Source organism: Dreissena polymorpha, chromosome 3, assembly GCF_020536995.1.
Source record: "Dreissena polymorpha isolate Duluth1 chromosome 3, UMN_Dpol_1.0, whole genome shotgun sequence".
Classification (NCBI taxonomy): Eukaryota; Metazoa; Mollusca; class Bivalvia; order Myida; family Dreissenidae; genus Dreissena; species Dreissena polymorpha.
In genome coordinates this window covers 150685464-150793830 of record NC_068357.1, presented here as the reverse complement: position 1 = coordinate 150793830, position 108367 = coordinate 150685464, and the positions used below count along the sequence as shown (strand labels likewise).

At 35.0% G+C, this 108367-nt stretch overlaps 2 protein-coding genes and 1 long non-coding RNA gene across 3 annotated transcripts; 2 read left to right on the top strand and 1 right to left on the bottom strand.

Moving 5' to 3' along the window:
* Positions 1-6391: 6391 nt before the first annotated feature.
* LOC127872685 (nephrin-like) lies at positions 6392-9109 on the top strand. Its single transcript, XM_052416015.1, has 7 exons — positions 6392-6601; positions 6697-6990; positions 7422-7736; positions 7864-8163; positions 8346-8459; positions 8807-8845; positions 9081-9109. Exons 1-7 carry the CDS (start codon positions 6535-6537, stop codon positions 9107-9109), a joined length of 1158 nt encoding a protein of 385 aa, XP_052271975.1. The 5' UTR covers positions 6392-6534.
* Positions 9110-10726: 1617 nt separating this feature from the next.
* Positions 10727-12508, top strand: LOC127872007 (uncharacterized). Its single transcript, XR_008045669.1, has 2 exons — positions 10727-10848; positions 11968-12508. It is a non-coding gene; the product is annotated as an uncharacterized LOC127872007 (long non-coding RNA).
* Positions 12509-41376: 28868 nt separating this feature from the next.
* LOC127871981 (T-complex protein 1 subunit alpha-like) lies at positions 41377-103420 on the bottom strand. The gene is made up of 12 exons (XM_052415310.1): positions 103291-103420; positions 91467-91552; positions 87551-87679; positions 84636-84733; positions 82061-82171; positions 72431-72612; positions 69491-69617; positions 68433-68608; positions 65425-65548; positions 45380-45572; positions 43996-44159; positions 41377-42540 (listed from the first exon to the last, which is right to left on the bottom strand). The coding sequence occupies exons 1-12, from the start codon at positions 103361-103363 to the stop codon at positions 42336-42338; spliced, it is 1668 nt and encodes a 555-aa protein (XP_052271270.1). The 5' UTR covers positions 103364-103420; the 3' UTR covers positions 41377-42335.
* Between the last annotated feature and the right edge of the window lie 4947 nt (positions 103421-108367).

Sequence of the window (108367 nt, the reverse complement as noted above, 5' to 3'; positions counted from 1 at the left end):
GCAATAATACTTGACATAGTGAAACATAACGTAAATTTACGTTTATTTGACCAAATTGTATCCTTCGCACTAAACATTTACTCAATGAAGTAATTCACATACGAGTATGAATATAGCACGGATTGCAACCGTCTTTGATGGCATCATTCGATCTCTACTAACACTTTTTGGCAACGTTTTTATAGGTTACATTTGTAAGAGTAATAGAGTTTGTTTAAGCATAAACAGTGACTGTATTCTGAACAATATACAAGTTTTATCTAAACCTGATAAGTGTTTTATACGACAAGTGTTTGTACTATTATATAATATAGGTATACATATTTAACGGGACATTCGTGTTGTTGTTGATTTTATGATTGTATCACTAATTGTAATTTGTGTTAAATGAAGCCTATGGCTAATTAGTTAAATACAACATACTTAAAGCGGGTATATACGATTTTTTATATGTGTTTACTTGTAATATATTGATAAAATATGTTACAATAACATAAAATGGGAAAGAAAAATTATACATTAAAGCCGAAATTCATAAAATGCAGCAAAGACAAATTAGCGCCCCGAGCCGATTGTGACGTACATATTTTCCTACAATAACCGAAGCATTCGTCTTTGTATTAGATCGGAGCTAGTGTTCGTGTGTCGTTTGAATAGATATCGTTGCGGGAATTCAAATAAACCGTTAAACTAAGTTTAGTTTCACATCGTACATGTATGGTATACATGCTGTCGAATTCGGCTGTACAGCCGTTTTCAATTTCAGAATTAAATATCTGGCTTATTTCGCATTTTTCGACACATGTTCTTCTTAACTTTTATTTTAATTTATATTGAAATATATATATAATATTTTTTTACACATTTTATATAAATTCATAAATATTTGACAAAATCGTATATACCCGCTTTAAATACTTACATGAATTAACGAAAAAAAGTCGAGACATTGACAGGTACGTTCGCACACGTAGTTACATTAATGCACATGCTTTTCATTGAATATATGTAGTGAAAGATATCTGCTGTTAGTAAACCCTAATGATGCGCATTGAACGTTTCGATGCTGTGCACCCAAATGTGTGTATTGAATGAAACCACTATGTTCCTACGCTGAATTTCTACCGAGCCGACAATCCGAATTTCTCTATTGTACATACATACGTGCATGTTAACATGTATTGATCGCAACGTCGGTATACATTTAAATCCGATTTTCAGTGCAGCCATGTGGTGTATCTCTGACAACAGATCGAAATATGGTGGACCTGGGCTCAAGTATTATAATGACATGCCGAACATGTCATACAAGCCAATGGGTGCGGATCACATTGAATAACAATAATGCTGCTCAATACTGGCGACCTGTCGGCGCCACAGTAGTAAATAGGAATGTGTCGTCAATATCCACGAACATTACAGACGACTTCATATTTATTTACTTCACTGTCTTTAATTTTACAAAGAATCAAGCTGGTGTTTTTTCTCTGGTACAACAAATGCGAGTACTGTAAACATTACTGATGCAAGTATGTATTTTAACCATATATTTTACTGCTATGAAATTCTAAATTATGTATTGCCTGTTCGTGCACGGAATGAAAACCACAGGCATATTAAGAAGCACGTGTTACACATATAATAACATAGTTTTGAATTGTTTAGTTGCAGTGACTTATGTGCACATGATTCCCACAGTAACGACGGTTTACTTACTGGCAAATATTACAACGACCTTCTCCTGTGTTTCATCCATTGGGAGACCCACGCCTGCCATACGCTGGTACATGGTCAATAAAACACTTGGTTACTCGAGTGCTGACTCGGATATTTCAAAATATGCCATCAGCAATACAAGCTATAGTGCCAATGGTGATGTGATCACTAGTTATTTGATACTTACACCTTCCACAGATGACCATGGCAAGATCCTGTATTGTAATGTGTCGAACGGTTACGGACAGATGACGTCTGACCATACACCCGTGATAGTAATATTACGTAAGTATATCTAACCTTAACGTATCAAGCACGACAAAATAATTACAATTTACTAACCTGTTTTAGAAATTGCTAAGTCTACAGTACTAATACTATTATTATATTATATTATATTATATTATTTATGTTATTATATTATTTTATAGGATTACCAAGTAAGCCCGTAATTTTCCACAATTCAAGCACTGTTATGGGAATATATAGAGTTATAGAAAATCAAACAGTGAGTTTGACATGCAGCAGCGACGGAAATCCCCCACCGACGGTAACATGGATAACTCCGCAGAATCTAACAAGGACCACCTCTGTGTTGACAATAACAACGATCAGCACTACCGAAACTGGCGTGTATACATGCAGAGCTAACAGTACACTATTACCAACTACTGGTCAACCTATTGATGATATCTCCACCACGAAAATATCAGCTGAAGTGCTTTGTATGTGTTTGACAAATATCCTTTAACAGATAACCCAATTAAGAGAATCACAAAAATTTGAATGCCACTACTATTGAAGACAACATTAGCAATACTTCTAAAGTTATAATAATACTAATGATACAAAAGTAAATATTATTTATTACATAAGACAATTGAGCAAAGTTTCACACTATAATTATAATATTATATTATTATATTATAAATATAGAAACGCAACTTTTCTAAATGCCTTAAATGTACTTGTATATATATTATTACCTAAACCTATTATTCAATATTCCCAAATGGTTCTAAACTTAATGTTTTGATACATGTGCTGTCGTGCTTTTAGATCCACCCCGTCCGCCTGAATGCAGAATTGGCAATGTCACAGTCACCTCAAATGTTTTTCGTGCGATCAGAAATGAGTCATTCCGATTGACATGTACGAGCGGTAGTAATCCGATGCCTTCCAATTATACATGGACACTTCCACTTGACGATAGAGTCAGATGTCAAGAGTTGTTGATAGAAGCTCTGAGATCCATCGGAGATGACATATACGACATCCGGATAGTTAACCTCATGAATCCTTCGTTTCAACAGTCTCTGGAAGGATCAATTGAACAACTTTTCAAACTAAAAATATTATGTAGGTCTTTATGCTATATATTTTAAAAAGTGTTTGCTCAAAGGATTAATTGAAACATGTGTGTTATTCAACTTTATGTTCTGAGTTTGTTATATGATATGAAATTAAAATATGTTTAATTTTTCGCTGAATCAAAGATCCTGTAGAGACACCGACCATCTATTATGTAAGACCAAATCAGCCTCAAGAAATAAACGAGGTAAATATAATACGAGGACAAACAGTGCATCTGCAGTGTAACAGCAGCTCAAACCCACAACCGAATTATGAATGGTCAACAAAAGAAGTGGTCTCTGCACAAGGAGCATTTTGGAATCAAACGATTGGAACGCATCAAGTGGTGGTTTGCAATGCAAGCAATTGCATGGATCCAACTGGACATACAACCGTATGTCAGTCGAGAGTGGCATATTTGAACATAACAGCTTACTGTAAGTAGAAATATTACATTTTCATACATATTTTTATGAATAAACCATGAATATATTTAATGTTTAAAGATTCTCTTAAACTCTTAAAAAGATTCGCAATTCGAAAGTGTGTTTAAAGGTATTGTTGATGTTATGTCATATCAAACTTTGATCAAACTTTGGATTCTTAAAACAAAAGAAATGATTATTGCTGACATTACATGTTCATATTTGGTGAATCATGTAAACTATAATTAAAAAAAAGCTTTTGCTGACCTTCTTTTTAGTCTGTCAAGCGTCGGCAATAAGCATATTCACATATACTTAAATGTTTAATTTCAATTTCAATAATAAATTGTAAGCAATAAGGTTTATTGAGTCATCTCCAATATGCTAATAATTTGTTATATCAAAGTCCCACCAGACACACCTTTGCTAAGTTTCACAACATGTGGGCATGCATTTACCACAAGTACCCTAAAGATAATCGAAGGACAATCCGTCAACGTGTCATGCTCATCTATGAGCAACCCAGATCCAACATATACATGGAATCAAAGCAAACAACTGCAAGGCAACACCTTGGTGATAGAAAATATAACGTTGACTCAAAATGGCACATATTCATGCACAGCTATTAATATAATGAACACTACATTTGACGGAACAGTAATGGGAGAAAACACTTCGACATTTCATCTAGACATATTAGGTAGGTAAACTGCTACTACTACTACTTCTACTAATACTTTAGCTCATTCGCCATCTCTTTCTTAATAACTGGAAAATTTCATAAAACATTACAGGGATAATCAGTTGATGACCCTCTTAAACATGCTCCTTTTGTTTTGGTCGTATTTTCACGAAGGTCACCATTAATCAATGTGAAATAAAACAAGGCCAACTTCAAACATCTACTCGGAAACCGCAAGACGTTCATGTTTTATAGTTGGTATGCACTATCGTACATTGGCTGTCTGTAAATAAAAAAAAATCATAGCCCTGGATTTAAAAGTACGCAACTACAGGCGTAAATTATTTATATAGATTTTGTAATATATAAGTCGCATGGCTGATTTTATATTTGGTATTTGACTTCAGATAAAGGTCCCGTTCTTCAAATCATGTCTGTGAAGGCAAAACAGGTCACATCCCTATGATTTCATTTTGTATATTTTAAAAAGTAAACAATACTTCTATGAAACCAAAAGATCCTTAGTATTGATATTTGGTATGTTCCACATAGTGATCCACTACACAAATCGTTCAACCAGTGTTGATAACTATGGTTCGTTCAAATCATTGTTCTCTACTAAGTGTGTTCATGCCCATGTTGTCAAATCTGCCAGGGATACTGGGATGAAACATTTCATAGAGACGTATGTAGATAAAGATTCCCCTCTGTCACCATTTGGTCCATTGCTTTGATATTAAGTATTTCAGAAGAAATAAATCAACTACAACGTATATTAAAATCATGTGCTTGGGATCAAAAGATCTCTTCTGAAAACACTGGTTCATGAGGTTTGATGTGGTTTTCTGACATCGTATAGCAGTCTTTACAAAAATTTGTTCTATTCATACCCCTAATCAAAACTGCACACGCCTTGTGGGTCACATGCATACTTTAGGCTTAAGAACCACCTTTTAGTAAACCCAATATTCTAGATAAACACATTTCTTTGATGTATAATATTTGATTTGATGTGTTGTACGGTAGCTCTTTACTACGTCTGTCCAAGTCATGCTCATGAAATCAAAATACACCATGCCGATGTGACGGTTCGTCTAACTTAAACTATTTGTTTAAAACGGACCCTGACCCTGACAGTTAGTCGGTGCTTAAACAAATATAAATTAATATAGATAATTCTCCTCCGAAACTTCAATGCCTAAAGCTTTGTTATTTGGTACGTGACATGAATTAGTGGTTATTGAATCATTTTGTTAAAAAAAAAACCTTGGATAAAAATTAGTCACGAAAATTAGTCACGCCTGGGTTCTCAAAGTGTTAATATTAACGAATATCCGTATAAATCATCTTCGTTTTTTGAAACTCCAAGGCCTACATGTTTAAAGTGTGATATGTCAAAGCACAACGTGGTTAAATCATACCTCTAGAATTAACACGGGCCAACTCAGAGTGGCGTCTAAGTGTTTATATAAATGTGTGCGGCAAAATAACATATATATTTTCGCATTAGAAACTATGAGTTCAAGCTGTGTAATATTTTGGAAACATCATATAGTTTAAGCAAATAATTTCCCATGGGCCAAAGCTGATCATGTCTATAGGGTTATTAGTTACTTGTATAGCAAACTTAATAGAACTCTTCTAAGAAAGCACAGGTTATTGAGGTTAAATATGTGAAGTGAATAATCGCACAATGATCCTGTACATAATTTGTTTCTATGATATATTGTCTTCAAAACTGTCCACATCCCGTGAGTTTTATTATTTTGGAAAACCCAATGCATCGACCATTCCAATGAGTGGATATCTGGTTTAATTATTTAACTAGAATTGGTTTGATGTATTTTCCATAGTGTATAATATGAGCTTTTATTAAAAGTAAATGCTCTCCCGTTAATGTTTCTTGAGTTTCATTACTGTTATATTATATAGACTTACTTTAAAAAAAAGATTTTTTTCCAAAAATATTATACAGATGAGCGATCCAAGGACTATCGAAGTCCTCTCGGTATTCAATTATTTTGAGTGTCTTTATTTTGTTTGAGATGAAAAAGTAATAATTGAGAAATACTCGTTGGTTTCAAAAATAAGTCAACTGTTTGAATATCTTTAAGTGAATAATACTATTGGTATATTTTATTGCAGTACCGCCAAGAGTATATCACATTGAAAACAAAACCGTTATTTTGAACACAAACTTTTCCGTTGTGTGTCCGTATACAGTCGGTAATCCATCGTCGACAACTGTTGTGTGGACACGCGAAAGGGAGACACACATTGCAGATTCCTAACCTGTCTATACTAGACATCAAACTGACTGATGAAGGAATATATACATGTACAGCGTCCAACAAAATGGAGCCTACAAATTGTAGTTCCAGGCAGGGTTATGCCCGTACGAGTTTCTTCTTGGATGTACAATGTATGTATTTAATATGAAAAATATTCATTTTGCGACTGTTTTTTTATAATAGGTATTCAAGCAAAAAATGCACTAAGAATGAATGCACATTTCAGATGCTGCTCAGATAACACGGTACGTTGCCATCGGCTATGATAATCAGATGGTAATTAATGCTACTGAAAACGACGATGTTCATTTAGTTTGTGAGTTTGACAGTGACCCAGTAGCAAACATATATATTTTAAATGGTACACGCATTCTGAAAAGGGGACATAATAATACACTGGTTGCCACTATTTCCCATGCTCGATGTGAATACGATGCAGCAGTTTACAGTTGTCAGGGTGGTAACATACATTCCAATTCTACAGGAATGCAAGAACGCGTATTACAAGTCTTCGTTAAATGTAAGGATGCATTTTTAATATGCAACTTGATCCTATACCGAACACATTAATTGATGTAATGCCATATTTCAATTTCGCAGACTGAAATATACAACGCTTTAAAGCAGCTGAATATTCAGTAGTTTATATAATTCGAAACATAACAACCGGGTCTGAACAAATAATTTACATAGTAGAGAAACACGCAAATAAATAACTGTAAACAACGCAAGAAAATCTACCAACAGCAAAATAAAAATAACAACTAAATTTTTTAATGTTTTTTTTACACATCGCCTAAATATGTTAATTGTTTTCCTGAATTAATGTTAACAAATAATATGTTTGTAAATTACCTAACTTGATTATTGCAAGTGTGCAGTATATAGATTTACTTTTTTATCTATTTAAACCTCTGATTACAATTAAAAATCTCTTCATTTGTTTATAAGGTGCACCAAGAATATCGCCATTCTCACCACCTGTCACTAACATCTCGAGGACAATAAACGGATTTGTGGTTCTGACGTTTACAATTAAGGCATACCCTCCACCTAACAGAGCTGCATACTCGTGGTACAGATTGAATGACTCAGCGTGGATAACGATTATTGATGTTTACACTGCGAATATTAGCATTTCTGCAGATGGATTGCAGACAAATATGTCTATCTCCAGATTACAGAGCGCTGATTTTGGAAGATACAGAGTCAGTGTTTACAATGACCTTGGAAACGCAACACAAGAATATGAGCTTAGAGCACATTGTAATTAATGTTTGTTTCTTAAAGTTTTCATTTGTTGATTAAAGTTATTCGATGATTTCATCCTTTCTGTCTCAATGGTTTCGTTTAGTTCAAAACATACAGTCAGCATTCAAATTATTTCTTTCAGACAAACCTGAACCACCTAAAAATCTCAATGTCAAAGAAGGTTCATTGAATGTGGATTCTTTCACAGTTGAATGGGAGCCCGGTTTCAATGGTGGTGAAGAACAGACATTTTATATACAATATAAGCCCATGGAGTCAACCTTGCAATGGACAGACGTGAATGTGTCGTCTAATTCTTGGAAATATACACTTCTTGGGTTACAGTCTGGGACAACATATTTTATTAAAATGTTTGCGAGGAACATCGTTGGTATATCAGATGAGACAGACGTCGTTACTGCTACAACACTCGTGGGTTTCGGTACGGCAATATCTAATAATCGCAAGAACAAGTTACACACAGATGAATTGCTGTTAGATCTCGTGTGTTGTTTTTTTTCGTGTTAATATATTTGAAAGTCATATGCTGCCTATAATGTCTATTGAGGTTTTATCAAATAACAATAAATTGTGTAATTTCTTGATCATGCCGTGTCATTTCAGCCAATTCTCCTTCAACTCTAACATCAGTTGCTATTGGAGCGGCTATAGGTGGAATCGTCTGTTTTACGTTATCTGTTGTCGGTGTCTTTTGCTGGAAGAAACGCAAACCTACAAGTAAACGGTTATAATATTGCTTTCTTCGTATGGTGTTATGATTCCAGTTGGGTTTTCCCACAGCGTATTTATTAACTTTAAATTACGTATTTATTTTTAAAATATGTATGATCCACCTGTCTCTGGCTGTTTAAATTTGCTAGCACTTGCAAATTAACGAAATAATAATCTGCACAAAATAATACGAAAGAATACTACGCGGTACGGAAGAAAAGACAAAAATGACGTGATTACATTGCGCAAGGAGACTTTCGATGACTTATGGAAAGAAGCAAATTAGTCATGTGACCAATCCTAACCAATCGGATAGCGTCATATGTAAGTAAGTTGTTTATATCCCATTGCAGAACAAAAACAGGTCGTCATGCAATACGAAGACCTGATCGGTAAGCATAATTGCATTCATCGTATATGAGAAATACCTTAGGTACTTCAATTTAACAGCTTTTATTTGAACCTAGAAATTAATTACAAAAACCGTTAAACACACGCATAGTCCTAACGTTCGTATTGGTAACAGTAAGCTTACCACATTTATTGAAAAAAATAATCATTTAAGAAACATAAAGTTGCTAATTGTACTTAAATCACATTGTACAAAGTATGTATTTATGAGTGTAGTTCCACTGAAGCAACAATGCCCCCCATAAACATTTATACCAGTGAAGCTTCTTAAACACATCACATTGTGGATTGCCTTTCAAGTTAAACATGAGCTATAATGTACTGTTTTAAACATTTAATTTTATTCTTTACTGTTATTACGTTATTCATTGATTTATTTACATTTATATTTTTAAAACAATCATAGAGAAACACATTAAAAAATGTTCATTTTGAGACCTTGACTTGCGGTAACCTGTCGGCCATCCAGTCTTACACATTGAGTTGTTGCGTTAGGTGATAACCGTGATTCTTATAAATGCATCGAAAAGGTAACTAAAAATTTATCGTTGTATGCATTACAATTTATAATGTTCAGAAATTAAACAAAATGTATAATATATGACTACCATCAGTGTTGATTCGCTTATATGCTTATGCTTTTTTTTGTTTAGCATCATTCTTTAAAATTGCCATTGCTGTCTCTTGTTGCTTAACAAGTCATCTGAAAGAATGCATAAGCGCAAATTATAATCCTTTTTTTCGTTTGGATTAACCTAAACTGTGTAAGGGATATTTTGAAGCGACCGAGTAATTTGGTGTTTTAATAAAAATGCTGCATTGAGTTACAGTATGTTAATGAAGTAAAAATAATGAATTCAACTTGAAAATAAAATCTTAAACGCTTTAAAGTGCAAACTATGAATAAACACAAATTGGGAGCGGAGAATAAATTGGGACTTTGAAAATAGCCAAAAGAACATATATTGCACGGATTCCATCAGTATGTATTTAATACATCAGCATAAAATATCATTTTCATAAAATGTGCTTCTGTTATTACATTTGATCTTAGTAGCCTTTTCTAAAACTGAAACCTTCACGTTAGTTCTCAGTGGTATGATGCGTTTTATAAATATATTCTAACTTATCCATCTCGAAAGAATAAACAGTGGTTAATTGACCATACAATAAAGATGAGTTAAGAGCCAGTTCAATGTTAGCTATTTTAAAATAGTTTGAGAATATTCTGGGTTTTATTTCTAAGTTGTAATAAAACTTACCCTATTATTAGCATTAAAAAGTGACATAATCACTTGTCGTCTGTAAAGATAATGGCATTGGTTGCCATAGAACATTTGCACAGGTATCTGTTTTTAAACTAAATAACCTGTCGCCATACAGGTATATCAGCACAGCATCTCTTAAGATGCATAAAACTCAATTATTTATTCATTAACTTATTTATTTATTTATTTATTTTCTGTTTATCTACCATGTACATATGGATTCTCCTAGAAAACCTTTTGTTGAAAACAAAGGACACCATTATTTAATAAAAAACATTTGCTGTTCCAAAGTAGTTTCTGTTTAATTTTATATATTTAGTTCACAAACTATCGGCGACATCCTTGATGCAAACCATATTGTAGTGTAAGACAATAGCGTTTCTTATAGTTTGTGTTTTACATTAAAATTGTTTGTTAATACATTTGGAAGACATGTTCCGGAAAATGTGTATATATTGTGAATTTTATTATATTAAATGCAGTCGATGACGCCACGTATTAAAATTAGAAAAGCAGTCTACGAACAACCCTCGTATTTGGAGGCGTTGACGTGCATTTGACATTTATGATCAAATATATTTGATATAAGTCTAAATCATTATTTGCATAAACGCTTGATAACCTGATTTTTATTTCATTTTAAAGTTTTCATTCATTTAACAGGGGATATGAAGACGCCATAATTACGAACGCAAGTTATGAAATCTGCCAATTTGGTACGTAACGCTGTATTTTCATTTTGAAAGTTTCTTGTGCATATACTGATTCGATATATCTTTCTGTGAATATATCATACAAATAAAAAGGAATTTATCTGGGTAAAAAAACAAGCTTTGCCTTATTGCTTACATTATAACATTATTAAATTGCACTTTAAAACGTGTATGCACATTTTAACATTTACAGTCTTAGATTTTTTATGGAATTCACGAAGCAAATTTATTTGTGCACTGAAGCTCACAGAATGTGTTCTGCTCAAAATTACATACTTCAGCAAAAAGTTATTGAAAAAATAACATATGCGAGTATTTTACCAAAGCATTCATGGTTTAATAAGCTGGTACCAGACGTTTCATTTAGTTAATTATATTGTTGCTACAGTGTTCATAGTTTAAAATATAGTGTCGTTGTTGTATTCAGCGAGATATGTTACACTACCAGTATTTACTGTTGCACGTGATAACCTAATGCGCACCTATGTGTTGATGTCAGAATAATCCTTAAAAGCCTTTGTTCATGTAAATCCACACCAATTTAGTATAGGTTTAGTCACAGGTGCCAACAAATATTTGTGTAAAGCGTCATATGTTAAGCTAATTTAAATGTGTGTCTGATTTCATTATCGACCAAACATATTTGGTTAATTAACTATAAACTGATCAAAAACATTAACTAAAATATTGTGTTATTCTTCATTAAATTAAAAACAAATTTAGTTTTGCTTCACAAACATGTTTGTATCAATATGAACAATTATAATGAGTTCCTGTAAAATATTGTTTAAATAATACATACTACGCATGTAATGTCATATTAAACATAAATTATATTGTTTTACAATAGGGTTAGGTATGTTAATGAACGCCTGTATATTCATTGAATTTCTATTATATTTGGGTTTAAATCTGGTTTATCTTAATTGCGCGTAAATTTAAAAGGTAATGTATGCTAACACATCACCTAAAAGTCGACAGTTGAATGGAATATACTGCAGTTTATTTAATACGTTAATCATAATGTAGTTATCGCAGTACGGCGTTTGATTAAGACGATATACATGATTTAAAATAAGCGCATATAACACACACGTACTGACGTTCAGTGATTTTTTTTAGATCCCAGACCGGAAAACAAATACGAAGCTCTTGGAGAAACCACTTTTCATCAGTATTCGAGTCTTTCATTAGACAAAATACCTACAGATAATACAGATGCTACGGAGTCATCGGAGCCATCGACAACCTTCAAAGAATATGAAAATTTGACATTACGTTAAAACACACACCTTCTTGTGGATGGTTGTGGTTTTGATGTTGTTAGTTTGTTGTTTAAGTTTATGTTGCTGTTTTGTTGATTTTTTGTCGTATTTTTATATTGGACATTTAAGATTGAGCATATTGAAAAGTAGTCAAAAAGAAGTTATATTAGTGAAAATGAAACATATGATACCTATAAGGCTACTTATTCCGCTCTCCTCGAATGCACAGACTCAATGTCAGGTTCGTTAATAGAAACTGCATATGGTACGTAATCTAAGATCATGTTTAAGAATTATAATGATATGCATCAATATTAAGTAGTGATTGCCGATTAGTCACCAATAAATAAATGTCGCGAGGTCTGCAAGCAATATGCGACTAGTCTCATATAAGTCAACGCCTAGTTTACTTATAAAATCCCGATCAGTGTCCAATCAATCACAGAGCAGTGTCCAACTAATCACCAATTGGTCTACACTAAATCAGCGACTTTTTTCCAATTAATCAGAATTTTTTATTATCACCGATCATTATTCAATCAATCATCAACTTCTTGCGTACAAGCAATCATCGACCAAATATCGAAGCAATCGAAGAACATTCTCCAGTGAATCAATGACCAGTCTCAATCAATCGTCTAGTTCCCAATAAATTGACAATCGGTGTCTTATCAATCACCGACTTCATGTAGTGTGCAATCATCGACTTGTCTCCACGCAATCAGCGACCACATATCGAAGCAAGCGAAGAACAGTCTCCAAACAATCACCGACCGATAAAACATATCACCCACTCAATTGCCAACTTTTTAGTCCAATTGTTTGCCAGAAAGTGCCTTTTTAATCGTCAACTGTTCTCAAATCCATCAACGACCACTTTCCGATCAATTCCAGACAATTCTCAAATCAATGGCCGTCCATTTGCAAATAATCGCAGACTACAATATGCATCCAGTCAATCGTCGAATAGTCACGAATCAATCACCGACTATAATCCGATCAATCAGTAGTATTTTTTTCAATAAATAAACCCAATGAATAACCGGCAAGACTAAGGTCGAGCAGACTCTTCGAGAAATTTAACCGTCTGTCTACGGTTCATCGGCTATTAATATTAATGCAATGTGTAGTTTGAATGAATACATTCAGTTCGATGTGTTTTGCTTTTGATTATTTGCACAAAAAATAAATGCACTTAATAATGTTTGTGCATGATTAACTTGCAGCAGTCACAGAAAGCGTGGGAAGAAGGAGCAAGCGAGTGAAATCCATTCAGTTCCACAAATTGGTAATTAAACTGTGTGTTGTGTACTATGCAATGTTCTTGTCATGTGATATATGTTTGTTGCTTTGTATGTTTGTTATTATTTGTATTGCAAAATAATGTTTAAGGTTCAGGTGCAATTGTAAAGCCACTAGAACAAGACATATTATAATTGTTATTATTAATTATAGGATATTTATATTAATAATAATATTATAGTAATTATTATGAATCATATGTCTTAATATGTGTATTTGTATATTTTACAGATTGGAGCCTTGAGGTTTGATGCTCTTGAGTTATCTGTGAATCAAATATTATAATTATATTGAAACGTAAAACTAGAACAATCTTGAGTTATCTTCCTCCTGTGTGGTTAAGTAGCGAAATAACCACAAAGTTATATTAATAAAGCTGTCTGGAGAAAAAACAAAAACATTTTCAAATACTCGCAAACCATGACAAAAAGCAGCTACACCGAAACAGGCTTGCAATAAAATTCCTATTGAAAATAAAATTTTGATGATCCAGCCAATTTCGTATACGAAATTAGCCTTTACAGTGCCTTTACATTAGATATTTATCGCTACATGTACCAGAACATTCCAATGCGAGGTTGTTTTAGACTTATTTGGCAGAGAAAACGGTATTCCTTGACATGTGCTCAAGAAGTTGTCCATGTATAAGGACCATATCCGTGCTCAATAACAATCGTCAAAACAGATCGAAACTCAACTTTACCTTGAAAAATAACGCCATGAGCGATCGAGTTATCCATTTTTTGTCAACTAAAATGTGTCCACATGAACATCTGGTACTTCAAGTCAAGTTTCAAGTCAAGTTTGTTTATTTGTGATATAAGCCTCCGGCCCCTGACACACATATATATATATATTACAATCCATGCAAAACATTGGTGTGTGCACAATTGGTTGGCATAACATGTAAGCATATAATCGAGTGGTAAACGATGCAATTAGACACTGTAGCCTGGTTTATTAAAAAGATATTTAAAAGGATCAGTTTACCAAATAATTTGACATTCAAATCACTTTAAACAATCTCTTTTTTTCCTTTTTGGAAATATATATTTTTTGTTAGAAGCCAGTGCATTGTCTTATTATCTATAGGTCATCTTTATCGTGGCTTACGCATAGTGTAATACAGCATAATACACGTATTTTTGTATCCAATTAACAAAAGTGTTTGTGTTTTACAAATCTTAGTAAAATTTACTTTGCAATAAACCTTTTCAACAACTATAACATTTTTTTTTCTATGCATAGCATATGTATAGTTATACATTCACAAATAACCACAATAAACTTATTTGTCAATATATTATAAACTATGGCCGTGGAAACGATCTTTCACTTTTCGAAAGAGATGTTTTCTCAGAGGCTTTGATGCTGTCTGTGTTTTTGTTCTTTTTATGAAAACAATTTCTCCGTAGATAACTCTTCACTTTGAAGGGTTTTTCGCTATAACGGAGAGTCTATATCTATATCAGTAACCAACATAATGTAAGAATAAAACATTAACATACTTCAGCAAATCTATAAATATATTTTATCCTTTGCGTAAAGGATGTAAATTCATATATTGATTTATATACAATTCATATATAAATAATATATTTGACATTATGGCTGTTAAATCAAGCTCTTATTTCTCCTTTCAAACTGTATATCCCGAATACTGTGTGTACACTAATTTTCGTGCATATATTAATAGACGACGTGTGCGCATACAGAAAATATACAACATGGAAAGAATTATAAGTTGCAAACTTAAATGTTCACCTTGATAAGATAATAAGTTGCCCTCAAGTTCGTACCCCCAAGGTCAAAAAGTCACAAGTTGATATTCAAGTTAAAAATTATATGCTAGTTTGCAGAATAATTCAGTAATTTATTGCACATGCATTTCGAAATAACCAGGCAGACGCATTAACCATAACCTTCACCTTTTAATGGTTTATAGTTTGTTTGTAAAGTTTTTAATTAAAAAATCTCTTCTGACGCGCAGTTCAAACATTTATATTAGATTTGCTTTATTGTTATGTAACATGAACAAACTTTTAAAACTGACCATGCCATTAACAATTCGTTTTACTATGTGTGAATACACTTACAGTATGGTGGACTGGTTATATTCATTCTCCATTTCTTTCCACTGTGTTTACATCTTACTTCCTATGAACATACTATCATTTAAGCACTTAATATTATGAATTAAAATAACGTAAAAAGGTAAACAAACGACAGCAAACACAATAGTTTTTACATAAAAGTACTGCGCAAAGCAATCATATAACAGCTGTTTATAACAAATGTTAACCTACAATTTCTTTTGTCAAAGCTCTCTTGTTATCATATTTGTAAAAGAAATAACCACAGATTATAAGTCATGATGTATCCATTTCAATTTAAGAAATCAAATTACGTTTAATTGGTTGTTTAAAACTTCAAGCGAAACGAACATCGTCACGTTTTAAGTTTTGTTAATATTTAAATATTTAAAATGCTACATGATCAAGGTTTGAAACGCTATCGAGTAAAAGAGTTTTTACACAAGTAAAAAGCACTTACTTAAAATTTCAGTTTCAAGGTGTTCGATTGGAAGATTTAAACGCGATCGTCCATTCACAGTACATACAAGAGTGTGTTTATTGTAGCGATTATATCAATCAATTATGTCTTCTGTTAAATGACAAAATACAAAATACGATATTGACAAAGTTAAGACTGGTAGTACATTTCGTTAACTTAATGTACTTTAATAATTATCTGATACAATGTTTTCATCAAATAAACACATCTGAAAGTAGTCGTTTTGTTAAACGTAAACAATTTATAAATGAATATTCAATATTAATTATATTTATTAAACATAGTGCTTTCAGTAAGTAAATACATTATTATGCAATTTATAAATTTAATTAAATGTGATATATCGCCTAGCATGGTGACAGTATAATAATTTTCAAACTTTGGTATTTGGATGTTTATTATAAAGGCTCGTTTCAACTCAACCTTACATTAAACACAAATATGTTTAGAATGTCTAATCTACTAAGGACGAAAATGCCATAAATCTAAGCTGATGCAGTATGTATTACTGCAAACTAATCTTGTGAGATATTAGTTATGCCATGGAGTGTTTGTTAATGATGTCATTTAACTCTAAACGCATTTCCAGCAAACATGGTACAACAATAGTTATGCTTCTTGCCGATATTCTCTATCACTTCCCCCTTATCACTCATGTCTCCTTTCAATACTGGTAGATATCAATCCAATATTTCTGTATTGTTTAAATGTTAATGTAAACATAAAACGATATTCAACACATTGCTCCACTACTAATTGCGATAATCTTTATTTTATTTAAATTTCTTCTCCGACGTCGCGACAAAACGTACTCAATGCTATAATATATGGGAGGGGGAGGGGCTTTAATTCAGACTCATTTACATCACAATCTTGTATCGACTTTGTTTTTAGCTCACCTGAGCGATAGCTCGAGGTGAGCTATTGTGATCACTCAGCGTCCGGCGTCCGTCCGTCCGTCCGTCCGTCCGTCTGTAAACAATTTGTAAACATCTTCTTCTACTAAACCATTGAGCCAATTTCAACTAAATTTCATGTGGAGCATCCCTAGGTCATGGAACAAAAGAATTGTTAAAAAAAATTTGATCACATAACCAAGATGGCCGCCATGACCATATATGGTAAAAACCTTAAAAAATCTTCTTGTCAGAAACCGCTCATCAGATTTTCAAAACATTTCACAGGGATGACCTCTGAGGGCTCCCCTGAAAAAGTTGTTCAAAGAAATTTGATTCGTCAAAAAACATGGCCGCAGGAGCTCGTTGAACTTTGCATGTTTATTCGTTTTTGCCTATTTTGTGAAAACTTTAAAAAATCTTCCACATTTTTTGTCCGATCCTTTCCAAATTTGCACAGTGTCTTTATATCAATGAGGACACGAACCCTACAAAAAATGAGCATTATTGGTCCATGAAGTACAGAATTACCTCCCCTTGAATTGAGAAAATGGTGTTTATGCAATAAAGTCCAAATTTTTCATCCAATTCTTTCCAAACTTGTAAGGATTTAGCATGGTTCAAACAAGGGAAACAACTACGGTTTATGCATGTTCTTTTTATTACAGATTTGCCTCCCTTTAATTCATTCAAAATCTCATTTTACAGCAGAGATTCCAAATCTGACCTGTAAATGAGCCCCATATTTACTGCTGGTGCTATGTTACCTTTTCCCATTTGATCATTATTAAGTATTGGTCTTGTAATGCTGCTACTGCTACTGCTACTGCTACTACTACTACTACTACTATTACTACTACTACTACTTCTACTACTACTACTACTACTTCTACTACTACTACTACTACTACTACTACTTCTACTACCACTACCACTACTACTACTACTACTACTACTACTACTACTACTACACTACTACTACTACTACTACTACTACTAGGACTACTACTACTAGTACTACTTACCACCACCACCACCACCACCAACCACCACCACCACCAACGTCTACTATTACTACTTCTAACTACTACTGCCACTACACTACTACTTTTAACCACTACTACTACTGACTACTACTACTACTACCACTACTACTACTACTACTACTTACTACTACTACTTCTACTACTACTTCTACTACTACTACTACTACGACTGCTACTACTACTACTACTACTACTACTACTACTACTACTACAAACTACTATTACTACTACTACTACTACTACTACTACTACTACTACTACTACTACTACTACTACTACTACTACTACTACTACTACTACTACTACACCACCACCACCACCACCACCACCATTCACAGTGACAAAAAACGTATTCACACAATGGCTGCTACTACAACTTATAGCCCATATAGGGGGGCATGCATGTTTTACAAACAGCCCTTGTTTCTATGGGATTTTAACCACAACTGTTCATGTTTATCTCCGACACATATTTTTAGGTCACCTGTCATGAAGTGACACGGTGAGCTTATGTGATCGTGTGATGTCCGGCGTCCGTTGTGCGTGCCTGCGTGTGTCCGTGCGTCCGTCCGTCAACAATTTGTTTGTGTAGACAGTAGAGGTCACAGTTTGCATCCAATCTTGATGAAATTTGGTCAAAATGTTTATCTTGATGATATCCGGTTTGGGATTGTATTTGGGTCATCTGGGGTCAAAAACAAGGTCACTAGGTCAAATAATAGAACAACCTTCTGTAGACAATAGAGGTCACAGTTTTCATCCAATCTTTATGAAATTTTGTCAGAATGTTTATCTTGATGAAATCTGTGTTGGGATTTTATTTGGGTCATCTGGGGTCAAAAACTAGGTCACTAGGTCAAATAATAGAAAAACCTTGTGTAGACATTAGAGATCACAGTTTTCATCCAACCTTTATGAAATTTGGTCAGAATTCTTGATGAAATCTGGGTGGGATTGTATTTGGGTCATCTGGGGTAAAAATCTAGGTCAAATAAATAGAAAAACCTTGTGTTGACAATAGAGGTCACAGTTTTCATCCAATATTTATGAACTGTGGTCAGAATGTTTATCTTGATGAAATCTGGATTGGGATTGTATTTGGGTCATCTAGAGTCAGGAACTAGGTCACTAGGTCAAATCATAGAAAAACATTGTGTAGACAATAGAGGTCATAGTTTTCATCTGATCTTAATGAGTCAGGTGAGCGATTCAGGGCCATCATGGCCCTCTTGTTTGTATATAATGTTATTGTGTCTTTACTCGTGTGTTTGTCCTTGCAAGTATGTTTAACCAAATCTACAACATTCGTATCATATGTACTTTAAAGCCTTTTTATAGACCGAATTTTAAAAGCATTTTCACTGAACCCTTTTATATGACTTACCTTAAACTTTATCGATCATATTTCGCTAGATTTCATATTGGTTTCTCTGGTTAGCGTTCAGTGATCTTCAGGGTCCTTTGTTAAATAAACCATTAGTAGAAGAGTAAGTAAAAGCACACTATTGAAGCATGGACACATTAAAATACGCCGTTAAGTAACAGCCAGTGTATGCATACGTTCGCGAACCTTATTGTAGTGTTCAGAGTGTATGCCGAATGTATCCATAAACGTCGTCATCAATCGTACTCATGATACGTCATTTACTTAAGGTATTACATGTTCAAAGCAATAATTCAGTAACCAGGCATGAGTGTGCTTGATATTTCCATATAAACAACGGAGAGGCATTACATTTTAAAAGCAATAATTCAGTTACGAGACATGAGAATTCTTGATATTTGCATATATACAACGGAGAGGTATTACATTTTCAAAGCAATAATTCAGTTACGAGAAATGAGTATTCTTATTTGCATATAAACAACGGAGAAGTATTACATTTTCAAAGCAATAATTCAGTTACGAGACATGATATTTCTTCATATTTCCATATAAAAAAACGGATAGGTATTGACCGATGATTGGAATATTGATAAGCTGGTGATGAGAAATATGCTTCCGATTATGCTGATGTTAATTAAAAAGGTGATGATGATGACGGTGACTCCCAAATGCAGTACTACCATGCTCTCTGTTTATACCATAGCGGATAATTGAAATGTCTTCAGTGCTTTTAGTTGATAATGTTTTCACAACTGACCTTTTATAATTTGAAGTATTAGAGTTTACATAAGCTTTAATGCAAGCAGACCAATCAAGACATCTCAATAAATGTACATTTCATCTCGCAAGGTTTTAAGGTCAGTGTTCGGTAAGTCTGTCTGGAAATCGTCATTTCAACGTATTTGCATTGTAATGTGCGAAACAATTAATAATCTGTTGACTGACATATCTTAAATGATACTAGTATTATAATACACACAGAGCAGGTAAGGTATTATATATGTGTTTAACAATAATATGATAGATAACAGTTGTGATTGATTTCATAAGAATAATTCCATCAACTTGGCAAATATATTTAGCTTGAATACAATAATTCACGTAAATAACTTGTAAAATAGCTGTGTACCAAACCACAAAACAGGTCTGTTACAAGAACGCGCGTATACATGTTTGATATATGTATGGTGAGTACGCGTTTGGTCGGTAACCCGTTATTTTGTTGATGTATTTAATGTTCACATAGTATTTCTGTGGTTGATCTATAGGTACATTGTCAATAGTGTCTCAAAATCAGAGATAAGTCAACACAGCTGGCTCAAAAAACACCTCGTCCTTGAAGGGATCTTTTCACGGTTTGGTAAATTGACAAAATTGAAAAAAGTTGTTTCAGATTCGCAAATTATCGGTTTAGTTATGATATTTGTGAGGAAACAGTATTACTGAACATTTGCCATGGTCTAATATAGCCATTATATGCATATTTTGACGATTTAAAAACCTAAAAATTATAAAGCGTTGCAACGCGAAACGATTGAATAATTTGGCGAGTTCTGTTGTTGTCGTTTAAATTAGTGAAACTACGAAGATTGCTTATATAACGTATAAAATACGCATCTTTATATGCTTGGCAGTATAGCTAATGCGTTTTTACTTCAGGATTCCGGGGACCACTGCCACTGGTTCGAGACCTGCTGTGGGCTACTCTTTTTTTTCCTTTTTTAAATTTTATTTTTGATTTTTTACTGGAGCTTTTAAAATTTAATGGTTACATTTATCAATATAAAGCATTTAATGACAAACTTCAAAACATGCCAAAATCTGTGAAAATGCCCCTTTAATATGGGTGTGATGCCGCTAAGAACTGGGCAGATAAACAAAACATCCGCGATCTTTGATCGCATTTTACCAAAAACAAACAATAATAAATCCTTTTATGTCTAATTCCAAAGATATAACTGGTTCAATCTATGCCATTTTTAAGAAATCTTGTTATTTTGCCAAAATGTTAACGCGTTAGCGCGGTTGCCAAGGACTAGCGCATGTAGACAAACCAGTCGCGTGGTATTGTCACGGTTTGTTACCAATCTGAACGCTTCGGCCAGTGGGCTACACCACAGTGGGCTGCACCACAGAAATATCGTAAGTGATACAAGTATTATTATGCACACATGTCAGGTAAGACATTATAAATGTGTTTTAATAATAACCAATCTCAACACAGAGTTGTTGTTCCATGCTCATACAATCTCTTCCATCACAAGAAAATCATACCAGATTTGGTAGGATTTTATTTTTGTGTAGGTATTACATTATGAAAAGTATTATCACTTTCTTTTATATTTTAAAAATATTGTATAAGTTCAAATTACCTAGATTAAACAAAAAAGTAAAAATAACAACGGTAGAACTATTGCACCACGTGGTTGGTTATGAAGGCAGGGATTTGATCCAGCTTGGCCCCTTTCCAGTCGAATCTCTGCGCAGAGGTTGAACAATAACATGATAGATAACATTGTTTATTGATTAAATTAGAATAATTCCATCAACTTGGCTAATATAGTTAGCATGATCGCGATTATTCATTTGAATTGTGTGTCACATAGCAGTGTGCCAAACCACTACAACAGTTCTTTTCAAAGAGCGCGCATATAACTATTTTACATATGTATGGTTGATACGCGTTGGGTCTGAAACTCGTTATGTTTTTATTTTATTTTACTTTCATATCAAATTTCTAAGGTTGATCTATAGATACATTGTTAATAGTGTCTGATAATCAGAGATTTGTCAACACAAGTAGCGCAACACCCCGTAATTCATTCGGGTGTGATGCAGCTACGAAATGGGAAGATCAAAAACAACATCCGCGATCTTTGATCTTATTTTACAAACACAACATCAATCCGTTTATGATTTCTAAAATATATTACTTGCTTAATCTATTGAATTGTTTATGAATCTTGGCATTGTGCCGAACTGTTAACGAGTAAGCAGGAGTAAGAAGGATTGCCAAGGACTACTGAATGAAGACAAACCAGTCACGTGGTATTGTCATAGTTTATTTAACCCAATTGATATTCACGTGGGTTTATTGATCCATCGGCAGGTGATATTTACACTAGCAGTATTTAACTGCGAGGATTTTCTCTGGTGATTTTAAGGTAAGTTTAACTTGCTTTAACATTTGTTTTTATATATTTTGCACAATTGAAGAAAAAAAAAACAGTTCAATAACCGGCTAATTGAATTGCTTTCATAATATGTTTTCAGTCAAACAAGTCTTGCAAAGTAGCCATAATATTGGAAAAAAATATCAAATAAAGGAACGGTACTCGTATCCAGTTTTCAATTTTGAAATGCCTTTTTATCAAGTGACATGATCGTCAAGCAGTAATACAAAAAATTTACGATCATTTGTGTTAAGCTGACACTCTTTGAAAAATAAGTACACCAAACACAAGGGTCGTTGGTTTAATATGTGGCGTGTAACATATAGTCATCTACCATGTTTTTTTTAACAAAAAAAAACCTGAGGTTCAAACTTGCCACGCCTCAGGCGCCTCATGGTTTATGTAGGCGTTTATGAAAAATAATTTTTAAAACCATATCTGAAACCGAGGATTAATATTTGGTATGTTATCTTATTGTGGTCCTCTACAAATTTTATTTAAAAACTGCCACTAGGGCCAAAGTTGTCAAAAATTCGTCCTTCCCTAGAAATAACTTACTTATACATGCATGAAAGCAACGCATCACCAAATGCAATATACGTCAGAGCATGTTTGTTGGCAAAAACGTGTTACCAGTTATTAACTATTTAAAATTAATCGCGGTCATTGATGCTTTTTGTGGTAACATTGTTACTGTACTTGGGTTGCATTAAAAATATTTAATTTTGTCTATACTTGTCATGATTGTGTATCAATGTTGGGAAACTATTTGATAATTATAAATCGATGACACGTTTTATACAATGTGTGACGCCTGATTTAAGTATCTATTGAAATTTCTGCCAATGACGAAAGTTTTTTGTGTGCTTTATTTATATGTTTTGTGTTTCTCTTTGGAATGTGTATCACACACGTTCGGACCACTTTCAAAAAGTCAATCTGTAACAGGCTCACGTTAAAGTCAATACCTGTGTCTTTCGAATTACCAGTATGATGAGATACCCAGTTACTATGGTGACAAATATATGAGGTGGTTCAGCTTTGTATGGAGATGAAACAATATAGCATGTTGTAAGAAAAACAAGCAGTTATTCACCACAAAGGACTCCGAATGATTCAAAAACATCCTTGATTGTATTGGCTCTAAAGCATTACACATAAAGACACACATAAAGAATTAGTTGCCCCGACTCACGCACTTGCATCGCCTCCTCCATCCTACTTTACCAAACACACATTACCATATTGAGCAAGCGAGCCCAGCTTTTATAGAGTCCACAGTCTCCGAGTGTCTTTATTTACAGAGTTCTAATTTCGTGCGAAAATGAGTCTTATGCCACAATAGACCAGCGTAGCTCCTGAACAGCCTACGACATTGCTCAGTCTGGGAAGGAGCGACCCTCTCCGCTGACGAGACCATGAAAACATGCGTGGCTCAATTTCGAAACTCGAAGCTCGTTACCAGACAGTGCAATGGTTCAGACTAGTTTGGAGCTTCGCTGGCAGCATACGAACTATTTTCGCATGACGCGGCTCAATTATATCTTTACATATATAAGGCTAACCAACAAAAGAGAAAATTCTTGAAATCAATTTGAAATATTCTATTTTCTTTGGGATAGCATTGATATATATATATATATATATATATATATATATATATATATATATATATATATATATATATATATATATATATATACATTCGAAACTGACCTTACGGCCACCTGAATTTACCGGTCACCTGCAGACAGCGGTCAGTCTGAAATCCCCCCGACGAAAAAGACTTTATATTACACCTGAATTTAACGGCCACCTGTCCATAACGGCCAACGGCCACTATATTCAACTCCGAAATTCATGTTTGAACTGAAATCAACGGTCACGCGTCAATCGTCTCGAGTCGCGAACATTAAAAACACTGCACATCATTTGTCCGTCTATTTTGCGGTTAAAGCGTTTGATAGCGGTAATTGCCTTTGATATTATAAAAGCGGCCCGCTGCGAGTAAACAAATAATAAGGTGTTGAGAAGGTTTGTTTTCCCGGGATAATTGTGGGGGTTTCTTCAACAGAAAATATGTCAGAGTTTTTGACACGTTTAAAGTAATACTAGTAATCGCTAATTAAATGACCGCTAATTAGTACATTTTACGTACAATATTGAGTATCGATTTTAAAGTAAAATTTTCGGATCATTCTTTAAAAGAGCTTTCTAGCGTTCACAACACTTAAAAGCAATCGCAAAAAGAAATAATAAATCACAGAATTACAATGAGTGGTGAACGTAAGTTCCTCACATTAGAGGAACGAGTCAAGTGTTTGAAACTGTTTGAATATGGAAAAAGTTCGCGTGTAATTGCAAGTGAGCTCTGTGTTGGACGTACGCAAGTGCAGAGTGTGCTTAAGCATAAGCGAGAAATTATGTAGGAGTATGAATAGAATGCAAATGTGAGTTTGAAGCGTTGTATTTTGTATGAGGTTGTTGAATTAAAATTGCTTTTTGTGTGATGTTTGCGTACGAATAAATGTTAACAAAGTGTTTGCGTCTTTTTTATTAGAACGGTACAATATCACTGTACTATCGATTTATGAATGCGAATCCGCTTTTTAGACTTGTACGGACGTGACGTCAACGGCACGTGACAAGTTTTATTTATTGAATGATCAAGATGCATGAGTAAACAATTATACTAGCGTTTATAAAGTCATTGCTTTAGTTTAATAAGAATATGAAATTAAATCAATCTATAATATATTATTCTGTATTTTTCAATGTACGTAAATTCTGTTATTATGCTTAGTTAACGGTAATGAGCATTTGTTTAACACCGTATGCAAACGACTGGGTGGGGTAACGACGTAGCAATACTACCGACTGACAAACCATCTTAAAATTGTGATCCGAATTCAACGGTCACCCGTGGACAACGGTCAATTTGGTCATTTCCCTTGACTGACCGCTGAATTCAGGTTTGACTGTATATATATATATATATATATATATATATATATATATATATATATATATATATATATATATATATATATATATATATATATATATATATACGGAGACAATATTCTTCCTTAAAATTTACCCCGATAGATCCCGTCAAAAAAATCAGCATCATACAACAATATGACCCAGTTATACTACTATTTTGCGTCATCCCAGTGTATTTAAAACACACCCTTGATTAAATCGACCATATTGAAGTCTTTATTTTATCTCAATTTCATTCACGTCACTATATTCAATCTTTAAATCGGAAAATCATAACACTATAGCTCTATTTAAATTCTCCTCTATTGACACAGTATTGGATTTAATCTTTTGATCTTTAAAGGGGTCTTTTCAAAGATTTTGGCATATTTTGAAGTTTTTTATGAAATGCTTTATATTGATAAATGTAAACATTGGATCTAAGAAGCTCCAGTAAAAAATCAAGAATAAAATATAATAAAAAAAACAAGAAAAAAGTAAACCTCAGCAGGGCTCGAACCAGTGATCCCTGGAGTCTTGGAGTAAAAGACAATTAGACCGCTCGGCCATCCTGCCAAGTATGTATGACGGACGTATTTTATACTTTATATAAGCAATCTTCGTAGTTTCACAAAATTTAACGACAACAGAACTCAACAGAACTCTCCAAATTATTCAATCGTTTCGCGTTGCAACGCTTTCTAATTTTCAGGTTTTTAAATCGTCAAAAAGATGCATATAATGGATATATTATAGCATGGTAAATGTTCAGTTTTACTGTTTCCTCACAAATATGATAACTTAAACGAAAATTTGCGAATCTGAACAGGGACCTATACAAACAGGGACCATATGTTTGTAAAGGTCCCTGATCTGAAACAACTTTTTTTCAATTTTATCAATTTGCCAAAACGTGAAAAGGCCCCTTTAAAGTTGATAAAATTATTCGAAGTTAGCGGAAATATGGAACCCCAGATTTCCAACCAAATTGTATGGTCCAAATAAATTATTACAACATTTAAAATCTAAATGCTACACGCAAACTTTTCAAAATCTCAACAACTAAATTTCCCTCCACACTGAATTCATTTACGTCAAATGGTCCCCTTTAACTATTGACTTGCTTGGTAATATCAACAAGATATTTTAGAGAACTTGGGATAGAGTTATTCGCAGTATAGCCGGCATTATTAATTAATGATCAGCGTAATGTATTTTTGTATTATTTCCGTTATATTATAAGAATTCCTCAATATATCGTTCTTACGGCTTTTTAAGTTGTGTAATCGATATTTCTTGCTCAAGAAAATGAGTTAGTAAGTCGCGGGAACAACAGAGCTAACTCTTGGTAACAGCATTAGAATTTGTGAGAAAGAAATAAATTGTTCCATTAAGGCATTACTGTGAGACAGCTAGATAATCAGAACACTTGTAATTTGTTTAACGTATGTATAACGAGAGCGCCGATGGCGTTAAAAGCATAGGTGCAAGATACAGGGAAGAATGGCGTCACGTGGTATAATGTAGTTCGATATCGCCATCCGCGAATTTCTCAAATCAATAATTTCAAACAATTACCGACTATTTAAATAGATAATCTTTCCATTTACATCAGTGTTTGAAACGCTTATGAAAAATAATTACCCAAGCCTTTCAAAATTTAAGCACGGACAGATCTGTATCGAACTATTGTTTTCACAAATGAAAATAGACGCTACCCTATTCGTCTGCGTCAAGAATTTGTCGTAAAACTTGTGGTAAGCGTTAGATGCAGACGTGCACAACAGATTGAGTTCTGAATACAGATTCCTGAATGCAGATTTTTATAGAAACTCCTAACAGCAGTTACTTCCCTTGCTTCGCCCGGTCAGTAACTTCTAGTATAAGGGAGGCCACTGCGTAGGAGATTGAGATTGATAGTGCAGATAGAATTGTTTAACGAACGAAATTTGTTTTAGGTTATAAGAAGATTTTTTGACATAAAACGGTCTTAGAAAAATTCACTAAAAACGGTGTCAGCAATATTCTTGGAAGAAAACGTTAGAAAAACGTTTCAAAAAAAAATTGTAAGAATGACCATATACTAAATTAAATAGATATTTCGTCTGATTTTTGATCAGGTAAGGCTTCATAAAGGGTAACCAATCGATGTGGATTTTTGAAATGTGGTATATACCATAAGCATAGGTGCGTAAACGCACCTATGCTAAAAACGACGTATACAAGGAAAACCGTCATGACTGTGTTACTGTATGATATGAATAGGATAGGCTCGTGCATTTAAATGCTTTTCAAACTGCGTGTATTCTGATTGGTCGTAACTACTCTGATTGGTCGTAACCACGAGTATGTTATCTCAATCATTAGTGTAAGATATATCATTCTAAACGACTTATTAAGTTGTTCCCATGAGTCAGCTATGTCGTCACCACCACATAGGTACTTCTTCCCGAGACTGGAGAAGTCGTTACCACAAGTTTGTCGCATGTATCTCCTTTCTCGCATTATTATTGAAGCTTATTTCTCACATTATTTCATGTATTGAAGCATTTGAAGAAATATACTGATAATCGGATAGCCAATGATCTGTTAAATAGCGTTAATTATCTCGAAGAAATAATCTCTATAAAATGTGCAAACTCAATTAACCACTCGAGAGTACTAGTATTGTTATATAAGAATTCGCTTAAATAATTCTGTATTAAAACAAAGCAAAATGGTTTTATCGACTGTATTTGAAAATGATTGTCTTGTTTATGCATACAATTCAAAAAACACGTTCGAACGAAGACGCCATACATTGTGTAATGTTGTATTTTCTTACCTATTATAAAGAATAAAGGTATCAATATACACTCCGTGGTAAAGACTAAGGGTTTGTCTCGGTATTAGGTAGTGTTTCAGTTTTAGTAAACAGCATTGACACTTTACCCTCATCCCTTCCAAAAAAATACAAAATACACATCTTAAGCAGATTGTTTGTGTGTAAAAATAACAATCTTTGTTCCAAAACAATGTGTTTTATTGGATAATTTAAATGACGTCTTACAACAGTGTTTTAATTTGAGGGATTTTAATGTGTTAGCTATGTGCATACAATTATATGATCTTGTTTTCCTATTTTTGTTTACAAAACTGTTATGAGCTAGTGGAATTAGCTTCTAATTACTTGCAATGTACATGCACTAAACAGTACGAAAATAAATCCATATATCCGTGAACATAACAATTTTAACAAGAGCACCGCCTTGCGGGTGCAGACCGCTCATCTATTTTCTTTTTAAAGGTGAAGGGACTCTCATTTTCAATCACAAAGGAGGGAGGAGTGGAGTGAAGAGGGGTGTATAGTGTGGGGTTGTGGACATTTATTACATTATCTTCCAAAAAAGCGAAAAAAAAAAATCGGGGGGGGGGGTTTGGGTGCGATGGTTGGACGGTATTTCAAACATAACCGTTTTAAAAAAAAATGGGGGGGGGGGTATAGTGTGAGGGTGTGGTGATAATTTGTGAGATGATCTTAAAAAAAAAAAAAAAAAAAAATCAAAAAAAAAAATTGGGGGGGGGGTGGGGTGGGGGGGTGGGGTGGGGGTATAGTGTGAGGGTGTGGTGGTCATTTGTGAGATGATCTTAAAAAAAAAAAAAAAAATTAAACAAAATTAGGGGGGGGGGAGGGCACGGCGGATGGTTTGGGTGAAGTCTATTGTGGTATGTCAGGTAAGAGTAGTTTCATCAAAGTATCAATCAAATCTAATCATAAATAAAGAAGTTATGGCAATTTTAGCAAAATTTAATAATTTGACCTTGAGAGTCAAAGTCATTCAAAGGTCAAAGTAAAATTCAAGTTGCCAGGTACAGTAACCTCATGATAGCATGTAAGTATTTGAAGTTTGAAAGCAATAGCCTTGATACTTCGAGTGGATCGAAACACAAAATTTAACCATATATTCAAAGTTACTAAGTCAAAAAAGGGCCATAATTCCGTAACAATGACAACCAGAGTTATGCAACTTGTCCTTTTACTGTACCCTTATGATAGTTTGTGAGTGTTCCAAGGGGAGCTAGTCAACTCGTACCTAAGTCAACTCGTACCTTCGGTCAACTCGTACCCGATTTGGTCAACTCGTACCCGATTTTTTTGTCAACTCGTACCCCCACTAGTCAACTCGTACCCGAATTGGTCAACACGTACCCTCCTAAAAATTATTTATATATATCAAATACGTGAAATATGTTCTGGTATATGATTTTGATATGAATATAGATAAAGGTTATAAAAAAATGTTGTTTTTTTTCAAAAGTAGACAAGTTCATTATTTTTCACACGTGTATAATTATAAAGGACGTGTTTGTCGGCGTTTTGTTTGATAAAATGTTGACTAATAACACCTTAATGACAACAGGACCGTCGGCGATTTGTTAAACAATTAGTTTGTCGTGCATCTAAAATGACACGCGCGGAAGTTGTCGGCATTTTCTTTGATGAAATGTTTGATTGTAAACACCGCATGATGACTTGACCAATTAAAGGTATGATCCACTTTGAAGTTAAAGGAGTATGTTTTTCTCACTTTTAAATGAGTAAATCCCCAAATTACTACATAAAGACTTTGCAGATTGGCTTTAATCATTAATATCTTGAAACTAAATACGGACTCTGTGTTTCATGTCTTGGACTTAATATCATTTATTGTTTATCGTGGATTATAATTTAAAAGTGTTTTGTTTAATTAATCTGCTTCATCATGAATGAGGGAGATAGGGACTGTGTTTGTGTTGTTTGTGGATATATTGTTTCCGATGAGTGTAAGGCCATTATGTGCGATGAATGTGATAGATGGCAACACAGACACTGTAAATCTGGTAAGTAATCCCTTTATAATTCTTTTAAATAAGTTTCATTCGATAAACGGACCTCTATAGAAGCGTAAACTGAGGAATACAAACCTTTTTTGTTTTGTTTTAACTGATGGTATTTACACCTTTATAATATATAGCGTCAGTAAATACGTATATACGGTATCGGGTCCGCGACGTTTGTGAACGTTGGCAGCATCGGCTTTGTGGAACTGGTTAGTTTAATTTAATTTGTCAATTGTATATAATAAAAACATCTAAATAAAATATAACTATTCAGTTTTTATTATTTTATCATTATTACTAGCTATAATCATTTATAATAAACTATTTGGAACGGGTGAGTATGTAAAGTCTAAATTATAATGTACACAATATAAAGTGCATCATTTATTATTTTATAAATAAGCTGTATATATTAAATTTATAAATTATTTGTACATTAATATGTGTATTATAATCATTACGATTATGAGATTTTGAGTGTAACTTCTTGCGTTGTTTGTGGTTCTTTTATTCAGCAATACATAACCACATTCTGTCGGATTATCTAATTTCTTGTAATCTTGTTTATCCCTGCATAGGCAAATAAATTTAAAATTCATATAAACATCATTAAATCTCAATAAAAACATCATCAATATTCAATTTACTAAACTGATCAACTTCCAATAATTATCGCGTGTATTGCGCTGTGTGAAGTAGCAACTGTGATAAATACATTAAGGTATAAGATTATTATTATTTTATTATATAAATATTAAAATGTTAAGCAGCGCAACTTAAAGGCCAATTTCGTAAATTATGTAAACGGTCTCCAAATGGAGAGATAAAACGTCAATTTATATTATAACCTTAGTCGATTTCGTCTGCCTTTTCAATTAAAAAGACCATGTATTGTATAAGCAAACCAAAATGACCGATATATATGATAAATTACGTCTTCGGTGATAGGTTTCTCTTCCGCAATTGACATATTAACACGACTAAATGTACGTTAGAGTAATGTGTTAATCAATATTTAACAAAGGTGAAGATTAGGTAAATAACGATATTAACGACCCGTGTCACGTGGTGTTAATAAGTATTTTAGGTGTTAATTAATTGATTAGATCATGGACTCAATTTTCAGACGAACCATAATTTGAGGCATATATATCAACAACAACAACAACATTTATTAACTAATACACAAGTGTAACGACATGAATGATAATTATTTTGCAATTTGGTAATATATATAAAAATTATGCAATGGAAGAAGTTAACAAATATTTTACTGATTCATACCGTAAGATTTTTTCTTTTAACATCGATAATGATAGTTGTTAATAAATATATATTTTGAACGATGAATGATTTCTATATATTTCTTAGATAATATAATCTTTGTATATTGGACATATTAATAAGAAACAAAATAAATATATATATACTTAGGTAATTACTTTAAAGGGATCTTTTCACGCTTTGGTAAATTGACAAAATTGAAAAAAGTTGTTTCAGATTCGCAAATTTTCGTTTTAGTTATGATATTTGTGAGGAAACAGTAATACTGAACATTTACCATGGTCTAATATAGCCATTATATGCATCTTTTGACGATTTTAAAACCTAAAAATTATAAAGCGTTGCAACGCGAAACGATTGAATAATTTGGAGAGTTCTGTTTTTGTCGTTAAATTTTGTGAAACTACGAAGATTGCTTATATAAGGTATAAAATACTTCATGTATATGTACTCGGCGGAATAGCTCAGTAGGCTAAAGCGTTTTTACTTCAGGACTCTGGCAGGACTCCAGGGGTCACTTGTTTGAAACCTGGTCCGGGCAATATTCTTTTCCTTTTTTTAATTTTATTCTTGATTTTTACTGGAGCTTTTACGATCCAATGTTTACATTTATCGATATAAAGCATTTAATGAATAAGTTAAAAAATGCCAAAATCTGTGAAAAGGCCCCTTTAATTAGTCATATCGTACCCTGGTAAAAATCAAAGCGCTGAAGGCACTGAAGATGTTCGCTATTGCATAATTTAACACGCAATTCATTTTTCAAAATCAATCGCAAGTTTGAAATGAACACACGCCATTCAACTTAAAAAAGTGTGTGTCATAGCGCACGGATCGAGTTTTGTGTGCACTTTTTATCATCCTTATTATTTCATAGAAATAACTAAGACAAAATAAAAACAGCATGCTTTTTTGGAAGTTCTGAAAGCAAAGAAAGTATGATGAAAATGGTAATGAGAACTTAATATAAAGAAAATTTGCAGTCACCATCATATTAAAGGAATATTTTTTCTAATATCAAATGACTATCTCACCAAGAATATAAATTCATAATGAAAGTTCCGTGTACAAAACTTTTGATTTTTGACACCATATACAAATTCAAAATATACAATAATCTTCGTATCGTGTATATGGAGGAATAAAAGTATATAAACATTGCTGTTTATGCTTTACTTGTTACCCGAGCAGTTCACACGGTGTCAACAACGCTAACATAAACATAGGTATAGAGCACTAATGCGCTTTTAGGCGAAGCTGTTTCAGTTTTCATCTTAGTGACTTTAACATAACGCCAACAGACACGCATGAATATTTTCGAATATTTAATAAGCTGATTCGAGATACAACCTCTGAATTTTTGCTACATCACTGCGTATGTGCTCAATTCAAAGGATGTAGCACTGTTCAGTGTAAGAAATTCCGGACTACTCTCTGTATGCTCAAACGACACAAATTGTGGCCCTGTTACAATTACGCGTTACAATCCATCTCGCAGAATTTCAATTTCGCCTCCAAGATGAGAAAACAATCATTAGCGAAATAGTATAGTGTCACGATAAGAGAAAATCGTTTAATTATCATACCACAATGTTTGCCGTACTTGATCAGCACGTCTGGAAATCATTCCTTAATGCGTCGATAGGCTGCCATTATTAACAAGTTTGCTATTTTGAATTCAATTTTGTATCAAAAAGCATTGTTTTTAAATGTGGGATTTTCAAATCGCAATGAGATTTGTAATGACCCTCGTCATGCGAAAATGGGTCTTATTCCATATGCGCCCTTCATATAAAAAGCCCACTCAGCTATCCCTCCTTCTGGTAAGGAGAAACATAACATATTGAGTGATTTTAAAGCGAACAGCGTCGCCTATGGCCTGACTGCGCAAGAGCACATGTTGGGTTTAACAAACGCTTGCCGAAACGCATAAGACCCATTTTCGCATGACGGCGCTATTGACGTGTGATTTAAATGTGACGAAAGAAAACTGCGTTTAAATCAAATATAAACATACGATATATTTCGATAATGAAGAAAGATACTCATAACAAGGCATATGAGGACACATATGAAGTGCTCTCCCGTAGTATATTTTTTATTTACTCACACTAATGTGTGGTTTGACAATGCTAACACACATTTCATGCGGTGAATATGCAGCTTACAAGTGAAAAACACAACACAATAGTTTAACTTTTGTTTAATTGTATTCAATTATTTAGAAAAGTAAATTGCTAACTTTATTTCAAAGTCGGCGTATACGCCGACTACATTTTTAAAAGACATGTATTGTTATAAATATATTTAATATAATATATTTAGTTGTTTTCGGTTTTAGCGATTATAAAGCATTTTCGAGGTTGCCTATAGTATGCCTGAGTAATTGATGAACTCATATCCAACTGTCAATGTATTGAGAACTGTGAATATAAACAAGCTAACCCTTCTACTAAGCTTCTACTATTGCGTTGCTAGCACCCGTAAATACAAAAGATCGCCGCTATGTGTTGAGAACCAAGAACGCTTTCCAGAAATACCCGATGTAGTAGCTTCAACGAGGTTATGAAACAGGTCATTCGTATTATTATTATAAATTATTTGTTATATTCGGGTTAAGCGATTATGATTTTTTTTAGTCTATCGTATCGCTGAAGTTATTGTTGAACTTATGTTCAATGTTTTATAAATTTAGAATATAAATAAGCGTCAACTTTTTTCCAAATCTCTCAATTTACGACCTGTACTACGTCATTGAGTTGTATGTGAGAGCGTAACCTATTGCGTTGTTATCGCCCGTAAACTTTCCTTTGTTTATCGACAGGCGCATCTATTAATAGCCTCATATCATGAATGCCAAAACACCCGCGAAAAAGAACCACGTGACCAAATAGGACGCTAAACGCAAATACCATGCGACTACGACTTTAATTATGTAAGAACGCTCCGCAATTCCTCTGAAGCCGGGGCCTTGTGATTGCTTTTACGTAAAGAATTGACCTCTAACTGAAGTAAGCAAAGGAAACGCAGCACCTAATTGACCCATTCCTTCTATGTGCGAAGGCAGATTGAATTTTACTAATGTATGGTTTGCCTATTATAACACACATTATAATGCGGTAAATATGCGACTAAAAGTAAAAAACACTATAATTAAACTTTTGTTTTTAATTAAGTTATTTAGAAACCAAAATTCCAAACCTTATTTCAAAACAGCAAGACTACATTTTTTAGAGAATATTCTTGTTATATTTAAATGTTTTTTTAACAGTTTCAGCGATAATGAATCATTTTTATGTTGTCTATCGTATCCCGGTAATAATTGTTGAACTCGTGGTCAACGTGTTATTAATTGAGACCTGTGAATATAAACAAGCGTAACCTTATACTAGTGCGTAATTCTCACCCGGACTCCCCTTTGTTTATCGCCAGCCTCAGATTTATGAATGAGATGAGCGAAAATACTACGTCACGCAGACACAGCAGATAGTGGACTATTTTAATCATTCATAAACAATCTCCTCCGCGACACGTGCAATACGATCATTGTTTTTTTTATTCTGTTCTATAAAACACCATTCGAAACTATTGCATTTAACACGATATTAATATAATGTTTCCATTTGTGAATAAACATAATTGGAGAACTCAAACCTCTTGCATAAATTATACAACTCTTTCTTCGCGCGTAGTGTAAGCGGGAATTGGGCTAATCATACCCAGGCCGTATCGACCTGAATTTTACATCAAGCACATTAGACGGTCGCTAAAGCGACCATCTAAAAACCATACAAGTTATGTTAGTCTATGCCAAAATATAACTTTATTTGGTCAAATCGTACCTGCGATAAACATAAAAAACATCTAATGCATGCAAACACCCATCGCAATTTGTTTCCATAAAGAACAAATATTAAAAAGGTACGAGTTGACCAATCTGAAAAATGACTAAAGTACGAGTTGACCAAATCGGGTACGAGTTGACTAGGGTACAAGTTGACTTAGGTACGAGTTGACTGGAAACCGTTCCAAGTATGAAAGCAATATCTATGATACTTTAGGGGTAAAGTGGACCAAAACATAAATCTTAACCAAATTTTCAATTTTCTAAGTATAAAGGGCCCATAATTCCGTCCAAATGCCAGTCAGAGTTACATAACTTTGCCTGCACCGTCCCCTTATGATAGTTCATAAATCTTGCAAGTATGAAAGCAATAGCTTTGATACTGTAGGAATAAAGTGGACCTAAACACAAAACTTAATCAAATTTTCAATTTTCTAAGTATAAAAAGGGCACATAATTCTGTCAAAATGCCAGTCAGAGTTACATTACTTTGCCTGCACAGTCCCCTTATGATAGTTAGTAAGTGTTGCAAGTATGAAAGCAATAGCTTTGATGCTTAAGGAATAAAATGGACCTAAACACAAAACTTAACCAAAATTGTCAATTTTCTAAGTATAAAAAGGGCACATAATTCTGTCAAAATGCATGCCAGAGTTATCTAACTTTGCCTGCCCAGTCCCCTCATGATAGTAAGTAAGTGTACCAAGTTTGAATGCAATAGCATTGATACTTACTGAGAAAAGTGGAACTAAACGCAAAACTTAACCAAAATTTTCAATTTTTTAAGTATAAAAAGGGCACATAATTCTGTCAAAATGCACGCCAGAGTTATCTAACTTTGCCTGCCCAGTCCCCTCATGATAGTAAGTAAGTGTACCAAGTTTGAATGCAATAGCATTGATACTTTCTGAGAAAAGTGGACCTAAACGCAAAACTTAACTGCCAACGCCGACGCCAAGGTGATGACAATAGCTCATAATTTTTTTTCAAAAAATAGATGAGCTAAAAATGATCAATTATCTTATAATATGTTGCATTTTTCCTTCAGATTGTCATTTTCCCTATCCACTTTTAATTTCTTGTATATTTTGATAATATTCACATAAAAAATGTATCATTTTATTCCTCAGTCTCTTTATGGTTTATAAATGCAGTTGACATGCTAATTTCATCCAAAAAGCTTTTCAGGTAATACTTGAAAATGCAAACACAGTATTTTAAAGATTTATGGGCAGCCATCTTGGCTTTAGAAACCATGTGATGAATAAGTTTCGTGGCTAAATTTAAAAAAAAGTTTTACCCCCAAAAATGTAGATTATCATCAGCATTTTCAAATAAACAAACAGAATCTTAGAATCATGCAGCGTGATCACCTTATACCACTAGAGCTCAATGTTAGAGATTGTATACCGTTTGTTAATAAATGATTTTTATCTTTATTTTTACAATCATAATAAAGAGAACATGAATTTTATGTTTTAAAACATAGGATGTGTTTATCAGAAACACAATGACCCCTTCTGCGCCACTTTTTTATTATATCCCTTTAAAAAATATTACTTCCTTCGTGAAAATGATCTGTACCTGCCAAATGATAAATTTTTCTCCATTTAAAGCTTGTTACTTCCCTTGGATTTGTTTTTTTGACCTTTGACCTTGAAGGATGACATTGACCTTCACCTTTCACCACTCAAAATGTGCAGCTCCATGAGATACACATGCATGCCAAATATCAAGTTGCTATCTTCAATATTGCAAAAGTTATGGCCAATGTTAAAGTTTTCGGACGGACGGACAGACAGTTCAACTGCTATATGCCACCCTACCGAGGGCATAACAATGTGCATGCACTTAAAAGTATCAAAAAGAGCCAAATACATAAACATAAAAAGTTAATAAGCCTCGTATATCTGAAAATGTATCAATATGCACATTGGGCATTTTTTCTTTATAATTGTCATTTACCCCCACCCACTTTTCTTGTCATACAAATCACATTTATGTAATAATATTCACATGAAATATTATATATTCCCTAGTCACATGGGTGTGTATAAATATAGTTAGAACAAGGGCTGTTTGTAAAACATGCATGCCCCCCATATGGGCTGTCCATTGTAGTGGCAGCCATTGTGTGAGCACGATTTTTGTCACTGTGACCTTGACCTTTGACCTAGTGACCTGAAAATCAATAGGGGTCATCTGCGAGTCACGATCAATGTACCTATGAAGTGTCATGATCCTAGGCAAAAGCATTCTTGAGTTATCATCTGAAAATCATTTTACTATTTCGGGTCACCGTGACCTTGACCTTGTGACCTCAAAATCAATAGGGGTCATCTGCGAGTCATGATCAATCTACCTATGAAGTTTCATGATCCTAGGCAAAAGCGTTCTTGAGTAATCATCCGAAAACCATTTTACTATTTCAGGTCACCGTGACCTTTGACCTAGTGACCTCAAAAACAATAGGGGTCATCTGCAAGTCATGATCAATCTGCCTATGAAGTTTCATGATCCTAAGCGTATGCGTTCTTGAGTTATCATCCGGAAACCATTTTACTATTTCGGGTCACAGTGACCTTGACCTTTGACCTAGTGACCTCAAAATTGATAGGGGTCATCTGCGAGTCATGATCAATCTACCCATGAAGTTTCATGATCCTAGGCGTATGCGTTCTTGAGTTATTATCCGGAAACCATTTTACTATTTCGGGTCACCGTGACCTTGACCTTTGACCTAGTGACCTCAAAATTGATAGGGGTCATCTGCGAGTCATGATCAATCTACCCATGAAGTTTCATGATCCTAGGCATATGTGTTCTTGAGTTATCATTCGGAAACCATTTTACTATTTCGGGTCACCGTGACCTTGACCTTTGACCTAGTGACCTCAAAATCAATAGGGGTCATCTGCGAGTCATGATCAATCTACCCATGAAGTTTCATGATCCTAAGCGTATGCGTTCTTGAGTTATCATCCGAAAACCATTTTACTATTTCAGGTCACCGTGACCTTGACCTTTGACCTAGTGACCTCAAAATTAATAAGGGTCATCTGCGAGTCATGATCAATCTACCCATTAAGTTTCATGATCCTAGGCGTATGCGTTCTTGAGTTATCATCCGGAAACCATTTTACTATTTCGGGTCACCGTGACCTTGACCTTTGACCTAGTGACCTCAAAATCAATAGGGGTCATCTGCGAGTCATGATCAATCTACCCATGAAGTTTCATGATCCTAAGCGTATGCGTTCTTGAGTTATCATCCAAAAACCATTTTACTATTTAAGGTCACCGTGACCTTGACCTTTGACCTAGTGACCTCAAAATTGATAAGGGTCATCTGCGAGTCATGATCAATCTACCCATGAAGTTTCATGATCCTAGGCGTATGCGTTCTTGAGTTATCATCCGGAAACCATTTTACTATTTCGGGTCACCGTGACCTTGACCTTTGACCTAGTGACCTCAAAATCAATAGGGGTCATCTGCGAGTCATGATCAATCTACCCATGAAGTTTCATGATCCTTAGCGTATGCGTTCTTGAGTTATCATCCGAAAACCATTTTACTATTTCGGGTCACCGTGACCTTGACCTAGTGACCTCAAAATCAATAGGGGTCATCTGCGAGTCATGATCAATCTACCTATGAAGTTTCATGATCCTAGGCATATGCGTTCTCGAGTTATCATACGACAACCACCTGGTGGACGGACCGACCGACCTACCGACATGAGCAAAGCAATATACCCCCTCTTCTTCAAAGGGGGGCATAATAATAATTGTATGTAAACTGTTTTTCAGATACAAATGAAACATGTTATAAGGATAATAACATGTTATAACAATATGTTTTTTAACCTTTTTTTAATTGATAATGTCATTTGTTTCATACAATGTTTCAGTTTTCATCAAAAAACTTATTTGTTTAATAAGAATCATATGTTCTCAATTGCTTAAATTAAAAAGCTTACCAAAATCATGGAAAATATGTTGTTTGTGTCAATTGCGAAAAAATGGCATTTCCTATGTTTTTGGTCGGCCATCTTGGATTTAGACCCTGTGGGCATGAAATTGTTCTTGGGAACAAAAATTTTCTTTTACGCAAGACAATGTAGAACATCATCAGCATATAAAAAAAAGGTTGCAATCATGCACCGTGGACCTCCGTTCCTACTAGACATTAGCTGATGGGGATACATGTATTAGTTAACTAATGGCAAATAAAAACAAGAGCACCGCCTTGCGGGTGCAGACCGCTCATCTATTTTCTTTTTAAAGGTGAAGGGACTCTCATTTTCAATCACAAAGGAGGGAGGAGTGGAGTGAAGAGGGGTGTATAGTGTGGGGTTGTGGACATTTATTACATTATCTTCCAAAAAAGCGAAAAAAAAAAAAAAAAAAAAAAAAAAATCGGGGGGGGGGGGGGTATAGTGTGAGGGTGTGGTGATAATTTGTGAGATGATCTTAAAAAAAAAAAAAAAAAAAAAAAAAAAAAAAATCAAAAAAAAAAATTTGGGGGGGGGGGTGGGGGGGGGGGTGGGGTGGGGGTATAGTGTGAGGGTGTGGTGGTCATTTGTGAGATGATCTTATAAAAAAAAAAAAAAAAAAAAAAAATTAGGGGGGGGGGGGGGAGGGGGGGGGGAGGGGGGGGGAGGGCACGGGGGATGGTTTGGGTGAAGTCTATTGTGGTATGTCAGGTAAGAGTAGTTTCATCAAAGTATCAATCAAATCTAATCATAAATAAAGAAGTTATGGCAATTTTAGCAAAATTTAATAATTTGACCTTGAGAGTCAAGGTCATTCAAAGGTCAAAGTAAAATTCAAGTTGCCAGGTACAGTAACCTCATGATAGCATGTAAGTATTTGAAGTTTGAAAGCAATAGCCTTGATACTTCGAGTGGATCGAAACACAAAATTTAACCATATATTAAAAGTTACTAAGTCAAAAAAGGGCCATAATTCCGTAACAATGACAACCAGAGTTATGCAACTTGTCCTTTTACTGTACCCTTATGATAGTTTGTGAGTGTTCCAAGTATGAAAGCAATATCTATGATACTTTAGGGGTAAAGTGACCAAAACATAAATCTTAACCAAATTTTCAATTTTCTAAGTATAAAGGGCCCATAATTCCGTCCAAATGCCAGTCAGAGTTACATAACTTTGCCTGCACCGTCCCCTTATGATAGTTCATAAATCTTGCAAGTATGAAAGCAATAGCTTTGATACTGTAGGAATAAAGTGGACCTAAACACAAAACTTAATCAAATTTTCAATTTTCTAAGTATAAAAAGGGCACATAATTCTGTCAAAATGCCAGTCAGAGTTACATTACTTTGCCTGCACAGTCCCCTTATGATAGTTAGTAAGTGTTGCAAGTATGAAAGCAATAGCTTTGATGCTTAAGGAATAAAATGGACCTAAACACAAAACTTAACCAAAATTGTCAATTTTCTAAGTATAAAAAGGGCACATAATTCTGTCAAAATGCATGCCAGAGTTATCTAACTTTGCCTGCCCAGTCCCCTCATGATAGTAAGTAAGTGTACCAAGTTTGAATGCAATAGCATTGATACTTACTGAGAAAAGTGGAACTAAACGCAAAACTTAACCAAAATTTGCAATTTTTTAAGTACAAAAAGGGCACATAATTCTGTCAAAATGCACGCCAGAGTTATCTAACTTTGCCTGCCTAGTCCCCTCATGATAGTAAGTAAGTGTACCAAGTTTGAATGCAATAGCATTGATACTTTCTGAGAAAAGTGGACCTAAACGCAAAACTTAACCGGACGCCGACGCCAACGCCAACGCCAACGCCAACGCCAACGCCGACGCCAAGGTGATGACAATAGCTCATAATTTTTTTTCAAAAAATAGATGAGCTAACAAGAGATACATCAGACAGAGATTTCCATATAAATTTATTAGTTCATACAAAAAACGGAAGCATCACATAAAATGGTGGACGAGTTTTTGAAATAATAAATAAAACATCTGAAAACGTTTGATCATAACTGTCATCTAGCACAAATATGTTGTAAAACAAAAACAGTGAACCAGCTGTATTATGAATGGCCTGATTCTATTACTGTGAAGGAGTTCAAAGACAAAATTATTACAAAAGTGACCATTCTCATAATATGATCAACTAAATCCTTTTAGAAGTTGAATACCTTGTTTTATATTGTTAGCAGTGAAAATAGTTAAGTAAATATTAAATACACATTAACTTTCAAACAACAAAGTTTGATTGTTGAAAATATTTCTCTTAATAAATTCAACCCATAGCTGTTAACATACTTATGACTTCTTATGCAGAATGCATATAAGATTAACAACATCACCATTCTTTATACTGGCTTTAGGAAGTTTGCACATACTTTAACCTGTTTAATCGCATAGCCAACAACATTTTATTATGCCAACACAAAAAATTCAAGCACATAGAAGTACATTTTAATCATTAACAGAAGGAGCACTTCACATCTTATTTATATTCCAGTTTTAATAATTTTTTTATTTTTCTAAAATCTATTCCTGCCCAAGCGGAAAGGAATAGAACAGAACAAATCCATAGAACGAGAGTTGCACATGAAACAATTATCAAAGCATATGATGCAGAATTACGGAACATAAGTATCACACTCAACACTTACTTGCCTACCAAGGCCCAGTATCATGAACACTCCAAGCTTTTTGTGATCACCAAATCAAGAATGATGATTAAACTCCTCTCCAAAATTGAGAAAAAACCCTTAAAGTTCAGTCAACAATATTACCTTGAGTATGTTCCTGATACTAGGCCTAGTTTTTCAATATTTAAAAGAACACTTTTCATCTCCAACAGTGCTGACCTAAAACATCTACAACTGTCCAGATCTATATGCCTGCTCGTAGCTGTTCCCACCCCTCTGTTCAGGGGCCAGTTTGATCATGTCGTCGATCCTAAGGATGGTAATGGCCGCCTCTGTGGCGAACTTAAGGGATTTGATCTTGGAGATGGCTGGCTCAAGCACGCCCGCCTTCTTGTTGTCCCTGACAACGCCCTTGGTAAGGTCTAGGCCAACCCTGCAGGAGAGAACAGAAATTTGTAAGTAATTATGCAGATGTTGGTACAACCGTAATAATGAAATATAAAAACAAACAACTATTCCTTAAAAATTAAATGGTCTTGATAATAGTAACTACATGTATGCTCTTGGTAAGCACAACATCAACGCTGCAGAAGAGAATGGACATTTGTTACAAATAATACAGAACTTTTTAATATAAACAAGCAAATTCATTGAATTGATATCCCCCGCCATTATACTTTTGGACACAAGATATGGCTCTGGACACACACAAAAAGCATTTTTTCAAAATACAAAGGGCCATAACTCTGTTATTATTTGATGGTGTACAATGCCAGTTGGCGTGCATCATCCTCTTATCCATATACATACTCATACCAAGTTTCAATGAAATCTGCCAAAGCACTTCCAAGATATGGCTCTGGACATAAAAGTGCCGGACGGACAATGCCAAAACAATATCCCTCCGCCTATGGCAGGGGATAACAAGCAAATGTTGAATTTATATCACCTGCAAAATAAAGTTTGTTTATTAGTGTGGTCCCTCTGTGCGTCTGTCAAAAAAACTTTTTAGGGCTTTATCTCAGAAACAATATAAGATATCAACATGAAACTTCATAGGTATATACATATATATATTTCAATGAGAAGAAGTGCAATGCACACAAACCATAACCCTACACTTTCTTTAATAAGAGTTATTGCCCTTGGTTTTTTATGTTACTTTTTGCGGCTGAATCCCAGAAACCAGAGTGTTTGAATCAAGTATCAAACCTTTTAGTAATAGTATTCATTTAAAGCAAACTGTCAATATTGGGTAAACCAAGATTTGCTACTTAATTAGTCTCCAAAAAGAGGTCAATATCAAGGTCAAAGTGAGGTCAGGTAGAGTCAGTGTGTTGGTAGTGTTCAAAGATAACATCTTTACAAGTAATGTATCAAAGCTTTGTAGCTTGTGGTGTTTTTTTTTAGACGAAACACCTCATTTTTGGTTAGCCAAGACTTTTGACCTTATGACTTAGTCTTTGTCAGAATGAAGGTCAATGTCAGGGTAAAAAAGAGTTCAAGTGATGTGAGTCTGTTGAGAGTACTTATACATAGCATACATGCTAGTATGAAAGCTTTGTAGGAGGCATTATTGACATTTTACTGAAGTTGTCATTTTTGGTTTACCTCTTAAGGACAGACAAACAGGTCATTAGGTATATTCCTCCCTAGTATATGCTGGTGACATTAACATTAAAGTGAAAGGCTGGCATGTGGGTGTGTTGAAATTGTTTATAGATAACATTCGTGCTAGTATCAACGCTATATAGGACACATTATTGATGTTACACCAAACTTGTCATTTGGGGAAACCTCATACAAACAGGTCAACAGCTTTATGCCTCCCTACATTAATAGATGCTGGGGACATACAAATTGAAGTAAAAGGCTACACTCCACTCACCATCGTAGATCCCTTTGGTCTGGTTTGACCTGAGACATGTTGTGGTAGGCCCGTAGTTTAGCCACGAGGTCGGTAGAGTCCTGGGCTGCATTCACGGCCAACTGTTTGGGAATCACCAGCAGGGAGCGGGCAAACTCTGCAATGGCGAGCTGCTCACGAGAGCCCTGGAATAAAGGGGATGAGTGCAATGTAAGCCAGAAATAGTGCAAATGAGTGCAATGTAAGACTGCAATAGTGCTAATGAGTGCAATGTAAGCCTGGAATAGTGTGAATGAGTGCAATGTAAGCCTAGAATAGTGGGAATGAGTGCAATGTTAGCCTGGAATAAAGGGAATGAGTGCAATGTAAGCCTGCAATACATGTAGTGCGAATGATTGCAATGTAAGCCTGGAATAAAGTGGATGAGTGCAATGTAAGCCTGGAATAGTGTGGATGAGTGCAATGTCAGCCTGGAATAAAGGGAATGAGTGCAATGTAAGCCTGGAATAGTGCGATTGAGTGACATATAAGCCTACAATAGTGTGAATGATTGCATTGTAAGCCTGGATTAGTGCTAATAAGTGAAATGTAAGCCTGGAATAGTGCAAATTAGTGCCATGTCACCCTGCATTGGTGCAAATGGATGCATACTAACTATGTGAGGCAGAAATGAAATGAACTTGAGTATTGTTTGGATTTGGATTTTTTGCTGTGTTTGAACAGAATTTCCCGTCATATCATGCTACAGAAACACCAGCAATGAGCAGGCAAACCCTACAATTGCTAGCTGCTCACGAGAGGCCTGCAATGTTGTACATTAATTTTTGCTGATTTCTTGGGTGGACCAATCCAGGAATTCAAGATCCAATCCGAAATTATTCAAATGTTTAAACTGTAAGAAACAAATTACAGTAGGAATGAAATACATTAATATTCAACGTTATACCCAACACATCGTGCATTTGTTTGCAATCAGACCCACAGTGCTATGATTTGTAATCCAGCTCTCAACCAACTGAGCAAGCCGGCCCAGCTATATAAGTGCATGTTATTACCAACTGGGAAACACGCAAACTTTGCAATAATCAGTTTTGCTGTCAGGGGCTGAAATCTTTTATTGTGGTAAAATTTTTATAGTGTAAGATTTAACATAAATTTTGTTCCTATAAATTTACCAGTACATTTATACCCAGATTTGTGTTTGCAATGTTTCAAATTTTCTACTTTGCCATTTTTTGTTTTTTGTTAAACCAGTATTTTTTCAGAAGCTATTTAAGTATGCAAACCATATAATGACGCTTTATAGGATCTGTCGTTGAGCATATTGTAACTTGAGGCCCAGGTCATGTAAATCTATAATCCAATATAAATTTCAATAGAACCGAGACAACAGTTAACTGCTTACCAGTGATGTGGCATAATTCTCGAGGTATATGGACAGTGCGGCCTCCACAGCGCCCCCTCCAGGCACCACAGTCTTGGACTCCAGCACGCGTTTCACAACACACAAGGAGTCGTGTACGGACCGCTCCATCTCATCACAGTAGAAGTCATTTGCTCCTCTTAGGATAATACTGGCGGCTGTACGTGCCTTTGTGCTGAAACAAGAAAAAGTTCCATGTAAAAAATTACCAAGTCAGCCTTCCCACTGGAATTAAAAAGGTTGCCAGAAAAAACAACTTTTTTTTTAATTATGCAAGTTTGGCTAAAGAGTTTTACAGTTGGCTACAACTTTTTGTTCATACAACACCATTAAATACTCAGAATAAAAAGAATGCTGATAGATTAAAGGTAAATTTGGCTACAGAATACTGGTACTTGTTTTCAAACCTACTCCATAATACAAACAAGTAGACAAAGTTTTAGGAAGTATTTTTCGATAATTTATAAGCAAAACAAATCACAAAACAATATTCATATTGTCTGACCAGAGCTCCAGATAATTTGTTCAGCCAAGGGGTATTTTACTCATGAATTTTTAAATTGATGAGTAAAAATCAAAATCCGATAATTTAAGGAGTATTTATGTTCAAAGGACCAGAATTAATAATAAATTGTACATGTAGTGTTAACTTGCTTTTACAAGCAGTTTTGTACACAATAAAGCAATAACTTTTGTTTTATTTAATATACTGTCAATAATAGGGCGTACAATTTTTTCTGGTGTTACTAATGACGATGTCGACTTAATAGAGATCGACCATTTATAACTGGCTCGCCATTAATTTTTGTTTTTCTTACATGACAATAAAACACAAACACATGCAGACGCTACGGAACATGTAAAAAAAAAAAAGCGCATTCGGGACAGGGACTGCCGGTCAGGGCGGCACAGATCATGACGGTCATAAGAAAAACAAGCAAGCAGCAAGTTTTCGCATTACATAATGATTCTAGTGGATTCATTGATCGCAAACCGGATTTCAATATATGTAACAGTTTTAACATGTGCCTAGTCACGTTATCTGAATGGTAAGCGGGTGGTATCCGTAAAACTTGTTTATTATATATGTGTATTTCGGCTGCCATTTAAACAGTGCTTGAAGGAAAAAGGTTTTTCCATAGTGCCACACAAGAGATGAACTGATAGCAAAACTTATATGCTTGAAGTTGGGCGATTCTTTTTTTTTCGAATTTTATGTAAAATGTTTTCACCATTAGCGTATATCGATTCTCAACAATGCAGCGGAGAGTCCGTTGTGTCAACATCAGCCTTTATCGTGGGCCAAAATGAAATGATACCGTTCTGACTGAGGAGTTAATTAGGTCGGGAACCACATTTTGTACATAGATGGTGATGTCACTACGTTTTTACTGGTGTGAACACAATGACGGAAACCAGTCATGATTACATGAACTTATATTCATGTATAAACGGCTAATACGCATTGAAATTGCACACGATGCGTAATCAGAATTTAGCCAGGAGTTTTTTTACTCAACAAAATTTTAAGCCATGCGTATTTTCTTTTTTTTCATGCGTATTTTACGCAAATACGCATCTTATCTGGACCTCTGTGTCTGACATTCTGGAAATTGACTCCTCCAATAGTAAGAAGCAGCCAACATGGAAATGTCTCTGTACTATCTCCAAGTTGAATGACCCAGGCTGCCACTGCAGGGTAAAGTGCTTGGATTGGATGAACAAAATGGTTTTAACATTTTCTTTATTCAAAGCCAGAAGTCCCTTTTATTCTTTTTTGAACCTGTCAGACTTGCAGTCTTGAGGTCTTGTGGTGAAGTCATAAACTGAGGAGCCAAACTATACTGCTGTTAGATTACATAGCTTTACTAACCACACACAAAATAAGCCAATGGCTTGAAAAAAGCATATCTGGCTTCAGAAATTTACATTTGGTTACAACTTTTTCACCATACAACACAGTTAAATGAGTAAGAAGAATTCAAACATATCAAAGCAAATTCAGCTACAGAATAATTTGACCTCGAAGGAGCCTTGCAGATAGAAATTCTGGTACTTGCTTTCAAGTAATTTTACATTCAGAATCATATTAAACAAAAATGAACATATTTTTTCCTAGATTCAGAATCATATTAAACAAGGGCTGTTTGTAAAACATGCATGCCCCCCATACGGGCTGTCCGTTGTAGTGGCAGCCATCGTGTGAATACGTTTTTTGTCACTGTGACCTTGACCTTTGACCTAGTGACCTGAAAATCAATAGGGGTCATCTGCGAGTCACAATCAATATACCTATGAAGTGTCATGATCCTAGGCAAAAGCGTTCTTGAGTTATCATCCGAAAATCATTTTACTATTTCGGGTCACCGTGACCTTGACCTTTGACCTTGTGACCTCAAAATCAATAGGGGTCATCTGCGAGTCATGATCAATCTACCTGTGAAGTTTCATGATCCTAGGCATATGCGTTATTGAGTTATCATCCGAAAACCATTTTACTATTTCGGGTCACCGTGACCTTGACCTTTGACCTAGTGACCTCAAAATCAATAGGGGTCATCTGCGAGTCATGATCAATCTACCCATGAAGTTTTATGATCCTAGGCGTATGCGTTCTTGAGTTATCATTCAAAAACCATTTTACTATTTCGGGTTACCGTGACCTTGACCTTTGACCTAGTGACCTCAAAATCAATAGGGGTCATCTGCGAGTCATGATTAATGTACCTATGAAGTTTCATGATCCTAGGCCTTAGCGTTCTTGAGTTATCATCTGACAACCACCTGGTGGACGGACAGACCGACAGACCGACCGACAGACCGACATGAGCAAAGCAATATACCCCCTCTTCTTCGAAGGGGGGCATAACGACAATTGCATATATGGTCATCAATAGTGTGCTTGTATCTTTTTTTATTGTGCAGTAGAGTAATATTTAGGTTATAGCTAATATATGTCTAATCAAAAGCTTGCTTTTAAAGTGTATTGTTAAATTGGCATCACAAAGTGCATTATTGATATTATTTATATGAGCAACAACTTAACCACCCTTAAAGCAATCGTATTACTTTTTACATTAAATATAGTTAAATAAAAACGCGAACGCGCTAATAGGCGTCGGTAAGTATTATCACATACATCATTTATGAGAGGTTTCGACCGCATAGCCGACGCCCTTGCAAACTAATTAATAGCATTGTGAGACAAAGAAAAGGCATTCAGGAGTTGATTAACAGTTTATCGATCCAACATTCCGCTTAAAAACAGTTTATGTTTGTTACTGAATTCTTTGTTAATCAACGACATTGATTTTACAGTTCGTTACACATTCATTTTATATAAGGTGAAATGAATTTGGGTGACACTTTTAAAAAGGGGTATGGAGTATAAATGAGTATTTATTATCTAAAATATGAAGAGTTCAAGTTAGGTATTATATCATGTTTCTTGTATGACAAATTAAATTACTTTGTTCTCGTTTAAGATGACTCGAACCAAGCGAAACAAGAAGAAACATACAACAAGGAGAGAGAGCAAACAGGCGCAAATTGCTAAAGATGCAGTATACAAGATAACAAATGATAAAGAATTTTCACTAACGCTCTCAATTGTTCTCGATAAATATGCCATCAATGAAAATTTAATAAACTTTCGAAGAAAGCAATATAAATATGCTGAACTGGAACAATCTTATATACACCAAATGCTTGGATACAAAAGACGCATTTATTATTTTGGTAGTCAAATCGAGGGAACAACCACCAAAGGAATGAATTCCGACACTGATGAATTATGGTGCTTTAAAATGTTTGTTTTAGTACTGGATTCCGAAGCGCCGACAGTGTCGCTTAACAACAGTGAGAGAGTTGTGATCGTTGTGAGCACCCTGAATTGTGCTCCTCAGTACTGTCAACTAACTTTGACTGAACCAGTCAAACAAGAGAAGAATTTTCGCAATTACAGTTTTCAATGTTGGCAAAGTGAACATTTTCATCGTAATGTTCTTGTATCAGATTTTTTTGATCACCTCAAAATCGAAAATGAAACACTTACTGGTAATATTAACAATAACATATTACACAAGGTTCTACGACAGCGGGAGGATGTTATCAAACAAAGTACATGGCATGGACCGGCGCAACTTTGTGGAAATAAAGATCATGTTTAGGCATTTTATTGTAAAAGTCTACCGCCAGAGTGTAATTTTATTTTTGAAAGGCCTCGCCCCGGTCACTGGCCTTCCGAAAAGACGTTGAAAAAAGCCAAGAAATATGGAGCCTTTATTGTTCCACAAGGACCACACATAAGTACAAACATTTCCAAGTACGATGATTCTTCTTATTTTTGGCGAATTTCCACCAATTTAACAGAACGGGAACTTATGTTCAGTTTGGGAACAGTACATCTAAAAGCATATGTTCTTGCAAAAATGATCAGAAAAGAGAAGTTCGTGCAGAATGACGTCGAGAAGATGAGCACATTTCATGTCAAGACAGGCTTGTTTTTTGCGGTCGAAAACACACCACCCGATGAGTGGAGGGAGGACAATCTTGCCAATTGTGTTAAGTACATACTTTTTATGTTGAGACGTTTCTTTTATTGCCGTTTTTTTCCACATTTTACAACTGACAAGGTGAACCTTTTTGATGGGAAAATTAAGACACGAGTTCCCGCAAATGCTTAATAAACTGTCAACAATGTTGAAGTCAATTCCTGGAACAATCGAGGAAATAAAAATGGATAATGTCGGGTCAAAACTTAAAGATTATAGGAAGAAATCGATACATGAAATGAGCTTGCATCCTCAAAAACATAACGCATTGTCCGACTATATGGAATCAGAGTTTTGTTGGTTTCTTCCTCTTTTTGATGGATTTGAATTTAATGACAGCAATGTAATTATTAAACAAAGTCTTTTTGAAAAACAGTATTTGGCACTGAAACACCACTTTCGACGCACACTGGAAAAATCTCGTAAACGTAAAGAAAAATTTAGCAACGCTTTGCACAGTGTTATCTCAGTTTTGGCAAGCTTAGGTGCTTCAGCGTATTTAGATCGGGACGCAGTAAACGTTAAACTGCCTGAAGAATCACATCCACTGGAATATTTCATAGTTTCTTGGGCAGGCAAGGCAGGCATTGATGGAGCAAGAGAATTGTTTCAAGAGTCATTACAATCAAATATGGTTTCCTGCTATATGCTATATGCTTCATTCCTTTACTGCAATAATGAGCTTGATGCAGCGTGTGAACTATTAGAGCAGGTGGAAGATAAAATAGAGGAAATGACCAACAATGTTTCAAACTTTTTCGATTCACCATTTGATTCTTTGATATTAGAAAGGGCAGCCGAGAAACCGTACGCAGAGTCTTTCAAACAAATACACTCTATATTTATGACATTTAGAGATGCAGAGAAAATGTGTGTTCCAATATTCCTGCAATATGAATTTAACCGACGGTACATCGGAACAACAACTTCATTGGGCCTTCCACAGCCATTTTACGATTACTTTGACTGCTTCTCTACACGCATCGAGCCGTTCCTCTACTATCTTCAATACCTTACATACAGGAAAATGTACCAAAACACCAGAACAAACATATTCGCTCTAAAGGTTAAGAAAGCGTTCAATGCGATCAATTCCTACATTCAACAAAGATTGGATGAAATGGCAAAAGACAAACAAAACAACATGGGATTTCAAAAGCATTTTAAATTTTTTGATACATCTTTGAATATGCTTGGACATTGCTGGGAAATGGAGGGGACGTCAATTTTGGCGTGGAAGACTTATAAAACCTCTTTACATTGGAATCCTCAACAAAATGCGGCCATCCTGCATATGATACGACTTCTTTGTTCAACGTCTGCGGTTGATGAGACATTTTTTTTACTAAACATTCAATGTGAATCGAAATCTTCTCACTTTGAGCTGTTATGAGGCATCTATAATAATTAACACTTTTGGTTAAGGTAATTGAAGAAGATAAATATTCCACATACCTCGTTGGCACTTACGACATATATACCTGCCATATTGTTTTCGATGTAAGTGGAAGTAATGACTTTTATTTTGGCATCAAACTTGTTAACGTTGCATTTTTACTATTGGGGAGTAAGAATAAACTACACAGCAAAAAGATAAAATGGGAACATGCCTTATATATAAGTTATACTATGCATTGAATCAGTACAAATTATTTGCCGTGTTTTTACTTTTTAACTAAGACTTGTGATTTGTTAGTGAAGGATAAACATTTGACAAAGTCATTAAACAAACATGCAAGTAGAACATTCTAGATATAATGCATTTTATAATCGGCAGTTGACTATAACAGCATTCCTAGTAATAAGGATGATGTCTTGGTGTCATTAACAATGAATCACTCTGTTAGTGTTTTCTGTTTAACATCATGTTAATGGTATTTCTTTTTGTATTAAAATACCAAGCCATTCAATGTGTGTGTACTGGCTGTACATTTGATGTACACAATGATGTAAACACATTTACAGAACATCTTATGAACAATTAAATAGTTTCTTTAAATTAATATGAAAATCATCTGAAAGATGGATTGAATAGTCCTTAACTCATTAATTTATAACTTAAATCGGTATATCCATAATCAAAAATAATTTATAAGGACATTTTTTGTTTTCATAATCATTCTACATTGATCATTTCACGTACTGAATACATGATCTCGACTGTCATATCTCGCAAATTCAATGACCTACCGAAAACGATGAATTTGTTACATGAATAAAGAGCCATTGCCATATATATATGCCATTGAAATTCCACACCATTTCTATACAATCGTTTCAATTTAACGTGATTGTCTGTGCGATCAAATAGCAAACATATCAATAGCAATAATTCAACCTTTAAGCTCATGCTCGTTAAAGAGTGTATGATTTGGAATGGAATACAAACGTTAAAATGAAGCGTATTATACTTGAGCTTTTGATTTTAATGCTTTATTAATATTGTGGAAATCACACAAATCACTACCCTACATTTAGACATGTATGCTGAGTGTATGTCATATTGTATTGTGATTAATGTATTTTATATGAGCAATGCTGATGAGAGTTTGTCATGTGCATACATTAACATTTATCTCTGACAAACAAATGTGTATATGACTCTACAGTTGACTTACGATTTTGATGTGATATTTTAGCAACATTAATGGTTAATTGTATGCACGTTTTTCATTATTGAAATGGAAACAACACTCGAAACAGCATCTGAATGTATGTAACTTACTTGATTTTAACATATATTTAAAACATGTGTTATTTATAGTCTAATGTTATAATGTTTCAAGATTTATGAATACATTCTGCATATTGATCTTAAATTCTGAATACAGGAGAAACGTGTGCATGTATTCTAATCATAAACCTATTCATGATAATGTTCATGTTTGTCATGTTCGTTTCAAAGTATACCTTGACATCAATTTTGTATTATTTTTTCAATGAAAATTAATACTCTGATTAGTACCAGTCGTAGACATCAAGTTCGTTAAAGTCTTATATCATTTGTTTGGATGCTTAAATTATAAATTGTATGTTTGCTTGATCATTGTACTTGTTTTATAACTGATATTGCAGGTAATAATGTTGTGTTTAATTTCCATGTAATTGTGATTTGTCCATATGTTTCAAATATATCATTGTTTTTTTAAATATTTTTATTGTTGCATTAAAACGTCTTTGTAAAGAGTCTTTCATATCGTTATTTGACATCAATTAGATTAACAAATAACGAATCATCCCAAACATATATGCCTGTTTAAAAATTGTTTTATTGATTATTTCAAATGATGACAGTTGGAACGTTTTTAATGAACTAACTGTGCATCCTACCTGTCGAATACATTATTTTTTCCTGTTGTGATTTGGTTTTAGTTAGTGTGATTTAATTCAATGAAATGTGTGATTGCCTGGTAAATATTCAACACTTTGTTCCTTGCATATGTTTAACTACGCATAACAATGTCGTTTATGGAATTTTGATGTGGTTAATTAATGACATTTGACTATACGGTTAATATTTGCAAATTCACTTACATAAAGAAGTACCTTGAAATCTAAATAGTGTCTTATCACAATCATAAAAACATCTTTATTATATAAACATTAGTTGTATTTATATTCTCTGGCAATATATTTGATGTCAGGGGCAAATACCACATACTACAATATTGTAGTGCAAGGCCAAAGTCGTTTACACAATAAGCTCAGCATTCTCATACTGATTGCGCAACACATATTCAATGTTTCCATCAAGTATAGTTTAAAGTGGATTTTTACCCGGCGTGACCCAATTCAGATTTTAAAGGTATCATTAACCATTAACCATTATTGTTCTGGGCAAGTGCCCTGGGTTTGAGTAGGTATGTTTATTGTATTTCGTTCAAAAGCCTTTTCTGCATTCGGAGCTAAATATTAAAAACACCCAGCTGGAAATACAATTAAGTAAATCACACTGATAAATATTAGTGCTCCTTCCCACGAAGCATTTGTTGAACACGACTTTAATATGTAAGTCATATATATATATCAACTGTATATCCATGGGCAATGCTCTTTTTAACATAAACCTCGAGTAACTTGTAACCAGTAACTTAATGACTCTTGTTCAGTGTCAGTGTATCTCAAAGCAAGATTAAAGTACTTAATTGGTCGAACATGCGTTTGATAGACTAAATTAGTTATGACGCCGACAACATAAAGCAATTGTAGGTGAAATACTTTGGAGGCCATCTGCCGAGGAAGAGGCAACTTTCGCAAACGTATACCTAAACAAGGGCTGTTTGTAAAACATGCATGCCACCCATATGGGCTGTCAGTTGTATTGGCAGCCATTGTGTGAATACGTTTTTTGTCACTGTGACCTTGACCTTTGACCTAGTGACCTGAAAATCAATAGGGGTCATCTGCAAGTCATGATAAATGTACCTATGAAGTTTCATGATCATAGGCCTAAGTATTCTTGAGTTATCACCCGGAAACCATTTTACTGTTTCGAGTCACTGTGACCTTGACCTTTGACCTAGTGACCTGAAAATCAATAGGGGTCATCTGCCAGTCATGATCAATGTACCTATGAAGTTTCATGTTTTTTTTCTGGCCCGGCTATATTCCAATCGCAAAAAGTATACTTTTTTTCTTAACCAAATTTTCAATTTTCTACGTATAAAAGGGCACAAAATTCTGTCAAAATGCACGCCAGAGTTATCTAACTTTGCCTGCCCAGTCCCCTCATGATAGTAAGTAAGTGTACCAAGTTTGAATGCAATAGCTTTGATACTTTATGAGTAACGTGGACCTAAACACAAAACTTAAACAGACGCCGACGCCAAGGTGATGACAATTACTTAACTTCTTTTCAAATGACCTTGACCTTTGACCTAGTGACCTGAAAATCAACAGGAGTCATCTGCGAGTCATGATCAATGTACCCATGAAGTTTCATGATCCTAGGCATAAGCGTTTTTGAGTTATCATCCAGAAACCATTTTACTATTTCGGGTCACCGTGACCTTGACCTTTGACATAGTGACCTGAAAATCAATAGGGGTCATCTGCGAGTCGAGATCAATGAACCTATCAAGTTTCATGATCCTAGGCATAAGCGTTCTTGAGTTATCATCCGGAAACCATTTTACTATTTCGGGTCACCGTGACCTTGACCTTTGACCTAGTGACCTGAAAATCAATAGGGGTCATCTGCGAGTCATGTTCAATGTACCTATGAAGTTTCATGATCCTAGGCCTAGCATTCTTGAGTTCTCGTCCGGAAACCATTTTACTATTTCGAGTCACTGTCACCTTGACCTTTGACCTAGTGACCTGAAAATCAATAGGGGTCATCTGCCAGTCATGATCAATGTACCTATGAAGTTTCATGATCCTAGGCCTAAGCGTTCTTGAGTTATCATCCGGAAACCATCTGGTGGACCGACCGACCGACCAACCGACATGTGCAAAACAATATACCCCCTCTTCTTCGAAGGGGGGGGGCATAATAAAAAGCAAATAACGTAAGTGGCAAACATACATATATTAATGGTCGTATGCATTGTGAAAAGCTCGAACGCTAATGTACAGGTACTCAAACGGCAACCATTATTCACCAGTGCGTCCTATGGGAGTTATATCATACAACACCCTTGAATTTACAATCATTTAATTGTCGTATCTTCGGGGATCGAGGCTCTTTACATTACTACCACTGTGTGCGTGGATTGTCTTGATTCAGAATATTGCTTTAAGTGACATATGACAAATGTTTGGTTTCTTTGTATAATATAGAAGCACCATATTAAAACATTTTGTAAGTTATATTATTGTAACTTGCTATTGCTACTTGTTGTTTCCTACATATGAATACTTCTTCAAAGGTGATGGGCCTCAATATATAAATTATATAGACATAAAAATTCTGCATTCTGTTGTAGGTACTGCCTTCCTAAATAAGTCCACCAAATGATAACGCTCGATGAGGATCTGCTAATTTTAATGTTCTATGAATATTACTATTGTTTTTCATTCGGTCTTCATTTATGTTAGACGATTATTTGTCCATTCAGGTAAACAATCGGAACGAACTACTATGAGTATGCAAACCATAAATGAATCAACTAAACAAATAAACCAAAATTAGTAACTTGAAGGAGTTTGCTGGCGGTGATAAAAACAATTGTTTTGTAAATCTGACTATTGTGTCCTGTATACATGAAATCAAGCACCCTTACATAATATAAGTATCTACCACATGGCTCATCCGCAAAGACAAGTAGATTCTCTTAGTGTTCACTGTAAAAACACGTTCATATTGTCTCTTTAAAGATACATAGACTAATTCATTATTTAATATTTTACAATTTAGCAATGTCACATGTACGAACAGATATTTCAGTTAAATTACGTTCTTACATTCGGACCTGATGTTCCCCAAGTATGTTATTAGAGTTCACATACAGTCCAATTAATGAAAACCTTTTTTCATTAAGTTTTCAATGTAGAGCATATAATGGACTCGGGAATGCTCATTTACTGTTCCCCAGTGTATAACCTACTCCATCACACAAACAGGTAGGCAAAGTTGTGGGAAGTATTTTTATATCATTTATAGGAACAAATTAAAGTGCAATTTAAAATGTATGACATTCTGGAAATTGACTCCTCCAATGTTAGGAAGCAGCCAACATGGAAATGTCTCTTTAATATCTCCAAGTTGAATGACCCAGGCTGCCACTGGTTAGCAGCAGGGTAAAGTGATTGGATTGGATGAACCAAATGGTTTCAACATTTCCTTCTTAAAAGCCAGAAGGCTTTATTATATTACTATTCACCAGTCAGATTTGCAGATAAAGTTCTTGTGAGAGTCATGAACGGATGAGCCTGATAATACAGGTGTCAAATGACAGAGCCTACCCTGCCAGTCGCCAAATTAGAAAATGGATAAAATAAGCCAATCTGGAGCAAAAAATTACATTTGGGTACAACTTTTTCTTTGTAAAGACCTATTAAATACTCAGAATAACAAGAGCACCGCCTTGCGGGTGCAGACCGCTCATCTATTTTCTTTTTAAAGGTGAAGGGACTCTCATTTTCAATCACAAAGGAGGGAGGAGTGGAGTGAAGAGGGGTGTATAGTGTGGGGTTGTGGACATTTATTACATTATCTTCCAAAAAAGCGAAAAAAAAAAAAAACAAGAGCACCGCCTTGCGGGTGCAGACCGCTCATCTATTTTCTTTTTAAAGGTGAAGGGACTCTCATTTTCAATCACAAAGGAGGGAGGAGTGGAGTGAAGAGGGGTGTATAGTGTGGGGTTGTGGACATTTATTACATTATCTTCCAAAAAAGGCGAAAAAAAAAAAAAAAAAAAAAAAAAAAAAAAAAATCGGGGGGGGGGGGGGTATAGTGTGAGGGTGTGGTGATAATTTGTGAGATGATCTTAAAAAAAAAAAAAAAAAAAAAAAAAAAAAAAAAAAAAATCAAAAAAAAAAATTTGGGGGGGGGGGTGGGGGGGGGGTGGGGTGGGGGTATAGTGTGAGGTGTGGTGGTCATTTGTGAGATGATCTTATAAAAAAAAAAAAAAAAAAAAAAAATTAGGGGGGGGGGGGAGGGGGGGGGGGGGGGAGGGGGGGGAGGGCACGGGGGATGGTTTGGGTGAAGTCTATTGTGGTATGTCAGGTAAGAGTAGTTTCATCAAAGTATCAATCAAATCTAATCATAAATAAAGAAGTTATGGCAATTTTAGCAAAATTTAATAATTTGACCTTGAGAGTCAAGGTCATTCAAAGGTCAAAGTAAAATTCAAGTTGCCAGGTACAGTAACCTCATGATAGCATGTAAGTATTTGAAGTTTGAAAGCAATAGCCTTGATACTTCGAGTGGATCGAAACACAAAATTTAACCATATATTAAAAGTTACTAAGTCAAAAAAGGGCCATAATTCCGTAACAATGACAACCAGAGTTATGCAACTTGTCCTTTTACTGTACCCTTATGATAGTTTGTGAGTGTTCCAAGTATGAAAGCAATATCTATGATACTTTAGGGGTAAAGTGACCAAAACATAAATCTTAACCAAATTTTCAATTTTCTAAGTATAAAGGGCCCATAATTCCGTCCAAATGCCAGTCAGAGTTACATAACTTTGCCTGCACCGTCCCCTTATGATAGTTCATAAATCTTGCAAGTATGAAAGCAATAGCTTTGATACTGTAGGAATAAAGTGGACCTAAACACAAAACTTAATCAAATTTTCAATTTTCTAAGTATAAAAAGGGCACATAATTCTGTCAAAATGCCAGTCAGAGTTACATTACTTTGCCTGCACAGTCCCCTTATGATAGTTAGTAAGTGTTGCAAGTATGAAAGCAATAGCTTTGATGCTTAAGGAATAAAATGGACCTAAACACAAAACTTAACCAAAATTGTCAATTTTCTAAGTATAAAAAGGGCACATAATTCTGTCAAAATGCATGCCAGAGTTATCTAACTTTGCCTGCCCAGTCCCCTCATGATAGTAAGTAAGTGTACCAAGTTTGAATGCAATAGCATTGATACTTACTGAGAAAAGTGGAACTAAACGCAAAACTTAACCAAAATTTGCAATTTTTTAAGTACAAAAAGGGCACATAATTCTGTCAAAATGCACGCCAGAGTTATCTAACTTTGCCTGCCTAGTCCCCTCATGATAGTAAGTAAGTGTACCAAGTTTGAATGCAATAGCATTGATACTTTCTGAGAAAAGTGGACCTAAACGCAAAACTTAACCGGACGCCGACGCCAACGCCAACGCCAACGCCAACGCCAACGCCGACGCCAAGGTGATGACAATAGCTCATAATTTTTTTTCAAAAAATAGATGAGCTAAAAAAAAAAAATCGGGGGGGGGGGGGGGGGGGTATAGTGTGAGGGTGTGGTGATAATTTGTGAGATGATCTTAAAAAAAAAAAAAAAAAAAAAAAAAAAAAAATCAAAAAAAAAATTTGGGGGGGGGGGTGGGGGGGGTGGGGTGGGGGTATAGTGTGAGGGTGTGGTGGTCATTTGTGAGATGATCTTATAAAAAAAAAAAAAAAAAAAAAAAATTAGGGGGGGGGGGGGGGAGGGGGGGAGGGGGGGGAGGGCACGGGGGATGGTTTGGGTGAAGTCTATTGTGGTATGTCAGGTAAGAGTAGTTTCATCAAAGTATCAATCAAATCTAATCATAAATAAAGAAGTTATGGCAATTTTAGCAAAATTTAATAATTTGACCTTGAGAGTCAAGGTCATTCAAAGGTCAAAGTAAAATTCAAGTTGCCAGGTACAGTAACCTCATGATAGCATGTAAGTATTTGAAGTTTGAAAGCAATAGCCTTGATACTTCGAGTGGATCGAAACACAAAATTTAACCATATATTAAAAGTTACTAAGTCAAAAAAGGGCCATAATTCCGTAACAATGACAACCAGAGTTATGCAACTTGTCCTTTTACTGTACCCTTATGATAGTTTGTGAGTGTTCCAAGTATGAAAGCAATATCTATGATACTTTAGGGGTAAAGTGACCAAAACATAAATCTTAACCAAATTTTCAATTTTCTAAGTATAAAGGGCCCATAATTCCGTCCAAATGCCAGTCAGAGTTACATAACTTTGCCTGCACCGTCCCCTTATGATAGTTCATAAATCTTGCAAGTATGAAAGCAATAGCTTTGATACTGTAGGAATAAAGTGGACCTAAACACAAAACTTAATCAAATTTTCAATTTTCTAAGTATAAAAAGGGCACATAATTCTGTCAAAATGCCAGTCAGAGTTACATTACTTTGCCTGCACAGTCCCCTTATGATAGTTAGTAAGTGTTGCAAGTATGAAAGCAATAGCTTTGATGCTTAAGGAATAAAATGGACCTAAACACAAAACTTAACCAAAATTGTCAATTTTCTAAGTATAAAAAGGGCACATAATTCTGTCAAAATGCATGCCAGAGTTATCTAACTTTGCCTGCCCAGTCCCCTCATGATAGTAAGTAAGTGTACCAAGTTTGAATGCAATAGCATTGATACTTACTGAGAAAAGTGGAACTAAACGCAAAACTTAACCAAAATTTGCAATTTTTTAAGTACAAAAAGGGCACATAATTCTGTCAAAATGCACGCCAGAGTTATCTAACTTTGCCTGCCTAGTCCCCTCATGATAGTAAGTAAGTGTACCAAGTTTGAATGCAATAGCATTGATACTTTCTGAGAAAAGTGGACCTAAACGCAAAACTTAACCGGACGCCGACGCCAACGCCAACGCCAACGCCAACGCCGACGCCAAGGTGATGACAATAGCTCATAATTTTTTTTCAAAAAATAGATGAGCTAAAAACAAATCTGTAAGGTTGAGGGTAAATATGGCTACAGGATAATATTAGCCACAGGAGCCCTGCAGATAGAAATACTTATTTTCAAATAATTTAGATTCAAAATCAGATTAGTTAAAAACCTTTTTTCATTAAGTTTTCAATGTAGAGCATATAATGGAAATAATGATCCACACAGATCATTAACTCGGGAATGCTCATTTACTGTGCCCCAGTGTATAACCTACTCCATCACACAAACAGGTAGGCAAAGTTATGAGTGTTTGAGTATTGTTCCATCATTTTTTTAGCACAGATAAAAACATAATTCAAATTGTCTGACATTCTGGAAATTGACTCCTCCAATGTTAGGAAGCAGCCAACATGGAAATGTCTCTGTACTATCTCCAAGTTGAATGACCCAGGCTGCCACTGCTAGGCATCAGGGTAAAGTGTTTGGATTAGATGAACCAAATGGTTTTAACATTTCCTTTCTTCAAAGCCAGAAGGCCCTTTTATTCTACTTTTCAACTGTAAGTTTTGCAATCTTGAGGTCTTGTGATACTCATAAACTGAGGTGCCAAATGATACCAGTGTAAGTTGACAGATGCAAACATTCTGCTGAAGAAATGTACAGTGGGCTTCAACGTTTTCTTCATAGAAACCCATTAAACACTCTATTCAGAAGAATTCTGACTAATGAAGGAAACATTTGGCTACAGACTAATTTGAGCTAAGGGAAAATTTCAGTTCTACAAACTGGTAGGCGTTTTTAAGTCATTACAATTTTAAATAACTTAAACAAAAAGTACACAATTTAAAAAAAATAAATTTGCAATGTAGAGCATATAATGGAAATAATGATCCACACAGACCATAATCTCGGGTATGCTCAATTACTGTGCCCCAGTGTATAACCTACTCCATCACACAAACAGGTAGGCAAAGTTATGGGTATTTGAGTATTGTTCCATCATTTTTTACCACAAATAAAAACATAATTCAAATTGTCTGACATTCTGGAAATTGACTCCTCCAATGTTAGGAAGCAGCCAACATGGAAATGTCTCTTTAATATCTCCAAGATGAATGACCCAGGCTGCCACTGTTTTGCAGCAGGGTTAAGTGATTGGATTGGATGTATAAAATGGTTCTAACATTTCCTTTCTTCAAAGCTACTTTTACAGTCTTGAGGTCTTGAAAAAGCCCTCAACTTATGAGCCTTATTATATCGATGTCAGATTGCAAGTTGACAAAAGGCCAATCACCTAAAATAAGCAAATTTGTCCGTTTTTTTTTTACATTTGTCTACAACATTTTTTTCATACAATGCCATTAAAGAAGGAGAAGAATTCTAAGAGAGTAAGGGTTAATTTGGCTACAGAATATTTTGAGCAGGGGGGGGGGAGGCAGCTGATAGAAATACTGGTACTTGTTTGGGAGGAAAAGTTTTCGGAAGTAAACTTTAATGATTTATTAATACAAATAAAAGCGAAATATAAATTGTATTGACATTCTGGAAATTGACTTGCCCAATGAAAAGAGATAGCCAATATGACAATTTTTTCCAAAGTTGAATCACCAAACTTGCCCATTTGTTGAATACCTGATATAGTAATAAGTGTTTGGATTAAAATCAAGAGGGTATATTTTGCAATCAATACCTCCAAGGACAAAGATTGATAATAACACACATATGATTATTACACACATGCCTTCAAAACAACCAGGAAAGTATTAAAACAAAATGTTTGAAATGTAGAGCATATAATGGAAATAATGATCAACACTGACCATTAACTCGGGAATGCTCATTTACTGTTTCCCAGTGTATAACCTACTCCATCACACAAACAGGTAGGCAAAGTTCTGGGATGGGTGTCGCGATCATTTACTTTAATCAGCACGAACGAAAAACACAGATTGCATTGTCCAACATTCTGGAACTTGACTCAAGTGACGATGTAGCCAACATGGCAATTTTGTCAAAGTTCAATCACCAAGGATCACAATGTGTTGAGTACCTGGTATTGTGATTAAGTGCTCAAATTACAATCTAGGGAATACAACTTGTCATCAAGACTTCCTAAAGAATCAGATTGACTATTCACGGCTCAGCCTATGTTCAAATTTGAGGGAGAAGTGACATCTACCTCATCTGAAATTAGGGAGAAGTGAGGCAACTGAAAGGAGAAATGGTTTTTGTTCAGCGTTTAATCAAAAGTTCAACGCTTCACTTATTTTGTTCATCTCATAAAACCATACCCATCATCATTAATCAGAAACAACTCGCAATTAGCAGTTTGGTGGAAAAACATTAACAACTACAAACTAACACACTTACGTGTTAATATTTTGTGTTATGTTTGTATATAAATGAATTTAATGATATACTATTGGTCAATATCTGGTTCCAAATAAATCTCAAAAGAAGAAGTCACTTCTCACTCATGTAATTAGAGGGAGAAGTTAATATGTCCAGGGAGAATTTATCTCCCATGTCTCCCTCCGCCCTGACTATTACACACCTCATTTCACACTAACACAGTAGACAAACAAAGTTTGAAATATTAAGCATATAATAGACACAGACCATTAAAACCGTATGCTTTATAACCTTCTCAAGACAAAAAAAGAAAGGCAAAACAAAAAGGCAAAGTCTGGGAAAATAATGTCAATTATCATATCAAGGATAAACAAGAGATGAGTTTGTCAGAAACACAATGCCCCCTATTGTGCCACTTTGAAGCCATAAATTTGACCTTAGACCTTGAAGGATGACCTTGACCTTTCACCTCTCAAAATTTGCAGCTCCATGAGATACACATGCATGCCAAGTATCAAGTTGCTATCTTCAATATTGCAAAAGTTATGAAGAAGGTTTAAGTTTTTGTTAAAGTTTTTGAATTTGTTTTTTTGACCTTTGACCTTGAAGGATGACCTTGACCTTCCACCACTCAAAATGTGCAGCTCCATGAGATACACATGCATGCCAAATATCAAGTTGCTATCTTAAATATTGCAAAAGTTATGACCAAGGTTAAAGTTTTGGGACACACACACACACACACATACAATGACAAGACAGGCCAAAAACAATATACCCCCGATCTTTCGATCAGGGGGCATAAAAACCTCTGTTTTTCAAATCTGCAACATTGACACCAAAGTGAAATGCAGAAAGTTGTCATCCAGGTATCTTCAACTTTGTGAAACCCAATCTCAACTCCTAAGTAGAATCAACCCTGATCTGTCTTACATGTACCAAATTGCAAAAATAGTTTAATTCTGAAAATTAAAGTTGAAATGGTATGTGATCTGAAAAGGATTTTAAATGCGTCAGCTTTGTTTGTATCCGTAAATAAGTTTTCCAAAATCTAGCAAACTCTGGAGTAATAATATTTAAATTCATTAATTTATTAGCTAAAAGGATAGAGTTAACTACCACTATCATGTTACAACTTAAGCACACTTATGTGCTAGGTTACAGTACTCATTTACATAACTACTTTTATCATAGATGTTATAAACAAGTTATAAATAAATAAGGTATTATTTAAATCAGGACTATACACATTGTACAACCGATAGTGAAACGTATTGAACAATATTCTGTACATTGGCCTTTTAAGATTTGAAACAGAGCCAACATGGAAATGCTGCCTTAGTATCTGTCAGTAGAATGACCCAGGCTGCGTCATGGCTCAGCAAACAGGTAAAGACTTGGATTCAAAATAGAATAGTTATCAATTTAAAGCATACAAACACTTCAGGTATGATCCTAGAATTGAGATCAAGTGACATGCTAACATAACATTTATATCCAAAAGCTCTTCTTACATATTTTGTCCAGAATTTTTTTTTTGTTTATTAAATTAAAAGGTTCCATTCGTAGGTGAATTTTGAAGTAGCAGTGTTCTCCGGAAGCACCTGCCTCTGGCGATTTCACCTGTTACTAACTAGTTTTTGACCCGGCATGACCCATATTCAAACTTGACCTAGACATCATCTAGATACAACTTCTGACCAAGTTTGGCAAAGATCAGATGAAACTTTCGGGACAGACAGACCGACCGACAGACAGACAGACAAACAGACCGACCGACAAAGTGACTCCTATATAGCCCCCATTACCAGTAATGGGGGTATAACAATGTAGGCCGGGGCTACTTTTTCCCAAAATATTAATTCAAAACGGGAAAAACACCACTTTTATTGCTTAGTCGCTGGCTACTTTGAACATCTGTTTACTAAAGTTTTTATGGAAAACACTGGTAACTAGAGATGTTTGTAAAACATGAACATCCACAGAGTGGCAATAAAGTTGTCAAAATGTGCAATTATAAGAGATTTTTGTCAAGTGACCTTTCCCCTGACTGGTTGACCTTAAGATCAACATGCTTCTCTCTGCCTCTCCAAGTACTCAGCATACTGACTTTGTGTCGTGTTCTGACAAAACTAGGCATAATGCATGTGCGTAAAGTATCGTCCCAGATTAGCCTGTGCAGTCCGCACAGGCTAATTAGGGACGACACTTTCCGCCTAAACTTGATTTTTGGCAAGGAGGGACTTCCTTGAAACTAAAAATACCATAAAAGCAGAAAGTGTCGTCCCTGATTAGCCTGTGCGGACTGCACAGGCTAATCTGGGACGACACTTACGCACATGCATTAAGCCCAATTTTCTCAGAACAAGACACAAATGTTCTAAAGAACACAGTTTTTAAATGTGACAATTCCCTATGACCCTGACCTTTAACCTGTAGATCTCATATTTGATAGGTCTCTTCCTTTACTTCTAAGTAAACAGCTTACTACTTTGACTGATCTTAGGTCAAAGCATTCTCTAGATATAGTGCAACAATTTTATGTTACAAGCCAATGTGAAATTGACTATGACATAAAAATTGTCATAGATTAGTTTCATCAAAGAAAAGAGCATTCATCAAATATGAATATGCATGTTTGTACCTCAGAAGTGCCCTGCATACAAACTTAAATTATCATTGGTAAAAAATATCCTGTGGAAACTAGAGGTTTATAGAAGGTGTGTGTTTGGGAGAGGGGTGAGGGCTAATACAAATATAGTGGTAAAATGTACACATTTTTTAAAACCCCAAAAAACCTGAAATGGCCTTTGAAAAACTATGAAGAGGCACTTACCCCTTAATGAGTATGAGCTCATCGTCACATATACGTTCCTGTACGACCTCATCTGCTTGTCCCAGGAAGGATGGCTCAAATGTCTCCTCTCCCTCCAAGTTGGCCAGGGTGGTGATAAAAACGGCTGAAACACAAGCAACAACATTTGTGGGTGGTGATGAACATGGCTGAAACACAAGCAACAACATTTGTGGGGTGATGAACATGGCTAAAACACAAGCAACAACAATTGCGGGGATGATGAACACGGCTGAAACACGAGCAACAACACTTGCGGGAGTGATGAACACAGCTGAAACACCAGCAACAATTGTGGGGGTGATGAACACGGCTGAAACACAAGCAACAACATCAATTGTGGGGGTGTATTTCAAAGTTTATGAGGTCTTACTGCCCCTGGGGCTGCACTATGTTAGAACCTTATGCCTAATAAACTATTTAACTTACGAAAAATTGGGACTTAAGCTGCAATTTCAAGCTATTTGTTTCGTTTTTTTGTTCCTGTGTAGTTACCACCAACCAAACCCACATTATTCTGGGCACGGAGATTAAATCCCAGTACCTGTCAAGTTATTACTGATCTAAACTGGTAAAGAGGTCTTGAAATATACAAGGCCTAAATCATGTGTTTATGTCTTTAGCTAGCACATGTTTGCATAAATAAACTTTCATTTATAATTAAATGTATAGCATATAATGGAACTAATGATCTACACAGATAATTAACTCGGGTATGCTCATTTACTGTGCCCAAGTGTATAACCTACTCTATCACACAAACAGGTAGGCCAAGTTATGGGAAGTATTTTTCTATCATTTAAAAAATGTTTTCAATGTAGAGCATATAATGGAATTAATGATCCACAAAGATCATTAACTCGGGTATGCTCATTTACTGTTCCCCAGTGTATAACCTACTCCATCACACAAACAGGTAGGCAAAGTTCTGGGGATGGATAAATATGGTTAAACTTTCAGATAAATGTGACACTCATATACATTTGAGTCATGTTCTGTCAAAACTGGGCTTAATGCATGTGCGTAAAGTGTCATCCCAGATTAGCCTGTGCAGTCCGCACAGGCTAATCAGGGACGACACTTTCTGCTTTTATGGTATAATTAGTTTCAACGAAGTCCCTCCTTACCGAAAATCATGTTTAAGCGGAAAGTGTCGTCCCTGATTAGCCTATGCGGACTGCACAGGCTAATCTGGGAGGACACTTTACGCACATACATTAAGCCCCGTTTTCTCAAAACGCGGCTCATTTTATTCATCAAAGAGTAGACAAAGGCAGCACAACTGTTATGTTTTTGCTCACCTTAATCTATGTTTTATTGAAATACAACAAATTTTTTAATGCTCAAATGAGGTTTAAATATTTGTTATCGTGTTACTTGTCAAATGAAGTGTACATATGACCATGTTTAAAGTTATCAGGATGTAAGTTTAATTGGAGGTATTTTGAGAAACTGGACCCAGGAAAATAGTTTGGTGATTCTGCCTTGCAAAAAGCATTCAATGTGAAATAGCAGTTTGTACTTAAGCAAACTAAAACAATTGTGAAAATATGTTGAAATATTTAAAAAAGCCAAATATTCCTTAGGAATGGATTATTAAAAATGTTTGTCTATTTGACATGTAATAGATTGCAGGGTTTTTTTTGGCCCGAATTTATAGCCGAAATTCGCCTATGTTCCCAATCCCAAAAAGTATACTTTTTTCCCAAAATTTGGCAAAAAATTCCCAATGTTCCAAAAAAAAAAAAACAAGGGACAAAATTGTCACAAAACCAGGTTTTCATTGTGAAAAAAAAATCTGATAAAGGGAGAAAACTCAAACTGAACTTTTGAAATGACCAAAAAAAATTAACCCCCTTTGTAAGTTTTTTCTTTTTTTAAATCTATTTTTAGTCGTGGCGACCTTGACATTGGAGATATTGACGTGATTCTTTCGTGGGACACACCGTCCCATGATGGTGAACAAATGTGCCAAATGATTTTAAAATCTCACAATGAATGACATAGTTATGGCCTGGACAAGCTCATTTATGGCCATTTTTGACCTTTGAACTCAAAGTGTGACCTTGACCTTGAAGATATCGACGTAATTATTTCGCGCGACAAACCGTCCAATGATGGTGAACAAATGTGCCAAATGATTTTAAAATCTGACGATGAACGACATAGTTATGGCTCGGACAAGCTCATTTATGGCCATTTTTGACCTTTGAACTCAAAGTGTGACCTTGACCTTGGAGATATCGACGTAATTATTTCGCGCGACACACCGTCCAATGATGGTGAACAAATGTGCCATATGATTTTAAAATCTGACAATGAACGACATAGTTATGGCCCGGACAAGCTTATTCCGCCAGCCCGCCAGCCAGCCAGCCCGCATTCGCCAATCTAATAACCAGTTTTTTCCTTCGGAAAACCTGGTTAAAAAAGAAAGAAGTGTCTAATGCGTATTTTGTCTCAATTTTAATTCAATTACATCTAACAAAGTATTATATGATTTTGTTCTTTCAATTTGAATGGTTATAAAGAGTTATAACAAATTTAGTATTTCCCTACTAAACAGTGGACTTTTGTATGAAAAAAAGGCTAATGAATTTATTTTCCCAATTTCATGAAAATGCTGATAAAATTCCCAATTCCTAAGCCATGGGCTATCTTCCCAAAAAGTGGATAAAAAAACCTGGATTGAGACATACCCTAGGTTAACTGACTGATAAAACCACAAGCATGTTTCCATGTTATACCACGCCCCCTTTGAGAAGCACTCTTTAACTGCTGTGACACTGAAGCTTTTCTCATACAACATAAAGCAGATTTCTTTAAGCAGACAGTGACATGCATTAAACCTCCTTTTTCTCACGGCAACAAACAAACTTCTATGTAATTACATTATTGTACCTAAAGTTGCCTTGGCACACTTAACCCATGTGCATATAACCCCCTTTTTCTCGCAGAAAGGATCAATTTCACCTCCACCATCAACGTACCTCCGGTCGCCTTTGCAATTCTTTTCAGGTCCACCTTCTTGCATCTTCGCACTGCCATGGCACCCGCTTCAACAAAGTACTTGAGGCAGAGGTCATCGATACCACCGGTCGTCAGGACAACGTTGGCACCAGCCGCCATTATCTTCTCAATTCTCTCTTTTGTTATATCAGACTCCCTGAAAAGAGTGGACATAAGATCTGAAAAGATCTGATAATGCCTGTAAAAATATGATCAGACATTTGGTAAATCTGCCAGTCATGCATGCTCAATACACATTCACTTATCACATTTCTTGATAGACATTTTTTTCACAAAGTCTGTTAAAAACAATTGTGTTAAACCAAGCCTGTCAGCTAGTAAAAGTTCATTTTTGTCAGACAGTATAAAAATATTCAGTCTTGTCTGACAGGTTTAACAGTCAAAATTTTTGGATACGTTTGTGAAAACAGGACCAAATGCCAGCTATAAATTTACAGAAGAACAGAACCAAATGCCAGCTATAAACCATGTTCTGGGAAGGCTTAACCCTTTGCATGCTGGGAAATTTGTAGTCTGCTAAAAATTTCATCTGCTGAATTTCTAAAATTAGCATTTTCTTCATTTTTTTTCAAAAAATACTATCAGATTAGCAAACAGTTTGGATCCTGATGAGACGCCACGTTATGTGGCGTCTCATCTGGATCCAAACTGTTTGCAAAGGCCTTTTAAATTCGGTTCCAGCGCTCAAAGGTTTAATGCATGGTTGTTCTAGATGACACTTTCCACTTTCATGGATCTTTTCATTTAAAGTAAGTTTCGTCTAAACAATCCAGTGAAGGCAGAATGTATTATCCCTCATTAGCACAGGCTAATCTGGGACAACACTTAAAGCACATGCATTAAGCCCAGTTATCCAAAATTGAGGCTTAAAACTACACCAATCTCTGTCAGATTTTGTCGAGTTGATATGGACTGTATATTTGACCAGCATTGTCTGACAGGTTTCGCAGACAAAGAGTTATATATTTGTGTAAACAGAATCAAATGCAAGCTATTAACTCATAAAACATCAACCAACCTCTGTCTGACTTTGTCGAGCTGATCCGGGTCCTCAATGAGAATCTGTACACCCATTTTCATCTTGGTCTTCTGCAGGCTGAAGTCCAGACACGCAATCTTTGCTCCAAGAATCTTCTTTGGAAGAGCTGCAGCAAAGGATATAATGTGTTCTCAGAATTTCCAATACATCTCAATCCTGCTTCTTTTTTTTCTCTCTTTTTTGTTCCAGCTTTTACCAATTGTAAGATAATTTGACCTTAAGCATTCTTTAACTTTTGTTTTGATTTTGATTGTATGACTCATGAACCATAAATATAAATAAGTAATTTTTGTTCAAAATATAACTGCCGATCAGATAACTATTGCATTTAATATTTTGGCAACCAATCTAATCTTTTTGATTTTGAAATAAGTTGTCACATAAAACACTATTATTCTATGAGCAGTTAAGTGATACCATATGTAAACAAGACTATTGCCAAGCAATATATGTCCAATACCGGCTCCACCATTGTAAGAAATATATATAAAAATAATTATTTTTTTATATTTTTTTTGTTGTTGCCATAGCAACCATAATTTTTGACATAGAAACAAAATGAAACAAGGGACAAAATTGTCACAAAACCAGGTTTTCATTGTGAAAAAAAAATCTGATAAAGGGAGAAAACTCAAACTGAACTTTTGAAATGAACAAACAAAATTAACCCCCTTTGTAAGTTTGTTTAAAAAAAATAATCTATTTTTAGTCGTGGCGACCTTGACATTGGAGATATTGACATGATTCTTTCGTGCGACACACCGTACCATGATGGTGAACAAATGTGCCAAATGATTTTAAAATCTCACAATGAATAACATAGTTATGGCCAGGACAAGCTCATTTATGGCCATTTTTGACCTTTGAACTCAAAGTGTGACCTTGACCTTGGAGATATCGACGTAATTATTTCGCGCGACACACCGTCCAATGATGGTGAACAAATGTGCCAAATGATTTTAAAATCTGACAATGAATGACATAGTTATGGCCCGGACAAGCTTGTTCCGCCAGCCCGCCCGCATTCGCCAATCTAATAACCAGTTTTTTCCTTCGGAAAACCTGGTTAATGATGCGCAAAATGTCCATATTGCCATCTATCCATATTTCAAGTTTCATGAACAAATATGAAGCACTTTTAAAGTTATCGTAGGATCCAGATAAGTGTGACGGACTGACAGACCGACAGACACACAGAGCGCAAATCATAAGTCCCCTCCGATGAAACCGGTAGATGACAATAACATTTCAGCATAGGTGTCTGTAATATGCTGCCATGTTGAATAGACACCATGCAAATGCCAAGAACTCTAGCAGGAATCATTTAGTAAACAAGAAGGCCATTATGTCCCCAAACTGCTCACCTTAGTTAAAAATAGATTAATTTTAAAGACTTAAATGGATGATCTAGTTTGTGGATGCCTGTAACTAAAATTCAAACTTATCCTAAATACTGTCAAGATAAACATTCTTCAAGAGTGGAAACATGTTTTATGTAAAACAAGCAAATTTGTTGAATTGATATCCCCCGCCAATATGCTTCTGGACACAAACGTGTTATATTTTGACACTCAAAAAGCATTATTTCAAGATACAAAGGGCCATAACTCCGTTATTAGCAGATGGCATACGATGCCATTTGGTGTGCATAATCCTCTTATACATATATATATATATACTCATACAAAGTTTCAATGAAATCAGCCAAAGCACTTCCAAGATATGGCTCTGGACACACACAAAAAGCATTTTTTTCAAGATACAAAGGGCCACAACTCCGTTATTAACAGACGGTGTACAATGCCATTTGGCGTGCATCATCCTCTCATCAATATATATATACTCATACCAAGTTTCAATGAAATCCAAAGCACTTCCAAGATATGGGTCCGGACACAAAAGTGCCGGACGGACAGACGGAAAGACGGACGGAAAACGCCAAAACAATATCCCTCCGCCTATGGCGGGGGATAACTACCTTATTTATGGACACAGATAATCCAGATTAGAATTCAGTCTAGATATTGTTATGATTAACATGCTGACTAATTTTCATCCAGATTGATTCATTATGTGGCCTCTACCGTGGTAACTAGGTTTTTCTTAGATCTAGTTTTCGGATGCACGAAACCCAAATTCCAACTTGGTGTATATATTGTCAAGATTAACATTGTGGCCAAGTTACATTGAGATTAAGTAATAAATGCCGCTTCTAAATTTATAACAATGTTTTTCAAAGGTCTGATCTGGTGACCTACTTTATTTTATGTATATGATCCAAATTTGAACTTAGCCTAAATGTTGAAGATCAACACTCTGACCAAGTTTCATCAACGTTCAGACCAAGTTTCATCAACATTCAGACCAATTTTCATCAACATTCAGACCAAGTTTCATCAACGTTCAGACCAAGTTTCATCAACATTCAGACAAAGTTTCACCAACATTCAGATCAAGTTTCATCAACATTCAGACCAAGTTTCATCAACGTTCAGACCAAGTTTCATCAACATTCAGACCAAGTTTCATCAACATTCAGACCGAGTTTCATCAACGTTCAGACCAAGTTTTATCAACATTCAGACCAAGTTTCATCAACATTCAGTCATAAGTGTAATCTTTAAAGTGGTTAAAAGTTTTCTAATAAGATTTGACTTGGTGACCGCTTTTTCAGACACACATAACCTGGCTTTGTACTCTTAGAAGATATTCTGATAATTAAGTTTCTTACCTATGTTTTGAATAATCGAGTCATAAATAGGCTTTTACAGCGGTAAAAAAAGGTTTTCAAAGGTTTTATATGGCATCTTTGTTTTAAGATGCACATGACCTAGACTCGAACCTGGCCTTAATATTGTTGAGACTACAACAACCTTGTGAAGACAAAATAAGGATCTTTAAACGACAGATATATCATACCTTGTGAAGCCACGGTACAGTTCAAGGCGTATCCATGAACCAGGACACTCTCAGCAGAACTTTTCCCATGAGCCTTCAGGATGTTGACTGCCTTGATGGGGTACCGGTGACCTCCCTTGCCGTCTGACGTCCGTATTGCCATGGCTGCCTCAACCACCATGTTGGAGAAAAAGTCAGACTGTCTGGGCAATGGGGTCAAGGAACAGTGCGTTTAATGTTTTCCTGTCGTTTTAGTACATATACATGCCAGCAAGAATTTTTTTAAGTAATCTTAAAATTTCAATATATGTGTTGCCAACAAGAATTTTGCCCCAGTGTATAAATTTCTACCAGAAAGTCACAAAAACAGATAGCCAGACGGCTAAAACACGGTATTGGTGCTCATAGTAGTCTCACTCACCTAAAAAATTGAAATTGTAGATACAGCATTTCCTTGGTGTTATTTTTAAAGCTCAAGGTATCCCCTACTCAAATCAAGTTGAATTTTATTTGATCATGCATGCATTATTTTTTTATCTAGCATTTTCATCCTATGGTATAATACAAGTTACAGACACTACACTAGTCATATAACATGCAAGAAAAACATAGCAGAACTTCAAAACTTCAGATATTTTCACTTTAACATCAACTACAGGTTATAAACTGTTGAAATAAAGCAAAAAACCAAAAGTGATTACTATCTTAACAAAAAAATCAAAGCATTAATTCATCAGGTATCAGACCAAAAGAGAACCAAGCAAGAAACTTTTCTATAACTTTTATTATAGACCCACAAGATAGCTAATTAGGCATTTGTCTGAAACCATAAAGTATATTCAAACAAAATAAATCGAAACAATTGGTTTGAAAAAGCATAAGTTTTCATAAAAGGTAGAATTGCATGCTCATAAGTTTGGTTACAGACACTACCAAAATATATGATTCCAAAAACAGTTGCAGAATGGCATAAAGCATTAAAAAATGCACTATAAAAGCAAGTTTACATAAAAGCAGTGACTTGAACATTATATCAAATGATTTTTGATCTGTTAGAATTTTAGTTAAAACACATTTTTTGTGTACATGATCTGAGTTGGTTACAGACACTACACATGGGGTAACAATAGCTGTCCAGGAGACGTGTAGCTTGACAATTCTCAGTGCTGGGCACATACAAGTCAAAGAAGACTTATCTGACATTATGAGTTTGGCATCTCATATGAATTGGCACACCTGTATAGAGTTTCAAATTAATATAATCTAGAATTTCATTATGCAGCAATAAGCATTACCAAATAATGTGCGGAAAACTTTCCAAACATTTCAGTGTAAAAAAAAATGTAATTTTGCAAGCAGCAAATCAGTGATGTATTTATTACCCTTTGTTACTCTAGCTATCAAGATAATCACAGAGAAGTTTAAGCTTTAAGTAATGTTTGCACTGAATTTGAATTTGCGAAGTCCACTTTCAATAATATCTCTGGATCTTGTGCGCTATAAACAAGATGACATCTATTGATTCCTGTAAACAGTCATCTTTTCCAGGCCAAATTTGCTTAACTTTCAAAATGAATGTATTTCAATCTGATTTCTGTTCCAAAGCAAACACTAAAATGTCCTTTGATTCCATTCTTTTGCTCTAGCCTAGCAGCTATGAAGGCATCATAGTTGTATTTTAGCTTCTCATATTTTCGTTTGTTCTCCCAATGCTTAACCTTCATGCAGCCAAACCTAGTCTTATTTTTTATTTTATGCTTTCCGGTGGTTTATAGAGAAATATCAGTGAATTAAAACTGATCATTTCACTGTTTCAAACAGTGAAAATTATCAGTGAAAATTATCGATAATTTTCACTGTTTCCTGTGAAATGACGTCATTGTTTTACGAAATGACGTCATTATCACAGCGAAATTCTTTAGTTAAACTCTTTAAAAATGTATATAAACTGTAAAAAAAGCATAAAATAAAAAGAAAATTTGTTGGATTCGGTGGAATATCGATTTTAATTCACTCATGATCATAGAAAAAAAATATTTTCGAAAATATTATTTTATATGATCACTCGTGAATTAAAATCGATAATCCACCGAATCCAACAAATATCCTCTATATCTTTTCTTTTTTGCTTGATTTATCTTTGCTTCCTGAAACAAGAACGGAAACAAAATTCATTTTCCTTTCTTCAAAGTTTCTGCTACTAATTAAAGTATAAGAATGTAAATTTATATACATGTAGTGTAAAGCCTACAGTGCGCATGTCTTCATTGATCCATTCATAAGCAAAGGAAATGATTAAATGCAGCCATTTGGATCAAAGTAAAAAACAGAAGTTACTTCAGACATGGTTAAAACTCATCACTTTAGCTTTAAAAATGATTTCATATGCTCTTTGATAGCATGAACAAAAATAAGTTAAATGTGTAGGCATTGTAGAGACTGTAACCATATGACCATCAAAACAAACTGTTTGATATTGTGTCTGATCTCAGTAAATACTCAAATGGTTTTGTTTGGATTTACTGTTCTCATGATATTTAATGCAAAAAACTATGTTTCCAATTGCATATTCTAGGAGTTAATTGAAAAAATGCCAGTTTATAGAAAGCTACACTATGAAGACAATTTAATTACATTATTATGATAAATATTTCAAATTTCAGACAGAAAATGTCTAAATAATGCACCTTAGACATCAGCAATGTAATACAAAATACAATTTTGTTTCATTTTACTCACATATAACAAAAAAGGTTTAAGGCTTACAGAAGGAAGTTAGTGGTTACAGACACTACGAATTTTAGCGTAGCATAATCAAAATGGTAGATACATACCTGAGTCATTACAAGAGGTTTGCTCTTGTCTTCTCTCCATATTAAAGGGTTGTATCATCGTAAAGAACACAGACATATTTAGATAAATCATTTTAGAAAAAGAAAATCAGGTTATATTGTTCCTAAATAAATTGTTCATAAAATAATTCCACAAGAATGCTTACAATATTTCATCCCAAAAGGGCTTGCTTTACCTTTTTTTGCACATTAATCTATTGCACAATGTATGATGTAACATTCCAACATAAAAGATGGAAGTTTCTCATGAGTAAAACAAAATATTTATGAGAAATAGAACAGGGATTTTTTTCCTTCATTTTTTACACATTTTTGTAGTGTCTGTAACTTTTTTATTGAGTTGCTGTTTTTTAATGGTACAATACAGCACCACCAATTTTGGCCAACTTGGACATCACATGGATACACATGAGCCAATGTAGGATTTATACCTTTCCATAATGAAACAACAAAAGTATTGCCATATAAACTTGTAAAGGTTACAGACACTACAAAATTTAGAACTGGAAAGTTTGACAAATAACAAGCTCTCATTCGAATATCTTTGCTAGAAATGCGATTTAAATGGTTTAACTACTTATTATAATATACAGTCGAGTTCTAGATGTCAATAAAAGTTATAATTAATGTCATTTTGTTCACAATGTTGGCATATAACAACAGATTAGTGTTTAAATTTCAGTGTTGAAACAAAACTTCTACTGACGGTATTTTGCTAATAAAATCCATAATATTTTACCGATTTCTTTAATTCAAGAAGCAACATTTGCAGGATAGAATTCTAAATAAAACCAGACCAATAAATGCACAATTTCAGTATGATATTTCGAGAATTCTCTATTTTATATTCAAGCTTTTTTCGAGTGAGACTGCATAACGCTCAAAAATGGCCATTTTTAGAGCTTGTTTCCATGCATATCTCAAGAATGGGTTACACAAATCTCTTGAAATTTTCAGGAAAGTAAGAGAGGTATATGCCAGGCTTACCAATCTTTAATATTGGTTCTTATCGTGTTTACTTTTTCCTTTTCATGCATATAACATGAAAATTCCCTTATGAGCACCAATACCGTGTTTTAGCCGACAGTGAAGAACAAGATGGCATATAATGTCATATTGATTGTCTCTTGTGTTAGTAAAACACAAAATGAGACTACAGATAAAGATTACTCTGCCCCAGTGTATATACCTCCAGTGCATAAAGTTCATCACAGAAAGCAAGTTGAATGGGGTTGGAAGGTGAGGATGCTCTCACAAAGACTGCACGCCACATAGACATTTGACTAAACAATTAGTTTAAACCTAATTACTTAAGCTCGATCGCATTGAAAGCCCATGGCTTATTGAAACACTCCTGGGACTAATAACCAGTATTTGGCGTCTTTGGGAGAGATATAAAGAACTAGGCATACACCATATCCACTAAGCCACAGAAAACTCAAATAACTAAACTGACTTATTACAATTATTAAACAATCAATTCACTTGAACAATCAATAATCCCAGCTAATCTTAGCAAAAGTCTCTTAAAACAAGGGCTGTTTGTAAAACATGCATGCCCCTCATATGGGCAGTCCGTTGTACTGGCAGCCATTGTGAGAATACGACTTTTGTCACTGTGACCTTGACCTTTGACCTAGTGACCTGAAAATCAATGGGGGTTATCTGCAAGTCACGATCAATGTACCTATGAAGTTTCATGATCCTAGGCAAAAGCGCTCTTGAGTTATCATCCGAAAATCATTTTACTATTTCGGGTCACCGTGACCTTGACCTTTGACCTTGTGACCTCAAAATCAATAGGGGTCATCTGCGAGTCATGATCAATCTACCTATGAAGTTTCATGATCCTAGGCATATGCGTTCTTGAGTCATCATCCGATATCATTTAACTATTTCGGGTCACCGTGACCTTGACCTTTGACCTAGTGACCTGAAAATCGATAGGGGTCATCTGCGAGTAATGATCAATCTACCTATAAAGTTTCATGATCCTAGGCATATGCGTTCTTAAATTATCATCCGAAAATCATTTTACTATTTCGGGTCACCATGACCTTGACCTTTGACCTAGTGACCTCAAAATCAATAGAGGTCATCTGCGAGTCATGATCAATCTACCCATTAAGTTTCATGATCCTAGGCGTATGCGTTCTTGAGTTATCATCCGGAAACCATTTTACTATTTCGGGTCAACATGACCTTGACCTTTGACCTAGTGACCTGAAAATCAATAGGGGTCATCTGCGAGTCATGATCAATCTACCCATGAAGTTTCATGATCCTAGGCGTATGCGTTCTTGAGTTATCATCCGGAAACCATTTTACTATTTCGAATCACCGTGACCTTGACCTTTGACCTAGTGACCTCAAAATCAATAGGGGTCATTTGCAAGTCATGATCAATGTACCTATGAAGTTTCATGATCCTAGGCCCAAGCGTTCTTGAGTTATCATCTGACAACCACCTGGTGGACGGACCGACCGACCTACCGACCGACCTACCGACATGAGCGAAGCAATATACCCCCTCTTCTTCGAAGGGGGGCATAATAAGAAACAACCAGTTTACCAAAAAAAGCAATTATTTCTAGTGACACATATTTTTATGATTGGCTTTTATTTTTTACAGGTACTTTGTAGCAAAACAAGTAAAGCCAATCATCACTCCTTACCTGAACTTACATGAACTTTAATACTTCAAACAGTTAACACTTAATGAAGCAAAAAAATGAAATGGGTTGTCTAGAAAATACCATATGAAAAGAATCCGTGAACTGCATATTATTCAAACATGTACAACAAGAGCTTGTCACAGTAGTGCCAAATCCCAGCCGAAATGTGTTTGCTTGTATGACAACATTTGTTTTAGAGAGTAGAATAATATTTGTAAAAACAAATAAAGGGAGATAATTCATTATGCTCCGGACAAAAATTTACTTTGAAATTAAATAAAGGGATATAATTCAAACACTAAGGTAGGTAGAGTTATGGTTCTTAGTCACTGCACTTCTCCTAGTTGCCATCTGTTTAAGTTTGAAGTTTCAAGTAAATCCCTTCAGTAGATTTAGAGTAATGCTCCGGACAAAAATTTACTTAAAAATTATATAAAAGGGGAGATAATTCAAAAACTAAGGTAGATAGAGTTATGGTTCTTGGTCACTGCACTTCTCCTAGTTGCCATATGTTTATATTTTAAGTTTCAAGTAAATCCCTTCAGTAGATTTAGAGTTATGCTCCGGACAAAAATTTACATTAAAATCATATAAAAGGGGAGATAATTCAAAAACTAAGGTAGAAAGAGTTGTGGTTCTTGGTCACTGCACTTCTCCTAGTTGCCATCTGTTAATATTTCAAGTTTCAAGTAAATCCCTTCAGTAGATTTAGAGTTATGCTCCGGACAAAAATGTACTTTAAAATCATATAAAAGGGGAGATAATTCAAAAACTAAGGTAGATAGAGTTATGGTTCTTGGTCACTGCACTTCTCCTAGTTGCCATCTGTTTATATTCTAAGTTTAAAGTAAATCCATTGAATAGATTTGGAGTTTTGCTCCGGACAAAGTTTCAGACGGACGGACAGACGGACAGGACCAATTACTATATCCCCTCCAAAAAATTTTCGGCGGGGATAAAAATGCATGCTTTGCAATTATATTTTATGTCAGTATTTACTACCATGGAAAACTCATTTATCAGCTGGCATAAATTCATATACAACATTTTCAGTAACACTTCTATAGATGCAATGCAACAATATACCATTATTAAAAAAAAAATACATTGTACAAAAACTAGTAAAGCTTATGAATTTCCAATTAAGTTAGCCCAAGCATCAACAACTCCACAAAGAATGCTTAATTGACAAATTTGTGTTTTCACCCATGAATTAATTTGCATACATATGCAAACTGAACATTCGAGAATGAAATTTACTGTTCCCCATCGTTTATACTTCATACACAAGACGGTGTACAAGTGGTGATAGATGGGGTAACTCAAACAACCGATCTGTACAATCACATCCATATTGCATGATAAACCCTTTCTTTCTCATTAGCACAGTAAAAATGCTCTATGCAACCAGCATAAAACCAAAACAGTCTACGAGTTACTCGCAGTCTGTTCAGGTTTTATGCTGTTTCCTGCTCATCAGTGTCTTAGGGCTTGAAATGAAAACCTTTCAAACTAAGATCTAGTAAGAACGGTCTTAAATTTAATTTTCTAATGGACTATAAACCCATCTAAGTTTTTATCTGAGTGGTTACAGAAGTCATAGGCTAGAAGCAGTCTTTTAAAATGCAGGAGGAAATAATAATATAGAATAGTATTATCTGAAAGTGGACAGACTGCAATCTTGCAAACACGCACAGTGACAAAAGTATACATTTATTTGAGCAAATAAATATGCATTACAATAGTCAGTAAAACTCAAAATATTAATGTTCAATTTAGTTTTGACCTTTGACAGACATGTGTAAAGGCACGACAAAAAACTGCATCATACTGTTCCCTTGGATTTATACACCCCAACACCTTGAACATTTTGTTGGAAGTGGTGATTTAAAGGGACACAAACAAGCCAACATAATATGATACTTTAACTAAAATTGTGCCACAGGGCAAATTTCATTACAATTTTGCCCAACTTGTCTAATTTGAGCAGTTATAAAAGTACAGCAGTCTAATACAATGTGCACACATAATATGTTCCTATTTTTGACCGTGACATGTCTGTTTTCATCAACTCTAAAAGCTAGTAGATGTACCAGCGATGAGAACAAAAACAGTTTTATTGTTCCCCAGTGTATATACATCAAGCACAATAAGTGCAAGAAGCAAGTTGAATGGGGTCATGAGCAACAAACTCTAGCAGTTAATACGGTATAGATGGGGTATCTCAAACAACCAATCTGTACAATCACATCCATATTGCATGATCAACCCTTTCCTTCTCATTAGCAAAGTGAAAATGCTATATGCAACCAGCATAAAACCAGAAAAGTCTTCGAGTAACTCGCAGTCTGTTCAGGTTTTATGCTGTTTCCTGCTCATCAGTGTCTTAGGGCTTGATATGTAAACCTTTCAAACTTAAATCTAGAAAGAACGGTCTTAAATTTAATTTGATTTTCTAAGGGACTATGAACCCATCTAAAAAGTTTGTATCTGAGTGCTGACAGAAGTAATAGGCTAGAAGTAGTCTTTTAAAATGCAGGAAGAAAAAATATTTATTTGAGCAAATAAATATGCGTTACAATAGTAAGTAAAACTAAAAATATTAACGTAATATTTAGTTTTGACCTTTACAAACGTGTAAAGGCACGACAAATAACAGCATCATACTAAAAATCCCTTGGATTTATACTCCCCAACACCTTGAACATTTTGTTGGAAGTGGTGATTTAAAGGGACACAAACAAGCCAACATAATATGATACTTGCACTAAAATTGTGCCCGAGGACGAATTTCATTACACTTTTGCCCAACTTGTCTTATTAGAGCAGTTATAAAAGTACAGCAGTCTCATACAATGTGCACACGTAATTTGTTCCAATTTTTGACTGTAACATGTCTGTTTTAATCAACTCTAATAGCTAGTAGAAGGACCAGCAATTAGAACAAAGACAGTTTTATTGTTCCCCAGTGTATATACATCAAGCACAATAAGTGCAAGAAGCAAGTTGAATGGGGTCATGAGCAACAAACTCTAGCAGTTAATACGGTATAGATGGGGTATCTCAAACAACCGATCTGTACAATCACATCCATATTGCATGATCAACCCTTTCCTTCTCATTAGCAAAGTGAAAATGCTATATGCAACCAGCATAAAACCAGAAAAGTCTTCGAGTAACTCGCAGTCTGTTCAGGTTTTATGCTGTTTCCTGCTCATCAGTGTCTTAGGGCTTGAAATGTAAACCTTTCAAACTTAAATCTAGAAAGAACGGTCTTAAATTTAATTTGATTTTCTAAGGGACTATGAACCCATCTAAAAAGTTTGTATCTGAGTGCTTACAGAAGTAATAGGCTAGAAGTAGTCTTTTAAAATGCAGGAAGAAAAAATATTTATTTGAGCAAATAAATATGCGTTACAATAGTAAGTAAAACTAAAAATATTAACGTAATATTTAGTTTTGACCTTTACAAACGTGTAAAGGCACGACAAATAACAGCATCATACTAAAAATCCCTTGGATTTATACTCCCCAACACCTTGAACATTTTGTTGGAAGTGGTGATTTAAAGGGACACAAACAAGCCAACATAATATGATACTTGCACTAAAATTGTGCCCGAGGACGAATTTCATTACACTTTTGCCCAACTTGTCTTATTAGAGCAGTTATAAAAGTACAGCAGTCTCATACAATGTGCACACGTAATTTGTTCCAATTTTTGACTGTAACATGTCTGTTTTAATCAACTCTAATAGCTAGTAGAAGGACCAGCAATTAGAACAAAGACAGTTTTATTGTTCCCCAGTGTATATACATCAAGCACAAGTAGTGCAAGAAGCAAGTTGAATGGGGTCATGAGCAACAAACTCTAGCAGTTAAAACAGTATTAAGAAACCTTTGTGTCAGAATTGTGTGATTATAATCTAAACAATGTCAATATTTTGATAATAATAATGTAATATTTGAAGTTAAATTGTACACGTCTGCCTATAAAAAATCCAGAATCTGATTAGGCCCGATTCAAATTTATTACCAGCGCAATGCTTGCGCTAATTTAAATCCCGGGCACGGGGGAAATAGAAACCTAGAACACTAACGCCAGTGACTTGACAAAAGGATACGGTCCAATGATCTTACTGGACATGCTGGTCTTGGCAGCGTTGATGATGCACTCCTTGCCAAGATCATCCACGTTACACACCAGGTGCTCCTGGATGTAGCGACACGCCTCCCTGCCAACAAATTTTTGTGGAGAATACTGAGAATGGCCGTAAAAAGGATGTAATGCAGGAATCAACAAATCCACTCGCCCGCTCGTAATTACGAGTAGAAATCGGCTCCGGACGAGTGAATATTCCCGCAGCACCAGGGCTTCCGCTGTCGTTCGCCAAATTCGCCGTTGGCGAAAGTTTCGCAAATTCGGCGAATAAAATTCTCGGTTGGCGAAAATGCTCGGCGAAACGTTTTTAAAATTCGGCGAATAAAATTATCGGTTGGCGAAAATGCTCTGCGAAACGTTTTTTGCCTGTCAAGTACCATCCCAGATAGTAAACTCTTTAACCGTCAACTGTGCGTCAATACATCATCGTGTTATTAACCAGAAAATTTGATACGCAGTCTGCTGCAACACCGGTCAGAACCGGTCATCGAAACAAAGCAAACTTGCTGGTGCATTGTGTACTGGCAGTGACGTCACCATTTATGTATAGAACGCTTGCTGGTGTGAAAACAAAAGGTGTTATCGTACATCTTATCGGCTAAGATAAACAATAAACACTGATTAAAGACTGCTACCGATTCCAATCAATTTGAGTAATAGCAGTTAGCGAATTATCAACTAAGTCACACAATGAACGCAAGTAAAGAAATTGATCATTGATTTTGATTTCGAGTAGTTTGTTAATTGTTTGCAATGTTTGTTAAAGATCATAGTCTTAATGTGTTGCAATTGTGAATGACGACAGGTTTATGGGAATATAAGCCTAAACATTGTCAGAATTGCGTTTTCCATTATGGCAACCTTAGGCAATAAGCGTCCTTTAGACGCTGACAAATGTATTGAATCGGTCTAAAAAAAAATCAAATCTGACAATAGATCGTTCAAAGATATTTGGCTTTCGGAATTCATGTGGTTAGATTATAACTCAAAATCGAAAACGATGTTTTGCAAAATATTCATACAGTTTCAAAAATCAAATTCATTCACACCTGGGTGTAGTATGTTGAAAAAAGACAACATTTCAAAACACGAAAAATCAAAAGGTAATAAAAAAGAATGACAATCATTAATATTAAAATCTATATACATGAATATTGTTTATATTATTAATAATATATTAAAAATAACAATAAAAATTTATGTTCATAATAAATATATATTGACACTTTTCAAAATGAGCTTTTTGTTTTGAAATTAAGCATATTTGATTTTGTTTATTTCAGATCACAAAGAGTCCTCACAAGCGTCTATAGTCTGAAAACATCTATGACAAATGCGCTGGCTGCAGCAATATCCAAAAGTGAAGCGGCTGTGTGTCGGCTATGACTAATGTGTACTTTGCTGCACAACTGTGTTTTTTTGTTATGAACACATGATGATTATAGTAATAAACATATTAAAGCTTCTTTGTTTAGTTTCTTCTTTAACACTACTGTAGCCTATACAACCTGGCGGTTCCGAATGCTTTGCTAATACTTTGGCTACAGTTTCTAAAATTTGGCTACAAAAAAATCCAGTTGGCTAAAATGTTGGCTACAGAAATTTTTGGGCCAGGGGAAGCCCTGAGCACTCGTCCTGCAGGGCGAGTGGCATTCTGGCCGAAAAGATTAAAATTTCAAGTTTAAACACATCTTTATCAAACAAAAATTGGTGATTAAAAATTAATCTGATGTTGATTATTGCACACTGCGCTTAAATTAGTCCTGTTCCCATTTTTGCTGATACTGGTATATTCCGTGAATGTATCCTATACAGTATGGTATACGGTCTTTAAATACTGCTAAAAATTCGTCTAAATTCTTCACATCTTTAGATTTAAAGAGTGGCTATGGGAAGTTTTAATGGACAAAATGACAAAGAGAAAACTGCCTTTTGTACACACAGACGCTTGTTTGAGTTTAGCAAAAGGCCTTTTTGACTCCAATGCTCCTAAAGTGTTATCATAATGATTGTGACCATGAGGACTAAATGAAAAACAATTTAAAAGTGTGTTAAAACAGTTTTTTAACTTTACTGAAGCTCATGAGTTAACAGTTCTATATGATACATATTTCAGCAGGGCATTGGAAAATTCTTAGCTACTAGCCCTGCAGGGCAAGTTGCTGGAAAAAAAATTGTTGACCCCTGTAATCACAAATACCAACAAAACGTATGTGGCTGGGAAAGGAATGGAACCAACAATTTTTAGATTTGTAGTCTAAAGCTCTGCCAACATAGCTGGCCGGGCAGTTGAATAAATTTGCAAACATGTTTCATAATCCTTTTTAATGAAACATAATTTCACTTTAATCGACTACTATACAGTAATCAAACAAGAAAAATGAAGCTAGGTAATATTTTTCAATCAACACAAACTGCAATACATAAATGACTCATTTTTTTGAAATCCTACCGTATCAAACCAAACATTAAAGAATTAAAGATGTACTTTTTCTGAATAAAACAAAGTTTGCACTGTAGGGATATGAGTCACTCACTTGCATGCCAGTCTGTAGCCACTGATGATTGACGTTGGATGGATTTTCTGCTTGACAAGTTCATCTGCATTTTTCAACAACTCTGCAGCAATGATGACCTATAGCAATAACAGGCAATACAAATATATATTCCACAAAAAGACGTTTGCAGGTTAAATAAATAGTCATAATTTTTTACAATTCCTTATGGGCGCATTTTCTTGGGTTTTGTATGTATGTAAAAGGGTACGAAAAAACAGTTTAAAGAGGTCAAAAACTGTTGTGACAGGGCCAAAAAACATGGGCCTTATAACAAATATAATTATTTGCTTCATTTCATCCTGACAAAAAATGTTTGCCAGAAGATAAGAATGTCAAGCTCTACAGACAGTTAAGCTAATTTGACTTATTTTCTTTTTCAACATAATACTTGACTGTCTTTTGATTTTAAAATATCAAATTTTTAAAGTTGTTGACTTCCTGTTATCATTAAGTTTCTTAATCTATTTTGTACAAGCAATATTTCAAACCAAAGTATTTAATATTCTGCTTCTCTTGAAATGTTCAGATTTAAAACAACTTTGGTGCCATTGATTTTCAAACAACCCAGTTGATGATATGCAAGGTTAATTAAGCCAACAATAATTGTGTTTCTCAGGGGTTTTTATCTTATTTTGGGGAAAGGGCCTGGCCTTTTTTGAGGGGAAAAATAATCGCGTGAAATGCTGGATTTTGGGGAAAAAAATCACGCGAAACGCCGGATTTTGGGGAAAATAAGGAAAGTCTTAAATAATCAATTTAACATATTTTGCCGTTTTTAAAACAAATTCAAGGCAACAGATAATGTAATTATGCAATATGTTATATTTTCTACACTGGATCAGGTTAACTTATGTATTTAAAGTTAAAAAAAAATTAGGGAAAAAAAATGAAGTCTGGGGAAAAATTTACCTGCTGAGGGAAAAAAATCCGAGGGGAAAGGGCCGTTTTTTTGCGGGTCCCAAAGAAGGAAAAAAAGCCCTGTTTCTTGATAAAGTACCCTTAAAAATCACTTTCCTAATTGAGGAAAAATTACGCTATTCCAAATTGCGTCTGAAAAATTTCCCAAAAGGAAACTTGCAGTCTGAAACTGAACATTTATTGATTTAAGCAAAAAAGTCATGTTAAAAGAATACCAAGATGATTTTGTTCAATTCATCACTACACATTCAAAAGACCTTCATTTCCCCATAGGAACATTTAATGACGCAAAATTTCCAATTTCAGGGGGGTTTGCGCTTATTCTTCTCAATTGGGTCTGTGCCGGTACTTATCCACAGTGTTTTATTCCCCATTTTGGGAATGTGGCTGGGTCCTTTTCAATTGAGAAAACTGGGAAATTAGTGTTGTTGTTGATTTGCTTAAAATGCTTAAAAATTAAAAATAAAAGTGTTTTCAGTATTATATTTACTAAAGTTGAACTAATATAGCTTAATGGGAGATGAACAAAATGTTGAGGTCTAAAAAAACTAGAGCTTTGTCACAGACGTGACGAATACCCCCACATGCCGCACTGACACAGAATATTTTGCATGTTGTCTTCACAAAATATAGCGGACACGATGCTCAATGTTTAAAACGCACTAAGTGACCCCGTGACCTGGTTTTTGACCCTGCATGGCTCATGTTCCAACTTTACCTACACATCATCTAGATACAACTTCTAACCAAGTGTGGTGAAGATCGGATGAAAACTACTTGAATTAGAGAGCGGACACCATGCTCAATGTTTAAAACGCACTAAGTGACCCCGTGACCTAGTTTTTGACCTGCCATGACCCATGTTCAAACTTGGCCTAGACATCATCTAGATACAACTTCTGGCCAAGCTTGGTGAAGCTCTGATGAAAACTACTTGAATTAGAGTGGACACCATGCTCAATGTTTAAAACGCACTAAGTGACCCCGTGACCTAGTTTTTGACCTGCCAATACCCATGTTCGAACTTGGCCTAGACATCATCTAGATACAACTTCTGACCAAGTTTGGTGAAGATCGGATGAAAACTACTTGAATTAGAGTGGACACCATGCTCAATGTTTAAAACGCACTAAGTGACCCCGTGACCTAGTTTTTGACCTGCCATGACCCATGTTCGAACTTGGCCTAGACATCATCTAGATACAACTTCTGACCAAGTTTGGTGAAGATCGGATGAAAACTACTTGAATTAGAGTGGACACCATGCTCAATGTTTAAAACGCACTAAGTGACACCGTGACCTAGTTTTTGACCTGCCATGACCCATGTTCGAACTTGGCCTAGATCATCTAGATACAACTTTTGATCAAGTTTGGTGAAGATCGGATGAAAACTACTTGAATTAGAGTGGACACCATGCTCTATGTTTAAAACGCACTAAGTGACCCCGTGACCTAGTTTTTGACCTGCCATGACCTGTGTTCGAACTTGGCCTAGACATCTAGATACAACTTCTGGCCAAGTTTGGTGAAGCTCTGAAGAAAACTACTTGAATTAGAGAGCAGACACCATGCTCAATGTTTAAAACGCACTAAGTGACCCCATGACCTAGTTTTTGACCTGCCATGACCCATGTTCGAACTTGGCCTAGACATCATCTAGATACAACTTCTGACCAAGTTTGGTGAAGCTCTGATGAAAACTACTTGAATTAGAGAGCGGACACGGATCGACCGACAGACAGACAAGCTCACTCCTATATACCCCCCTAAACTTCGTTTAGTGGGGGTATAAGTATTCTTTTTTTTGTTAACACAATTCCAAATTTTTAGGTCCCATTTGTGTAATTATATACTTATTCCCAAATGGGAATGGGGCCGAATATCGGACCCCATTTTGAACGAAAAAAATCACTGATACAAATTAATGGGGGAAAAATTGCTGTAACCCTATCTGATTCAGTTCTACTAAGTTACCACTGATGTTGTGCCATCTCCCACTTCCTGGTCTTGTAATTCTGCCAGCTCTACCAGAACCTTGGCTGCAGGGTGTTCCACTTCAAGCAACTTCAAAATGGTTGCCCCATCATTGGTGATTGTAACATCCTGAGAATTCAACCATATGAATTTTGTATCATTGTATCAAAACATCAATTATCTTAATGCAGAAAAGAACAACATAACAAAATCTATATTAAATAACTTTGTTTATGACATTCAAAGAAAATTATTACTAAATTGTGGTAGGTTTATTTAAATGTGGGTAAGGGCCCCACTTTACCCTACAGAATTTAACATTTGTTCCAGGAAAACAAACTTGCCTCTTGAATTAACCAGCCCCTGCTTGTTCTATAAGTAGTTTCAGGACTTTCCGTTAACCCAAGCTCCCGGGTTTTGAAAATTACAGAATACCTTAGTTTGACTCTTGAGAAAATGACGTCATGCGTCACATTTGACCTGGGGGAATGTACCGACTTGCGTCAAAGAGATTAAAAGTTGTTAAGAGTAATCTATAATTGGCTTGGGGCGGAGTATCCTTTGGTAGACGCTAACCGTTATTGCCCGTTTCCAATCATTGAAGCACAAGTCCACCCAGTAGGCGGAGTTTTGCCCATTTAGAAATCTAGTAATGACCAATTAAAACACTGCTGGTTCGATGACGCGTGAATCAACGTTCCATTATTTATCTGAGCGTTTGTTATCGGCTGTTTGCAGAAACGACATGTATTAAACCCACTAAAACAGAATGGACTCACCCGCGTCAGTTTTAATAATATCCAATATATAATTATAACATCCGTATCCACAATATTTTGAGAAATACTTCCACAATATGTCAGAATGTATTTTCAATGCTGAATACAGTGTACCCAACCCTGTTTTATTCCATGTTTGCTCCATTCAAAGACGCGCGAAAGTTATGCTGGCATATGTACTGTCTACAACGTCAATTTACACGCTTTGCACCACAGTTGCTAAAAATAACCTAAGAACTGGTATAACTGACCGTGTGGCAAAGTGACAAATTTGGATGCTGCATGTGCTAATTGATTACAACATAGGTGTAATAATTGACCATTTGAGACGGCATAGAAAATCGGCGTGTTTGTCGCACGTCTTCGGTAAAGATGGCACATGAAATAATTAAATCTGGATTTGAGCTGTTCAGGGTCGATTTTGAGATAAATGTAAATCCGATTAGTTAGTTCAAAGAGGTATTTTGATGGTAAACGGCTGGCACTGACATGAGCAGTAACTGACAAAACATCTTCGCTACTTTTCGAAAACCGTACCATTTACGAACGTTGCTAATGTCCGCCAACTATAAATTATCTATTAGCAAAGTAAAGCACTGCCAGGGGTTTTTATCTGATTTTGGGGAAAGGGCCTGGCCTTTTTTGAGGGGAAAAAAATCGCGCAAAATGCCGGATTTTGGGGGGGAAAATCACGTGAAACGCCGGATTTTGGGGAAAATAAGGAAAGTCTTAAATAATCAATTCAACATATTTTGCTGTTTTTAAAACAAAATTAAGGCAACAGATAATTTAATTATGCAATATGTTATATTTTCTACACTGGATCAGGTTAACTTAAGTATTAAAAGTTAAAAAAAAAAAAAAAAAAAAAAAATTTTTTTTTTTTTTTAGGGGAAAAAATGAAGTCTGGGGGAAAATTTACCTGCTGAGGGGAAAAAAAAATTGAGGGGAAAGGGCCGATTTTCGGCGGGTCCCAAAGAAGGAAAAAAAGCCCTGACTGCAATATCATACTTAAAACAATATGTCAACCGAACTGTATATTAATTGCGTATTTGCTAGGTTACTTATAACTGGCTTTCATTTTCTGCAGACAAACAAAACACATTTTATTTCATTCGCAAACTACGTATCTCTACCTGTTTTCGGACAGTCGTTTTCGGATACCGCATGGTTCGTCGATTTTTATTTATTTCCAACGATCTTGATAACATTTTGTTTAGAATGACGAATACACATGCGGTGTTACCGATGGTCTGATTGATAAAATTTCGCATTGAACTCACAAGAAATTACACATAGAAAAAAAAAAAAGAATAACAATAAGCAGGGGCTCGAGGGGCTCTGTCCCAGGGGTCTCGCGAGTGGGCGAAGTGGGCGATTTCTTCGCCCAATTAATCTTCACTTCGCACATTAATATCATGAAGGCGAAGTGATTTCTCCTCCTTTTAATGATTTACTTTGTGCCAGACATTGACTGATTAAAATCAATTTGATGTGGAGAATTGGACACAGGAGAATTCTCAGCAATAAGTTGCCCCATTTACAGGTAATGCAAAGTTGAACATTCAAAAGAACAGTCTGGAGCTATAACACTTCTTGAAATTGTTAATAGATGATGCCTTGATTAATTGCCTTCTGCTGGCTACCAATAACTATGATTCAGCAATGTTAAATGGCCCATTAAAACAGTACTATTAGACTAAGGAATGATCAAATGGGAAGATGTTACCTAGCACCGGCAATAGATATATGGGGCCCATAATTTTACAGGTCAGATTTGGAATCTCTGCTATAAAATGAGATTTTAAATGAATTTTAAATTTAATACAAATATTTGTAACAAAATATAAATGTGATTGTATGTTGAATTGCTTAAAATTAACAAGGAAGTAAATAGATTCTGAACATTACTGGCTTGTTACTATTGAAGTTTATTTGATGCACCTGTTCAGAAGAAAAATAATTAAAAGTACAATCATGATCAACAATCAATGAGAAATGAGGAAAATGTCAGTTTTATACACTTAACATGTCTTATTGTATAAAACAGTGAAGAGTTGATTGAAAGCTGAACAGAAACCACTATCCATTAAGTTGCTGCAAAATATACGTAAAACTAAGATTTATGACGCAAATGTACCATTTCTCCCAAAAATGTTGCCAAATCTCCCTATTTCACTTTAGGGAGAAGTGACTTCTCCCAAAATTTTGAGCCTTGCTAGACCCCTGTCTGTCCTCTATTCCCTTTATCCTACGGTCTCTGAATCTCTGCTTAATTTTCCGTATTTCCAATTTGGGACAATTGACACCCCTGATATATATTTTGTCACTACAAGTGCAAGTGTTTTTCATATTGATTTCACTATGCTGACAATGTTGGTCACAATGTATGTTTGCATTATCTCCTTTATTGACTGGAATATAAGAAATAAATGTTTAGATATTTGTAAATGTGTTGCTTTTTATATATTATATCTCAGTAATTTGCTTAAAGTACAAAAGATCATTGACTCTCTTGCGTTAAAATTATGACTCATACAAATTTGATTTTGACTCTTAAAAATTTGATCCTAAGAGTCATTGACTCTTGAGATTTGAGGTCTAAGGAAAGCCCTGAGTTTAAAAGAATGATTCTTCACTCAAAATTGTAGATTTTAGATACTCAGTTCTTGTTAGATAATTCTTATTTATATCCCTTTGATATACTAAATATATAAAATATAAAATTAAACACGCACTTTTATTTCCAAATGTTACTTTTGACTCCCCTAATGTGCCCATTAAATACATAGTTAAGCTATGGCTGAGACAGGAATTCCATGCTTTTGAAGTCCAAATTTTACTTTAGACCTCTAGGTCATTAGTATGACCATGACCTTAGAGGTAGGGAATGCAAGTGTTAACCTGTATGTCACCTTATTTTTAAACCTATCAAAATATTGCTGAGACAGGAATTTTCAGACGAGCATCATGACACTCGGACAAATGCTGCTTTCTTTCAAGAGAGGCTTAATAAAAACCGCAGTACATCAATAGTATGTCATAACTGCAATAATATAGAAATTTACATCGCATTGTCAGGGCAAAGACTAAACAAAGTATAATGTAATACAATAAAATTAAGGTAAAATACTTACCCCAACATCATCCACCAGCATCTTGTCCAAGCCCTCAGGACCTAAACTGCTTTTTACTATGTTGGCAATTGTTGCTGCAGCCATAACTACAATTTGAACATCAATTACACATTTAAGGCCACGACTTTTATATTTCTTGGTTTACAAAACCGCCGACGCTAATTTTTGGAAAATGGGAAAAAAAATAAAATCGGAAAATCGTCTTTTTTTATATATTTTATTCCCGACCGCACTGAAAAACGAGCGAAACGAGAAAAAAAACGATCCGGTTTGAGAACGGTTGCGAATAAAATCAAGTAAGTACAATCAACGATTGGTTCACATATATTAGGCCACGACTTTTATATTTATTGGTTTACAAAACCGCCGACCCTAATTTTTGGAAAATGGGAAAAAAAATCGGAAAATCGTCTTTTTTTATAAATATTTTATTCCCGACCGCACTGCAAAACGAGCGAAACGAGAAAAAAATCGATCTGGTTTGAGTACGGTTGCGAATAAAATCAAGTACGTACAATCACCGATTGGTTCACATATATTGCAGAGATCGGGATATTTTTCAATGTGACACATTATGTACCAGTCCTTTTATGGGCACTTCTCAAAATTTATTTCGGGTAAAAATTACAGACAATAAGAAAATCAGCGTCAGTAAAATGTCGACCCCATCAAAATTTATTTCCGAGTCTGTGACGCAACTATATTGTTTAACATGTTAATTATATTAAACAAACCCGATATTATAGTAGATAAAAAAGTATTTGATAATTAGTATAAATAATACAATAAAACACTGCCATTATCTACGATATATGTGTTTAGGAATTTTGTAAACACGTCCGCCATAGTTTATAGGAACTGTACAGAAAGTTTGGCAATCGGAACAAATCGGTATATCTCGGAAAATCATTGATAAATGTATTTGTCGTTTCAATGCTTAGGGCCGAGTAATTTCGGCAAATCGGAACTCAACTTGCGTAAAACACTTGCTCAATTAACAGTTAAACTCCGCCTCCGTTCTCTGCAAAAGATTCGAAGGCGGAGCTATGCACGTGCTTTTATTAAATTGGAGGATTGCAATTGAGAAACAAACACACGATTGGTTCGGCATGTTGATTGCTAGACAAAGGAAGCCAATTTTTTCGGCGCGAAAGTTGTCGCTTTATTGCTTCCGACAGAAAGCGGCTTTCCTTTGATGACGTCAAACTGTCAATTCACACAGGCTGCACATTTTCGGAAGTTTAACTGACTCCTTGTTTACAATTCCAGTAAAAAAAAACACTTGCTAACATTAAACTTTGGATTAAATTATCAAAATAAAGCAAAAGCGAAGTTGACAAATATGATTAAATTAATTCGCGTCAGTTCAAATAAGACGTTTTGCTTTGTAAATCAACGAGTTTTTATGACAACAACAACTTTGACAAACATTACCGCGACGACGCATGGATCGATCTACCTCGATTTTTTTTCATGCACGATCTCATAAGTCGAGTAAGAGCAAACACATACCAGGTAATTTGTGTATGAGTAGTTTATCTTATATAAGATTTATGCAACGGGCATCGCATTGCGTAATGGTGCGCATCGAATTATGGAAATGAAGCGCAGTTTTTCGTTTTAATGGGAGAAGAACGCATGTCATGTAATGGAGTGTTTAAAATTGCCTGATGTTACAAAAGGTGCTTTTAGGACTCATTTCAATTGAAGATATAGATGTGTTTTATTGCATAATTTGATTTTTTGTCTCTGTGTTAAGGTTATAAAAGATATGTTGTCTTTGTTCTGATGTTATTAGTATTAACTTTTTTTTCCAATGATGTTTTTTTTGTTTTGTTTTTTTTTCGACCGCCCGATGGACCATTTTCAAAATAATTTTTGTAAACCAATAAAAAAAAAGTCGTGGCCTTACAGAGATCGGGATATTTTTCAATGTGACACAGTATGTACCAGTCCTTTTATGGGCACTTCTCAAAATTTATTTAATTACAGACAATAGGAAAATCAGCGTCAGTAAAATGTCGACCGCATCAAAATTTATTTCCGAGTCTGTGACGCAACTATATTGTTTAACATGTTTATTATATTAAACAAACCCGATATTATAGTAGATGAAAAAGTATAACCTTGCAATTTGATAATTAGTATAAATAATCCAATAAAACACTGCCATTGTTTACGATATATGTGTTTAGGAATTTTGTAAACACGTCCGCCATAGTTTATAGGAACTGTACAGAAAGTTTGGAAATCGGAACAAATCGGTATATCTCGGAAAATCACTGCTAAATGTATTTGTCGTTTTAATGCTTAGGGCCGAGTAATTTCGGCAAATCGGAACTCAACTTGCGTAAAATACTAGCTCAATTAACCGTTAAACTCCGCCTCTGTTCTCTGCAAAAGATTCGAAGGCGGAGCTATGCACGTGCTATTATTAAATTGGAGGATTGCAATTGAGAAACAAACGCACGATTGGTTCGGCATGTTGATTGCTAGACAAAGGAAGCCAATTTTGTCGGCGCGAAATTTGTCGCTTTATTGCTGCAGACAGCAAGCGGCTTTCCTTTGATGACGTCAAACTGTCAATTCACACAGACTGCACATTTTCGAAAGACTTTAACTGGCTCCTTGTTTACAATTCCAGTAAAACACTTGCTAACATTAAACTTTGGATTAAATTATCAAAATAAAGCAAAAGCCAAGTTGACAAATATGATTGTATTAATTCGCGACAGTTCAAATAAGACGTTTTGCGTTGTAAATCAACGAGTTTTCATGACAACAACAACTTTAACAAACATTACCGCGACGACGAGGGGATCGATCTACCTCGATTTTTTTTCATGGACGATGTCATAAGTCGAATAAGAGCAAACACATACTTTGTGTATGAGTAGTTTATCTTATATAAGATTTATGCAACGGGCATCGCATTGCGTAATGGTGCGCAGTGAATTACGGAAATGAAGCGCAGTTTTTCGTTTTAATGGGAGAAGAACGCATGTCATTTAATGGAGTGTTTAAAATTGCCTGATGTTACAAAAGGTGCTTTTAGGTGACTCATTTCATTTGAAGATATAGATGTGTTTCATTTCATTGCATAATTTGATTTTTCGTCTCTGTGTTAAGGTTTTTTCGTCTCTGTGTTAAGGTTATAAAAGATATGATGTCTTTGTTCTGATGTTATTAGTATTAACTTATTTTTCCAATGATGTTTTTTTTTTTTTTTTTTTTTTTCGACCGCCCGATGGACCATTTTCAAAATAATTTTTGTAAACCAATAAAAAAAAAAGTCGTGGCCTAATAATCAGGCCATGTCCTTGGCATTTTGGCCAAAAAAAAAAATGAAATCTTTGGATCAGGAATTTTTCGAGCTAAAATCTACTGATTTGGGAAAAACTAATTTAATGCAACATTTTATAATAATTCATATTAGAAGAACATAATCATCTAAATTTTAGTTACATAATTTGTAAGATGTTAGTGAAATAAAACAAAATTATAATAATCATTGGCCACTTCTTTCTTAAAAAAATGGTTTCATTTCTTTTGGAAATAAGATATTTTTTTAATTGGGATTATTTAAACATTTTGCATTGGGAATGGGTCCATTTAACAGACTAGTAGATACACCATGAACAGGCCTGATATTATTGTTTGAAGTGAATTGGTAACCAGTGTTTTTTTTCACCTATAGGGGAATGGTGGCGGAGCCCGTCCGAAGGGGGAAAACGCATCGATTTTTAGGAAAAGGGGAAAAAAAAAAATTTACTCTTTAATATATACACATGTATGCATGAATGTAATATTCACAGCTGAATGTCTTTGTCCTATTTCTTAAATATACACCAATGATCTTTTCAACATTAGTTTCAGACAGTTCAGCCTTCATGCACAGTCTTAGTTTTCCTTGCCATTTTGAGTCTAATTGGGATTTTTTAAATCGATAAAATGGAAAATGTGAGCATTTTTTTTCAATAAAATGGACCATATTGGAATGCTTTTATCAACGAATATTGACACAATATACCTAGATACATCAGGCCTTTCCCTGGCCATTTTGGGAAAAAAATGCAATTCATGTTAAATTAACTGATTTGGGAAAAACTAACTTAATATAACTCTTTATAATAATTCAAAATCATATTAATTATAGTAATATACTTTATTAGTTGTTTATGAAATAAATTTGAGATATATCAGCAGGGATCATATTTTTTTCGGTTTTGTCGGTCCTAGACCGATTGGGGTCATGAAAGACCGATTGAAAATCCCAAACAGTCGGTCCGATTCAGTTTGCTATTAGAATTCCCATGTCATGAAATCGATTACACAGTGTACATGCTAACACACCCTAATGACATTCTTATCTCGATAAGGTGTGATAAAACATTCGCTGCAGTCTCTAAACCGGTCAGGACCGGTTTATTGCACGTCAGACCAAGAATCAAAAACTTGTGAACAGCGGATTAAAGACGCATCCGAAAAGACGCGTCTGAATGCACGCGCTGTTAACTAAACAAAACATGCCGATACATTTTCCACCAGCGTAATAATCCGGTAATATAATTATGAATGAAAGTCGCGGATCTGATCGACAGAACAGCCGAAAGTTATTTTTATGGGCGGAACTTCACATAAAATAGTACACAAGAAAAATAATATACAATGAATAAATCTTTTGTAAAACCGTGTTAGAATCGAAATAATTCGTGTACTTTATACTTTGTTGTTAAATAACTCACGACCGGAAAATTAGATGCGTGGTTTCAAATGCTTCGCTCTCGTGATTAAATCCCTACGCATCTAAACTATCGGCCGTGGGTTATTTGACAACAAATTATTTCTTAATTATTTGGTTAGTTGTTGTCAGTAGCCAACCTACGCACAGACATTTGTTTGGTTCAGTGCATGTTTGTAAGCTATTATCGAGTCGACAACAATTTAAAACATCGGTATAGACTTACACAGATTAATAATATTGACAACGATGAAAAGTCTGATAAAACAGCACACGAAACAACAATGATATACCAAATGATAAAACCAGTTGAGAAAACTCGTTCCGTTAAAAAATATGCCTAAGGGAATTTTACTTGTACATGTATTATACCACCTTTATGAATGGCAAAATCAATGGTATATATTTTAACGTAATTTGTCATGATTTCGGATATACATTTTCGGATACTTTTCCCCATTTATATCCGGACCGATTGATGTTGCGGGAAAATATGATCCCTGTATATCAGGGCTCAACATTAACCGAAAAACCAACTTGCCCTACCGGACCAGTACTTCCAAAATCTACTTGCACTGAACGTAAAGCAACTTGCCCAAACATGAAATATCACATCAACTGTAAACCTCATATTGTTTGATAAACCAAAATGATTCACCACAAAACCTTTTTTATTTTTGAACATTTAACAAAATGATTACAGCAATTAAAGTCTAAATTAAATGCTCTTTGTTCTTTTTTGCACTTTTCTGGGCGGACAACTAGATTATAAAATAACTTGCCCAGACCCAACTTTTACTTGCCAGGGGCAATAGGACAACCATAAATGTTGAGCCCTGTATATTTATCATAAGACAGTTATCTAAAAAAAAAAATATTTTTTTTTTACTTCAGGAGGGGATTTTTTCTACAAAATGGGGGAAAAATATATACTCTTTTTTTAGGGGAATGGGGCCGAATATCGGCCCCGAAATTGCCATAAAAAAACACTGGTAACTGTTGCCATGTATAATATTTTTTAATGGAAAATCAAATGGGCTTTAAATATGTTGAAAGCAAGGTTCCCATAACGGAGGAAAAACTATGCTTCAAAATGGGACAAGTCAAATCCACACTGACAATAATAGAACGTTCAATACAATCAAGTTGCTGCTACTCTAATAAATGAAATTACAACATATCTGACAGTACTCCTATAAATATGAGGTCGATTTACATCGACCTCACATCGTTTAACGTTATTTTGCAATAGCATCGTTCCGACATGAATTCATGTCGGAAGCTTTAACGGCATCAAATTCATATAACAGCACAGAATAATCATGCAATTAATTATTAAACATAAAATATAAACATTATTTTACTAATTGCATTAGAAAAATGTTTATACAAACTTACAAGTAATGATAGTCCAGACCTTAAAACACTACCACTGTTTAAATTCCATATTGTTGCCATATAGCACTGTGTAAATTAAAAGTTGCATAATGTTACCTCATTGGTCGGTTATAAATACATTGTTTCTCTATATATAGTATTCGATTTAGACGAAAATAATAATTTACGTGGAATGTCATATTAGTTTTCCATTAAAACTTTGATCTTGCCGTGTGTGTTTATGGACGTTATTAATTATGTTATACTTATTTTTGTATTTCATTAAGAATTAGAACGTGTAGCCCTTTTTGTTAACTGTTTTTAGCAAACGATTCGCGGCTTAATAAGACACGGAAATAGTTAAAGTGACACTTTCATTTGAAGGTTTAATGTGAACAATATTAAATGAAACCTTTTTTGGTATTAATATATTTTATTGACATGTTAAATTCAATACTTGAAAAGGTGTTTAGTCTTTAAAAAGATGTCGCTGATATTGTTACGGTAATTTCAATAACTGTTAATATGCTTAATGTTGTATAAGAAATTGAATAGTTTCACTGAGTTGTATTCCCGCCTAAAATCCGATATCGTAAAACGCGTAACGGTTAAGAATAAGGTCTAAATAAGTTTTAGTATTAAGATCCGAATATCAGCAGCTGTGCCAGCTGTGAAGCCCCGTTTTGGCTTTAACAACCGCAAGCGAAACAACATACTTTTTTAAGTCTTGCACTTAGACTCCATGATCACAATAAATAGGTCCATGCTGTGGCGTATGACACCATAGTGTTATTTAGTATTGGTCGGCACTAGTGCTGCAACAATATACCGGTATATCGGTATATATCGCAATACGCAATCTGCATATTGTATTGCGATACGATTTTCATCATACCGGTACGAAAATTTTACAAAATTCATTCACATTTCGCCCAGAAAAGCCATCCGAAATAATGATAACAAGGTAAACAAAACAAAGCAGTGTAAATATTATTTTTTTTCGTTAAAATAACATTCTGAAAGTGTATTATACGGAGTAGCGTTGTTACATCGGAGCATTCGTTCGATGCTTTTGAACAGATTATCGTTGAATTAATTGCGAACAGCTGTAAATGTTTCGTTCGATTCTGAATTGAGCATTATTAAATTTGAAATCCGAATTTCAGAAATACGCTTCCAAATTTTAATGCTAATGCGACAATAAAAAATTCTAGCATCATAAAAAGGGCTTTATCCTTTGTCTCAATAAAAAGCGCGCGAAAATTATACAGACGTGTAGAGCGTCGCATGGAAAGTATGGGTGTATTTTGTGTTGTATAAAAATGGGAACATCACGTCAGGTGAATTACGCGTGTTCAGTGGAAAAAAACGCCCCGGTTGGACGTTATTTCATCACATCTTTAAATAGTAACAAATGCCAAAATGTATTTGATACTTAAGAAAATTTGCAAATGTTTGCGTTTCTTGTTATTCTTGAGCACATTTATAGTAAATATTTATCAGAATTTGCTTTAAAACTGGAATATACGGGATAATCGGGTAATTGGCAAGTTATAATTTTGGTACAAGTTAGCAATATATTGCGATATATTGCAATACGGGTTTTTGAACTGACAATATATTGCAATACGGTTTTTGGCGTATTGTTGCAGCACTAGTCGGCACAGTATCTGATCATAACGAGATAATTGGTTTGTTCTGAACACAGGGGCAATAAAACCACAGATCTATCAATAAACAAGATTATTGAGATATCTTTTATTGAACACCGAGATAAAAATGCTCAAACCACGGACTCTAGATTACACGGATAAGAAACATGGCAACATTCTCAGAATCATCACTGCTATATGTGTAATCATCTAACAATTCGTCTAAAAATAATTTATATATTTGAGTTGAAGACGATGTACTGTTGTACAAGTCTGAATAAACTATCCGTCTGCCTGTCTAAATCCAAGCCGTCATCGTCCCAGTGAAAAAAATCTGATTTTGAATAGTTAGACATGATGCCCTGATGTCAAAATACGAAATGACCTGCGTAACACCGCCCGTGATTTTCAAGAATCTTCAATAAATTGATAATTTAAGGTAAATAACATTTCATATAATTATACATTATTCCCTCGTTGATAATTAACAGCAAACGATGAATGTTTTTGACACCCATTTTATATCAAGTATGCATGCAAAGCCGAATAATATCGAGAGGGTCCGCTATATACGCTGTTTCATCGTAAATTTAACACCCTTTCTGTGTAATAAACAAGAGCTGAAATTGTTAATTTATTAAGATTTATTTATAATAAGGTTTATTGATATGTTTCGTGAACAAAATACTACAATATATTCCATAAAAAATATAATAATCATGGCAAAGGAAATTCAATGGCCGGTTTCTAAACAAAAGCATAATCGCATCAGTTCAGTGCGTTAGGAACGCGCGCTACTTTCTTCCGTCTTCATTCCTTAATTACTTTCGTTTTTAAACAATTTTTTTTCTATCGTATACAGAATTCTATTCTCCTAAGCAAGATGTACTTTTTAAAACTGAACTCCAAATATAAACGCTACAAATTGGTATTAAGTACGAACATGTCAACTTTAAAACTAGATTCTAAAACTCCAAAACGGTATGATATTTGCAAAAGTTAAAGTTATAAATCGCCGGGGTGTCGAAATCAGAAGAACGCTACAAATTGGTATTAAGTACGAACATGTCAACCGTAAATCTAGATTCTAAAATCCATAACGGTATGATATTTGCAAAAGTTAAATTTATAACTCGCCGGGCTGTCGAAATCAGAAGAAAAACTTAATATATATTTATATATCTGTTTACTTCGTAACGTAAGCTTTCTAATGATATATAATTTGTCAAAATCGGCCGAGAAATGAAACTATAATTCAACAAAAGACGTGAGTGGGTACATCAAAATGTATAACCTTGGCGCTTCGCTGTACGCTTATTGTACAAGATCGATAGCCACAACACGATAAAACGCGCGGTGGCAAAACATAAAATGTGTATTTCTTGTGTTTATCTCGCTATAAATCCATAAATAACAACGGGAATATACTAAAACGTATATTTTTTGAAAGAGGAATTAATAAGCAACAAGATAACGTATAAACCAAAAAAATCGGATGAATAGTTTTTGCATAAGATTGAATTTACTACAGTAAGGGTCAAATACTCGATTCATCTCCTATCAATATACACTCCGTGATACAACTGGTAGTTTTAACACACACATATAGGTTTCATTTAATTAAAGAGTACAGAAAGCTAAAAAGTGATGTGGTTTGTTGTACAACAACAATTGGTTATGTGTAACCTATTCAAAAAATAATTTCGTTCAAGATAATTCAATGTAATTCTATAAACGACAAACACACTTCGTGTGTTGTGTATGTTTATTTTTAAAAATGTACATAAGTGGTTTAAAAGCACAATTTTTACACATTTAAGAGGTAATCGCTCACATTTATGTCTAATTAATGATAATTTTATGCATTAGCAAAGATTTAACGAGAAAAACTGAAGTTTAAGTTGAACTCAATTTGCTATAGGAAAACGACGGTAGCCGTTTAGACTAGCTGAAATAATTCGCGTTCAGAATAAATCTGAACGCTGAAACTCCGGTCTGCAAAAACCATAACGAAAAATAAATACAATACTATTATATCAATATGCTTAAAATTGCAAAATAACATTACCAACTCATAAAGTTTTGGTTAATTAGTCCATTTTTACCTCAAATAGCGTCGAATGGAAGTTAAAATGCATAATTTGTTTCAGTTAAACTTCTGCTTAAATCGCTATACAATCACTGACCTCTCGCCATGTTATGAAATATTTAAATATCAACCAATCAGAAGAAGGCATTACGGTGTAATAGCAGGGTTCGCCAAAACCGTCGGTCCGCAGGTCCTGACGGGCAAATTTTTTTCGGGACCGACAAGTGATTTAAGATAATCGGTCCGACTGACCGACACAATCGGATGAAAAATGGTTTCAAAAAGATCACTCAAAGTGTATAATGTACTAATGGATTAATAGAAGGTAAATGCGTTTTGTTCAACTTCTGTCAAAATCCTTTTTTTGTTACCTTCATTTTTTTTTATGTTTAAGGTTGGATTAGAATTGACTATCACATGCGAGTTCAAAATCAACGGTCTTTGTTTAAAAAGCAAACGGGTGCGTCCGCCATTTTGTTTGTTCCATTTAATTTCTCCACAACAAAAACCGCATGAAAACTTGTTTCAACAGGCATTTGTGAGCATTTCTGTTAAATAGTTTCATTATTATATTGTTCTAGGAAGGATATATTTTAATTGACATACCAACAATTTCTGAAATCAAACGAAGTTTTTCCACCCAATGTACTATATTTCGGATAATTTAAAATTCGGACATGTGTCAATTTGTTGTTCATAGATTGTAACATTATGTTTTGTGTTATTTCAGACAACAAGAATGGATGGTGATAATTATCATGGGCCTTTCTATCAAGTAATATGTGTGAAAGACATTAATTTAGTTGAACCTGGAAATCAACCACCTCAGCTTAGAGAAAATATTTTAACAATAGGTGTTGTTTTAGAACTTGGGAAATTGGCTAATAAACAGAAATTGAAGTCATCCAAGGTAGTGTGAATGGGTGTGTGCAATTTAGTCAAATTTGATTGGATGTCACCCTAACTTTTCAACAACACAGATTTGTAGAGCTGTGGAGGCTAAAAACAGTTTGACATGCCTTTGGTTTATATGTGGTTTATTATTAATATAATAATTGTTTCATTATATCGACTTTGGACATGTTCTTATTGTATTCTAATTTGATCAAAACCAATTAACACCTAAAAGGTACTCTCTTTTGTTGTGTTTTGCTGTTATAGTTTAGTCGGACAGTGGGACTGACAGAAACTGATTCGGACTGACAAAATTTCAAGTCTCTCAGTCCAAATGACTGACAGATTTTTCAAGTTTTGGCGAACCCTGTAATAGGCTGCGTTATCGATTAAAATCTACCTGTCGTATACAGCGGGCACAGCGATTGGAATTGAAAATGTGAGTAGTGTGTTGATTTAAATTGGTCAGGCGTGCAAAATTGAAAGAGTCATTACATAATTCTTACGGAACATTATTGAGAAATGAATTATCTACACAGGTATGTAAATATTATTGCAATCCGTTGATATTAACTGTCTGATATCGGGGCTTGAATGTTGCGCACCAAATTCCTTGCGCATCAATATAGACAAAGAAGGAAAACTCTCGCTATTAAAAAGATAGAGTGGACTATTGACGCCAAGAGTCTGCCAAAGCAAAAATCATCAAAAGACTCTTAGGCGGCAATTTATATTGACTACCGTTTAGACGTAAGTGGGGTAGCTTACGTCTAATTATTTGGACTAATCTGACAGGCGATTATATTCTGAAACTGGGTTTTCTCCTGCCTTAAGGCTATACATATAGACAACGCTATGTTTGTAAAAGATAAATTAAAAGATCAATAATCTATTCTTCACATATAATTTATAACATTCCCCACCCACTTCATCATAAAAGAACATTCCAGACCATGTGATATTCGTGTTCATCGCTTTTCATGAAAAACAGGAAAATCCATTAAAAATCTTTAAAAAAGTTTACGAGACCGTTAAAAGTAGTTTTAAATTGTATAGTTTTTATAGTCGTACCGTTCTGTGTTCGCACGGTTTGACCGGTTGTACGGTCGCCACCGACAGTAAGCAACGAGCTGGTGTCCGCCATGTTTGTACATGAATGGCCGATTCGATTGACATTCAGACCAACTTCCGTTTCTGAGCATGGTTTACCGGCTTCTTCGAGTAGTATCTGTTATTTCGTTCGTACCTGGTGGAATATAGCTTGTTACATCACTTAACGAAATCCCTGTTATTGATATAATGATGACCTTTATACATGCTTTTAAACAGAAAAAAACTTTAATGTTTGTATTGTTTGGCACATCCTTTCGTAAAATAACTAAAATATCGATATTTCTATATTTTGGTTGATGTATGGGGTAATGTACAAACAATATAGGTCCCTGGTTCAAACTGATTAGCCCTTATAGTACGTTTCGACATAAGACGATGCAAATAGTGATCAAATATTGATAGCCGGTACGTGCCCTACCACTACTTTGTACAATAACGCCAATCTTTGTTGGCCTCGCCTCTCTTGTAGTGTATGGATGTTAAGATCGTCTATCATGGCTGATACGCATCCTGCCTGTCTGCATTTGTAATCCCTGGCGATGAAGCGTGACGAAGATCGATGGACGCACTCAAGAATCCTAGTGTAGAGTAGGCACGTTTTATGATGTTTGAGATGTTAGTTTTCCATTTCAGGTTATTGGAGAAAGTTTTGCCTAAGTTTGGCACAATTGGTCATTTTCGGCTCGGGTACCACTTAAATGTACCACGGATACTCTAAAGTATATTTAAATGTACCCCGATTACGGAAAATATACTTTTACGAACTCAGGAATTTTAACGCTAAATTGGTCGTTGTCGGCTTTTTTCAAGTTAATAATGTTTGTATTAATGTCAATATTTTGTAAAATGACCTCTATATTATCGAAACTTATACTGAAACAATAATGTGGAGGCAGGTTTTGTTCAAAGATAAGTTTGTTTCGTATTCCGTAGCGCGCTTTATGACATCGGTTTTTGGCGGGAATAAAGCTTGGGTACAGTCTTAATAGGCCGTCTACGTTTTAGTATATTTTCCGTACCCGGGGTACATTTTAGTATACTGAAGAGTTTCCGGTTTAACTAGTACATGAGCCGACAATGACTTATCGAGCCTAAGTATGAGTTTTATTGTACGTGTTTGAGAATTGTTTTGTCAATGGTGTAGAAGAATGAAGATTTGGATTTAGAACTGAGGAGATAAACATTTTTTGAGTTAAACCGCATAGGCTCATTTTTGTTTGTTGTCGAGGTCTTCTTGTAGAATTCGGTGGTTTATTGAGTTTATGGCTCTATACAGTAGGCGGTCGTATGCGAATAGCCGGATGTGGGATTTCACTCTTTCTGGTAGGTCATTAATATGAGAGAGCAACAGCAGGGGCCACAACACTGTGCGACGTTGGGCGCGGGATCATACAGCAGCATGTCGTGTCTTCTCACCTTCAACTAGCACGCACATTTCACGTTGTGTGGGGAAGTGTGATATCCAGTTCAGTTATAAACCGCGGATGCCGTAGTTTAATATAATATATTTAAAATGGTGGTTGTTTTACAGCCACGGCAACATAATTGGAATGTGAAAGCACTATATTTGTCTAATCCCTAAGACTGCTTAAGACGAGTTTTAGGAAAAAGGATGGCAATTATGAGGTGGTAATTTGACTGGCATGACAATCGGCTGATGTTTAACCTGTTAAAGCCCCTATGATCCAGGCATTGTCGTCTAAATCTCATAGCACGTTATTGCATTTCTAACTCCATTTTCCAGCATGCTGCATGTCTTATTTTTATCAGTGTAATCTTGCTGGACAACATCCCCGTAAATAGACCGGTACTTCGCGGCTCGGTTTTAAGTGGGGCTACCTGCCACACCCACTCATGCACTCATGCACTATGCTCAGAGAATGGGAGCTTTATTGGGATTCAAACTTTCATCACGTTTTTATTTAAGATGTGTGTACATGGATCCGGTATGCATTTACGTATCTGTGTACAAACATCTTGCATGTGTCCGTGACAAAAGATCAATTCCTAATTTTAATCTTAATCAGGTTGTTCGCTTGAATGTAAACACACACATTTGTACATCACCCAAGACGCGTTGAAGATAGAAAATGGCCACGATGAGCCATTGACCGACATTAAATAAACAAATGTAAAATGCCAGTAGTTTCCATACAGTTTAAATTTATATACATTTATAATATCCCCAATATACCACCGGTATATAAAACGTATCTTCCAGGAAAAATGCCCCAAAACACATTAGTAAGATTATTTCTTTTGATTAGCTACTACAATCACAAGTGTTCCCTTGGGACTACTAATGCGCAAAACAGTTATTTTCTACTCATAAGACTTAAAAATCCCTGCTTTTCGCAGCAAAAATAAACAGCTCTCCTTCATCTAGCTCTTCTTGCACTGTCAACATCCATTATATTTCACAGACCACGCGAAGTTCGTTAATCTGACTATTAAAGGGTTTTGCTGTCCATGAAATATCATTGACAGTTAAACCTACAGCAGAATTAAAAATATAGATTGGCTGCTGAAAGGATGTGGACATCAAGAGCGCTCGTTACACCTTATCTGGGAGAAAATCAAGGACCGGGCAACACAAATTGAACTATATATAAAAACTCGCAGTTAAATTTTAGAAAAACAGTATTGCTGCAATAGCATTAATTGATTTATAGTGATTAACAACTGTACAGTTGGAAAACCATCTCAAAGTTTCAATATACAAAAATGTTCTTACAATACAAACTGGTTCATACATACACAATGTACATTTATATACAAATTTAAGTTACATAACGTGTTTTATTTTACGTTGCTGTTTGTCTCGTTTCGCCGGGGATGCACTATTTCGAGGGTCGCACTAAAACGCGGACCAATCTGCGGACGATATAGATTATTTAGTGATCTGCGGACCATATAGACAAAGAAGGATTATCGGAATCTGCGGACGATATGAACAAAGAAGGAAATGGGAGACGATATGGATTGTTATTGAACAATGGTTTTGCAATAGTTCGCGCGTTATGTTTTTGTACTAGAATATTTGAAAGTAAATATTTGAAGTTATTTTGCTATTATTGTAGGAAATTCACATTTTTTCATAAACAAGTAGGTTTAATGGTTTAGTAACAATACATTTAAGAATTACAATCATTAAAGAATGATCATGTACACAATGACAAGCAGAAATATATTACTATAGAATATTAATGCATGCTGCAATTTGTGCAAACAGTACAGTACAGAATTAAAATTAAATTAATCATATGAATACAGAAGGAATCTGCGGACCATTTATATAAAGAAGGAATCTGCGGACGCTATTTAGAAAGTAGGAATCTGCGGACCATATGAATACAAAGGTAATACAGAAGGAATCTGCGGACGATATATACAAAGAAGGTATCTGCGGACCATATGAATACAGAAGGAATCTGCGGACCATACGAATACAAAAGGAATCAGCAGACGATATATACAAAGAAGGTATTTGCGGACCATATGAATATAGATGGAATCTGTGGACCATATGTATAAAGAAGGAATCTGCGGACGCTATATTGAAAGTAGGAAACTGCGGACCATATGAATACAGAAGGAATCTGCGGACCATATGAATACAGAAGGAATCTGCAAACGATATATATAAAGAAGGTATCTGCGGACCATATGAATACAAAAGGAATCTGCGAACCATATATATATAAAGAAGGAATCTGCGGACGCTATATAGAAAGTAAGAATCTGCGGACCATATGAATGCAGAAGGAATCTGCGGACGATATTATACAAAGAAGGGATCTGCGGACCATATGAATAAATAATAAATCTGCGGACCATATATATAAAGAAGGAATCTGCGGGAGCTATATAAAAAGTAGGAATCTGCGGACCATATAAATACAGAAGGAATCTGCGAACGATATATACAAAGAAGGAATCTGCGGACGATATATACACATAAGGGATCTGCGGACCATAAGAATAAATAATAAATCTGCGGACGATATATACAAAGAAGGAATCTGCGGACTCTATATACAAAGATGTATCTGCGGACGATATGAATAAAGTAGGAATCTGCGGACCATATGAATAAATAATAAATCTGCGGACGATATATACAAAGAAGGAATCTGAGGACGATATATATAAAGTAGGAAACCGCGGACCATATGAATACAGAAGGAGTCTGTGGACGATATATACAAAGAAGGAATCTGCGGACGACATATACAAAGAAGGGATGTGCGGACCATAAATAATAAATCTGCGAACGATATATACAAAGAAGGAATCTGCGGGCGCTATATAGAAAGTAGAATCTGCGGACCATATGCATAAAGAATAAATCTGCTGACTCTATATACAAAGATGTATCTGCGGACGATATACACACACACACACACACACACACGCGCACGCACGCACGCACGCACGCACGCACGCACGCACGCACGCACGCACGCACGCACACACACACACACACACACACACACACACACACACACACACACATACACACACACACACACACACACAGAAATAAAACACTCTTTAATTACGAAGAAACACTTAGTGATGCTTAATTGAGTAACGTACAACAAATATGTTCTACAGGTTTGTAAAAAAGCTGGATGATTTTGAAATGTATATGCAGTCGACATTTACTCTATCATTACAGCTTGTTAAAGGGGTGACATGTGGCTTTGATCATATACTTGTTAATGAAAATTAAAGGTAAAACTGACAATCATTATCGCAGATCATAAAAACTCCATGTTTCAATATGTGAATAACTATAAACGTTTAATGGAAACGGTACCTTAATAACTTGATTAAAGTTGATTTGTTTGTGTTTGTCAACAGGTGCTTCTATACAAATTAATTGTTCCTTACTTATTAACTGGTTAATTGTAAGACTTGGATGATCAAACTAAATTATCAATAAGCAAGCATTTTGTTGGAAATGTGAGAAAAACATCGAATTCATACTTTCACTTATAAGTGTAAATATGAATTGCAATACATCGCCACA

Coding starts and splice junctions, on each gene's coding strand:
- LOC127872685 (XM_052416015.1), top strand. CDS start 6,535: ATGGAGCCTACAAATTGTAGTTCCAGGCAGGGTTATGCCCGTACGAGT. Junction 7,737..7,863: donor ATATGAGCTTAGAGCACATT/GTAATTAATGTT, acceptor TATTTCTTTCAG/ACAAACCTGAACCACCTAAA. Junction 8,846..9,080: donor GCAATACGAAGACCTGATCG/GTAAGCATAATT, acceptor TTATGAGTGTAG/TTCCACTGAAGCAACAATGC.
- LOC127871981 (XM_052415310.1), bottom strand. CDS start 103,363: ATGGCGGACACCAGCTCGTTGCTTACTGTCGGTGGCGACCGTACAACC. Junction 82,172..84,635: donor GGCTACAGACTGGCATGCAA/GTGAGTGACTCA, acceptor ATTTGTTGGCAG/GGAGGCGTGTCGCTACATCC. Junction 65,549..68,432: donor AATTGCAAAGGCGACCGGAG/GTACGTTGATGG, acceptor CTTGTGTTTCAG/CCGTTTTTATCACCACCCTG.